We start from the raw sequence: 144,179 nt of genomic DNA, 5'->3' as shown, positions 1-144,179 counted from the left end.
TCCTGAGCATGACAATAATGCATTTTTAAGAGTTATTGCCTTAAATTTAAAATTTTAGATTTACATACATTTTATTCGTCTGGATGAGTTTATTGTTTTTACAACAAGTGAAAGGAGTTTTTTGGCAATGAGAAAAATTAAAATATGGTTATGAACATCTATGCAACAAAATAGATTTAATAAACTTCCAATATTATATATATATATATATATATATATATATATGTATATTTATTATAATATTACTATAACATTATTTTATATGTATATAATACTACAGTACTGAAAATATTTTAAATATAATTTCCAAAAAATATAATAGATTAATACAATTACGATAAACAAGATTAAAAATATTAATTTTAATCCATTTTTTTGGAAAACTCCTTTTTTTATGTTAGTATACATACTATAATTACAAAAACTCTTTTGATTAATTAAACTCAGACTTTCTCAGCCTACATCTACAGCTACAAACGTTATATAATTATTTTCTAAGCATGGTGTCAAAATATATATTTATATAGACATAACAATACAAATAACAAACCAATTTATAATATAACATTTGATTTTATAAAAGAATATTATGAGTTAGGTGTGTTTGCTATTTTTTATTTTATACCAAATACTGAAATGAAGTCCCCTGATATTTCACAGGATCTCCGCCTATGAGCTTGTGATTTTTGAACATAAACTTTTCTTTTATATTTTATAATTAAAATTGTATAGTTAGGAAAATATTATAAATTTCTATCTATATTGGTTCTCGCGTGGTTTTTACAAATGCCATAATTACCTGACATTATAAGTAGGTTGCACACTGTAATCGTCAATTAAACACTGGTTTTTCGGTACACATGTGCACTGTTGTTGATCAACACCATTGTCTAGTGAAATATCGTTCGACTGAAGTCCCGATGCTGTAAGAGTTTCACCAATCGTATCATTTGACTTATTACGGCAACATATCCATTCCTTTAAACAGCCAGCAGAAGTGCTATACAAAAATAATAATGTGACTCGATTAGTATAATTTTATAAATAATCACTTGATCATCATAATTTTTATTAATAAATACGATTTAAAAGCATATTGATTTTATATAACCCACAACACTGCAACCTGCAATAGTAACTATATTAAATGCATGTGCCTAAATTATTAATAATTATTACACCTTTGTAGATAATGTTACTACTTATAAGTAGTATTTTTATACATTTATAATGATTTTTATACATTTACATATTTATTCTAATTGGTCGTATGTTAAGTTATCACAAAATTCGTTTCATAGCATAATGATTAACAAAATTAAGCTTTTTTAGATAGATGCATATTTTTGCATATTTCGACATAAATCCATTTTTTTTAAGGGCTTTATTTCTTTTAGTGTATACTTCGATGTCTTTTTTGTTTTTTCTTTAAAAATGTTTGAAATGTATACAAGATATTGATTACAATATCTTGTATATATTTCATTATAAGGGATAAATCTATTTTGAAAAATTTAGAATAGTATTATCAAAAAAACGAAGGCTACAACTCACTTACTAATAATATTAGTAAATATTTATTTTATTTATATTATATTAAAATTTTAAATGGTAAAAGTGAATCAATTTCATTCAGCAACGATTTATCTCCAAATAATATGATATTTTTTAAATATGCACCTATTACTTCTGAGGACATGAAAGATCATTTTCAAGATATAAAAATTTGTTGACTGACAAATGTCGATTGAAAATATAGCTAAAATTATTGTAATAAAGTGCAATTCATATTTAGGTGAGAAAATTTGTATTTTTTTCACTATCGCTCGATAAATGTTCTATTGCTCTAAAAACTGTACCTTATCTTATCTAATCCAAATAAAATTATACTCATAGTCATGGTTAATGGTTCTTGGTCTTGGTCATGGTTAATGACTATTAACCCGTAGTAGAAGGTATCTCTATCTGGTTTTGATTTCTTAACGTAACGAAAATTGTATGCATTTTTTCTTTTTGAAAAATCGGAACTTTAATTTTAAAAAATTTTTAGAATTTCGCTCATTAGGCCTGCCGGCTCCACTCACCAACTCGAGTGCCACTACGTGGCACTTTCGGGGGAATGGGGCTTCGCTCCTAGGGGAATTATAGTCTAAGTCTAATCTAGTTTTTGTACAAACCTTGATACTGTTGCAAATGGGATTATGCTTTGTATATGAACCTAAAATCTCACTGAGAGAGTAAATTACATATTTAGACCACAAATACAAGGTGTTACACTATAACTAAACGACAATTCACAAAGTTATAATTTTATAACACGCAATAACGTAAATACGATTTTAAAAATAACAAAAAAAAAAAAAAAATAGTGGTAATGAATTAACGGAAAAGGTCCGAAAATTTTTTTTAGGATACATTTTTCATATTAATTGATTCCTTATTTTCTTGAAGATCAAAATTCCATACAAAATTATTTTGGCAAATCAATTCCTTAAAAAGAAGAAAAAAAGTAATTTTATTCCGGGTTCTATAATTTTAAATGTATTTTTTAATGTATTATTTTAATTAAATGTTAAAAAAAAGGAAACATTTTTTTATTTGGTAAATGTTGAGTGCATATTTGGTTGATTTTTATTGAAAATAAATCCGCGTTCTATTATACAGTACGATATTTCATAAAATGATATACCGTAAACATTTTGATTGTGTTATTTTACTACTTACTTATTACTTATTACTATACTTATTACTCTTGAATAATCAGATTTTTATTTATCAGTCAGCAGTGCTGTCTTGAGATAATTAAGGGAGCCTCAAAATTACAAAAATTACATTATATTTATAAAATATCATAATTTTACATTTTTTTCTTCTTTTTTTTTTAATTAAGTTTATTAATAATTAATAATAATACTTGATGTATGTTCGAGCACCCTCCAAAATGTTGTAAATGGGGCTCAACAATTTAAGTCTAAGAGAAAGGAGCCTGTATTTTAACTGATGCTGCTTAAATTAAATGTGTTTTATTCTAAAATATTTGGTAAAAAATAAATGATGGTTCGTAATAGAAAAAACAAAATTAAATTTTCTAAATGTTCGTGCAAAAACTTATTATGAAAATATAACAGTTACAATTGACTTTTCTCATACTTAATCGCAATTGTATTAACTTTATATTTAACAGATGAAAAATTTTTAATTCGAAACCGGTCATACTTTACAGTTATAATAATACTCCAGGTTAAGCATTTATTAATTTTTATATATATACTATTTTTTTATTTACTTAGTTTATTATTATTATTTTTTTATTTACTTTGAAAATTTCTATAGTGTGTTCAACATTAAATATTTGAGTTTGAACACTATAGATATTTTCAATATCATAGATATTTAAATAATAAATGTATACTTATGTAATTCAATGTGGCTCCAAGAAAAAATTGTTGTTGGTTAAAACACTAGATTAATATATTAATTCTCGAGTCCTTGGGTTATCCGTGAGATCGAATTATTTAAAGGTGATCAGCGTCTCATTCATAAATACTATTTATTATAACGTTTATAATTATTTTATGATATAAAAAAGATTTACACACTATGTACCCATTAAATAATTTTAAACGAGAAAATTAAACTAAAGCAATTTAAAATTACTCATAAATGTATGATATCTTCTTATGAATGCAAATAATTCTAACAACAGTTGCTTTTATACTAAATTTAAATAAATGCTCTTTATAATTATGTATCCTTAAATTAAATCATTATTTACTATTAATTAATAAAGAATACTTATAATAAATATTAAAGGAAATATTGAATTATTCAATATAATACTAATATATTATATATAATATTCAATATATAATTAAATTTTATCAATACACACCAAATTATTTTTAATGTAATTTGTGTAAATTTGTTTACACAGTATAAAGTTCAATAATGTTCATTAAAGATGGCAATAAAAATATACGTTTTTTATACTATTTACATTACATTTATATATATACAGTACTCTTTACCTGTACATCTGATTAGTACCTACATATCTACAAACAGGCATCACTACTAGAATATTATGCTAAAATAAATTAACACACATTTCAATATTCTAATTGATTTAGGTACTCTAGTGTTAAATACTCAACAATTAATATAATCATATATAATTGTTATTTTATCATCTATACAATCGTTTGGTATTCAGAAAATATTCATTTATAATCCTTTCCTAACCTAATAATACGTTATTTGTAAACATAAAATTCAGATATAAACTTGGTTTCATTGTACAATTGTAAATTCTAATTTAAATTTTAGTTCGTAAATACAATAAATATCAATATTTTATTAATAACTATTTTAGTTGGTCCAGTTAACTTTATCAATCTGCTATTTTTGGAGCCTTAACTAATATATTCAGACTTTAATACTTAATGCACTAGGTGTTGAGTATCAATTTTGAAAATAAAAATAACTGCAATCAACTAGTAATATATAATGGTTAGTTACTGAGACAAAAAATATTCATTCTTGGAAGGATTTTAGTTTGGGCACGCTTGAAATAAATTAAAACAGAAAGACATATAAAAACATATTTATATATAATGTTGTACCTTCAAAATTATAAAAAAAAAATTATTCTATGTTTTTGTTTATTGGATATTAAAAAACACGTTTGAATAATATGATAATGGAAATATCGATAACACAGCGCCTTATTTTTACAATAATAAGTGGTTAGTAAATTATAGATTTGAGATAAATTTCTATGATGTGCTCTTTTCAATTATTCAGTTACCTGCCTTATAAATTTGAAAATTGCGCCCAGTACAATACCTCCTAATATACTTCAAAGCCATTAGTACAGATACATTCTCAATTTTTGGGAAAACTATAAAATTACAACGTACAATTTTTATCTGTGAAACCAAATGATTAAAAAAAATTAATAAATAAATGTACAAACTAAACTAATAAAAAAAATAAAAATCCTATACATATTCAAATACTTATATGTAAAGACCAGATTTATATGCATTTTAAGTTATATAGTACGCATGCTAAATGCACTAAAAAAAGTCAAAATATTCAAGACATGCAAAATAAAATTTCAATTTTTATTAAATTTTATATTTGATTTTAATTTTGCAATGATAATTAATTATTAATTTTATTAAAATTTTCAATTACAATAAGCAAGATACAAATTATGCAATACGGAAATGTAATTTGTTAAATTATAGAAATTATAGAAATAACAAATTGAACAAAATATCCAAATAAATGTTTGTAAGAACATATAAGATGCAAATATTTGATCACCCATTTATAAATAATAATAGTTTATACTTACTGTAGTCGAATACCAGAAAAATAAAAAAAATCGCTTATTTTAAAATTTTGGTTGAAATAATATATCGTCAATAGACACTATTTACAAATTAACTGCTAAATATTATATCAAAATGAAGTGGAAATAACATACAAACTCGTGTAATAATATTATAAGCAAAATATCAATACAAATTTCTTCAAACGTTTGTAAAAAAAAACAATATATGTGGGGACGCTCAGCGCTGATGGGTTAACTTGGCAACAACGTAATTTTTACCAACAATTGTATGAATGTAACAGTGGTTGTAAAAATGTACCTGTTTATGTTGTTTTGAGTATTTTATCAACAAGGTTAGATAAAATAGGTAAAGCCATGTCTCCTCTATAAAACCAACCAACCCAACCAACCTATGGAAGTTTAGTAACCTACACGTACCTACATATAATCTGTCTTTTTGTTAAAATATGTAAAAATATGCAGAACATGCACTAAAGTCGGAATATGCTAAAATATGCAGTACAAAATTTTGATATTTAATCAATCAAGTAAAGATTTATGGACACTCATTGACTGCATGTATATAATGTTGAAAATAGCAACATGCAATTTATGCAAAATTCGGTCTTTACATATATGTATGTACATGAATTATGCATCGGGTATAATAAATCTAGATGATTTAGATCTTAGGCACGATAATTTATACCTCAACAATTTGCATTTATTATAATGATGGGCTTGCGCAATCTTTGTGTTCAGAGTGTACAAATATATACCCCGGAAAGTTCCTACTTCACCATTCACATAATATAATGGTGTTTTATACTTATTTAACTAACCAACGTTTTAGTAGTGTTTTTCAAAAAATATAGTTAGGAAATCATTATTACCACTAACCTCAATATTTCAAAATGATAAAATACAAACTGAAATATAAAATTGTGTTGACAGCAAAAATTATTATTTCATGTTCACAACACATTTAACGACAATACGTATTTGATGCAGAAACATGAACTTCCACTGTTTTTTGCGAACGAAAACTGTACCACACCTAGGTATCCTAGTATAACAGTGTTAGCGTATATACCTAATCCTAGTGTATGGAACAGATACGATCATCAAAAATCCTACTGACGTATTCGAATAAATTACCAATAAGTTATAAACGTAAAATTCTTAATAGTTGCGTTTAATGCGCTACGGTGACGAAAAAATCGATTCGTCACCTAGTAATATATGCAATAAAACATGATATCGTCTTTGGAAAGCCTAAGACTGCAGTTAGTACTTATCGATAGTAAACGTAGTTTTACAGTTGTTTTACATGGTTGGACACGACTTGGACACCACATTTTCGCTCGTATGCATGGTGTCAGTTTCTCTCCCCCCTCTCCCGTACGAGCACAAATTACAATAAATGTATTTAAATTGATTACAATCAGTGGTGCGACGGTAGAATAGTTTATTGTGTGGTTATCGTCATCGTGGTCGTCACCTACCTGAGCGGGATTTTGACCTCGTCACCTTGATCGCATTGGTAGAACGGTACGCATGTGCACGATTCGTCGACCACCGAGTTTGTATTATTGTTGAGATCGACGGCGACGGTTGTGGAGCTCAAAACGATCGCGACGGCTGCTAAGGCGATCATCGGTCGAAACGCAAAACGATCGTTTGCGATGGTACGCGGCATAGTATACATACTTTAATATTGTGTTTGCGTGTTGTAATAATGCGAAAGTTTGATAAAAATTAAATTAAATTAAAAATTGCAAATAGTTATGGAACGATCCGAGTGTAAAACCGTTTGCGCGTATTTTATGCACTATGCAATACACCGATATACCATGTACGAGCGTGCGAAACAATCGACAAAAATCATTATTAAAAACAAATATTTACATTCAACAGGTAGAGAGAGGAGCCGTGACACGACGACCGGTAAAACCACACTGATGATCGTTAACGTACTAACGGACTAACGGACTCTGAATCCATCGACGGCGGTCAAATATATTATAAACCGAGTAGTTTGTTTTTACGATTAACATTGTCTGATGTGGTACTTCACTACTACTACTACTACTACTACTACTACTAATACTATTACGGTCCTACTCGTATATTGGCTAAATCAACTCGATGACCTATAGTCACTAATACGCCGCGGCTAAATCTACATAATATATACGTCCTACGATGGCGTATCTATTCGTTGTGTTCCATTGTATACCGACCGACCAATTATTTTTCCAACAATCGTTCTCTCGGTCAATTCATTAGTATTTGAATAAATAAATATGTTTTTTATTATTATTATTTATTATCTATAATTTCGAGTCATTATATCGCAAATATTTTGCATAACCCTTTTACTAACCTTTTATATCGTGACATGTTATTTTATTCTTGTTGCATAGTGAACATTAATGCATAGTGTACAAGAATATCATTCGATGATCGGTGGTGACAGGTCCGTGGAGAGTAATCAAGGGCCCCAGGCACAAATTAATCAAGGCCCTTCTCCCACGAGGTATTAAACTTGTCACTGACATCCAATGTCTTCTTTTAAAATGAGTATATCAAAGAAATAATATAATCGCAGTCATGGTTATTCCACAGACTAAATGAAAATAATTATTTATAGCCTATGGGCATTGATTTTATAATATACATATAAGTATATTATTTATATTATAAGATGCTATGTAAAAACATTTTTGAAAATCATTAATAGACGAACTCGACCTTCCCAATGCGATGATGATCGCGGGATAGTGCCGGTGTATTAATGGAAAGCAATGGATCAATTAAAATGCAGATTTTACTAACAAGAAATAAATTGGTGGACCGTATAGAAATGTTAATAATATACGAAAACAAAGATTACAATAATGTATGCTGATGTACTAGAGGCCAAGGAGGTGAATATGTACATATAATAAATCATCCTCAGGGTCGCACAGTAAAACATACAAATAATAAAAGAATAAAACAAATGAAAACCGTGTTCGACCTGGACAGTGAAGTGTGACCAATATGTCTGTGATGGCGTGTGCGGATAGTGAACAGAGCTGCGGCAAGGGCGCAAAAGGATGTTCGCTTAGGCAGAACAAAAGGTGACGACGACGATGCACTAACAATGGTATCCGAAAACGTTATCGTACCCGTAAAAGACGGCAGAACGCAATGGCAAACGTGAAGTGAAAGAAATGGTAACGGTTTCACAATATTTCCAGACGAGCGCATGTAACGAACGTAGAAAAAAACGGCAAACGTGTCAATAAAAAATAAAAAATAACAAAACGGTCCGTACCGAAAAAAAAGACGCGTGTAAAAGTAGCGTAATAGCGACGGTACACGTATATGGTAACATCTACGTGCACACCCAGAGTAAAGTCAATCGGTATAGGGGGTGGTGTAGTGACGGAAACAAAACAACAAGAAAATAGCAATGTTAACAAGACACCGGATGTGACTACAAGCAGCCGGTCGTACTGATGTATTTCTAATGGTTGCAACCTTTACCAAACAGGGCCAAGTGGTCATTGATTTCTTCTTGATTTCAGAACCAATCGTAATATTATGGTTTTTTCTTTTCTTTTGCCATGTACTTGTAGTACATAGGATTTTTCAATTCACCAGATCTAAGGTTATTATATATCTCCAACCGTTGCAAGGTTTCTGTGAAGTATTCAATAATAGCTGCCAACTGAAGGTCTTCTCGAGGCATTTGGAGCGGTTTTTTTATCAAATTTCTGGCACACAAGTTTTTATACTGATCTGATATTGAATGGAGAGTCTGAAGTATGAATAGTAACGTAGGTATACATAGTTATCAAAGCTATACAATAAGATTTAAATCAAGATTTGAAAAAGCATTTTGGTTTATGCTCACAAGAAAGGTTTCTTCGTGCATTTTCTTAAAACGTTGTTTTGCCCTATCGATGTCCACTTCTTCACTTATTTGTTGCACTTTCTGTAGTTCGGTCATCAGATAAAATTTATTGACTTGATTCGGAATTATCTGCGAGATATAAACATTTATATTTTATGCTGTGTATTGAATTCCCGACAATATGGGTACACGTTATAATATATATAATTGTATAATATTATAATCATTTTTTGTTGTTCTTTTACTCCTGTCAGTAATAATTTTGAATGCGGTTTTATTCATATTTTTGTTAATGAATATGAATATATATGAGTATATATAGATGGATAGAAATAGTATCTTCAATCACGTGAAGTAACTTTTCATCCAAAAAACATATATTTAGTATTAAAAAGAAGTATACAGTATATAGTAATATTGCTTTTATAATTCGATTATAAATGATGATAATAATAATACGTTGATATTTTAATAGCAATCGGCAAGTGTAACTATATATTTTTAAATCAACGTTTAAACAATTTATTCTTACATTAGGATTTGAATAGGTTTTTTTATTTTCGTTGTACTCATCAGGTTTTTTTTGTATTTCAGAACTGATCTGATGTGGAAGTTGTGATTGCAAACTTTGGTTTTTTCTTGTTTCGGACATTTCTTCGATATGGTTAATAATATCGTATACATTCTTATACCGAGGATTGTTTTCAATGACTTTTGAAATTAATTCCTGAACGTAAAATTCATGTTTTTAAGATATTAATATGTCCAATAATAATTAATTATAATAATAATAATAATTATTATTATTATTATTATTATTATTATTATTATAATTGTTGTATTACACAATATTTGTTAAATACTCAATGGTTTTTACAAATACTCTTAAATCATCGTGATTATCATTTTTATAAGAAAGTGTCAACTCGTATATGTACTTCAAAAGGACGAAGTTTTTCAATACGGGTAGTAGCCAGGTGTTGGATTTTTTTCAATCTGTCAGTAGAATTTCTCAATTGCATAATTTTCTTATGATGATCTTCTTGCTTTCGTATGCTTTCATCGACAGCATTCTTACACTCAGGTATCGTTTCAAAGAGGTGCTGAAAATAGCAAAGCACATATATATAATGATAAAATTTTTCTCCGCATACTACGGTGAATTCCCTTCCGTTTAGGGGACGCAAATAGTAGTGGTGCTTTGTCTCCCACTTCTCCAATCCCAAAACGATTAACGAAACCATAATTAATTACAGTATTACGATTGGTTAATAAAAAAACCATAAAATGCTTTTGCTTTCATTGTTTTTGTAAATCTGAACACTCGAATGTTGAATTAATTATAACGAATTTTATTATGTCATAGCAGTGGTCTCAAATTCAAATTACCGACGGGCTATATATATTTTCGTCATAGGTTCATGGGCAAAACACTTTTTTTTTTTACTCATTTTAATATTCAATCTAAAATAAACAAAATAAATTCAGATAAAATGTATTTCTTTGATTAATTATAAACATGACAAAAATGGACAATGTACTGTGTATTGATTTTTTTTTTATAATTATAATAATTTATTTTTATTATCTAGCAGAAATATACTTGACAACTCTTCTTTTGTACCAAGCTGTCAAAAAATAAAATATTTTATATAACAAAAAAAAAAAAAAAAATAATCAAAATTGTTGAAGAAATAAATATTCATTGCGTGCCACATCGAAATGACTCGTAGGTAGCATATGGTCCGCGGACTGCGTGTTTAAGACCACTGTGTTATAGTTTATGTTTATTTTACAGCTCAGACACACCGTAGGAATAAGGAAAAGTATCATCTTACACATGAAAACTTCTACTTCCTTTTTCATTTTATTTTATTTTATTTATTTTTCATAAATTATGTCATATATTTGACTGTGATTACTTATATTAAAAAACAATACAATTTTATTTATAAAACCATAAAACACTCAAAAGATTGATAATTCATTTTGTATACTCAATTATGATTCCAAACACAATTTTAATTTTGATAATATTTTTGAAATTTGAAAATTCAACTCAACTCATTTGTGAAAAAAATATTTTGAGAACAATTTGAGTTTGTTTATGAATCAGCAGTACAAGTCACCTCCTATTTACCATAGAGCTCACTTTACTGTGTGTCCACCTAATAATTTACAATGATTATTTTAAAGGTGGCAATAGGAAGGAAATATATTCACCAGGAACGGATGCAGAAAAAAATTTCGGGTGGGGGGGGTCGAAAAAATAAGAATAATTACCGTCAGGCCCATATTTAAAAATTCGGCGCAACTGGGCATATTATTTATGCCCCCCCCCCCCCCCCCCGAAAAAAAAAAATAATAATAATATAACACTTATTATTTCGTCTATAATCGAGATTCTTTAATATTCAAATATAACTTATAAATGAAAATCGTTTAATACTTTTTTTAACTAACAAATTAAATAAATTATAACATAATAAAACATACTATTTTATTTTTTTTACTGTTTAATTTTTTTTTCATTAGGTAAATCATTTTTTAAATTAATTTTGCTAAAATATTTTGCCACTCCTGAGACTTGACGTCCCCGAACATGTGCCTACCAGTGCCCCCTCTAAATACAGGCCTGATTACCGTTAATTTGAAATAATTGACTAGGTATTGACTATAGATTAACTATTTTCGATCGTTATCAAATGACCATACAACTCAAAATTTAGGGAAACTGTCAATCATAATGTACCATTGTAAATAATATTATATCGATTACGTATATTTATTTATTTTTATTTACTGATAATAAGCGACTTACAAACACGCATTATTTTTACGAAGTATTGCCATTATGGAATAATAATAATAATAATAATGTTTTAAGTGTCAATAACTTTTAGAACGTTTGGAAAATTACAAATTATTACTAATTCACTTTTCTTAAAAAAACATTTTTTTTTCTAGCATATTTTAATCTTATTTTGAACAATTCATTTTTTTTAAGGTACATAAGATAGAATAACTACGTTTAATTAATCATTCATTCATTTCGGAGGGGGTTTGAACCCCCAAAACCTCCCTGCGTCCGCCACTGATATTCAAGTATATATTGTGCACAAATTCACAACAGAATGTAGTCCCAGACTAGAAAACTACGTTATAGGAATTTTTCAATATTTTCGAATCATATAAATACATATTTTATACCATGTACTTTTATTTTTATTGATTCCTTCTTTTTGTATTCATCAAATGCTTTCATATTAGCGGTAAGTGCTATCATATCTGAATACAAAGTTTTTCTTTTTCTTTTTATGTAATTTAGTCTAGCAATTGCTTCGTCATTTTCTCGTTTTATTTCTTGTGCCCTGCAAGAAATTATTTATTCAAACATAAAGGAAAATATTCGGTTATGCGTATATTATTTGGAATCACTTACAATCTTGGATCAGTTATTAACGAGATAGTAGGATTATTTATCAACATTTTTTCATTTCTATACATTTTTGTTTAGAATAATTATAAATAGGTATATCAGGATAGCCTTATGATTTTTTTTTTAAATAAAATTGTTTGTTAAATAAATATGAATCATTAAAATTATTTATTATGAGATAAATAATATAATTAATAACCATAGGGATATAATATGAAATAATAGAATTTATAGACAATTTTAACTATTAATTTTCGTCATAAATTGACAAAAATGATATATAATTTGGTAATTTGTAAAACGTAATAATCTTAACAAACGAATGATTATAAATCAATATTTCATAAAAACATTTGAAAACCGTGAATTTTTAAAAATGATGAAACCAATAAAAATATTAACGATATTTTACACTAAAAGTATAATACACTTATAGTATTTGAAAACTGTAATTTTATTCAGTTTTGTATATGCTGAAACGTTAATATAAAACTTCCAATTTTATTATTATTAATAATAATAATTATAATAATGAAATTGTTTCTTTCCTACAAACTTCCTCAATATTATATAGTTCGTGGTAGTTTGTTTTTATTCAATAATATTTCATAAAAGTATGCAATCAAAGGAACGTGAAATAGCATAACATTTTTGTCTTATATCTTATGACTTTAATATACTCTAAAGGAACTTTTAATATACATATGTGTTAAGAAAACTTTTCATTTAATTATGATACACTCAATATTCAAAATTTCATTTTAACAGATTGGTATTAAAAATACTTGACAAAATATTTTAATTTCTTTAATGGAATTATTTTATGCCAATTTATATTAATATGATATTTTTAGATGGAAAAATTTGTTTATTGGAACGATATTAATATTGACTAAATTTTTGACCTCCATTATTATCGCTTAATTATATCAATTTATATTTACTGCAAAATGAATGATTGAAGTATAATGGACATGACGCAGTTTTATGTTATCTGTTATCACTAGAGATAACTCATTATACATAGTTTGTACCTATTGAAGAAAGTAAAAATATTGTAATTTTTAAGACACATAGGCGAATATGTATATATATATAAAGGTGGACTTAACCTCCCCAAAAAATATTTAAGCCTTTCGTCAGTAGGTTCAAGTTCCTGTTAAAAATACATATTAGTTTTTCATTAATTTTCCAATATTGCCAAACCATAATTTATTCGTATTAATTGTTTATCAAATATTTACGTTTTTTCTCTATCGATTCTCTGTTACGGACATTTATGTATATATAAATGTTCTTTACGATTACTTTACGATTACTATTACACGGGGGGGGGGGGGGGTCCACATAAATAATGTTAAAAGTATTACAATAACTCCTATTATAATTATGAAATATTGACACCGGTAGTACGATTGCAGAGATTAAGAAAACTATGGGTTCGTACTGAATAATAATGCACAAATAACTAATTACACCAGGCCTATATTTAAAAATTTGGCGTTCCCGGACATATAATTTATGCCCACCCCCTCAAAAAAAAAAAAAAAAATAATAATAATATAACACTTATTATTTCGTCATAATCGAGATTCTTTAATATAAAAATATAACTTATAAATGAAAATCGCTTAATAATTTTTTAATTAACAAATTAAACATATTATAACATAATAAAACATACAATTTCCTTTTTTTTTAACTAACAAATTATAATATAATAAAAATACATTTTTTTTTTTTAATTTACAAATTATAATATAATAAAACAAACTATTTTCTTTGTCTTATTGTTTTATTTTTTTTTTTTCATTAGGTACATCATTTATAAAATTAATTTTGCTAAAATATTTTGCCACCCCTGAGATTTGACACCCCCGGGCATGTGACTACCCGTGCCTCCCTCCTATAAATACGGGCTTGAGTTACACTGTAATAGAACGCATAAGCGGTTTACATTTTTCAGTTAATGGTTCAAGCATAGTTAATACCATTCACATGTTAGATTTTAATAAAAATACAATAACATCTGCTCAAAAAATTCTAAAACATATAAATTTCAAGTTTTTATTTCTCCTTCATTTCTGGGATTCTATTCTAGAATAAATTGATAAAGTAAATTTATCATTACAGAATCAAAATCAAACTATCGATGTGGCAACCAAAAGTTTAGAAGGTTTAAATGAATGCATTAAAAATATAAGAGAAAATGGTCTTAAAAATGCATTGAATGAAGCTAAAAAAAAACTGCACTTTTAATTAATATACCCACTGATTCTCCAATTGAAAATTGAATATTAAGTAAGTAAGATTAAGGTAAAATGTCAATTTCCCCTTTATCGGGGCTGAATTGAACAAATCAGCACACCGAGTTTTCTGTAAATTAACGGCCCCACTTATAAACTGACAGCTCTTAGCCAAATTTTTTTTAATATTTTCTTATCATTATTCAGTATTCAGTACAAATTCAACGAATAGCAACATGTTATAATATATATTATATAAGTTAATAACATTTTTTATAGGTCGTTAAAATTGAATAATTTCAGACAGTTTAGGTTAATAATGTTGCTACACATATGTGTTTGATTTCAATAAATGTATTCTCATAATATAAACCTGCAGAATATAATATATAAATACACATACATAAATTATCCGACATAGCAAAAAAAAATACCCAATCGGAATTGATAAGTACATAATATGTATATTGTAAAGTGAGATAATTAAATTGGAATGTTAAAAAATTGACTTATCCACATGTAGGTAATATAATATATAGTACTCGTATAAGCGTATACTAGGTACTCTATTAGGCTATTACCTACAAGTAGTTAATAGAATATTATATTTTTATAAATAAAGAATAAAAATGGTTTTTTGTAAATAGTGAAGTTAATAGTTTTAAAATTATACCAATTGAACGCACATATATATTACATTACATACACATTAAACATTACACAATACATACAATACATTACACTATACAACTTGCTTATCGAGACTTAATTATTTATAAATTCCTTATTATAATATTTTTACAATAATACGTATTTACGTTATAATTCTATATATGCATTATTTAATTTTGAGAAGTGATTGTGTTCGACCGCACACCTGTCCGATTTCATGTAGGTACCTATGTATGCGGTCCACCGATTTTTACTCGGTAACTGCCGTGCCAATCCAGCATTGCTACCTATAGTTATGACGGGCTAGACTCGTATTTTAAAATTTGGCACCCCCGGGCATATAATACTGTTTCAAACTTTTCCAATTTCATCAGTCAATTATTATTTCGGATATTTGTTGGCCTTTTGTCAGGCAACCAATTTCGAACCAGTTTAATACCGGCTTTATAATTCATATATTTAAGAAATAGTACATTATATACATGGATAAGATTTACCCGGGTTATATAATAAAATATGTTCACCATTTGTTTTGGACTTTATCCGTAACATAATAAATACCTATAACATAAAGCCAATCTGTAAAAATAAATGAGAAAAACATGATAAAAATATACACTCAGTGGTGAGCAGTGGCGCATTTAATATATACGCGCCCCAGGGCAAAATAATATTTCCGCCCTTCCCCTTTATCAAAAAAAAAAAATATATATATAAATTCAAAGCTAAGCAATAAAAAAAATAATTTTATGAAACATATTATAAATCAGTTGTTTTACGATATTGTGTTAGATAATTTTATAGTAATACATATCCTAACGTTAACCTAGTTTTTTTTTTCAAAGTGAATATTCCTTTTTTAAAAAAATATATATACATACATATATATTAAATATAGAAAACGAAATTAACACTTATTATATGCACAATGATTAACAATACATGGTTTTTTATTAGATTACATATATTATATTTATTATTAATTATATATAATAAAATAATCGATAGCTTATAATTTTTTTCTTGACTCTTGAGAAGAAAAATGTTCAATAATATCATTAAAATTAATAGTTTTCGTTAAATCAGCTTAAATGTTGAGGGTTGTTAATTAATTAAGAGGATTTTCTCCCGTTGTTGATCTTAAATAAGTTTTGACCCTTTTTAATGTAGAAAATTATTTTTCCGTTCAACAATTACTTTAAGGTGTATCCTTAAGCATTTAAGTAGCATCCTTAGAGCAATATCAATATAAGGATATACTTCAACTAAACTATTCTCTTTTATAAATGCTAACATACATTGAACACAGTGGCGTAGCCAGGGGGGGGACTAAGGGGGCTATAGCCCCCCATGAGCGATGTTTATATGTATAATGTATATTGACTATTTAATAGAATCAATGGATGCTCGTTTTAATCAAAGGCTTATTGATGGTATATCACTTAAAGGACTTATTCCGGCCAATTTAAATATGTACGACGATAAAAATATTATAAAAGCTGCTAAAATATATGTCCAAGATCTCCATGATGATACCTCATCAACAATCAGGGCTGACCTGTTCATATGGAGGCAACAATGGAGTCAAAATACTATTCCAAAACCGAATTCTGCTCTTGATTCACCCTCTCATCGCACCAATCTTCGACCTAACATTAAAATACTTTTACAATTATTCGCCACGTTACCAGTTACCTCTTTCACTCCGGAAAGAACGTTTTCAGCACTTAATCGCATAAAAATTTTTTTAAGAAGCACCATGTCGGAAAACAGACTGAATGGGTTAGCTATGGCTAATATAAATAAAAAAGAGCAACTCGATGAAAGTGAAACAATAACTGAATTTGCCAGAAATTCGCCTAAGAGAATGCAGCTGTCAGAGTGGAGCAAGTGACTGAACACTGAAACCAAAATTATTATTATTATTATAAATTATATATTAATAAATATTTTTAATGAAAATGCTTGAATTACGTTTAGAAACTTGGTGGTAGATGGTGGGGGGAGGTTAAGGGTGAATTCTCATATTCTCTCTTACCTTACTTATCCAAAAAAATGGTTAGCCCCCCCCCCCCATTTAAAAATCCTGGCTACGCCACTGATTGAACACTCTTAGGTACAATTTTACTCCTTTTGTAAACTTTTTAAATGTGCCCTAAAATAAATACCGCGTTCTGTGCACCCGAGTCTTTATTATAATCATCGAACGAAAATATAATATCTTATCGAACAATAATAAATGTAATGCATTTATGGACGAACTTGAAATGAAAAATAAATTTAACAACATTATTTCTGATATGGTTAAAAAAAACGTAGTGATAATAACTCCTTTCTAACCGTTGATGAGTAGGTACAATATTCGTATTGAACAATTAAAACATTCAACATTTGTGTTGAAAATATCAGGAGAAAAAAAAGTCGATGAAAGATTATCGAATGGTACGTAAATATGATATTTTAACAATAATAAAGAGCGTCTTATTAAACCTGTAAATTATGATACTATACTCTATTACGTTACAATTGACGAGTTGTTCAATATTTTGCATTCGACTCATTCTACTATTGGCCATGGTATGGTAGAATGGATTCTGAATTAAAATCAAAATATTGCAATATCATGGACGAAACTATTATGGCATATTTAAATCTATGTACACATTGCCAAAAAAAGTCATCAAATTCCAAAAATGGCTTAATTTTAAAACCTATTTTACATTCCACTTTCAATTCAAGAGCTCAAATTGATTTAATTGATATGCAATCAAAAATATTAATGGATTCCGCTTCATTTTAAATTATCAAGACCATCTTACGAAATTCGTATTACCTAGAGCTTTATCGAATAAACTTGCGGAAGAGATCGTGCACAATTTGTTGGATATTTATATAACTTTCGGGGCACTGGCCATTCTACATTCAAAAAATGGCCGAGAATTTGTTAATTCAATAATCATTGAGTTTCATTCCATGTGGCCAGATATAAAAATAGTGCATGGCAAACCTAGATACAGCCAGAGCCAAGGGTCTGTGGAGAGAGTTAACCATGACGTCGAAGACATGCTAGCAACATGGATGGCACAAAATAAAAGCAAAGATTGACCTTCGGGTTTACAGTTTATACAATTTCAAAAAAACCGAGCATTATATTTAGGTATAAATACCATTTTGTATTATATATTAAATATATAATATTGTTAAAAAATGTTTCTTCTATCAAATTCAATATTAAAGGCATTGGAAGGTCTCCTTACGAAGCAATGTTTGGGTGCAAAGCAAGAGTTGGATTAGCATCAGTTGGCATTCCAGTAAACGAAATTTGTAATTATAGTGTGGAAGAAGATATTGAAAAAATAATGCTACAGCCCGAAAACAATGAGGATAATGAGATCAGAGACGAGAAATGTATTGGTTTGTTAAAATTTTTTTTTAAAATTATAAATTTTATTTTATTTTGAAATTTATTTTTTGGGTATTACTTAACATAAAAAAAAATTAAAATGGGACGGATCGATTTTGATTTTAAAAAAAATTAAAAAAAATGCAGAATAAAACTTTTCATTGCTCCTTTGAAAAAAAAATACGAGTAATAAATAATAATTATAAATTGTACATCACACGACCCTTGCATTTTGGATATTTTATTATTATTTTAAATATTACGTTTTATTTTAGTCAATAAACGTCAAGAAAATATTATAAATGAAAGAAATAATTCAATTCAATGTTTAAAAAAGCAAGCCGAAAAGCTGACGACATAATCAAACAAAAAATATCAAGATTTGGAAGTATGAACAACTGTTCATATTTTCATATCTGATATTGACAGAGTCCGTGGATCCCCACGCAATTTATATGCAGTTATTGCTAATGTTGACAACGTCTTTTATAAATTATGTAAGTAAAATAAAATACAAAATTGAAATGTATAGGTATTTATGTATTTATATTTAAATTGGTTACCAAAAATGATTTTCTTAAACACAAGTATATGAGATCTCAATTTGTGCCATGCAAAGAAATTTTGCTTGATCTCAAAACCCTGGTTGAATCATCTATAGAAAAAGAAATAACATTTCGAGAAGTAGCAGGATGTAGTAGTCTTATGGGCATACAAGGCTATCAAAAATGTCACTGTAAAATGAAGTACAAAACAAATAAATGCACCTATCGATTAGTTAGAAAATTATGCAACCAAAATTTCACAGTTCATTGTCATGTGAAAATAAATAATAATATAATAATTTAAGAACAAATAACATGATTAACTAATATTATTTGGAATTAACGTAAATCCTTAGTTATTAGCGTTATAAACCTTGTAAAATATTCATTATTATCTATTAACGTTAATTGCTACTTAATAACGTAAAAATAAATTTAACATCTTTTACTATAACATATATATATATATATATTTCAACCTTACTAAAAAAAAATATACTAAGAGTACTTAATATTTTCAGTAATATGCTGATCTGCAAACTACCTCTCATATCTCGGTATAATTTTTGTGTAAGTATAAATAATAAACTATAAACCCGTATCGACCATATAACCCGCTGGATATCGACCGGATGTTGATAAACATATTATTCAATATAGAATAATAGATTATTTGTTTAGTGTTCAGTTCAGTCGATCATTATTATCATACATAAAACGTCATACAAGTATATTTTATAACATTGTGTAATGCCGAAAGTACAACAGTCTACGAGTAGACGCCTGCAAAGTTAAGTTTTGGAGTTTAAAGATACATTTACATTCGATGGACACGTTTTATTTTGTGTACTATGTGGTTATTTATTTTTTTTTTAATGCATATAAATGCATATTATAATGTATATTTTAATGTTTTTAGAAGCAATTTGCATACATATATGTGTATTTTTTAGAGCTATAAGTCCCTAAGCCTATTTATAAATATTTAATGATAAGTAGATTATTGGTAATATTAATATTTCGTGGGGAGGTTCTTTTCGCAACGAATACTACTAACTCGACAGCGAGTAGTCCGGCGGCGAAAATGTCCACGGCGAAATGTCCTAGACCCGATAAGTGTGCTATATAGTAAACCGCATACGACAAGAACACCTATATATTTACTTGTAACCAACAACGAATTAGGTTATTACGTAATTTTGGCTGAATAGTAAAATAGGGCAAAGGAACAATACATATCTGTTGTTTCTTCTATCTACGAACTCGTAAATACGTATAATATACGTATATACACATCGGGTATAATCTCTTACACATACACTTATCTATAAGAAATAACAAGCTTGTCCTTGTAGTTAAAATCTACTTTTTTATTTTTGTTCCTATTAGTTATACCATTGATTATAAATATTAGTATTTTTAATACTATACATATTATATTGAATATAATCTTGTATTTTTATCTATTCGTATATTCGTTAAGGATAGACCAAATAGATAAGTATATATACCAAAATACATTACAAATGTTGTACAGAAAAAAGTCATTTGAAATATTATGTTTTATGTAAATATATATTACCTAATCAGTAATATCAGTTAAATTAGTTACATTTACAGACTAGCATAAGCTACATACTAAACAATACAATAATACAACACATTCCGCAATAGCAACAAGTATTCTAGTTATGAATAATGTGTAATTTAATTTTTTATTTGATTAATAAAAATTTATCTGACAGATTAAATAGTTGGGGGAGGGGGCTGAAACCCTGAAGTATTTTCTTTAGTTACCATATTGTGTTTTACCTTACTCCTGAATACTAAAATTGAAAATCGAAGTATCAAGTTTAATTAGTTATATCAACTTTTGTTGGACATTGAGTAGCAAACTATCTAAGTCAACCTTTTATGCTTTAAAACAGATTCAACAAAAAAGTGGGTATTAAATGTATTAATTTATGTATATATATATAAAGATTAGAAAATGAGGCAATAATCCGACAAATAAAATAATTTGATATATGTATTCGCACATTCAAAACTCGTGATGAAATATTAGTGAACGAATGAATAGATAAAATATGACAATCGATTATATACATATATTTATTTATATTTATTACTTATGACATGAATTTAGAGATATGACAAATCATTTATAAATTATAGCAGTTTTAAATAATCTTGTGTTCTTGTTAAAATTGTAGCGTGTCACCGGTTACTCAACGGTACCACAATAATGTTAAGTTGTTAAGTGCTAAGACTGAGACAAGTTCAATGAATAGACTTTTAAAGAATACTTTTTACGGTATTGGTGGTAATTTACACTTAGAAAAATCAACAGTTACAATTATGTGACCTCTTTTTGTTGCGCTCTTATTCAATTAAGTGTCTTTAATTGATCACAATTGTTAACAGTTATTATTTGTTACAATTCAAATTAATTTAATTTCATTACATTTCTAATTTTCCTGAAAATTATTCTAAAAAGCAATTATACAATTTTTTTTAAAAGATTACATTCGCGTGTTTAAAACATATGTTTTTAGTAATTGATTTAATTAATTAAAAAAGTACAAAGAACAAGATTGTTTTCATATAATCTAATATAATAAATTCTAAGGTTAGATAGTAGTCTAGTAATATATGTATGCCATATTATAAAATCATTAAAATCATTGAAATCAAAATATTATTACATTTGTTTTACGGAATTATTGTTTTAAGATTTGAAATTGTTAAGTTGTTATGTATAATAATGTACACGAGTATGTTTAAAGTGTAAATTGTGAAGAATGAATTACGTTATAACATCGTTCGTTATAAAAATAATCCGAAATTATGGTGACTTTTGATACGAATTTGGATTTTAATTAATTATATAATTTTATAATACTTTCTATAAATGTAATATAGGCGAAATACGTTGAACAATAATTAACATTAAAGTTATTTTTAGAATGTTATTTTCCTACTTGCCAGTCGTCGGCAGAAATTTTCTTTTTGTAAATGATAATATAACGTCAATAAAGATGAACTATTATGGTGTGTTTTTGTGTGTCTATTCGTGTATAATTATACTGAAAACTGTGGCATGCAAAAATTGATGTAAATGGCTATTGATAAATGGTGAATTAAGAGTTTATATCGGTAAAATACATTCAGACGTTCCGGGGTCATTTAGTACATGTATACCTATATTTATAAATTAATCGTTAGTGTCTGGGATTACAGAATGATATCCGAGAATAGATATATCATAAAAATGTTCAATATTTATGCCGAGCAAAAGTAATATACGTGGTCAGTATGAATCGTTAAAAGAATTATGTAGGTATATACACATAATTAAAGACCGGATTTAATAGATATTGCAATTATTTATTGACTAACCAGGTAAATCAAATCTGATCAAATATGTACACGAATCGGATCAATTACAGTCTTCCTATTTAATTTAATAATACAATTTTTTGGAATTTTCAACGATTTTGAAATTTTTGCAATTATTGCAAATTTTGTATACTCCACGCGGTAAAATATACAAATTATTATTTCTAAAGTAATTTTACAAAAAAAATATAATTACGGCGTAAATTTTTACATGTTGTTAACTACAGTTTAGCATTTTTAAGATTATATTTAACAGAGTTATCCACAAAACTAACAAGTTTAGAAGAATCAAATAGTCAATTACTTAATAGTGTAAACATATTAAGTGAAATTGAAAATATTTCAGGTCCCAATGAGAAAATAGTAGAAGGTATATTAAAATTTGTCTTAAAAAAAATGAAGGAAATAAAACTATTTAAACTTACTCTGAGATCATGACAGGAAATCAAAATGTTTAGATATAACGCCAATATTTTTAAATATTCATCGATAACAAGTGTAGAAATTGAACGTTTATTGTATAAACATATTTTAAGTAACAGACGATACAATTTTCAAAAACACAATTTAGAGATATATAAAATTATAAATTTTAATTCAGAAAAATAATATATTTTGTAAATATTATATTAATATCTATAATATTATTTAAGTAATTAATAAATGTATTAGATATGATTTTACTATGTAATTTTAATATATTTCTCATTGACATTTTAACATATTTATACTGCAATTTTGATAAATTTTCATTGCAATTTTGGCATCTTTTTAGTGCAATCTTAAGATATTTTTAATGCAATTATATCCGGTCTTAAATTATAATATACATATTATACATTATACACTATTGTGCGCCAACAGTATTATTTACTGACAAAAGCAAAAATAAAAATAAATACACACGAGAGAAACATATTAGTGATAAAAATTGTTTTCTTAACGTTCAAATACAGAACTATACGAAATAAAATGTCCGGAGTATAACAAATTTCTGTTTGTGTAATCCATTCTCATTTCTCAGCATATTGTATTTATTTGTGAACGGATATTCAATAACAATCTGTAGATAAAAAGGACGCACATACTTTCAGATTTTTTCAACACATGGTAGTAATACAATTGTCGACGGGCGAGAACTATATGTATGTATATATATATATATATATTGCTCCAACGTATTTTACAGATTAATTATGAACTAGAATGCATGGACAGCAATGCCAATAATATTTCATTTGGTTCATAATACATGGGAAACGGTTAAAACGTTGATAAGCAGACTGACGTTTTCGTCGAATAAGGGAAATTCTCGAATCACTCTCAAGCAATATTTACGTTTAAAATGTTGAATACACAGTATATCATTATACCGTATAAGATAACGCTGCCGTGGCAAATTTATCTACGCTTCGTAAGATCTTACACACGGTGTCCACATTCTGAGTAGGGTTGCCATGCATTGCCATTTACATGCCATTTACAAGGCGAAACCGGGACAAAACCAACACATTATTGAATAATATACTTTTTAATTACTTTTAATGTATTGAGAGGAACATTAATGTCCGGCAATATAATATTTAAAAATATTTATGTAAAATAAAATATATCAGTGTGTTCTAGCGGAATTAAAATGGGGTGACGGGGATTCATATCCGTAAGTACGATTTTAGAGGGTGTAATTTTTGTATTATATAATATATTATTGCCTATTTGTTTGATATTTTAAATTTGTAACTGATAATGTATTTAAAACTCAATAAGTACGATTGTATGCTAATTATTAGTATAAAACTGTACGGAAGGAGGTATTTGATTCTTGATATATGATGGGGCGTAATGTTAAACATTTTCCTCGGGTGTAAAAATCCCTAGTTCCACATGTGCGTATGGCTGTTCGTCATAAATCAATTGTAACAATGGTATATCATGCGGTGTGCGTTCTACAATAGGGTCTTATTATATCGCTAAACTACAAACCATTGTCGAGCGCGATACAGTTACGTTCTGTAGTATTAATTTTAAAAACTGACTTATGAAATAAACTACGAAAAAGTCGTCGGATACGTGCGCCGCACACACGGTTTTCCCTGTCCGAACGCATGCGGTGTGGGCGAACACAAAAGAAACCGTATGCGGACCGGTCCGAACTTGCGTAATTTTGACAACTTACCGATGCACAAAATACCAAAATACAACGCACACGAAAACATTGACTGCGAATCGACTGCAACCGAGTAGTACAACTTAGCTTGTAAGTGCGCAACAACGATCCACGAATCAATATTTGAAATACACAAATTATCCATCAGCTACCAGACATTATTTCATAAAATGTTTAATATGTAGAATAACGATGTGCGATTCGAATCGTAGCGATAAAATCAACTATAATACACATTATAATTGATTGTTTTGTGTTGTAAAATTAAAAGTGTAGGCCGAAATGTTCTAAATAACTGCCTGAGTAATGATTATGCGAATAATCTCGATTTATTATTATCGTTTTCTATCGAACCATACGAATTATATCCGTACACGTACATAAAAAAGGTTCGTCGGTGGACTTGCCGGTTCTGGGGAAAAACAAAAATAAACCTCAGATAACACGAAACCGGTGGTCGTCGTTCGCGATCACATCTCGATTCCGACGCAACGCCGTTCGGCGCCGCCAGGTCGCATTCTTGGAACGGCGGGTTTTTTGGGGATATGTCAGTGTTTATTTTCACGCGAACCGGACACGCAAAGAAGTTTCCCTTTCGGATTTTCTTCTTTCCATGATCTATTGTTGAACAACATACCCCGCGAACCGTGAACACACCGCGCTGATCATTGATGCACCACCCGTTCGTTTTCTTTCCAAGTCTATTAGCCGTTGCCGCTGAGCTTCCCTTCCCGGCCATCATCGTTATTTCGTGTTTGCTCTTTCGTCCGCTCGCATGTTGCAACTATCCGTCCGACATATTTATCGCACTTGACCGTAAATTGCCTATTCCACGTTTATTTTTTTTTCTTCGCCCGTTTCAACGCCGGCCGATCCGTTTTTAATTTTTTCTCGCTTTAGAACGTCTTTCAACCCGACTCGTAAGTATTATTGTTTTTTTATTTTATTTATAATTCTTATTAAATTTTTCCACTTCGGTCAACACTACCATGTGGTTAACGTCAAATGTCAACCATTAGCGGTTGTGTTTTTAGAAAGTTTTTCACCGCGTTCTTTTAATTAAAATTAAGGTTGAGAACTTATAGTACTTAAACATTTCAAATTATGTATGCATTAGAAAAATAAAGTGAGTATTCGAATTTATTGAAATTTAAGTATTTTTTTTATTCTAATAGGTAGTTCAATGTTGTATTTCTATTTCGTTGTGAAACAAAATTATACATCGCTATCATTGCTTTGCGATCTTTCTAGGTTAATATGTATAAACCATAAGTCCTCGGCCTTATTTATAACAAATGCTAGGGCTCGTTCATGCTTTTATTAATGACTAAATAAGCATACAGTTATAGTCTAAAAACAAGGAAAATATCCTTATAAAGTTAAGAAATAAGCCATTATATACATAAAATATTCGCATTAAGATAAAAATTAACAGTCTGAAATAATTAGAAATACCTAATCATAATTTTAAATTTATATTTAATTTATTAATGTTATTGTTTTAATAAATAAACTTAAATGTAATTTTTTATTCTTTGTACTGTGTACTTTGTATCACGGGCGGGTTTAAGGGGGTGGCTAAGGGGCATTAGTCCCCCCCCCCTGGGACTAAGCTATCTATTTTACAAAGCAAAGTATTATTATATATTAATAATTATAATAAAATCGTCAATGGTCATTGATAATTCTGGTACTTATTTTATACATTTTTTTTAGAAATAATTACCACACTTTCGTTGTTAATTATATATATTTACCTATATTTTAAAATGGTTTCAGATTAAAATTGATACCTATAATATAACTATTTAAACTTCGTCATTATTGTGAAAAAATGATTTATGAGGGACTCAAAAACATATTCTGTAATTTAAAATTTTATATAGATTTAAAAAACGAACTAACTAAATTCTTAAACCTCCATTAGCCCTCCCTTGGTTAGTGTTAAAACCCGTCCCTGCTTTATATGTAGCATGCTTTTCCAACTTTATTGATATCGCGAACTTCTTTTTCATTTATTAATATATATTATATACCTACATTTATTGTATTTAAACTGTGAAAAAAATTATACTACCTAGTGTGGACTGCTTAGTTTTACTTGGTTTATATTACAATTTTAAATTATACTATTAAATTATTTACAATAATATAATTATACTATCAACATTAATTCGATAATTATTTTTCTATTCAAATTAATTTAATTAATGAAATTAATAGTTTTTATTATTAATTTTAATAATATATCGTGCAATTTTGGTTTAATGTCAAAATATTTTTTGTGAAAATATCTCATGATAATAATGTCTTTGATAAAAATATCTTTTAAACTGATTAACTGATTCACAATTTTTTAAATTATGCATATTTTATGAATCAATTATATCATAATTTCCCAAAGTGTACGCCGCGGCGCCTTAGTGCGCCGTGATGTAGGTATAAGGGCGCTGCGCTGTCATGAAATACTACCGGGTCTAACATTTTCCTTATGATTAGTCATAATATGACTTAGAGAAGGGCGCCCTGAAAAAACCTTGAAATAAAAAGGGCGCCCTGAAAAAACCTTGAAATAAAAAGGGCGCCTTGAGTCGAAAAAGTTTAGGAAGCTCTGAATTATATCAATTATAAAAATCATAAATCTTATAATCATAAGTAATTATGTGCCTACCTTTTGATTTTAATTCAATAATAATATTTAATTAATTATAAAAATGTAGAGAGAAAAAAAAGAAAGAAAAATATGTAACTAAATAAATAAAAATAAAACATTTTATGAATCATTTATCGTAGAAATGTTAATTGTTTTGCATTATTTCTGATGTCATTTAAATTTTTTCAATCAAAAATTGATGAAGTTGAGACAATATTTGCACTGTCCTAAATCTAATGTCCAGGTTAGTTGATCAGTTTCTTGCCGCTGCTGTAACATTATAGAGAAATTTCATTCCTATTTATATGTTGTGTACTGGATATTTTATTTTGAGTAACATGTCCACAATTGCATTGTGGTATGTCATTTTTATTAGGGTCATTTAGTCTTCATTCATCAGTTAATTTAGTGTTAAGGTTATAGTTTTAATTTATAAATTTTTAAGCTAGCTTTCTAAGAGGCTTACAAGATTTTAATCTTTTGCTGGGATCAGAGCCGGACTAGGTCATAAATTTGTACCGGGGAAAGAAAAAAACACCCCATTTTATATGATATACACTTGATATATCAAAGGTAAAAAAACAACCCTTAAAAATACGTATATTTTCATATAAAATTATTGTATATTATTTTGAGATATTTGAAAGTTAAAAGACTATTTAATTTTAGACAGTTTCTAATGCAATTGTATTAGAAAATGCGTCTATATCTGTCAACACAATGGGCCTAAATAGATAAACCTAAAAAAATAAAAAATCTATCCAACGAGTAAAAGTGGCCCATTGGAAACTCCTGGTATCTCACCTGCCCAGCCTGGGATTATTATTATTATTTGTGTATATGAGTAAACTTCTATTTAAGATATGATTTTTGTATTGTATTTGGATATTTTACTTATATTTTATGTAATCAATTTCATCTTGTATTAGTATTATTATAATTGGATCCAAAGAATAATAATTTTTAATTTAGTTAATAATTAATATAATATTACTACTATTTATAAATGTGTAATAAAAAAAATGTTTTTTCCTTATTAAAATTCTAACAAATGTTTTATTTTTAGTTATTTGATTATATACTAATATTTGTTTGTTATTAATGAGTACTATTGTGAGTTCTTAACCATAACTGTACTTTTCACACTAAATTTACTGTAATATACCTTGTTGTTAATTTGATTGTATCACAATATTTAAGTGTTAAAATAATATTAAATATAGAGTAACAAATACTGGCAAGGGTTTTATAGAGGTTTCATTAATACTTAACAATAAATTATCATCAATAATCTTACCTTAAATAAATCAACATTAAAAATCAAATAGTAATACGATGGTACGAAATGGTAGATCTTATACTGATGACTAAGTACATAAAATTTGGTATTGATTTGGATCTCTTGCATATGCTGCCAAATTTACTTTATTGTTGGTTTTTCTTCAACTAGTTATTTTTACAACTTACTGTGTAACAGTGCTTAGATAGTTTAGTTTAATGGCTTACATGTTATAACATAGTGCTTACATTATATATATTTTTTTTTTTATAATGTTTTAATACATAACAAAGCATTTTTTTTTAATTATATGCTAATTTCAAGTACAAGGAATATTACAATACTTTACATTGGATCATTACTTGGTAAATGTGTATTGTTTTTAAAAGAACTTTTATAAGATGAGTATCTTACAAAGAAGTTAAATTCTTTGTTGATCTCTTAGGAAAAAAAATTCAAAATTTCATTTTCTGCAGAATTATTTGATACTCATTTTATTAGATAAATTAGAAAAAAAAATTATTTTGTACATCATTAGATTGATTTTAATTTGAATTCACTTCTGGCTTTCGCATTATTAGAAAATGTGGTAAATTAATTACCTAACTACTTTTTTAAACTGAGTATTTGTTGTTTATCTTCTATCATGTTTTATCCGATTAGTTTTAAAGAGAGGGTGAGATATGGCAGTATAATAAACATGATTATATAAATTACTATTACCATTTATCGAGTTCTTTGTGTTTGTATTATATTTTATGTTATTAATGACCACTAATCAGGATTATAATTTATTGATAAACAAATAAACTTCTTTTCTTTCTTTTCTAATAAAGTATTTAAATATAATAAAAAATAATATAAGAACATATTGAATACATCTTCGAACATAATTTTGAAATGTATTTAGAATGTGTTAAGTACAAAAAAAAATATGAAAATACTTCTATTCGAATACTTTAAAAGACTGCTAGCTATTTATAATAAAAAGAATGTAATGATAATAAAGAATTAATAATATTGTGAAGTATGTTATGTATTACTTTTATTTTCGCCATGTTCCCTTATTTATATGTCGCCGTTGATCGGGAAGAACTGTTTGTGGAAAGTCCGATGCCTCGCGCTCATGTGAGCGTTGTGTCAAACATTTCAGCGCTTTGGGGCAAAATTTTTTCTACGGGGCCACTGAGCACAGGTGGCATTTTAAATGCAGATAAGGGCGCCCCCTTTTAAAAAACTACGGCGCTCGGTGGCAATGCCCCATTTGATCCCCCCCCCTTAACACGGCACTGCATGGGAGTTTTCGATACATTTTCGTAGCTAATTACCGTGCGCTATGGAACGTTGACCTACACACGTGCATAGTAGAGCTCTGCACGGGATGGGTTAGTCCGGCCCGGGCCGAGCTTGGTGTTAACGAAACCGGGTTAGGGCTGGGCCAGGTCATTTTTGTTTAAATGGGCCAAAGCAGTGCTTCATTTGCGATATTATTAATTGATAAATGGTTTTATTTAAATTTAATTTATCATTTGATTTATAGTGTCGTAACGAATTATCGATAACCGGAAATTCAGGAAGACGTATTTTACAATAATCTATTTATAACTAACTTTGGGAATACTATTCTTCTCAATAGTATAGTTCGTCTTCTGTACCTTAAATTATTAGTAGGGATCGGATTTCAATGCATTAGCATCTTTTTTTTGGGATTTTTTACGCGATGCTTTCCAAGCTACAAATTTGTTTCAGGTACTCGTGTTCTACTCACAAACATTTTTTGCATTTTTAGCGGATTCTATACTTTTTAGAGCATTTTTTTGACGTTTTTAATACATTTTTTTATATTTTAGGACATTTTTGACTTATTTCTCGTATTATGACTGACTTCAGTTGATGTTGAGAGGTCATTTTTAGTATATAAAAACTTATTGGCAGACAACCGTCGATCGTACAAATTTCATAACTTAAAAGAAATACTAATCGTATAGTGAAATTCAAATATGTAATTTAATTTTTAATTCAATTTTTGATTTTATTTTTTTTATTTTTTGTAGTGTAATGTGAATAAAATTTCATTTTTTTAATAATAATTTGAATTTATTTAATAAATGATACATTTTTTGATATTTTTAAGTCATTTTTTAGAGTTTTTAGGTCATAAATGCATTTTTTGAAAGGGCATTTTTTTGATCTTTTTAAGACATTTGAATCCGAGCCCTAGTTATTAGAAAGTATTACTTACTTCAAAAGTAACTAATTCTCTACATTTAAATGTACATACTTTGCTTAAATCATTAAAACATTTTGCTAACAATCTATTTTTATGTTATAATAAAGTTCTACCTCATTAAAAAAAAATATATATTTATTTATTGTTTTGACTGTAAAGTGCTTATTATAATGTTTTATTTTGTTATTTATAAAGTTTTTAAGTATTCTCTTGTATGCTTGAAATATTCCTAAGTATAATTTAAAAAGTTATTGCTTCCCCTTGCTTTATTTAATTAAAATGTTCTTTTATAAAAATAGTAGTAAGTAGAACTTTTAATGTTTATTTTCTAACAAATAGAAAACAACTCCAGTAGCACCAATTCTTTAACAGAAAGTTTATGACCAATATAAACTACTTATGTATTTAATTGGCAATTTGATATTTTTAACTTTGTTTAATATTGTTGAGTATGATTATTTTTTAATTATTAGAAAAAAATTCTCGAGAAGAGTATTTGATTATTGATCGATGTTTGGGCGTAATTTTAACATTTTCCTCGGGCGTAAAATTCCTAGTTCCACCTAGGGTTGCGCAAAAACGATAATGGTTCGATATATCGATACAGTTTTATATATTGATATTAATGTCATATATATAAATAACAAAAAAAATATATATATATAAAACAAAAATAATAAAATATTTATTATTTTAATATATAATTATGTGTATATTGAATATTATAAAATTTACAACTTGTATGGTAAAACATTTAGAAAATTAGAAATTCAGAACCAATACTTATCACCAATGTTCGGAACTTGATGCGGTAAAAAGTACTAAAATTTGCGTTGAAAACATCAAAATATGCGGTATAATGTGCAGTAAAAAGAGTGAAAATAATTGCTTAAAATATAATAGATTGACTAGTGTACACTGTACATTGAAGTCGTTTGCTTGCATGCAGTGTATGTAATATTATAACGAACAGAAATAATATTGTGTATAAGTTGATAACTTAATGGTGCCATATTAGCATCAAACAAAAACCCAAACATAGCCACTTATGATATACAATTCCATTTAAATCAAATTTCCAACTGGACTAAAAAATGGAAAATTAAAATTAATGAAAAAAAATCGGTTCAAATAAATTTTTTTCTTAGTAAAAAAGAATGTCCTCAACTATCACTAAATAATGTACAAATTCCTATCAAAAATATAACCAAATACCTAGGAGTTCATTTAGATAAAAGACTTACCTGGGCCCATCACACTAAATAAAAAAGGAAACGGTCTAATACACGCCTACATCTCTCCTTCGTCTATTATTATCTCCTTCTATGAGTTTATAAACAAAATATTAATATATAAGACGATTATTACCCCCCCCCCCCCCTTTGGTCATATGGTATCCAAATCTGGGGCCAAGCCAAACTATCTAATATAAGACCCATATAAGCTTTCCAGTCCATATGTCTTAGATAAATAACTGGTGCCCCTTGGTATATGACCAACGACGCACTACATTAGTATCTACAAATCCAAACAGTCAACGATTTAGCAACTCGTCACCATAAAAAGTTCCACTCCAAACTGCACTTAAACCAAAGCTCTCTTATTTCTCGCATGTCCTCTATAACCTTACTCAACAACCCTCTAAGGAAAATTAAAAAGAAAATGACCAAGAGACCCCTTCGCCTAACACACACGCACACACACACACACAAAAAAAAAAAAAACAGTCCCTATAATATGAATCCATCAAACTAATTAGGAGGTACTGTTGATGGACGGTATCCCCCCCTCAATGTATACATGCCATGTTTTATATTATATATCATCAAATTTACTTATTGTACTACTATATATATAAATCTAATTAAATAAATACTTGTAATTTAGTGAATAGGAACGATTTTAACAGTTTTTATTTTTATGGTATCGATATCACGAAAACTGTTTTATAAAGATCACATATATAGAATTATATACTAATAGTATATAATTCTATATATAACTTATAAACTTTATTTTTGGTATAGTATAATACTATACCAAAAATAAAGTTTATAAGGTTCGCGTAATAACGATTGTCATAAAGTGTTTTCCAACTTTTAATAAACCGCGAATGTGTATTTAAAAGAGAATATTATCTGATTTCTGAGTACAAAGTAGTAAATAAAAATGTATTATTTACCGATTTAATCATTTGATCATCGGACAAAGAATTGCCGTCTATTTAAAATTTCTTAGAGTGGGGCATTTGCAATAGTCTGCTCTCCCCCCAATGACGCCCTCTGTCGACAATGCACCCATATTATAATATTTTAATATAAATAAAACAATTTAAGTCCTCATATATTTTTAGATTTTATTGCATTTGGACTTGATATCTAACTTAAATTCTGCTTAAATTTTTACTTAATTATTATACTTAAAATTATACTTAATCAACTACAATTAAACTAATTGTTTTAAATTTTTTTGTAATCTTTAATTAAATATTCAGCACAGTTAAAAAATATGTTTTCTACTTTATCAAGTTCATGTAAAAAGAAAAAAGTTGACGCGAGCGAGTGATTGTCCTAATAGCGAGCGATCTATAGGCGTGCGCTATATGTCCAGGAAATAGTGCTGGTCATTTGCGTCTGAAACAAAAATATTTGTTTTGACACGAACGATATTGTTATCACCCGTCCGTCCGCCTGTTCATCATCTAAATTGGACATTCCAAATACAAAATCTATTTTGAATTTTATCGCATCACCCGCCCGCTCGTCCGCTCACAAAATCGCGTTCAATGTAGACACACCGTTAATCAATATATTTATAAATGCTTGAAATATATTTCATTTTTAAATATTCTTTAACATGACCATAATCTATTGTTTTCCATTTATAAATGGTTTTAAAATTATTTTTATATATATATTTTTTTTTTAGGATTAAAATGTCTGACGGTGAATGGGGTGATGAATCTTCAAGTTCAAATAATAGAGGACGTGGTCGCGGTGGCCGTGGTGGTGGACGTGGAAGAGGAAATTTCAATAGAAACAATGATTTTGACTCATCCCAAGGAGGTGATAGTTGGGGAAATGATGGCAATAATGGTGGAGGAGGAGGATGGATTGATAGAAATGATCAAGGAGATGGATTATCACGTGGTCGAGGTAGAGGAGGTGGTAGGGGTAGAGGAGGTAGGTCTTTTGATAATAACGCTGATGATGGAAATGGTTTCGGCGGTGAGGGTGATCAACCTCCTGTGTCTGATAAGCCTAGACCAACATATATACCTCCAGAACTAGATGACAATGACTTTAATAGTGTTGAAGTCGGCATGAATTTTGATAAATATCAAAATATTGAAGTGAAAGTGAGCGGTGACTCTGTTCCAACACACATAGAATCTTTCAAAAATTCAGGCTTACGTGAAGTTTTAATAGAAAAATTGGAGAAATGTAAATATACTACACCTACCCCAATTCAGAAGTATGCCATTCCAGTTATAATCAATGGCCGAGACATAATGGCTAGTGCACAAACTGGTTCTGGTAAAACTGTAAGATATTAATGTGCTGTAAATATTTTAATATAATATAATATATTAAAATGTAGTATTTGATTTTTGTTGAACAAATATGTAATTAATGATTATTTATTGTTTTATAGGCTGCATTTGTTTTGCCAATTGTACATACTTTACTAAGTAAACCAATAGATTTAGTATTTGAACGAGATTATTGTGAGCCTCAATGCATTATAATGTCTCCTACCAGGGAATTAGCTATACAAATTCGTGATGTTGTACATAAATTAACCATAGGCACAGTTATAAAGCATTCAATTCTTTATGGTGGTACTGCTACAGGTCATCAGAGAAATCAACTAGCTGTAAGAAAATTCATCTAAAATCTTTCTTTTTTTTTTAATATTGTTATTTTACTTTTATTCTAGAATGGTATTCATATAATTGTAGCAACACCTGGACGTTTAAATGACTTTGTTGGGAGAGGAATTGTATCCTTTAAGTCTATTAGATTTTTCGTTTTGGATGAAGCTGATCGGATGTTAGATATGGGTTTTAAACCAGATATAGAAAAAATCTTGAACCATCAAACTATGGTTGATCGCGTAAGTATTTACATTATATATTTTCATGAATCAATATAAATAATTCATTTTTGTAGCATTCTAGACAAACTCTTTTATTTTCTGCTACTTTGGCTGATGATATTCAAATGATGGCTAAATGTTATTTGAAGCCAGACTATGTGTTTATTGCTGTGGGTGAAATTGGAGGTGCTTGCAAAGATGTAAAACAAGAAATTCGAGAGGTTACGAAGTTTGAAAAAAAAAAAGAACTAATCAAAGTTTTAGAATCATTAGGTTATTATTTTGAAATATACTTAATGATTGAAATAGTTGTGAACACTTATTTAATATTCTTTGTATTCTTGTTCAGGTGATTGTACGGGTACCATGGTTTTTGTTGAACAAAAAAGAAATGCTGACTTCATCGCTGCGTTTTTAAGTGAAAAAGATTATCCTACTACTAGTATTCATGGTGATCGTGAACAACCAGAAAGAGAACAAGCTTTACGAGATTTTAAGAACAATAAAATGAAAATTTTAGTTGCTACTGCAGTTGCAGCAAGAGGTTTAGGTTTGTATTATTCCATTTATTTATAATTTAACATATATCAACTTTAGTAAGATATTTTATATGTTTTATTATTCTACATAAAAATTGGTGAAATTTGTTACTTAATTATTCTCATATTTTTAAAAATTTTAGATATAAAAGGTGTGAACTGCGTGATTAATTTTGATTTACCTAGCTCTATTGATGAATATGTACATCGCATTGGTCGAACAGGAAGATTAGGTAACTCTGGGCGAGCAGTTTCATTTTATGATAGTAGTTCTGATAATAGTTTATCATCAGAATTAGTTAGAATTCTTAAACAAGTGAGTTCCTCTTAAATTATTTTTCCTTTCAATATTTTTTATTTAATGTTGGTTTGTAGGCTGATCAAGAAATACCCTCATTTTTGGGTGGTGGTGGCCATAATGGCGGATATGGCGGAGGTCAATCATTTGATGATGTTAGACAACATAATAACACGGTAATTGATTTTGAATTTAAAAAGATTATAGTTACAGATATACTAACATTGTATATAGAATACAATTAATTTTCAAGTTTGAAGTTAATTCTTTTTACTATAAAATATTCTTAATACTGGATTTTTAAAGATATTATTTTAAATTTGCCTTCTTAAATTAAATTAGCTTATAATTGTTATCTTTATATATTTTACATGAATGGAATTTAAATTACAGGATAATAACATTTCTGCCGCCGATGAAGATGCATGGTAAAATAATTGATAACCTGTATTACAATTCTCATTGATTTAGTTAACATAAATATTGACTGATTCTTTTTTTATTTTTAATTACCTTTAAGTTACTTAAATATTTAAATCCTCTGCTTAAGTTATGATTATCAGTTTGTCATTTCTTAATTTGTATATATAATATATATAACGACAATATGGTATATTTTTTTTATTATTATTATGTTGTTATAACTTAAAATATTTGCTCTTGTTTTTTAATATAAAAACAAAATTTATTAATTGCATTTTCATTTTTATACTAATATGAATAAATAACATCTTATTGCGAGTTTATAAAGAAAGCGGAAAAGAGTCAGGAGTGGAAAATAGCTACCAACTAGCAAATAAAGATATTCGTCTACAGCCGTGATTCTAATCCTTTTCTCGTTCATGTCACCTTCAGCCACTAGAATAAAACACTGCATCACCCTAACATCACAATAATGAATAATCTTACCTTTGTATTTTAGAATAATTCTTGAAATAACAAAAAAAATAAAAAAAATACAGTACATAGAAAAATAATAAGCACACCTACAATTTATTTGAGTTGCAGGGCTCTATAAACATTGACAGTTAAAAGTTTTAATTTGAAAATTTAAATTTAAAAAATAATAATGATTTGTATGAGAACTGATTAGAAATCAGGTCCTAGTGGTTTTTATAAAAATTGAGGAAGTCGAGGGCTGATGGTGGAAATGGTGGATGATTGTCTTCTAGAGTTGTGGAGCTATAACAGTACATATCTAGCGACTGCAAAATGACTGACAAACGATTATGGTTAAATCGATAAGATAATCCATAATGCAATAATTACGCCAATCAAAATGCTGAACGTTTTTTATCGGATATAAATAAAACAAAGACACAAACTTAAAGGTATGCTATTTACATGGAAGTTGTGGCAATATGATTTCATTAAAATTAATTTTTTTCCTTTTCCCTTGGAGATTTCGTGTCGCCTCTACATTGTGTCCATGTCAGCCCGGTTGAGAACCACTGGTCTACAGTGATAACCAGTAACCTCGCAAAATATTAAAATAATAATTGAAAATCCTTGAGTGAACCATTGAAATGAAACCGGTTAACTGTATAGATTTTTAAGTATTTTCTTAGTATTTTTATATCAATGATGGTGTTACATATTGCATTTACCGTTTTATCGATTTTGAGACCAATAAACTATAAATTATAGTTTCTACTGACAAAAAAAATTAATATAACTAGGGCAAAAAACTTAAAGCTCTAAAAAACCACTAAGTATGCAAGTGTGTGTGCCCTAAAAACCATATAATTATGCACTAAAAATATGTTTGTTTTAAAGCAAATTAAAAAATATATTAACATTTAAATATTGTATAGAATTAAACTGCTTTTCACATCATATTTTAATTTCACAATACATACAGTATAAGACTACTGTCAGTGATGTAAACACTAGGTGTGTAGAATGTGCATTGCACACAGGCCCTAGGCCTCAAAAAGACCAATGACTGGCATGATAAATTCACTATAATTTATTTGTATTAAATCAATGTTATTTGCTAACTTCACAATACTCCTGTTCATTTTAGGTTATTGCCTTATGTTTTCGTGTTTAGATAATTTTATAGTTATTGTAAAAATTATATGAAAACAATGTGTACTAATTGTTTTAAAAATATATTAGTATACCCATTGCAAAAATTCGCAATAGATAATTTATTTATTTAATAAAAAGTATGGTGCAATCGAATCAATACATAAACACATTTTAACAAATCAATAAGTGAGTATAATATTGAAAATTGAAAGATATATCGGAATGACAGAGAGTCAGTGCCGCAACAATTGGATGTGCAATGCACACGGGCATCCGGTTGAAAGGGTTCTCCCAAAGCAAAAGCTATAAATTGAAGATTGTTTCAAAATTTATCTATCTATTATAGGTAGTCGTTGCTTTCTCGTGACTCGTGCTTCGAAAGTATTTTGATTTTTTTGAAGTTGATTTTCAATAAATTTATTATTAGCATAAGTAGATGATAATTATTGTTATGCAAGTACCTAGTATTTTAAAATGGATCATTAAATAATTCGGTTTTACCGTAAACGTTTATCAATAATATCAGAAATTTTTTTTCATGAGAACCCGGTGGGATAGTAAAGTCATGGCTGTTATATTATTTAATAGTTTAGTACTTATTTATAGTTTTGCTGTCTATAATGTTGCTATTATCGATTATAGTCACTTATTGAGTGTCTCGACTTATTGACGTACAAATTATACGTATTACGTAAATAATATAAAGTATAACAACATGATTTATGAAATAATAGTCATTGTAGCAAGGACCTTATCTTTTATTACTAGTGGCGGCATTGCTGCAGATTTTACGCGTCACATTGTATATTTAAAAACTCATTTTATCTCAAAACTGGGGTTGTCCTGTTGAAGTAATAGAGTAGTAGAGTTAGTAGTAATAGAATCGTTGATTATGTTTGAAGTAATACAAGCGGTGTCGAGATTGATTGATTTCGTTATCCTCTTCTTTCGCCAGGACAGCGAATTTATTTGGCGAAACGAATGATCTAGATTTTTTATGTTCTGTTTGAATTGGTGAATTTGGAGATGATGGCAGCAACCGTTTGGGCTTGGACATTTTCGGAGAGGTGTTAACCATAAAAATAATGAAAGCTCGAACAGATAGGAGACCGTAATAGATTACATATTAATTAAATTATAACGCGATAACTGAGCGAACAATCGCATAACTTGCGACCGCATTGCGTGTCAACACCGAACTGTAAGAAAATATAACAAGTAAAAATTATTTAATTGCTAGAATTGTTGAAATGATGGTTAAGTTTATTCAAAAATCTAATACTCTTGTAAAATTTTCACGTGTCTATAGTTTATACTAATTGGTAATTACCAAATATTGTAGCAATAAATAATTATCTTGTATTTAGTATTTTCAAAATTATAAAAATACGCTTGATTTTTGACAAATAACGGTTTATGGCTAAATTACAATACCGGCCCTTTGAGATGCTCTTTAATTAGAAAGTGGTAAATGCCCATCTTGCCCCCCCCCAAATGACGCCACTGCTTTGATGTCGATGTGTTTCCAACTGACGGTAGTCGGTGCCAGTGCTATGATTTGCGAGGTTTGTCTATGCAAATCATAAACGTGAAGTCCTGGATCTGAATATACTAAAAAATAGAAGCGTGAGACCCAAGAGCTGATCCAAAAGTTCGAGGCCCTGTACGATTGCATTTTCTGCATACCCCACGCGCTAGCACTGGTTACATGTGTATTTAATCTATACTACATAGCACGCCCTTTTTATGTACGCTTTAGTTTTGGATTTAACTATACTGTACCGCTGCATAGATTAAATACACATATAGTATATTAAACCTATAACCGCTGTAAGCACTGTACTGTTAACGAATTTTTGTATAGATTTCTATACTTAGATATTACTATTATTATTGAAAAAATAACCCTATAGGCAACAAAATTATCTCTGTTTTTATTAAATATTTATTTTAAATTATTTAATGGTTTTTACAATATTATGTTATACATAATAAACTATGTGTTATTAAAAAAAAAAAAAATTGAAAACAAAGGTAAATATTTAAATAATTTATAAAAATATATTTAAAATGGCATATTTTCGTGATTTTTCGGTAGCGATATCTTCAAAGTATATGCTATTCAACAGTTTTGATTCGATAGTCAACAGCTTATTGAATTTAGACGATCTTCTAATTTTGATAAATTTTAATTGATTTTAAAGTTGAAGACGTTTTAGGTGATCAGCACATTTCGATACTTCCTTGTATAAAGCATATTGCATACCTATGGCTATAATAGTTCTTAGAAAAATAGTTTGTAAATTTTTATCACAAATAAATTACAATAAATTCTCAATAACTATGAGACTATTTTCAATAATTCTCTAAATATGTGACTGAAAATAGTTCTATACTCGCTTGCATCTGTATTATGTTCGAAGAACGAATAACAATATTCAGCCTCATTGATCCATTTTACTATCTTACTATCATTTTACTATCATTTTACTATAGTATAATTATATTACGTAAATAGATTAGATTTTATTATCAATGCACATCACATACAACAAAACAGTTCAAAAATCACCTCAGCTAGCTTAAGCGCTAACAATTTGTAACTGATTTGAAATTACAAAAAATGTGTTACTGGATTTATATTAGATTATAATATTATATATACAGGCTAGTATATTATGCACTTGTAGTTTAATGAAAACAAGACAAACAATTAGTTTTAAAACTGGAAACACATTAATTTAGTAAATACATTTTTTTTTTTTAAGACAAATTTATTCCACACGAATCAAATGTAAGTTTTTTTTTTGTAACAAAAATATTTCGCGTGGAATAAATGAATTGACAATATATTTTACAGATGACATTCAATCAAGCAATAAATGATTTGCAAAACAAGCTAACCTGTGAAAAAAAAAAAATATGTGAACTAGAAACAAAATTAGTCACATATGATGCAGACATCGAAAAGAAGAATGAGTTGAAAGTGAGAAAAGGCAATTTGCAACAACGGGCAGAAGACCTCGAAATTAAGTTGAAAAAAATGAATGAAGAGCAACTATGCATGGTTAGCGCACAACAAAAAAAACTAAAATCAAGCGAAGAAGAAGAAAGTTGTTTACGATCAAAAATTAACAAAGAACATGAGTCCAATGTATGCATGACTAAAAAGATAAATAGACTCAAAGAGAGTGAACAAAGACTTTTAACTGAAATAGAAAATTTGGAAAAAGTAAAAAATGGCCTTGAAATTGAATTATGTAATGCTGAAGTAAGTATAATTATAGTTATAACAAATAATAATCATTTATTTTTATTTTTTTTTAATACACATAATTATGTGTATGTATATTTTGTATTGCTGAAGTTAATAATAACTTCTACATTCTAAATAAATAGGTACTCAAGATACTCAAACAATAATTGTTGTTTAATATGAATTCCTAATTATTAGGAATTTATATTAAATAATAATATAATTATAATGATAATTATTAATTTAAGTCTTTTAAATGTAGACGAATTAAATTATTTATATAATACAATAGAGTAAGTAATTAAATTATCTCAAACTGTGTTCATCCAAATAATAATCTAGGTTTTTATGATTATATAAAAAAATTATATAAAATTATATAAAATTATATGTTCATTTAACTTTAGTACCTATCTATATTACTTCAAATTAAATAAAATAGAAAGTACCATTTATCATGAACGAACTTAAATTAAATGCCTAATCAAAATACTTAGGTGGAAAAAAAATAATAATTTTCGGTCGCAATAACACGTATCGGAAGGGGTATAAATACAAGTGTAAAGAAATTTGAGTTATTTAATGTATATTATATACCTATTGACATTTATTATTTATTTTTTTAATAAATTATATTATTAAAAAGTCTGAACATTGAAACTAGTTTGAAAATTTGCTTCAAGTCAGTGGGGTATCTAGGTATCTTTTATGGGGAGGATATAAAATATTACACTTGAAAACTATAGTTTATAGTTAATAAAAATTAATGGAAGATAGTCACTCGACGACTTCATATGATAAAAACTGCTAGCGAGATTCAGAAAATATTTTACGTTTATCCATAAACGTATGGTACTATAATTAAAAACTACTCAGAAAATTACCCTCCGTCAATACGCTACTACCTAAAGTATAATTCGAGTTGTAAAAGCTACGAGAGATCGAGGTTCAAATTATCGCAATTTGACTATTCTTCTAACAGTGGAAAATAGCGAACATTTTTTTTTTATATAAACCTAAATTTGATAAATATATTATGGGAAGTGTCTAAATAAAAAATATTTGAAAAATCTTATTTTGAAATCCTGACGTGGTCTACACATGACCGTAAACAATGTCAGTTGTGAGTTGTCATTTGGATGCCATTTTTTTTTTATTTCCAAATGATTTGAAAAATGTTTAATTTTAATAGTTCCATTAAAACTACATTTTAATGATGTTCAGGAGAAATTTAAAAACATATTTATTTTCTAGATTTATAATAATTGGTAGAAACATATGTGTTAAAAATGTATAATACATTAAATATCTTTAACAGCGGTTTTCAATATTTTTGAGGCCGTGACCTCCTATAATGTCAACAAGATTTTGAGCGATATTTTTATTATGATATCAACATTGAAAAGTAGTGATAAATTAAAATGACTAATAAAATGTTTTTATTGGCAATCCTAAAATTTTATCACTTGTAATTCTCAACAATGATGATGAAATGTCATGACGATGTTTACAAAAACACCTTCCTGGTTATTTCCATAGACCTATAAACTTAATTTATAGGTCTATAATTATTTCACATATTGATGCCCCTCCTCTCCAGTTTGAGAATCGATGGACAATAACACGTATAGAACGCCAAAGTTAAATACAGTGGAGCGTCGATTATCCAAACTACAAAATTTATTTTTAGCTTAATTTATTTTAGTTTTATCATTCGTTTTATTCTTTATATTGTGTAAATAATATGAAATGCGTTATATTTCTATTTTATTATATTTTATATTATGTATGCATATTATAATTAGTATTTATATCTAGTAAATCAATTTTTTAACTTTGTTTTTAAATATTTTAATTGTTATCTGATTATCCGCACTCCCCTCGGTCCCAATTAGTGCTGCGGATAATCGACGCTCCACTGAACTCTCATTTGTAAATTTCTGATAAAAAATGGACGACGAAGAGATGGTGGGTAAATCAGTAATCTCCAATCTCCACCCCTCAACACCAACCGAATTGTATTTCATTGTACATAATTTACTGGTACGGTCGATGAGACTGTACGGAAAGGTAATTACCGGTTTGGTTCTTAACGGTATACGTCCGTTCGGTGTTTCAGGCCAGAGCGAACGAACTGAGCAGCATGGTGGAGTGCCTGCGGAAGAAAGTGAAGTCCAAGGAAGAAGAACTGAGTTGCGTGCGGAGCCGGGTGTGCGAGCGGCAAGCCGAGCTGGAGCGGCTGAACGATGCGTTCTGCCGGCTGCAGAAGGAGCTGGAATGCAACCGGTCGAAGCTGGCGGATGCCAAGTCGCGGGCCGCGCGGGCCGAGGAATGCCTGACACTGGAGAAGCGTAAACTGTGCAACGAGCTGGAGGCGAAGCGGGAGGCGCTGCGAGGCGTCAAGGCGGAGCTGGCCGACGCCAAGCAGACGGCGGAGTGCGAGCGTGTGACCACGGCCCGGCTGACCGTGCTGGCCGCCGAGCAGCGAGACGCGAACGAACGGGACCAGCGGGACGCGGCGGCCCGAGCGCAGCGGATAAACAAGGAGAACCGGGACAAGGAGGAGAGCGTGTGCCGCATGAAGCACCAGACGACCGAGCTGCGGCGGGATGGCGAACGGGCCGTGGCCGAAGCGGAGGTGGTCAGGGCGAAGGTGCGCGCCAGCGAGTGTCTGCTGAACAAGATCAAGAGCTCGGAGGATGTGCAGACCGGGCGGGACGACTGCAGACGCGAGCAGCTGGAACGGGACCGGGACACGCTGGCGTGCGACGTGCGTCAGAAGTCGAAGAAGATCGCCAACCTAGAGCAGCAGGTGTGCTGTCTGCGGGACGAGGTCGGGGCGCTTCAGTCGTGCAAGAATTGCTCCGCGTCGACCGCGAGCCGTTGTGTCGTTTGCGCGGCACCGTCGTGTTGTCCTCCGCCCGCCACGAAAAAGTGCCCACCGGTCCCGTCCACCACCAAAAAGTGCCCTCCGGCCTCCGTCAGCGCACCGGCCATGCGATTGGATATCTCCACGACCAAGTGTTGCTCGTCTAGCAGCTTGTCAAATATCTGCACCTGCAGCCTCATGCAGTAACAACTGCGCTGCCGTAGGTATCGCTACGCCAAACACAAACGGTGTGCAACGGGGCAACAAGTCGAAATGCGTGTTGAAACGCTTGCCCGAAATCGTCTCTACACGAGTCTCTGCTGAAATTCAATAGCTAAATGTTTTTAAATAAAAACTAACCTATTCTCGATATTTGCGATGAAAATGCACGCGCGTTTATGGTAAATAATTTCATGTAAATCAAACTGATAACTGTCTACGAACCTAGGTTGGGCCGCAAAAATAATCGCACTGACAAAGTCAATTCAACGTTTGTATTGCGTTTATCGAATACTATCCCGAGTAGCAATAAAATGTACAATAATATTATCTAATAGATCAGCGGGTATATTGGTCAAGTAACACTTGTTTGGACTAATAATAAAAATTGGTTATTTTCTTTATATCTTATATTTATACTTAACATCAAAACTATTACATTTTAAGTAGGTAAGATGTTAACTATACTGATATTGCTATTGTTATTGTTAAGTTTTAATTGCTTGTATCGTTTATTTAACTTTACCAGTAAAAGTAGCTTCGGCAGAAAGATAATTTTTAAAATTAAAAATTGATAAAAAACTTTCTGCGAAATAACATGGGATAAAATCGCCTATCTAATATTGCAGTATTACATATAGAAAGAGATGTTGCTGCAAAAATAAAGTTGGATGACGTGGTAAATATATTTGAAAATTATAATGCTATGAAAGTCAACTTTTTAAAATAAAATTATCAAAGAAACTAATAATTTAAGTACCAGATATGATTAAGATTTTACCTTATAATATTGTCAATTAGGTTAATCAAGCTATAAAGACGAAATTACATTTATTAATTAAATTATATATTTCTCCTATATAGGTATATATATAATATATATATATATTGTTTTATATACATTTTTAAAAAGATGATATTATTTTGATGCATTAAATATTCTGTTTATAAGTAGGTACCTACCTTTATCTTAATATTTTTTTTTAATTTGCATTTTTAAGAATCATGAAACAATTAAGTTGTATACATTACACTAAAATAATTCCTAAATTATATACCAAATTAATTAATTAATTTTTATTTGATTTAACTGTCGTCGAATGTCGGCGTTTTTGTCTATTTTAGTATTTTATTATGATCATAATAATTGTATTATTATTCAATCGTGACATTACACGCTATTTATTTATACTTTGCTATTAATTAACTTGTTTTCATTATAACTACGACAGGGAAAATTAGACCATCTATTTTTAATACATATAATATATTTATATATATTTTTAATACAGATAACTAATGTTGTGTAATGCTTAATTTTGTTAAAAATTTAATTTTTGGGCGCCGCAAAGTCGTCCGGGTACGCTGCCGACAAGCGCGCCCACATGCTATTGCTGATCAGCGACGACTTAGACGAGCTGCGCTCCAAGCGCACCACCACCGCGTTGTCCAACTTCTAGAGTCCCGGCACCATGTAGATGACGATGCTCCGATAGTGCACGCATGTCACGCACATCGGGTTCTTGTTCAACGTTAGCGTCCGCAGATTGAACACTTCCACGATGTCCTCGATTTTGTTCGCATGCAGGTACAGCATCGATATATTCGGGAACAACAGGAACTCCTGCAACAGCATTTTCATTTCGAACATCAGTTGACATCCTCAATTTATGCAGACGCATAACGCATAATATATGTAACGTGCACCTTCAAGAGACTTCAATCCCCTGTAAAAAAAATCCAATGGTTTAGCACATTAAAAATATTGATAGGCTGTGTCGCACTCCTGCTGCTCTTGTAACATTCGAAAAATTTCCGGTAGGTACCTATAAGCCGGTGGGTTAAAAAGCGTTTCTTTGGAATAGTGTTATTCAGTCATTATACGACATTATTAAATTTATCATGTACAGGCAATCGACGTTGTATGAGTTTATTTTGTTGAATTTTATTTTAATAAACGTAACCAATCAAACACTCTATAACCGCTATGGTTACGTTTGTTTTTCTAGATTAACGAGGACTATTTTTATTCTTCTTCTTCTTGTTGTAGGTTACGGCCTTCAAAACCATCCCTGCAAACAAATTTGCCGCTATCTTTCCCTATCCTCTGCAGCTTAACTCCACTGTGTATTTGGTTCTACTGCTTTAACATCCTTTTTGATACGATCCACCCATCGTAAACGCGGTCTTCCTAACGGTCTTTTCCCAGTCGGATTTTCTTTAATAATAGCCTTAATGAAAGAGCCCTCTTTCCTCCAGACATGTCCAGCCCATATTAATCTTCTCCTATTTATTTCAGATATAATAAAAATTTTATGCTATGGATAAATTAAAAGTAATATTTTGCTATGTAAAAAATCTGTTAAAATGTCTCAAATTAGTGTCCGTCACAACTAACTATTAGTAAATCCCAGTACTACTACTTAATTACATTCCCAAATTATCTACATATTTATAATAATTAAACTTTTTACCTTAATATTTGTACTTCAATATATTTTTTAGCTCCTACTAGATAACTTTATTATTGATTCTATTAATTCCCAATAGTTCAACTGCTTTAATCACATTTGTTCGGTTGTCTGTAGTTGCACCAGAAATGTTTGATATTTGAATACCCCAATCAACTAGAGTTGATTCAATAATATCACGTAAATTAAAAGATGTATGGTCTACATCTAAGCTGGTGCATGTTAAATAATTTGTTTGCAAAATCCAGTCATTATCAATATAGTGCACTGTTAGGGACGCCCGGATGGAGGGCCATAGCCTCTCCCCTGAGATTTTCGTGTCACTTGCAAAATTGGAAGTTTTTTTACATAAAGGGTATTCTTGGGTATTCAGAGACTATTCGAAAATCCTTGTACCTAACAAGTATCTAAAATTTTTGTAATCAACAAATTTATGATTCAATTAATTTATTTGCTTCAAACAAAAGGAGATTGTCATTACTTTTTGAATAAAATAATAAAATATGATGTGAATTCAATCAAATAAAGTTGTTTTTTGTTTAAACTTTATTATATTTTTTCTTATAAATATTAAAACTAATAGTGTAATTTTATATAAACTTAAATGAGTTTTGATTTTTAAAAATTATTGATGATAGTATTACAAAATATGAGTAGATGAAATATGTAGCAGTAAATCTTCCTATAAGTATTTAGGTACTTACAATTTTTTTGCCCCCTTTGAGCTACATTTCTGCGGGGGTCCCTGTGCACTGTTATTCCTATAGGTACATTGATGTTGTGCATTCGAAGTCTAACAATCAAAATTTGATTACATAACATTTAATGTTAGAGCCAAAAATTGAACTGAACTGTTTTGGCATTTCTGAATTATAATAAGGTAAATATTAACTCCGCTTTTAGTGTAAATAATTTAAATTTATTATAATTTTAACTTGTTTGAGATTATTAGTAACACAAAAATATAAGATATTCATGCCGAGTATTAGGTTTTCAATTTGCATACGTTTATGATGACTTGATGTTTAGAATGTTATATGCCTGATGGCTGATGAAGTTGAACTGTTTTTAATTGTCAAATAACAAAACCACAACGACCGTCGACAATAGGTATTCACAATTTGGTCAAGAATAACTCATAAGTTACAATGGTTTAAACATGATGACAAAATTATCAATAAATCGGGTTTCTTGTTAGTTGTTGTACTAAGTTCTATACCCCGGCAGTCTGGGCTGTATAGTGTATAACCCATAAGGGCCAGAATTCTCAATACTAAACATTTTATAAATAGAAAAGTTTCCTCGTTGATAAATTTTACACGGTATACCGTTTAGACGGTTTTTTACGGTACACCGTTTACCAAAACAATTTGAAAAGACCGGTATACCGTCAGCCCTAGTTGTAATGAATATTATTATACCTATATTTTATTTTTTTTTTCTAACATTCAATTAGTACCTATCTGATTTTACTTCGTCGATTACAGTTGTCGCGTCATTGTCATGTTATAGTGAATAATACCTATTATATTTAAATTTTATTATTTTTTTCGTAATATTTTCGAAATTACGAAAATTAAAACGTTGGCTAGTGATCGTCTGTACCTCCTAATCACTTCGGTAGAAGTGAAGCAGTGGTGTATTTGAGGGGGGGAGGGGGGCAATCGTCCCTCCCACGAGAATTTTTAGACCAAGACAATTTTTATATAAGCAATGGGTATTTTATTAAGAAACAAAAATTATGATTTATTTTAGTGTTACTACATTTAAAAACGTTTCAAATTTTACACTAATTTAAATAACGCAAAACGCTAAATTTTTCATTATGGTTTAATTGTCAATAACGGTAAACGGAAAATTTTTTAAACTATTAAACGCTTAAATTATTTATAGCGTGAAACATTTAATTGCTTATAACGTTTATATGTCCCATAACGATAAATAATATATATTATTTTGATTGAAGATCCAGTACATACTTAATGAAAAATTAGATAAAACACAAGTGAAAATTTCAAAATACAGATAGGTGTTAAAAAAGAACTACACAAAAGACCATTCTAAGTGGATCCGACATAAGATTAAAAAAAAAAAAACACAAATATTAAAGGTTCACCTGATATAAATATTACCAAAAATTGTACTTGTAAATTTTGAGCCTGAATTAAAGAAAAAATTTGAGTTCCTCCCCCTAGATGTAAGTCTAAATACGCCCCTGAGGCGGAAAGAAGTTTTTCCAAATACAAATATTTATAAACAGATAATCTTCGTTTATTTACTGTTGATAACATCAAATACGCCCTAATGATTTTGATTTTTGAGTAATTTGTAAGTTTTGATAAATTTATAAAACAAATGTTTGTCATTTTTTATTTCATATTTTAAGGACATTTGTTGTTATTTTTATGTCATTTTTTGAATAATTTGTAAGTTTTTATAAATTTATGTAGAATATTATAGTAAAATAAAGTAAAATATTTTTATTAATGTAAAGCAAATATTTGTAATTTTATTGGTAATTTTTTAATGGTTTTAAGGTCATCAACTTCCTAGTCCTAAAAATATGTAACTTAGTAGACTGTCATTGTATGTTGTACAATTGTACATTTTTTAATCAAATTTATCATTAAAGAAGTAATCATTGTATTTATAGGATTTAAATTTTGAGTTGAATATTATTTGTAAACTATAACTTATTATTTATACCTGACAGTTAAATATTTAGTAGAAATAAGTTGCGCCAATATGTTTAATTGTAAAAATGTAAATTATATTTTTTGGAGTTTTCATCGGTTGAGAGCCTTGGGCTCATGCCCCATATGAACTTGGGGTAAATGCAGTCTTTACATGTTACTATACTTGTACTGACATGTATTAAAAACTGATTTGAATATTTTCATATTTATATATATATAATAATGGGATGGTAACACTGGGGTTGGTCAGGCCAATTCAAGGCGGTGTGATGACCTGTCTGGAGAAGGCAGTGATGTTGTAACGCCTGATGAGTCATTGTGAAGAGTGTTATAGTTGTTACATACTTTGTTTGTTTTTAAGTGTTTTGTAATTTGTTGTTGCATTGTAATATTTTGAGCCTAAGATTAACATTCGTCTAACGTTATTCCTACTGATTCCATACATATATATATTATTTATCGAATAATTATATAAACAATATTCAAACCGTAAACATTGGTAAAGTATTGGTAATAATTACAACATAAGTACAAACATAAATAAAATTGTTATATACATTTTTCAATATTTTATAACAATAATCAAAGTGAAAAACTCTAATAGAATTGCAATACATTTTTTATTACGAAAGTATTAAAAATTAATTTAAATAAAATGTGCATAAAATGTAGTATTAAATAGGGTTAAAGTTGGAAATTTATATTTTTATCATTCAAAATTGAAGTAAAAATATATTTAATATTTATTAACTATAAATTATGAACCAATAAGCTTTTATAATTAATTATATAAATTATTATTTTATTGTAAAGTAATATTTTTAATGTAAATTATTTCTAAATAAGTTCATTCATCTCATCTAAAAATTAATAATTCAATATGTAATAATAAATAAAGCATTTATAAAAAACTAAAAATAAAAATTTTACACATAAAAATTAATGTTGGTTAAGTAAAATTTACAATAAATGAGATATTCTATAGAAAAAATCGTTCATTAATTAATATTTATAGTACAATAGTAAATTTTATCACAACATTTCTTTATGACCAAAATAAAATTAGATGGTTTACAATAATAAATTGACTAAAACAATATTTCATAATTATAACTTTATATTATTACAGTACATAATATTTAACAATCTAGAAATCATAAACAATCAGGAGAAACATACTTTTAGATGTTATGATATGGATACACAATAAATACAAAAAGTTAATTACAATTGAGAACAAGTGATCCACAGAAAAAGACAGCAACAAAATATATAATAGCCTGAAAAAAAAAATGATTTTTAATTTTAGATTGAATTTTAATAAGAAAAACTATAATATACAAATATACAAATAATACAATTTATTTAAAAAAAATTTAATGGTTTTTATTATTTATTTATTTTCGAAATTTATATGTTACGGGTAAAGTTCAAAAATGAATATTTTATACATTACCCAGGTAAAGTACATTTAATATTATTTTATAAATAAATATAAGTATATAGATAAATAGTAATTTAATGTAATGTTAAAATATAACTTCTATCTAGAAGTTAATGGTTATTAAATAATATAAGTATTAAAATTTAAATAATTTAAAGGTATATAACTATTGTTCATTCTAATATATTAAAATTCCATTAACTATTTTTTTTTTGTATAGAATAGGTTTTGTATGCATATTTTATACACAAAAATAACTTTTAAGTTTTAAGAGCATAATATTATCTAATTTTACTGATCATCTTAAATTATTCCAGGATTGTATCATAACATAGAAATAAAAATATATGATAAATTTAATGTTGAACCTGAAATTAAAAAATTTTACAGATTTTTTTTACGATTAAATATAAATCAACTCTAATTCGAAAAGCATTAACTAAATTATTGTAACTTATAAAATATTAATTTTTTAAATTATATCCGTGAATCTCCAAAAATTTTGATTAATATTATTTTAATTTAAATAAATAATTTTCAAATTGAAATAATATCAAGTTTTTAATTAAATGTGACTTCAAATTATAATATTATAATTTACTCATTAAATTATTCATGAGCTGTCGAAATTTAAATAAAAAAATGTATTATATTATAAGTTATCTGGAGTGTCAGTGTTTTTTTTCAATAGTAATTTTATAATAAGCTTATAAGGTTTTTGAAACACCAACCCTAATTCCTTCCAATATGTCTATAAATTTTATTTTTTAAAGCGCTATAAAATGTTAAGTAATAGAAAAACAAAACACTTTAAATTAAATTAATGTTCAAAAGTAATTTTGATAAAAAATTGTATTATTTCAATGTCACTTAAATAATATTTAATAAATATATGTATTTTACTTACAATTCCTATAAGTACAAATAAAACATAAATTTTTACATTTTTCCAGAATAACGAACGTTGAAGTGTACGACTCTGTACTCTGAAATTCATGGATTGTGAACACAAATTTTCAGTTTTATTAACCAACAATTCAAGTTTTTCTCCTCGAAGAGCTACGTTGTCTGTAAATAATTACCATTAAATATTATTTTTATTTATTAATTTGTTAGGTAATTAATTTCTTTCTTTACCAATATTTCGAACCATTATGTCTTTTAGTTCATCGAGTTGTCCATGTACTTTCGATAATGTATCAAATTCGTTAAGATTAGAAAATCGTTTCTGAAAAAATTGATACTATTATTATTACAAAATGTTGACATTTTAAATTGGATTAAAATGACAATACCATTTCAGAAGCAAGTATTGGAGCAAACTCAGAGTTCATAGAATATGCAATAGCATTCTGTGCTCGAACACTATATGTAGCTTGGAATCTACGTTTTATTTCATTAAGAAAGAAAAATGCTTTGGATCTTTGGAATTCCTATAAATAAAAATAAAAAAATAGTTAAATTCAATTTACTATAATAATGTTAAAAACGAAATCAATACTTACATCGTCTGTGATACACATATAAATTATTTGATCTTCACAAATGTAATGATACAAATAACGATCGTGTAATAAACTTTGTTTTTTATTTTCTGGTCCAATTTGAGTTAAAACACACTCCAAAATTTCACCAAAATTACCTTGGTAGTTTGCATGCTTAGCAAGCACTACCATACCCCTGGTAACTACGCTGTAGAAGAGAGGCATTGTTTATTGTATGTCTTATAAATTACCTAAAAGTAAATAAAAATGATTTAATTACCAATCACTATAATTGATAAAAAATAATTAGTGAGTCTTTATTAGTAGTAAATAGATATAACTGTAGACTGAATCTGCTGATTTAGCAAAGAGACATTAAGAGGAACTTGTTTTTAAAACAATGAGGTCAAGAATAATGATATATTGATATATTTGGATGGAAAATAAGTATATTGTTTTTACCAGATGGAACTTTTCAATTTTCACACCACAAGATTAAATCTAATAATAAATGCAATTTGATTCACAATTATATAAGAAAATAATTTATTTTTTAATTATTAAAAAGTAAAATAGATAGTTAAATTAAGTTTAACATTTTGGTGAGACGTTTAAATTTAAACTTATTAAACTATATCAGCTTTCAAGCAATATATTTGATTTAAAATTTTTGAAAAATCATAATATTTTAGAATCCTGTAATTTAAATTTTACTGTTTGTGGTTAAATTAAACTACTGGTGATATCTATAAGAACAATTAAAATTAAAACACTGACAAAAAGAAAAAAAATTAACTTCTCTGAGCATTTTCCATTATAGAATAAAATTAACTTGATAAATTATAATTTTGATAGAAGTACATTAATAAGTTATTAAAAACAAAATTTATAGTTATTTATAATAACTTAACTATAATTTTTCAATAATTTCATATCTATTGATTCACCATTTTTTATTACTCCAAAACACAAATATTTAATTAAATTTTTTATCTTAAGACCAAATACAGTTATGAAAAAATGTATGACTATTAACTATTACATAATTTATACTGATAACACTATTATATAATGAATATATAGGTATAATTATAAAAGATTTAATGAATGTTTCAAATAATATAATCCAGAAGACTGGTGGTTTTATCAGTATATTGATATCGGGTAAATATAAGTATTAAAAATTTTAGATTTTTAAAAAAACAATTATTTAATATATAAATATTGTTAATTTCTGAAATTTGGTTTTACAACTTATTGCATTTTGGAATTTTTTTTGATTTTATTAAAATTTAGTTACTGAACATAACAAGAAAAAATAAATAGTACTTCAGTTTAATAACTAATTGAAACCCACCTTCTTAATGGTAGGTTAAATTAAATTTGTGTGATAATTAATTAATTTGAGATTTTTATTAAAAATTAATTTATATAATTATAATCATATTTGCTTATTTAATTTATATTTACTTTTTTTTTTTTTTTTTACACATAATTCAATATCTAAATAATAATTAATAGTTATCATATTTTTGGTAAGTAATAAACAATAATTGAACTGTAGTATGTCCAAAGGTTTACATTTTAATTTACAATCACTTTTTTTAATGTTCAATATGTCAAAAGCTCGTTTAAATTATTGGTTATGTTTTAAATAATAATACAGTGGAAAGTAAACCATAAAATAAATGGAGGATGTATACTTTTTATTATATTAAGTTTAAATATAAAGTTTTAATATAAAATTGTGTTTACAAAAGTTGTTTGAAAATGTAATACAATTAAAAGGATATTAATTACGATTTGGAAATAATTTAAGTAGTCAATTTTATCAAAAAATTGATAAATTACATTTAAAAATACTTGAACATTAATTTTATTTAAAAGAAAGATTGAATTAACAAATACCCATAGATACAATTTGAATTAATAGTTTATGTTTTGAATCATGCTTTAATTTATCAGATTATCTTGGATTACATTGTCATAAAATTAATTTTATTTAGATATCACATAGAATGAATATAAAAAATATTTGATAAAGAAATTTATTAATTACTTTCTAACAAAGATTAATAAACACATATGCACACCTGAGTCAAATGAAACACTAACAAAAAATATTTGAAATGTTTAATATTTAACGAGTTATTAATTATTATTGAAGAGGATTTGATTGATTTAGAAATCAATCTCTACACAAAGATAAAAAAAAAAACAACTTGAGAAATACTCAAATGTTCTCTTATTCCTATTCAAAGGAAAAAACTTAAGTGGACAGTAAACATTGGTTTTTTTTACGTATTTTTTACAATCGTTTTTTTTTATATTAGCCTTGATCGATAAATTGTGAAATCAATGGGCAATTCTGTTATTCCCACTCACCTTTAGCGATAAGCCGAAACAAAAGGAATACAAAAATATATTATTACACCATATTTATAATACAGAGTGCAATACTCACTCGTATACGAAATTTTCGTTAAATGTTAATTTTCCAATGTTTAATTCTCCAATCAACGTACATTTTACATACGCGTCCGTGATGTTAAAAAGCAGTCGATTATGTTTTGAGGCTTCTTCGAACCAATCGCGATCCGTGAGGACGGGAAGCCTGATGAAGGTGAACGAGGCGAAAAATGATATTACGGGCGTCGTGCGATGCAACCGTCCGTGGAGACGACTACCTCTATACGAAATATAATCACATACTATGTACGACGTCGTGTATAGTATTCGATACAATACATGTTATTATTATTATTGTTGTTATTCCGATGTCAGTACAGGTCTCGTACGCTATCGTTGTTTTATCAACGCTACGGTTAGGTACGGCGACGGGGTGGGCACGGGGAAAGAAAAGCTTGCGCGACGTAGCTCGTCAATCGGCCGCACGTCGACGGCGGACGAATCGAACAGTAATAATGAATTATCAATTATTTTGCCGAATGGGCGTGCTGCGGTTGTCGTCGTCGCCAACAACATAGTAAACGCAGCGATATTTTGCGATTGCGGTGATAGTAGCTGGTGCCCGTATCTCCGTCTGTCCAACGCAGTGTCTGCGGGACGACGACGACGATGGACGGTACGAGTAGTCGGTCGTGTTTTGGCACTGCTGCCGTAGGCTTTTTGCGAAAAACGTGCAACCGAACACGATTACAATATCGTTATTATTATTGTCGTAGAGACATTTGTCGACCAGTTGTACCATTGCGCCGATAGCGTTATGATTTTTTGTCGCTCGCTGAATGTTCCATCGTTTTCCCTTCGTTTCGCCCGTATCGACGACGAGAGAGCGCATTTCTCTGTTCTTCACGACATTTCGTGCGGGGGGGAAATAATTGCTCCCGTGTGACGGGACGGGCGACCCGATGTTTTCGACGCGAAATCCGCGCTCGACCGTCGCCCCGGACAAACGTCGCATAACGATTATTGCCGATAACACGCGGCATTGCAGGTGATAACGGGACGCGGACCGTGTGCGGTTGTTTTGTTTGGGAGTTCTCGCTACCCGAATGGCAAATGAATAGAATATATTAATGCAAAATAACAAAGAAAATGTTAACAATCGATTCGTAAACGCGTCGATCCTCGCGTCCGTATCTGCACTTTGTTTGTTTGATTTTGATTGTTTTTACTTCTTTCCGTAAACGCGTCTTACTCGTATCCGTGCAGCTCGTCTCGGTCATGTTCCTGCGTTCGTGCGCTTTCGTCGATCATTAATAAATTAATGATGCGCCGATACTCCATCGACGTCTCGCACTTGGGCTGTGGTTAACGTGATACTCCTCCCTCGTCGTGGCACTGTAAATACGCAATCATGTTCTCTTGGGTGCGCAACCGGAGACAATTGACCAGACTCGGTTAGTATTTCAACAATAGTTTTCTCGTCGGTTAAATTAAACATGTTTTACGTACTCAACTCAATGGTACTTATCATACACAGCTATTATACTATGTTGGCACAATGTTATCCATATTTCAGTAACATTGTAACAAATCCCCACATTTCTTGATAGTGTTGGTACTTCACGCTCAAGTTGTTTGATTTTAATAATTAGGGCGTTTTCACTTTCACGTGATTTAGAAAGCTATTATAAGTGTTCTATTTTATATCTGAATTTGTGTGCTCAATATATATTTGTGTTGTTAAAAACACTATATACATTTTTCATACTGTTAAATTATAACAATTTTAGAAATTATAATAACTTGACTATACTTATTATGCTAAGGTGTGTCATCTAGATTACTTTATTTTTTGTTTTTTTTATTGATTTCTAGTTATAAATGACCACAATTTTATTGGTTTTAAGCACTGTTGATTTCAGTCTTACAGCCCTTAGAGCTATAAATTAACTAGTTTATCATGTAGAAAGAAATAATTAAAACCTTTCTGTATTGGTTTATTATTCTGCATGTACTTACACTTTATTCGATAATAGTATTATTTTTGTTCCCAATTTTAAGAATAATAACTATTGATCTACCATTAAGTCAAGTTATATTGGTATGTAAGTACATTTTAAATCCGTGTTCTATCTAAACATACTAAAGTATTGTACTAGAATACTTATACTATTATATATTCTTAATAATAGACATAAAAGTAAGTGTTTATATATTATGCTGTAATAATAGTTCATGTAAATGTATTTTTAAAGTATGATCTTTTTATAATTATTGTTTAGACCTTAAATTATTAATTTTTAATGAGAAAATATGTAAGATTTCCATTTAATTTTTATTATCTTACACTTATAACTTTTTTTAGCTTTGTTTCTCATATCCTACAACAATTTTTTATCAATTAATGTTTAATAATAATAAAATAATAATGAATGAGTTATTAATACTCGTAAACGATTATATATAAATAAATAGTTTACACTTGTATATAGAAATAAATAATGAGTTATGATTTTATTGACTTTATATATACTGACTTCATATATACCCGATGATGAATTTTTAATTTGAAACAAGTCGTAAATTACAAATAATACTCTAGGCTTGACATTTATTTATTATTTATATATATATATATATATATATATATATTAATTTATGAGTATTTACAATTTTATAATGCTTTCTCTATTAAATTAATTTCAATATTAATAATGTAATATAGTTATTTAATTTTTAGTATTATAAATTTATTTTTATATGTATTGAGTTTAATTTATATGCACATAATATAGATATAATTTACATTTTAGAATTTGAAAAATGCAATGGGTGCACTGATTTTATAAGAATATTATTTTTATTATTATTATTATTATTATTATTATTATTATTATTTTTTTTTTTAAGTACTTTTTTTTAAACAATTTGGTTAATTTACTTGATTTCCTCATCCTACATTTTAAAAATGTTTATAGAACAAATTACAATTTTAACGTTTGATTTATATGTATCTAGATTGTTATGAAAAATGTTGCTTTACTTTACACATTTAAAAACATAGTTGTGTTTTCATAATTCTGTGTGTCATATTAAGAAGACTAATACAAAATTATACCATAATATTTTTTCAATTTTCTTACTTTATGTGTTAAATTAGGTATCAAGCATAATTAATTATTATTGATTTATTATTTAAAATTAAACTTAATAAAATTTATAATTTATGTTATTAAAACCTGAATTATTAATACAAACAAATATGCCTGTATCTCCATAACTTAAAGTTAAATTAATAACTTCAATTAATATAATATAAACCTAATTTTGGTCTGAGATTGTTCTGAAGCGTTGAATTTGTTTCAAATGTTTTCTAATAAAATAAGCCATACCTACTTGATGTAATTTATTTTTACTGAATTCATCATAAAAATGTGTTTTTACATCAATACATTTTTTCTTGTATATTAATATAATTTTATATTTTGTCAACTTATCAACAAAATCTTATCATAATTTTGTGACAATACCGTGTTTCCTAAATTATGAATACAAAATAATATTAGTCATTAAATCTAATTTTTGGTTGTAATGGGTTATGTATCATGTTTTATAATTTTTTTTTCATTTGTCATATATCGTGTTAGAGATACTGACAGCAAACAGTATATTTGCAGGACTACTAGCTAAACAAGTGTTCTGTATGTTTATTATTTGTTTGTTATGTTAGCAGTAACTAAGTATTGTGTGTATATATACAATTTTGAATTGACCATGTCATTGTTTAAACCATTCCGAGAGTATAAGCATTCAGAAGTAGAAAAGTGAACAAATATGTACAATAATTTCTTGACGATAATTTTCAAAGTGATGGTGAGATTTTCTACTATTCTCGATGTGAAAAATCTGTTTCAATTGAACAACGTATTTAGTAAAACAAAATATAAGGGCCACCAAATTCCAAAATAGTAAAATAAGAAAACAAAAATTTAAACAACAGTTTTTTGTTTAGGCCACTTCTTTAGGTCTATAAAGTTGTCATTTAATCTTTGCCATGCTTTTATACATGAAGATATTCCAGTTTTTAAGTTGAACAATAAATCTTTAAATTATTTTTCATCAAGGTATTACTAAATATAGACCAAACTGTAGAGCAACTTACTTTCAAAATTTGAGTATGTATGTATTTACCTATGTATATGGTATATAATGGTATCTAATAACAAATCAAGATCTAGAGTAAGGTTTAATTGTATAAATTGTATTTTGTATTTGAATTTTTTTACACATATATATATATATTTATTAAATTATTATACTATATTTATTATATATGATATTATATATTTTGTTTTTCTTTATATATTTAAATGCGAGCCCTAGTGATAAATAATTATATCTGTGTAAATTAAGTAAATTTTGGATTTACTAAGTAATTTATTGGTATAAATAAAATAAAATTAGAAATTGCATAAAATGTTATTTTTAACTTATAATATAGGTAGTTTAAAAGTACTATAAATGGTTTATAATTATTTTTATGTATAATATTATAGATGAACTTGGTAAAAGTTATATTGAAATCATTTGATAAGGCATATAATATTAAGTTTCAATTGTTTTACATAATATTAAATACATACTTTTAAAATATATGAAATACCTTATACTCATTATATTAAATTAAATTATTATCAATATCTAATTACTATCAAGTTACAATTTTTTTTTATTTTCATTTGCATCTTAGTTTCATTGAATTAAACTAATAATTTAATTATTATTGAACAATTATTGTTTTAATATTTGCTTTATATTAGTCTTTCATTACTTATCCTTTTTTTTAAAGATATCCTAATTTTTTACATTCTTATAGTATGTGTCTTGAATTTAAAGTTGTTTTATATGATTAATATGTGGTTATGTGATTTGTGTTGTAAAAAATGTTTACTAAAAATTATAAAATATTAGGAAATAATAATATTTATTAATTGGTATTTAAACATTGCTAAATATAATTAACAATTATTAAAAATTATAAATTATTAGTTGATTATAAAGTTATGATTATATTTATGTTAAAAAAATCATTTGAATATTAGCTATTATGTCTCAAAATTACTGTATACAATGAGTTTAAATTTTTCGTTTTTTACTCCGACCTTCTGACTTTACAAATTAATATCAAGATTGTTGGAATTATCATGTAATATTTTACTTGGTGAGTAATTAAAATTGTATACTTGTTATAAATTATAATGCTAATTTTAAAGTAAGCCATGAATAAAAATAATTGTTAATTTTTTTTCAACTTTGAATTATATTTTAAAAAATTTCAAATTATATGTAATTGTCAATATTTAATAACTAAGATTTCTTGAAGTATAAATTCTTAGTAAGTAAGTAAAAAAGTAAGAAAGAATATTATGAGTGCGAATATTCTCCTTTACTATGATATTTTTAAGTACCTTTATTTTGCTAAAATATTATAACACAATAATTACAATGGTTTAATTTATTACTGTTAAATGCGCACTAATAAACATTATTATATGCATTTTTTTTGATTTAAGTAAAATAGGTAATTAGTATTGAAAGAATTAGATGGATTATATTGGATGTTAGGATATAATTTGTCATATTATATAAACATGAGATCATTATAAATAATTAAATAGGGTATTTATGAAAAAAATGTATAAGTTTTAAATTAAGTTTACCAAGTACCTAATTGAAAATAATACATTTTTATGAAGCAAGTATTTATTTATTAACATATCAAACAATATTCTGTTCATTTAGAATAACTTAATGTTAATACATGTAAGTACATACTTAATCAATTAAAAATGTATGATAATTTTTTTATGTTAATTCATGATTTTATTTGAAATTTTTTTATACATTTATTTATGTTCTTATTTTTCTCTAAATATTATAGTTTGTCAATTAATTTTAAAAACTATACAAGTAACATAAATTAAAAAATTTAAACATATAATACAGAATGGTTAGAATATCTAATAAATTTAATCTAAAATTTAGAAGTTTATGTTTAATATTTAAAATTAATATATTTGTATTTGCAATTATAATATTCTTTGTATTATTTATATTTGGAAATAGCCTTCAGTTTTTGAGTTTATAGTTCAAATAAATAAATTAATTAATTGAATAGTAAATGAGAACACATAGTTTCTAAATTATACTTTGTTTTAATAATTTTTGGAAATATGAGGCTCTTTTCGGTTATTGAATTATTTAGTATTGTAAATTGTGTTTTCAGATTACTTTATATTATGAGATAATTAATCCATATAAATTATATTAAATCATTTTTAATCATATATTTTTTGTTTTAAATGAATTTCATATAAAGTAAATTTTTATAAATTCTTTAATAGTTGGTTTTCCAATATTTAATATTTTTATTTTTTATGATTTTATAATACACAGTTATTTATATTTTCTTTATTATTAAAAAATCTAGTTTTCTTGAGTCCATTTTGGCTGTATTTTCATCTATGAATATAGATATTATTATTAATAATATTAATAATTGCAGAGCAACTGTTCACTTTCATTGATTTTATTATAGTTTTTAATAATTATAATTTGATAATAATCTAAGAAGTTCAATTATCATAATTAATTTATCCATGCAATTTTAAATGTGTAATTTTCAATAAATAAATACTGGGTATAATGATTTTTAGTTATTTATATATTTTCTAAGATTTTGAATTATGAATTTTATTTGAAATTGATATTTTATTTATCTTGTGATTATGTTATACATTTAAAAATTAATTTTATTTAAAATATTGCATAATATCCTAAAAAGATTTATGTCTTTTAAGTAATTAAACACTTAATATGATTGATAAAATTTAAAATATTTTTAGTTAGCTTTATAGGAAATATAAATACAAATAAAAAATACTTTATTTATAATCAATCATTACAAATCAATATTTTTAAACTTAATTTTTGAAAAATATTTACTTAAAAAGTAAAAGACATCTGTTGTCTATAAGAAATGGGAATAGTGTCTTGTGGAGAATGTTATCTAGAAAAAAAATTAATAATATGTGATTGATTCAAATAATAAAAAAGTATCATTTTGTTTCTTAATTTAAATTATATATAAATTTTAATTTAATTTTTCTGAAAAGAAAGTGATTCAATAAATGGCAATAAGTCATTCAATTTAACATAAATTGTTATACTTATTTTTTGTTCATTAATTTATTGAATTTTATTGTTTACTGTTTAAAATTACTGAGCCATTATGGTTTATTTTGTAAAAAAAAAATGTATTACTTTAAAATTAGGTTTAAATACTATTTTAATTTAACAATGACTGCCCGAATAATTTTAGAAAGCAAATTTGTATTTTGACCTTGTAACTTGAATCTTATTATCTATTCCATTTTATTTTTATTAACGTTGTGCATTTTTAAGCATTTTGATTTGGATAAATCTGTTGCAATAAAATACACATTACATATTATACAATACAAAATAATACAATGAAATATATTTTTTTAAATAAATGTACCATTTAAAAAAAACATGCTTTCCATCTTTATTATTAGCTGATTTTTGTAAGTTAATTATTGTAATTGTTATTTATTGCTTCCTTCACTTTAAACTAGTATACGGACTTGATAGTATCTAAATCTATGTTAACCAGCCACACCCATGTTAACAGATAGATATTTGAAATATTGTAACACCCCACCCAAAGTAATCAATAATTTAGACATCCTGTGGAAAAATCCAACATTCTTTGTTTGTATAACACGCTAACCTTTATTCATTACAAATAGTTTTCACTTTAGAACTTCCTGTAGTACTTTTATAAAAAGACGACCTCTTCCTTTTGATGCAAAAGAAAAAAAAAATTAAAAATACCTAATAAAAATAAGAAGTAATTAATATTCAATTTTAATTTGATTTATTTCGTCTTTCATTCATCAATTTATATATATATATATATATATATATATACATATATATATAGATATAGATATATATATAGATATTCAAATGATTTTATTAATATATCAAACGCGTCATTTCAATCTGGATTGTATTTCTCTTCACGCCGAGTAAAAGGTGTATATTGAAGGGGTGCCAACAAATGAAATTGATTAAAAGTAATAAATATATATTTGATAAAAGGTAGCCCACTGCTGTGGTATGATAAATTAACTTAAACTTTTCGATTTCGTGATTATTTGAAGTTTAATACTACTATGACAATAACGTAACCAATATTGACGTAATAGGTCCAGTTTTATACTTGATTTAACGTCGTTGGAAAAATAGTGAAATAATAAATTATGAAAAAGCAACTCAAACACAATATTTGTTGGAAAATAAGGTGCCATATTTGTAAAAAAAATTTATTTCTGAAAATATTTTTGGAATGTCATTAGTAATTTCGTATAATTTAAAATATATAGTGTAAGTGGTACTACTATATTTAACTTTCTTTAATAAATTTATAGAAAATATATGTTTTATTTATTGATTGTTGTTCGTATTTCCATATTTAAATTTTTCGAGTTTCATGAAATGTTAACACCGATTAAGTAAGAATTAATCTGATTTAAAAATTATACAAGAAAAACACAAACATTTGATCTGTAATCGTATATAATAAATTATCTCATAAGAACTATGTTATTATGTAGCTGTCTTTATAGTTATTTTTAATGATTGCAGATGGCAATTGTTAATTTATTTAATATAGAATATTTAAGTGAACAAATCATTTTATATCTTAAAATTCGGTTTAAAAGTAGTGTTAAACCTTGCGCGAAACTATAGAAAAGTCAGAATATAAATTATAAGTATAATAAAAACAGACTACTATTTTAGTTATTAATTATTACTGGGGAAGTTTATGCATTAAAAACTATCAAAATATGTGTTTAAAATGATTGAAGTATGTATTAAATATGAATTTTCTCATCAAATTGTTATAAGTTCTTAGAAAATAATAAGTTATTAGCTATTAATTTATTACAATATTAGGGAACTACCTGAGGCTTACCGTTAGAACACCTCTTCTCTTACGATAATATAATGACGTCAAACTCTTTTGCTCTTAAAATAAAACAATCTAAAAGTACATTAATGACCTGTTCAATAATATAATTGAATACAGAGTGTATCAGGTGATCCGAACCTAGAACAATATATGAATTTCCTGTGTTAAAAATGAAATGAAACTTTTTGACTGGTTAATCAGAATCAATGTAATATTTTGTTAATCAAGGATTTCTTTTATATGAGTACTTTATACGTAAGTCTTTATATACGTAAAATATCCAATTTACTTTAATATTTTTTCGTTATTTTTCTATTTAGACTTAATGTGTTCAATAATGAGTTTATATTTATATTATTCATTAATGTTAATTGTTAATAAAAATTCAAGTATTATAGTTTACGGATATTAGGTATTTAGGATATATATTGTTATGAAAGATAATAGGATTTTCTAAATCATACTTAGATATTGGGTGTTAATTAATCTCTAAATTATAATAAAATTAAAAACTGTTGTTATAATTACCATATTTTGAATAAATGTCTGTTATTTCATATTAAATCATTGACTCCTACTTTGTTTCGACTAGAGCAGGATATCATTATAATAAGGTATAGATATTTTGATAAAATGCAGTGGGTTTCTTTTGTATTAATAGTAATCTGGGTAAAATATTTTATCACACGTGCTTTTAGTAGTTTATAAAGTGTATATTTATTTATAAATATGATAGGATCAGATATTTACACTGTTATTTAAAAAGTAACATATAATATTGATTAAAGGGGATATTATTAATTAACATTATTTTGGTACCTACGTATCAAAATTTTGTTTTAAATTTACTTAAAAGTATTATATAAAAAATATATGATTACGTAAAACATGTTTTCTATTGATTTAATAATAATACATACAATTTGTTTATTCAAAAAAACATTTTTTTTTTTAAATATTTTTCTATGAAAAAATATCCCAGTAGAATAAACAATAATGTTTTTGATTCTCATTCTAAATATTTATTATGAACTGGTATGGAATTTTCAAATAGGATGTATTTGATATTTTCAATTATAATTTGGTATAATGATATAGTGTCTAATGATACCCTTAATTATTCTATCAACATTTTATTTATATTTTTGATATGGTTCACTATTTAAAAAAAAATTAAAATATAACTCATCTCAAACACTAATATATAATTTGAAATGTATTAATATAATGACGTATACAATATAAGTTTTAACAATTTATTAACTGTTTTATTTATTTAACTGTTAAAAATATTTATAATTAAGTGTTCTATTTAATCATCGTTGTTATATTATGATTTGACTTTCGAATCACACAATGTACAATAATTAAATTCTTTTGTAAAAAATTAAGATTAAAATGTATATGCTGACTGGACTAATTTGATCTTAATAAATTGTCATTAATGGTCTTTGATCTCAATAGTAAAAACATATACCTATATTATTTTACTCTAGGTGATTAGTGACTCATCACATCCTTATTTGGTGATTTGTAGATAAACTAAATACGAATATGATTCATTCCTACATATTTTCAAATACGCGTTCTTCAGTGTTTCGTAAACTTATATCGTTATTTTAATATTCAAATTAAATCAATTAAACATATTTTATTGATTATTTATGCTGTCTAAGTAATAGATTTAAATTTTAAATTAACAATTAAAACGCAAGTGTTTTGTTTTATTTTTTAAATTTGTCTTTTGTCTCTAATTAAAATTTAATTTGTAATCGCTTCAAATTTGAGTTCATCGAGTAAATACAAATCTCTTGTATTACAATTGTGGTTCTTTGTAATACATTAAAATATAAAAACTCTTGCTTTAATAATCTTCCTAACTGTATTATAATTAAACCTTTAAAAGTGGTTTTTCAACTACTAATCATAAAGCATTTTATTCATATATTATTATTACTATGTCAATGATGTTGGTAAATATTTTCATTAGTTTCCGTTAAAGTTATATTATGAAAAAATAATTACTATATTTTTAGATTTAATTATATACACCTATTGTATTTATACATAATTTGAAAATCACTTCCTCCATATAGTGATTTTAAGCGCAGTCCAATGTATTCATGTTGTATTAATTTTTAAAGTATGATAAGTTATTTCTTTACGAGGAGTTTAAACAGTGGGGAAGGATACTAACACCTACTACACCCTCAAATGAAAAACATTTCATTGTGTTCACTCGGAGACATGGCACAAGCACAACCTTCAGTGTTTCACTTAGACTTGCTACTAGCGGACGTTTGAAAGCTGATTAGTGTTACGGTTAGACCGTGCTTAGTTTTATTTTCACGTTATTTATCAATTATTTTAGAAAACATCCAGTCGTGATTTAAATGTTTGAAATTTTCATTGTTAAACTTATGTGCTATTATTCTCAGTCTATTTATTTATCAATTAAAATGTAATGTTTACCGACCTCAAAAAGCAAAAGAAAAGAAATACATTTTTTGGATCAATTTTATTATAAACTGTAGGATATTGGTAAATTTAAAATATTTTTAAATTATTTCAGTTGGTTTTAAAACTTTTTACGGACGTGTTTACAATTTTAAATTAAAATACAAGTAAATGCGCGATGGTGGTTGTTGTATGAATATTAAAAACACGTCTGTTTCATAATTATTGTCTGTCAATTATTTGTCATGTACACATAGGTACGTTGAAATATAGTATTTTTTTCATTAAATACACTCATGTGTGGAACGAAAAATAATATGTATTATTTTATTGGTGTTATTAAAGTGTTACATTTTTACAAATGACACTTTTAAACGGTTTTAATAATAATGAATAATGAGGAACTGATAAATATTAAATTTTAATTTAGAGTTGTGCATTTTTTTTTTTTTTTTTATAAACATGTTAATTATTACAATATAAAATGTATAATTATAACTTATAATTTAATTGAGAAGGGTCAATCATCTTAATTTCCTAAATTAAATACTTCTTTGTTTTGGTCTGTCTAATCGTTATCAAAATACATATACCTATACATAAAGTTACTTACGCCCGTATGTTATGTCATATACAATAATAATAATAATAATAGTAATCAAAATATAAATATTTAATTATTTATTTAAAATGTGGTTAGATAAGATTATTTATATTTCTACGTCAATTAAAATGGTTATCCGTTCTTATCAGTTATTATTTCATTAGTCTTTGTGGTAGATATTTTGTAAAAGGTGTATATGTTTTTACATTTTTATTACTGAATATTTCAATGAGAACTATTTAATAATAAATTATGATATATATATATATATATATATATATATATATATATATATATAATCATATGGTTTAACATTAAAAACCTTTAGCTGTTGTACACGGGAAAAGTGAGTAATGCAATATTTTAAATAAATTGTTATACACATAACTTTTCATAACTTTGTCATTTTTAAAATTGGATTTGAAAGTAATATTTAATCTCAATATAAATTGGTCTCACTAACTATAAATATTAAAAGTATTTAATATGTATTTTTTAATTTTTATTGGAAGTTTAAAAATGGTTAGCTGCTATAATTTTAAGTATTCGAAATAATATAATGAGTACCTATATATTATTTTGCTATGGCATGATGGGAGGTCTGTGATTTTAAGATAATTAAATTATTTTTATTTGTGGATTACGACAAATTATTGTTATTATTTAAAATCAATCATTATTTTATTTTCCTATCTATTCAATGCGTGTAACTCTGATTAAATTTGCAGTTGTTTTCTTCATTGGTAACATACCTCATACATTCGTATAGTTTGACGACTTGATTATTTATTTTATTGTGACACAGATAGTCTTAAAATGATCAACAGTTTAAATCTACAATTGTTTTCCTATTTTTGTATTCTGTTCGCCTTGTTGAAGATTATCTTATATTCATAATACGATGAAATAGTAGATTTTAAATGATATACGCTGCATTTGATGTTTTTACTGTTACCTTAGACGAATTAAAAATGTAGCTACTTTTATGTTTCAGCCTTCTGTCGTTAAACTGGATGAAAATTTTTGAATATTTCTAAGTTTGTCTTTTTGATTGACTTTGTATTCATATTATTAGATAAATTGTAAAAATAAATGATTTTGTAACTTTATATGTCATAAAACTAAATTACGGGATTTTATATATCTAATAATACATGTTAACACGTATTATTATTAAATATCAAATATGATAATTTAATTCACCATTTATTATTTTTGATAATTAATTTTAATTGAATGGTTTTAATGTAGTGATGTTAGTAATTAAAATAATGTATATGGTTTAGTATTTTAATTTCTTATCTATAAAAATCTACAATTCCTGATCTAGCTATGTATTAAACAACATTTTAAAATAATTTGGGCAAAAAAAAAAGATTATTTTAGTTAAGAATTTACATATCAACGTTATAATATTTTCCAAATGTGGTGCTAATTCTTGAATAACTAAAATAAATGTAATAGACATAGACTATAAAACGCTGAAATATTTGTATAAATCGACCATTAATTGTATGCAATATAATTCTTGTATCTACATAGTTTTATATCTATTATAAATGAACTTCTGATATTTGCATTAAATTTACCTGAGTGATGGATATGTTTAGTATTTTCACCTGTTGTCAAATATATATCTTTGTACCAATAGTAAAAATATTAGTTTACTTTCAAAATGTATTTTAAAACAATTATTTTTGTCGTAATTTTATGAATTAAAAATAAAAATGTATCACTTATTATCTCAATCAAAACTTACTTATTGATATTAAAACAAATTTATTTTAAATAAATGGTTTATTCAGAAGTTACCGTCTCACCATGTGTAAAAATGTGTTAATTGGTTAGAATAACATTAGAATTTGTAGTGTGTATTTTAAAAATAGTGGTATTGAATTAATTATGTGATTTGTGTAATTATTGCGATTTTCTTAGTGATAGGTCAAAGGGTCTAGATTATTATTCAATTTAGACTTTATAGCTTTTAATATTTAACAATTAGAAATTAAATATTTCATGATACATTTTGTGTGTGAGTATACGAGTACATCGACATAGGTTTAAAGCTTTTTTTTAATAATTGATTTATTGTCTTAAAAGTAACATGTCTTAAATTATTCATTACTTATTTTAGTAGGGAATAGCAGTATGACCTTGTTGCCTTTTTGAGTTTCAAATAGCAATTTATTGAGTATGGTTTCAGGATCGTTATGTTGACATAATGTAATTAATTTCTCAAAGTGTATAGCGAACTCTGCTATCCTTATAATATACGTGTATGGCCTTTAAAAAGAATTTTCACGACTTATCATTATATGCATGTGTGTATCTTTACAAAATGATCTATAAAACTTTGATGCGACTTAATTAATTTTCTCAACGATTACTAAATACCAATGTGATATTTATATTATTATTATTATTATTTTTTTTATGTTGAATTTTTTTATTTTACATAACATTGAAAATAATAGTTTTAGTATAATAATATTTGTATGTTTAGTATTGTGTGTGTTGATTTGGTTTATATGAAGAAAAAAATATAATGTTATGCATCTAGGTAAAGGTGCGTATACACATAAGATGTTGATCGCTTCGTCTTCCTAGCTTGTCTTCCTATTGTTCTTACCTCAGTGTGCAAAATATTATAATCCATGTCAAAAAAAAGGAACTCGCAGGCTCCACAATCCAATAGCCAAGGCATAGGTAAGAGAAATATAATAACAAATATTTGTAGGTACTATTTATATTACATATATTATGTAAATATGTACTTATATAACATAAAATATATAATACATACCAACATGTACAGGTACATTATTATCCTTTCTATTTAAAGACTATTGGTTAATTAATTTGCACAATTTTTGCTACAAAAATCACTATAGTCATAAACGAAATAATATTTTATTTCACATTTTCAATATTTTTAAGCAATTTGAATATAAGTACAAAAAATTGCATGTAATTTTTATTAATTTATAACTCGGTAAAATAACACGTAGTTATAAAATATACATTTTTAACGCTATTTTAAAATAATTATAAAAGTTTATTGTAAATACCTGCATAAAATTTATGCAAAAGAAGTTCTGTCGAATCACATATTTTTTTTCTTCGACGTTGTTTTGTAGATATTTTTACACTGTATGATTTTATAAAATATGCTTATTATTATTGTGAGAAAATAAGAAATAAATAATACCTATATATTATTCGATAAAATTATTTGTCGAATATGCATCTACTGAAGTAGTACTACAAACGTACTGTTTGAAATAAACTAGTTAGTTATTAGAAATTATATATTTTATTTGATCAAAGTTCATTTTGAATGCATTCGTATCTATCGAAAGAACTAATTAAATCAGGGCGATATGAGAATTGTATAAATAATAAAATTATCCTTTCTCACTGCATAGTTCAATAGGTAGATTATAGACTATAGTATACTAGTATAAAATAGTATTATTGATTCATAAAAATTTTATTTCTTTTTAATATTGCAGTGTATGGCGATTACAGTTAATGAAAAATTCAAGTAAACTGATAGTGATTTGTTTCCGTATAAATTGTATACTTTATTGTATACTGGAGTACAGAACTACTTTATTATTTATTTACTTATATTTGATTATTTTTTTCAAGTTTTGACCGAATAATTATTTTCTTTTAATAGAATATCATAATAGCTAAGAAACATTCCAACCTATATTGGTTTTATAGTCTATTGTATAGTAACGGTAGTCACTACTGTAGTAATGGTGTTACTCTTTCATGCTTTATATGAATATATATGTACACACGGGCATGTTCGATTACTCGTATCCATTTTTAATAGGTAGTTAAAAAACGAATAAAGTAGGCGATATGGTTCTTACAAAAGTTATGTTGATAAACGCTTATCGTTTTGCAAAAATGTACACTCGTTTTATTCTGTTAGCCGATTAAGTATAAAACTAAGACCAATTTAACTTGTGGATCGTTGACACTTTTTTTCAGTTATTGGTATGTGGGGCAACAGATAAGTTGTAAAATATCTGCGCATTGTGGTACACTTTGTAAATAAGATTTGCATAAATTGCATAAACTTTTATGTACTGTAAATATACCATGAAATGCGCTATTGAATGGCTGACGTTAATCTGCGCTTCTTTGAATATTGTTTCAGATCAGTACGGATTCGAAGATGATGGAAATCCTGATGCTGTTGATTGCCTGGGCGTTAGGGATAACAGATCGATACACATCAATTCTGATCAGCTGTATAAGAGCTGCTCGAACTGTATATCTACCGCCAAGTACAGTTTACTGTCGTTCTTGCCCATTTTCCTGTTTGAACAGTTCCGGCGGTACTCGAACTGTTTTTTCTTGCTCATAGCACTCTTACAGGTTAGTGAGAAACATATTATGTTCAACTATGTACTGTAATACACGTTACACATACTATTTTGTATGTGTATTATCCTAAACTATTTCACAGTAATGCAGGACGTAGGCTTGAGTGGTTCTGTATTTTTTCTCAACAATCGAACTTTTTTTATGATTTTTTTAAGTACGTGCTCCATGAGTGTTCTCTAATATGCTAGTAGAGTAATAAAAAAAAATTGTATTATTCTTAGTGTTTTATATCATACTTTTACTATGTAATACACATCCATAGGTTTTTAGGAAAACGAACTAGTTTTTTTTTTTGTTTTTACTTTTGTCTAAAGATATGGTTAATTTGATACAAAACGCATTAATAATATCACTTTTTTTTCGTAATATATATAGATAAAAATAATCCGTACAACATAAATTAACAATAAATTATTGTATAATATAAGGTGTTTCAAAAAGGACGCAGGATTTAAATTTGCTATAAATTAAATGTATTTTTTTAAAAACGTATCGAATATATCATTCTCTTCAGAAAAAGTTAAGGTTTTACAATAAAAAACAATATCGGGCATGTCACCCTCTTAGTAGCCTTACAGGTGATTACTCTTTCCATAAAATTTACCGTCACTGGATAACACATTGCCCCATTAAGTTCGTTGAAGAAATGACGAAGTTCCAAAACATTTCGAACTTTGTTCTGGTAAACTCGTGACTTAGCGTAACCTCATAAGAAAAAAATTACACGGCGTCAAGTCGCAAGATCGAGGTGGATAGCTTTGACTATGCAACGAGATTAGTCTGCCCGGGAACTTCTCACCTAGCCGAGGAATTGTTACTCTTGAAGTGTAACAAATTGCGCCGTCTTGTTTTAACCATACAAGAATACCTACTGAGATCAGTAATTTACTTTGGCCGCATTTGGACTAAATGAACACCCAAAATGTTTGGTTTTAACTTGACACGCTTTAAGAGAAACAATTACTCTGCTGCGTGAGAAGTTCCTGGATAGACTAATCTCGTTGCGTGGAACCAAAGCTACTCACATCGATCTTGCGATTTGACGCCATGTGATTTTTTCTTATGGGGACACATAAAATCACGAGTTTACCAGAACGAAGTTCGAAATATCTTGGAACACAAAAGTTGTTACATTTTTTTAAAAACAAACAATACTCAAAATTACATTTTATATTAAATTTCAACCATTTCTGTGTGCAATATGAACCGTTTTTACTCATATCTTAACCTTTATACAACGTAGTTATAAATATTGCATATTTTTTAAGTTCTATCATTGCTAGAAGACAAAATTAAAGATTATTCTTTGCTGGTCATAATATTTTGACTTTATACAAGTTATTGCAAGAAAATGTAAATTTATATATGATTTTGCGTGAATACATATTATGTGAGCACGTTTGCCTGTGATCGCACATCTGTTTTTTTATTAACGGTGGGCGTCGCTGCTCCGACTTATGTCTCCATAGCTGATGCGTTCAAATAATATAAAAAAAGAAAAAAATAACCTTTCCTAGTGTATTTGACGTGCAATTTGCTAAAAGTATATTATACGCACTCTTTGATATTTACTGACCTTACTGTCTAGAGCACTCGATTGTAAATGTTAATGGCATCGTGACCTTTGTATTAGGGTTCTGATTTATTATCACTGTTGACTGCTGATGAGTAAAGACCATAGATTCGTTAGTAGTGGAATGTAGTAGTTGTTTTATCGTTTTTATTAATAATTATATTTATGGTTATTTTCCCAGATAGTGCTGAAACACAATTATAGTTAACATTTCAATATTTATGATAAGAGTTAGGGACTTTTCGTATTTGCTTATTCTTTAATAATGACTGTAGAATAATCTAAGATATAAATTTGACATAACAAACTGAAAATATGAAAATTTGAATTGCATATTTTCGTATATTTTGCCGTTTTTTTGGTATGATGCATTTAAGTCAAGTTTTTTTAAATTTAATAGTTATTTAGAGCATATATACTAATTTTAAGTTTTATGTAAAGTAAATTAATTCTAGAAGTTATCATTGTTTTTTTTTACATTTTTTATAATTCTAAACTTTTTTTTCATTGTAGGAGAAAGGACGAAAAAAATTAATTTAATCATACAGAGTAATATTATAGGTTATTATATTATAATATTATAATATTTGTGTGCAATAAATCCCGGACCATACTTATTATTACTACACTCATATAAATTAATGCAGTATATTATTATAATACGCATCTTTTACGAATTATTTTACTTAACAAAGATTACAAATAAATGCATATGTTTATTTTATTGGATAATATTTGTATATCATTTATTTTTATTTTATTAATTTTCAAAACTTTTAAGTTTTTGATTATCTATTAAATTGACTTAAAACATGGAGAGGCTGATTTTAAGAAAGGAGTAAAGTCTTTTAAAATGTACGATTATTACGATAAATATGGATTAGGTAAAAATTGAGTATATGATGTCGCTGTTTAAAATATTTACAATTTTTCTCAAAATAATTTTTAGTGTACATATGCATAGTAAATTATATAAAAATTAAATAAAGACCTACATTCTTATAAAACAGTAGTATAAATAAATTTTATGTATGTGCTCTAAAAAACTCAAATATATTCTCATATAGAATGTAAATGTATTTCTTTTCTAAAAAACAGACGAAAATAATAATAATTTTTTTCCACATTATACTACAACATGCCAAAATTATTAAAACTAGAGGTCACACTTTAAATACTTAATCATGGATGGGACATTATATGGGCGGTGATATGGGCACCAATACATGATAATATAATTTTTTAATTATTTTTGAAACAAGTTTTGAAATATGTTTGTTGTTAAGGCAGTTGGAAGCAGCGTATTTATTTCACGTTGTAGACCTAAAAGCCTGACAAGATTACGCATACTTAAAATCATCATAATTAAATTCTGTAAAAAGATCTGAGTGGATCAACTTTTTTTCTAGGTTAATGTGGAAATCGGTTTTTGATACTTGTTTAAAAATTGTCTTTAAATCTTATTTGAGTTTCTCAATTTTTTCTTAATTTTTAGATTTACTTTAGTATTTTTATTAAGAATGTTAAACAGTGATTTTAAAATTGACTTCTACAATAACCTAGAAAAAAAGTTGATCAACTCAAATCTTTTACAGAATTGAAATCCGATCATTTGGAGTTGATGATTTTTTGTCAGGCTTGATTAATTTTCAGAGTTTCTTTGTCGGAACAAAATATTTTATTTCATCAAATGCATTAACTTGTGCATGCGCTTGCGAACCATTAATTGTTTCCCCGAAACGTTAAATGCCGGCGCGCAACGCCAGCCGCTTGCCAACCGATAATATTATATAGATCCCTATAGGGACTATATGTATGTAGTCTTATTGTGAATTAAAATAAATTGTATTACCTATATTTATAATTTGGTATATTTACTATATTGAGTTTTTACACGTACTGTACGATTATGCCGTAGTTACCTATGGATTGAGTAAGGCCGTCCTGTTGATTTGCGGGGCTCGGGGCAGAGTAAAATTGCGGGGCCCAGTGACAGTGCTAGAGTTTGCGAGGCCCTGGGCAAAATAAATGTTAAGTCTTATAATTTATATTAATACAATATTTTAAGTTCAGTTAAATCAGAACCGCGCGGGGCCTTAATTATAATTTAAGGCGCGGGACCCTGGGCAACTGCCCCTATTGTCCATCTCCTCGCGCCGTTCCTGGGATTGAGTCGACACTAGTAGTACTTACTACTTGTAGGAGCCACATCTAACGTTTAGTTTCAGACGTTTCAGTGTATTGTTACTCGATTTTATATGGATTCATTACTTCCAGAAATAATTGATTCTAGGTTTGATTGAGGATTACCAATAAGGCCATTCCCGAAAAAAAGTTTAATACTACAATAGTTGTAGTATGACAATTATTATTATAGTTATTGCGATAAATTATATAAATATAATTACCGTAGAATTTACGAATTTATTTGTTATGATTATAGCACCTTTATCTTTTTATTTTATTTCTAATATATCTTGAATTAATTATTAATTAGATATTATGAATATTCGTTCTAAAACTTTTTTTTTATAAAATTTGGCAACCGATGATTCTCGCACTCGAATTGCAAATGCGTTATACTTATTCATTATTATGAATTGATAAATAATAATAATAATAATAACAATGATATTGAATAATATTACATGTCTTGCGGCTTATAAACGACGACGGTAATGAATAATGACAGTCCGTTTGCTGATAAGGTCGGAGCGTATTATTTAGGGGAAGTCACACACACACTAATAACCGTTTACTAACGCACACACAAGGCATAACATCACGCGTATAAGGTATTGTCTATACTCAACCCCTTATAAAAGGGGTCCACTTCCAACCCCCTTAACTAAAAACTTGTGTTTTATTAAAAATTGTAAATTTATGCATGTAGGTGGTATTTGATTAAATGTCATATATTACAATTTATCAGAAAAATTACATGAATTATACGAATGTTTGATATTTAATTATCATACATCAATAATTGTTAATTCATATGTATATGAAATATAATGTATTCCCTTTAGTTCAGAGAATACTACAATTTATAGTCTAAAAACAAATAAAATAAAAAAATAACTAATAAAATGCATATTTTCATTATCGTTGTGACTTAATATGCTATAAACTAATACTAAAAAGTGATAAGAGTTAAACAATTTTTCCTAAATGCATGACTATTTAATTGTGAGCATTTTTTCGAAGAACTTTATATTTGATCGTATTTATTTAGCTTTATATTTATAAATATTTATTATTAATTTGTCAATATAGTCTGAATAAATCTAAATTATTACAATTAAAATAAACTTATATCAAGAAAATTAAGTTTGTATGTCCTTCTTATGAATTTGTATTAGTAATTTAAGTTCACATTCCTAGGGCGTTTTGGGATTTTTATTTTATTTTAAAACTGTATTATTTAGATTGGGAATTGAATGCTCATACAAGCATGATAAAAAAATGTAAATTTAAAATAAATATTTTTAATAATGCTTCTTTTTTTTCTTGAAATAATATTAATATTTAATTAAAAGTACAGCTCTGCTATAACACTCAACATGCACGTACGTATTTTGTCTTATGAGCTCCGTTATCGCATTTTCACGTTCAATATGATTTAATTATCCCTGTAATATGGTAGACACAACACATGACACCGATGACGGTCCGCCTCGTACGCCTTGTTCTAACACACGTAATTTATCTAAGTCGTCAACTTCACCAAAAGTTGATGTAACTAAAAAATCAAAAATATTTGTTACACCTAATTAATTTGCCGTCTTGGATTTCGATGATCCCAGTGACAGTGTATTCAATACATCCACTAGTTCGTCAGCTCCTAATGAAAAACCAGCTTCTACAAATCAAGACAACGAGCTGCCAATCCTCAATAAACAAAACATCACGCCTTTGGCCCCACCGATTTACATCTCAAACATCAGTAATTTCTCCACCTTCACAAAGGAACTAATAAGATTAACCCGCCCAAACGCCTTTACCTGTAAGTCAACCGCCTCATTTCTTATTGTACAAAATTACAACACTATTATGATATCCAGTATCAGGGATACTGGAGCTTGTTTTCATACGTATCAACCTAGCATTTATCGCTCATTCAGAGTCGTAATAAGAAATCTCCACCATTACACATTGTGTACGGAAATTTCCGACGCATCAGGTGGTATAAGCCTGAAAAAAAATTGAAAGAAAAAAACTTAAATTGGGTTATTTTATATAGTTGTATATTTATATTCATTAAGAATAAATAAATACTTCCTATAGTTTAGTTAACCAATTTATGAATCGAATTTATTAGGAAATAATAGAATTAAGCATTTTCTTACAAAGTCCTAAGTTACTCAAGATTAATCTGTGTTTTAAATTTCAAAAGTTTATCTTAAGATGAAACAGATATATAAGGATTAGAATAACCGCGTGAATTGATTCGTGTAAAGATATACTGGCATTGCTGGAACTTGGCCGGCGCACTACCGTGCGCTCAGATATTTAAAATTATTGATGTGCAAAAATGGAAAATTAGTTTTTTAAAAATAATTGATTTTTGTATTTAATATTTCATTTACAGATATATTTGTGAATATTAAACTATATTTTCAACTTTACTCAGTTACGCTGGAGTTTTGTGCATTTTGTTTTAGTCTAGTATTATTATTTAATTTATATGTAACAATATATACCTTATTTTATCTCCTATAAATAAAAATGGTCAAGAATAAATATATTATGTAGTTAAATATATATTAAATATTCGGTTAGATATTTTGTTACGTAATCGAATGCGTTCAGACAATTATTTTTGGCATTTTCTAGGAATTATTATTAAATATAAAATATTATAATTTATAACTTAACTACGTTATAGCTATGTCAAAAAGAAAGTATGAAATAAATAATATCATTATCATAATGAAATTTCCATCATGTCTAAACACCACCATATTATTATTTACATTTTTATCGTAACTTGCTATCCTTATTTTATTGTTTACTGTTCATGAATATTAAATTATAACTTGTAAAATGCAGTCCTGTTTTGTGCTGTTATGTATAATGTATTGAAAATGTGTATTTTTTATATTATTTGTATCTATTTTTCGGTACATTATATTTATGTCAAATATTATTATTTATTATTATTAATAATATTTCATGATAAATTTACGATCCCATAAGTAGGTTCAATTTATTCGTACTTCTCAGTGAAAAAATTGAAAATTATTCACAGTTGTTTTGTTTTAATATTTTGCAATATTTAAATGTGTTTTATATAATATTTGTTATATTTTTATTGTAGCAAATACCAGAAGTGTCTCCAACAGGTCGATTCACAACGTTAGTTCCATTATGTTTTATACTTCTAGTATCTGCAGTCAAAGAAATTATTGAAGATTTTGTAAGTATTTTAGATGTTTAATTTTTTTGTTATAAACTGATTTTTTTGTGTATTTTTAGAAAAGACATAGAGCGGATCGTGAGGTTAATCACCGAAAAGTGGAAGTCCTAAGTGACGGAATTTGGACCCCTCAAAGATGGGATCTTATTAATGTAGGTGACATTGTTAGAGTAAAAAATAATACGTTCTTCCCCGCCGATCTTTTAATACTTTCTTCCAGGTAAATATTTCAATATCTTGCACACTTTGTGTATTATAAAAATACAAGTGTTATCATTATCCTCTTATTGTAATGTAGTGAGCCGCAGAGTATGTGTTACATCGAAACAATGAACCTAGATGGCGAAACAAATCTTAAAATACGACAAGGTCTTCCAGAAACATCACATTTTGTCGAGGCAAATGATCTCATGCGTTTAAAAGGAACAATCGAATGCGAGCTTCCTAATCGGTTAATCTACGATTTCGTAGGCAGTTTGAAATTGGTCGACAGAGTGTGAGTATTATCTGGTCATAATTAGTTCTGTATTGTATTCAACATTGTTATGTTTACCGATTTTAGTCCGTTATCTCTGGGTCCTAATCATCTGTTATTACGGGGTGCGATGTTACGAAATACATCATGGGTGTGCAGTTTAGTGATTTATACTGGTCATGAAACCAAACTTATGATGAACCAAACTTCAGCTCCTCTCAAAAGATCAACAGTGGATAAAATTGTTAATACGCAGATTATAATGCTCTTCTTGTTGCTGTGTTCATTGTGTTTGATAAGCTCGTTTTGCAATATTGTCTGGACTAAACAAAAAGGACAAAAAGACTGGTATTTACAAATAGATGGTAAGTTAAACTACCCACGTTATCACTTGCCAATATTTGTTAAATTTAACGTATTTTTTTTTTTATTTTTTTTTTTTTGATTTCCAGATATTGCTACTTATAAATTTGCATTTAATTTGCTCACTTTCTTCATATTATTTAACAATTTGATTCCTATTTCGTTGCAAGTAACAGTAGAAGTTGTACGTTTTATGCAAGTAAGTTTCACTATACTTATTTATTACACCATATGTTTTAGTTATACGTATTTATATTTTATTATTTAGGCAATGTTTATTAATAATGATATTGAAATGTATCACGAAGAAAGTAATACACCAGCAATGGCAAGAACTTCCAATTTAAATGAAGAATTAGGCATGGTAATATTAAATCTGAATTCTGTTAATAAATTAGTATAATTTTATCACTTTTTTATTTTAGGTTAAATATATTTTTTCTGATAAAACTGGTACGTTAACAAGAAACGTCATGGAATTTAAACATTGTTCAATCGCTGGAATACTTTACCTTGAAGGTTCAAAAGAAACATTAATAAAAGTGAGTGAATTTTGTATTTATCTTCATCCATGCCTCTGAAACCTAAAATGGCTTTAAATTGAAATATTAATTTATATTTTTACAGAATTTAGAAAATCATCCTACCAAAATTTATATTTTAGAATTTTTAAGAATGATGTCAGTTTGTCATACAGTTATCCCAGAAAATATTAACAACTCTAATGAAATTGTATATCATGCATCATCTCCAGGTTTGTCAATTATTTATGCATATAAGTATAACATTGTATTTACTCTATGGTTATAATTTTTAGATGAGCAAGCACTGTTGAAAGGATCTCAACAATTTGGTTATGTGTTCCATGCTCGTACTCCAAAATCAGTCCTTATTTCAGCTTTGGGCAAAAACGAAGAGTACCAAGTTTTAACTGTCATAGAATTTACTAGTGCTAGGAAGAGAATGTCAGTTATTGTACGTACACCAGATAAAAAAATCCATCTTTATTGTAAAGTGAGTTCATCATAGTGTATAATATTAAATTAAAATGCATGATTAAAATATTTTTATATTTTCAGGGTGCTGACACCGTTATTTTTGAACGACTGTCTAGAAAAGGAGAACAGTATAAAGACATAACACTAAAGCATCTTGAAGAGTTTGCAAATACTGGCTACAGAACTTTGTGTTTTGCATATTCTGAAATTTCTGAAAATTTTTACTCCAGTTGGAATGAAAAATTCGTCAAAGCATCTAATGTGTTAACTAATCGTGAGGTCGCTATTGATGAGGTGGCCAAACTAATTGAAGTAAATCTCATACTCCTTGGAGCGACTGCTGTCGAAGACAAACTACAAGACCAAGTCAGTGATGAAATTTTATTTCTTAATTGCCAGAAATTAATGATTTTATTTGGTAAAGGTACCAGAAACTATTGCAGCTTTGATAAAAGCCGATATCAGTGTTTGGGTGTTAACTGGAGATAAACAAGAAACAGCAATTAACATTGGGTTCTCGACAAATCTGATTTCGCAAGGAACACCTTTAATTATTCTCAATGAACCCACATTGGATGTTAGTATATAGTTAATATGTGTGATTCATTGTATCTTATGATTGATTTTAATTTAAAGGAACTCAGAGAATCTTTACGACATCACATAAACGAGTTAGGACCGTCTGTGGGAAAATCTGCCAATCCTTGTACATTGATAATTGATGGTCAATCATTAAAGCACGCTCTATCTCATGATTTAAAAATGGACTTCTTAGAACTCTGTATGAGTTGCAAATCTGTTATATGCTGTCGTGTGTCTCCTATGCAAAAAGCTGAAGTATGTATTACCAACCAATAGTAATGAATTGGACAGCAGATGTTTGGTAATATATTTAAATTTTATTTTGTTGTTGTTTTTGTAACAGGTTGTAGAATTGGTAACGTCTAATACACATGAAGTGACATTAGCAATTGGTGATGGTGCTAATGATGTGGCCATGATACAAAAAGCCCATGTTGGAGTTGGTATATCGGGTGTTGAGGGATTACAGGCTGCTTGTGCATCTGATTATTCTATAGCTCAAGTAATTTATAATAAATAATATTTATATTTTGATTTTATTATTCATAAATATATTAAAATTAATAATTTTGCAGTTTAAATTTTTATTGAAATTGCTGTTTGTCCATGGTGCTTGGAATTACAATAGAATGTCAAAGTTGATTTTGTACAGTTTCTATAAAAATATTTGCTTATACATCATTGAATTATGGTTTGCAATTTATTCCGGATGGTCAGGTCAAATTATATTTGAAAGATGGACCATTGGATTGTATAATGTTGTAAGTATCTTGAGTATGGAAATTAATTTTATATATGTCTAATTGAATTCTCATTATAGTTGTTTACTGCTGCTCCACCCTTGGTTATGGGTATATTTGATATTGTATGTACAGCCAACACAAGATTAAAGTTTCCTCAGCTTTATTCACAGACTTTGGATACCTTCAATGTACGAATATTTTGGATATGGGTGGTTAACGCTCTTTTGCACTCATTTTTATTGTTCTGGATTGGTTTGTTTGCTATGAAACATGAAGTTTTGTGGTCTAATGGAAAAGAGGGTGGTTATTTACTTATGGGCAATTGTATATATACGGTAAGTAATTTTGTTTTTCATTGTGTAGAAAATATTTTTTAAACCTTTTCTGTTTGTATTTCAGTATGTTGTCATTGTTGTGTGTCTCAAAGCTGGCCTACATATACAGTCCTGGTCATATATTGTGCACATAGCCATATGGGGTTCAATAGTTACGTGGTTTGCGTTTTTAGTTTTATACAGGTATATTAAATATCACTTTTATATTAATTAATAAATAGGATAATATTATAATATTTTTATTAATTATATTATTAATATTTAATTTATTTGTTTCAGTCATATATGGCAAATATTACCAGTTGGTGCTGTGTTCACTGGCATGGATATCATGGTGTTTACATCACCAATATTCTGGGTTCTATTGGTATTCTCAGTATTTGTTGTTATGGGATTGGATTTAACAATTTTATCGTTAGTATACTACTTATAATTTTTTTTAAAAATATAATTATATTTATGAACATTTTAGATTGAAGATATAATTTTTAATTTACAGATTAAAAACAACTACTCGTAAAAGCTTGGTCCAAACATTGAGAGAAAACGAAATAAGAAAAATCGACTCTAACAATGTTGTTCGTCCAAGACATAGGTTTGTGTAAATTGATATGGTACAAAAATATTATCATGTTTATCGAAATTACCTTTACATGTAAATTTATAATTAAAACAATAAATTTTTATACTATGTAAAAAGTGTCGTTATTAACTAGTTATTAGTAAACTTTATTCTTGAATATTTCATGTTATGGATATTGTATTGTTAAACTGTATAAAAGTCAATTAATTATAATACTACACAGGTAGAAGAGCTTATATTTTAAACTAGTGTATGGTGTATTGCAATACTGTTGGTCTTCTGCGGTACACAATGTACTTTATGTTAATATGAGTGCACACTGTTTATTTATTGTTTCTAGAACTAACGAAAAGGCACGTCTCCTTGAGAACGTAAAAAACGTTTTCAGTTTCAAATCCCGATTACCATCGACCTTGGAAGTTGAAATGAACCGTAAGTGGACAGTTTTGATGTGTGTTGTGATTTATTATTCGTTTGGTTTTTGCACGTGGTTTTGTTTGATTTAGTGATTCGATTATGATCGGTGTCTATAGTGGTTTACGTTGATCGGTTAATCGTTGTTATTTTTTAGATGGTTTCGCTTTTTCACAAGAAGAAGGAGGCGCTGTCAGTCAGTCGGACATGATTCGCGTGTACAATACGTATTCGACTACTCCAGAAGGCGTATAACGCGTGCAAATAATCAATAACACTGATAGTAATAACAATGAATATGAGAAATCAGAATTGTCATTTGTAGATGTAAACAAGATTCAGCCGTTATGTTTATGGAGTCTTAGTTTCTTATCATTTTAAAACTGATAAGATTTATTCTGTGGTAATGGTATTGAAAACATTGATTGCACTTAATTGTTTTGATGTATATTGTTTATTAAATCACATAATATATGAAATATATATACTGTTGGGACTCCATAAAAATGTCCGAATGATTTTTGAACATCCCAATGTTACCTATATTAAATCTTATTAGTGACCATTCTGATTTCATATATTCTGTGGTAATAATGACCATATAATATCGCGTGTTTCGAGCACTTTTAGTTTTATTATCTGTTAGATCATCACTCAAATTATTACTTCTATTGTTGTTAATTTATTATCATTACCATACTTTTTTTGTTATCATTACTATTACTATTATTATTATTATTATTTATTTTATAATTATCGTTTTGCATTGTGCGTACTATACTCATAATGTAATATCCTATAATTAGATATTTGCTGAACATGGTATGCGCAAATCCATTCATTCATTGTCCCATTATTTTTATAATTATCTATTCAGTGTGCTCATTTCCTCAAATTTAAAGAAATATAATATTGAATTCTTGTGGTAGACGTTGCTAAATATTTTTTCCGTGCATTGTGCGATTATATATGTATATTATTACTTATCCATTAGTCGTATGTTTTCTTATAATCCTCAGTCGTCCATAAAGAGATGATTTCTACGTGTTAATTCCTCATTGTCTTTCATCGTGAGTTCTTGCACTGTTTGATTTTTAATGTCGTTGGTCCGGTGTCACACATTATACACTTTATAATCTTCTATGTTTTTATATTCATATATGTATAATTTTAGAATTAATTGTCTATCATCTAGCATTCAATATATTGCATAATCAGGTCCTTCATATTTATAAGTGTTCGAACAATTGCATATTAGATGGATGTGTCAAATATTTCAAGGGCGTTTAAAAAAAAAAAAAAATTATATTCCGTTTAAGAAATAAAGAATAAAATTAACCTCAACTAAACTTCATATTTAAATTGTTTTAAAGTTGGATTTATTATAATTATTATTATTGTTATTATAAATTCAAATATTTTAAAAATAAATCAACTATAAGTTATAATTTCAGCGTCTAAAAAAATACTATAATATTTAAATTTGTAATAAATTACAAAATTTAGTATTACTGTACTTATATAGTTGTGTTGGTAAAATATAAATTTCTGGCAAATTTAAAAAAGAAGGATGGGATGCTTTTATTTAATATATTTTATATTCTGTCTTTATTCTTACTTGAATATAACAGATTACTTCTGAGGTAAATACTTGTGCACAAGTTTAAGTTTACGTTCAATTTTTAGATCCATCATTGTAAATATATAAATCCGAGCCCTAAAAAAAATTTTGTCTAGAAGATTACATCTAATTAATATAACATGCCCAACAGAATTTAATAATTTTTACCACTGAATGAGTTGTAGAATTTTTCACTTATTTTTGCAATGTAAAGTACAAAGACTATCAATTAATTCGAAGTTTTAATAATTAATAATAAAATTGTTAAAAATGGTTAGTATTTTTATATGCTTCTAACAGTTTATACAAAGTAAAAATGATTAATAGTTATAACTTTGTATTAATAAATAACCTATGTATATAAAAATAATTGCGTGTCACTAGTGGAAATATTATAATATGATTTTATAAAGCCTATATTTTTTAACAGTGGTCTCGAACAGCAACAGAAGTTGGTCTATGTGTATAGATTTGTTCTTATGTTTTCGCCTTATTGTTATTGACAAAACTTGAAGAAAATGCAGTTTATTTCTATGTTTTTATACGAAAGCAAAGTTTTTAGGTGATAAAAAAATATGACCCAAATATTTTTGAAATAATTTATATAAATATATATATATATATATATGCTCTTTGTATTTTCGGTATTTTTGTAATCTCTGTATTTTATCTGATCTATATGATTTTTATCGGACCCATTTATTTGGAGAAGGATGATAATCAGTTATGTTTTTGGAATTATCGAGTTAGTTTTGAGAGAGCGTAGCATCTTTCGAAATAAGGGCAGATAAATAGTATGATGGGGTCTCCTCCGTTTACTGAGTGAATACTTATTTTCATTCAAATAAAAACCATATCATTCAAGGGCTACTGGTTATATCTTCATATAATTAATTTTCGTTTAATAATAATTATTTTAAACTGTTATTACTCTTCATGTGTGTTCAAATTGAATTTTTTTATTTTTAATATTTTATGTTTTAATCGTTGTTATAAACGTATTATCTAGGCATCAGTATCACACGTAATTCATTAATAACGCTGTAGTCGCGTCTATCGACATTGAACTGGACAAAGAGGATAACAATAATTGATTTTTGTACTCTTTAAGTTGATTGCCTCCTAATAGTACTTATGGTTTTAATAATTTTCTCGTGCGATTTCGTATCGTTTTATGTCAATCGAAGTATTAAAATCTGTCCTGTTTTCCCCGTCCATTAATTCGATAATAATAAATTTCATAAGTTATCGTTATATAATATATAATTCATTATATGGCGCTGTCACTATACATCTTCTATTTTTTATCGCGTTTTGTTTCTACTGTTATGTTCATATCATGCTTTTACAAAACTTGAGACATGCCACATGCATATATATATATGTATTAAAATACATTACAATACTAAATTACGTTTAACGCGATTTTGATAGTTAATAAATATTTATTTGAATTTTTTCTTTTAAAAATTATAATTTTTTTTGTAAACTTTGACACCTCAAACATGTTTTCATCCTTACTCTTTACTTTCAATTTACTTTTGGTCGAATTAAAAGTAAATATCCATCGATTACATTTTGTTGATAAGAAATATAAATAAAGATACATTTTATGAAATAAGTTAAAAAATTTATTCACACCCATATTTACAATATTTAACACACATATTAAATTAAGTGTATATATTACATAGGGCGATGGTAATTTGTGCCATCTACAGATAAATATCTACAAATAAATGTTACATATGTATTTTGCGCCACGTTATATCTTCTCAGGATCTAATTTGCGCCACATAATTATGTCTAATTTCACCTACTCGACCAAATTATACTATAAGGAATTTATTTATGTTAACACATATTTTATTATATAGATATATTGATTTTTATAGATACAAAAATTATTTTGTTTCAGCTAATATTTTCAATTATTTGTATTACTTTATCACAAATTTGCAAATGCTAATTTTAATTATATTATTAACTATTATACACTTCTCGGATTATAATAGAAATTAAAATGAACATACTTGGTATTATGACCAAATAATGAACCAGTTTTGACAAATTTATGTGGCAAATTACATAAATATCTTTTTGGACGTGGCGCAAATTACATTTTTTTCCGTCATTTTTTACGCAAATTACATCGCCAATTTTATTTCTTGCGATGACTGATGTGCATTCGTTATTTGTTTATTTATAATTTATTTATTTTTAATGCCAAATAAATGAAAAAAAATATAATTATATTTATTATATTATACATTTTAATTTTTTTTTTTTAATTTTATGTTTCTTATACACTAATGTGATAAGTTCTTATTTATCTGTGTAACTACATAACCCATTGAATAAAAAAATAATTTCATTTTCATCTCGGTATTTCATCGACATGCGTAATATATCTATGTATATAGATGTATGCACCATGTATATACCTAATATAATTAAATAAGAATCGAATTATAAAATGTTCTTGTATCAAGTTTTTATTCATGTACATAAATTTAAATAGTTTTTACAGATAAATTGTAAAGTATTTTAACTTTATAATTTATTTACATATTTATACAAAATGCTGTTTTTAGAAATATATAATGGTCTTTTCTACAAAATGTGTGTTCAATTTATCGTCGCATATAATAATTGTTATTATTTACGTCCTTACACCTTTTGTAATTGATAACATTATTACACCGGTATACGGTTGTTAACTATGGTCTACCATGTAAATACAATGAAATTCTTATGAATTAATACTCCCAAATAAATTATGATGACCTAATAGTTTAAAATGAGTGATACGGCTTAAGCATCTAGCAAACAGCAAACGATATATTCGGGTACTAATAAACGTATCAAACGTGTGTTTTAATAATTTTTTTTCTCAAAAATTTTGTTTGCAAAATATTCCAACCCTTGTAACCATATTAAATCGAGTCGCAAATTTTATTGATTTTTGTATATACCTGATGATGGATTTTTAATTAGAAATCGGTCGTACATTAAAAATATAATAATACTTGAGACTTAGGCGCGGATCTTGAACTCAAATTGGGGGAGGGGTCATTTTTTCAAAAGTACAAAAAGATAATACACTATTACAAAATAATAAAAGTAAATTATTAATTCAAATTAGAACGTTATGATTATATGAAATTGTTAAATTTTAAAATTAAATAACAAGGTTTAATCTTCTTTGTTTTATTTTTCCAAATTTAGAAATAATATTATCAACATTTATGAATATAATCTTGTGAATATTGAGCAAAGCGTTCCTTTCCCATGTTTGAACGAAGCCATACTTCGAGTGCATGTTAGTGAACGAAGCCATGACTTAAGACACCTGAGAGTCGAGAATGATCGCATTTATAGTATTTTTTAACAAGTTATTAGAACCTAAATTAGCGATTAGCGGTGCCATAGCAAGTATAAGGTACCTATAATATTATATAAACATACGGGTAACGGATTGGGAGTAACCGAATTGGTTTCCGTTTGTGTACAGGTTAGGCGGGCCAGTGCATAGAGAGCAAAAAACAAAATTTTAAAAGTTATATTTATGATATATAGACATATTTATTATATCGATAAGATAGAGTATAGAAATATAATAGATGTAATATAGATTACTAGTAAACAGGAAATAAATAAATACTTGAAAAATTGTATGACTCGTGGTACATAGGTACACGGACTTTGAATAAGACATATTAACGTTACCTAGTAAATAATATTTATAAAATTTTGATATACAATGAGTAAAAAAAGATAAACGTGATTTTTTTGCTTCACTGACTAAGAAAATATTTTAATAGTTCGTGGTTTACTTGCACCTCGGCTATAGATAGTATCTACTATATCTTTAATCGTGACTTGTACACAGACCGGTTGTACATGGATATATTTTTAAACCATTTGGTGACGTTCACAATATTGTACATATATTTTTTTACAATGATTTAGGCGTGTATCCATAAAATGTTCGTTTGTAAGAGCTGTGTAGGTACGTTTATAATATTTAAACATATTTTCGTGCATTTAAAATACGTTTCCGATGGCACGGCTGTTGAATAATCAATGATTTTGCATAATAGGTATGTAACGTTTCACACATTCGTGGCCATCAGATTATTGTGGGACATTATGTGTCTGAGGTCAAACCCGCAGCTGAGGCACTAGTCGGAGCACGCGGGGTTTTGTCTTACCATTAACGTCTAGTTGGGGAACGGGAAACACATAATGAAAATGAAAGATGTATAGAAAATATCTTATTTATAGTAAATATGATCAGTTTTGAAAAATTTAAATTTTGGTATTTAAATTCTTCGTTAAAATACTTGAGCAGAATAAAATTAATATAAAAACGAGGAAATTTAACGATGATCAACGTCTGAATGACCTTCATGGCGCACAAGATTTAAATAATAAAAAAAAATCAACCTCATCTGAGGGGATGCTCGATACGTCGGTGGACAGTCACAATGTTTAATATATTCAAAATGTATTTCACGCATGAGAATACCGGCCAGATTAAAAGTAAAACAAACTAAATTATACGTTACCCGACGTATCCATGTGTCTTCATGGGCCGTCCATTAGATGCGTCGAGTTCGTGCATCTCTTCTCGTACTTGTTGACTATACGACGGACGAAAACTAAGTGTCGATGAAGCTACGAGCTCTATAGGGTACCACACGAAGTCTCGTTACCGAACTATAGATAGTAAAACGATCTAAATCTGAAGAATTTAAAATATTAAAAATAATTTACTAGGTTAACTGTTATGATGTAGTTTAGTTTATTATAATGGTATGATACGAGAACGCCTGTGTACGTTTTAGTTCGTTTCAATTCATATGTTTCGTTTCATGACATTGCAATGAATTGTCGCGTGATGACACACCTGGACTATCATTATGACTTTGGTTCATTAATGGTCGTGCATTGTCACTCTTATTATTAAATTAACAGTTATTGCTGTTCAGAAATACCAATCACACTTGCATAGGGTGAACGCCGGTAGATGAAAACCGTCTACAGTCATGATTGTTGGACGGTCGAATTAAATATTGTGGAGTGAGTATATTGAGGACCAATGAGTCGTCTATACTCCCCGTACGAAGGTAATAGAATACGAGAATACTGGAATTAATTGTGATGCACGGTGCAAGGAATCGAGTGGTCACTGTGTAGGACATCTGTTTCTCTTTCTCTCACTCTATCTCTGTCACCACGTCCAAAAGTTCAACAGTTCTTTCTCTTATTCCAACTGCACTTGAGTCGGGGGGGGGGGGGAATCTGCGGCTGGGATTGTACTGGGCTTAATGTTGGTTCTTGGTGCCAGTGAGACTTACTTGAGTGTTGCAAACAAAAAACGTAGGAAGAAGCGTTCTTTGTGAGGTGAAAAATATTAAAAAACTCGACATTTCAGAATTATAGACAATTTGCCACCAGACGAAGATGTTTTGTTTAGACATTTTATCACGCAAATCTTCCGGAGCAAATCTTAACTAAACGTTAAAAATGATCGAATCAGAAACAGTAAAACAAAACACTCGTTTTCGTATAAGTAAAGAGAGAGAGAGCTAAAATCAAGTTGTTATTAACGTCGAGGTGTTACAGCTACAGTAGATTCGTTTCGCTCTTTAATGTCACCTGTTTAAAGTTTCCAAGCTTTTCGTATCGACTATGTTGTCCGCGGTTTTGGTCAGTGTTATTTAATCGTTCGAAGTCAATACGAAAAAAAAAAAAACGACGGTGCGTTGAACGGAATCCCATCGAGCGCGGAAGATCGTGCCATCGTGGTGCGCGTCACTGAAATGTAGCCGCCCGGCTAGAAACGTGGTACGTCTGCGTCTGACGCAAGAAAAAGCGCACGGGTGTAAGTATACCTTAACAGCAGCGCAAGCACGGTGCAGTACCCTGCGTCGATTGCAGCAGAGCTTATTTTAACGTGCGTTTGAACATATTTTGTGTAACTCTCAATGAAAAATGCACAGCTGTAAATACTATCTATTAATAAAATTTCTAACAATAATTGTAGTTAACAATAAATTGTAGTTATCGACTTAATGGCCGAGTGCAGGTAGAGGGTCCGTCAATCATCAGATTAGGTTTATTAAGATTGTTATTATTATTTTATTATCACAATAATATTGCCCGACCGCAGCGAGGTTTATTATAATCATACACAGGGAGTAATATTTTTGAGAGTATGGGGAAGGGGTTGTGTTTTGCGCACTTCTTAAATAAACCTTAAAGTAAGCCCTGGATTGCAGGCAGGCCCGACTCAAGGGGCAAGCGACATAGGCCTACGCCTAGGGTGGCATTTAACATTCTTGTACTAGGTATGGATAATTTTTTTATTAATAAAATAAAAAATATTACAATTTCTAGTACCTACTCATATCGAATTAAATGTAGTAAAAAATAAGACTCCAACAAAGTTTTCGGTTTTATTTAAACTAGTATCGGTTTACTTGGCTACAAATGTATTGATCAAATACAAATACAAATTGTTAACTTTACATAAATAAATTTAATGAACTCAGGATTAAGCGCACTTCAGCATTGCTTATGTAAAAATAAACGAAAAATATTGATGTAGTATTTACATGCGAGGGGCGGCCAAACTTAAGTTTGCCCGGGTGCGGGTTAATATTCGAAGCCTGATTATAGACCATAACGTCAAAAAAAAAAAAAAAAACAAATAAAAGCAAAGTATACATTATTACGAAATCCAAAATTGGTGCCGGATTGCGCAGCCGTCCGCAGAGAAATGATCGCGTTCGGTGGGTGCTCGCCGGTAATGTAGACGATGTGCAGTAATGATTGAAATTTTTTAATATAAAACGAAACCGATCTTACAATTGTCTATTTCTATTTTTCTATTTCAAATATAATTTAAATGGACAAGAACTAAAACGACCGTGGTTATGAAAATATTGACGTATATTTTGGTGTCCCATATAAAGAGCGAAAACTAAAAGAGCCAAATAATAGTGAATAATCTTATGAAAAACAACAAATAATTCGAGCGGAAGCGTTTTATCATTAATAAATTCAAATACATTTAAGGACAAACAGTTGTTTCTAAACTATTATTGATCAGAAATTGTTTTTTATTGTTTATAAAAAAAAAAAATCTATTTATTTTCATATAGGATCCATTACACTTGCAACGACAACATTGCACGCAATACTATTTAGATAATTTAGAATTCGTCAAAATCATTCATATTATATTATTAATTTTCTATAAATTTTTTATGTATACATACATTTTTTTTTTTTTTTGCTATGGATAATGTGTACCAATTACGATTTTTTGTAATTTCATATCATCTATGTATGTTGTCTTTGAAGGGTTTTAATACATTGTTGAATCGCGTGACCCTAATATATGATTGAATCCTTTATTCTAACCTTGAAAAAAAAAATAAAAATAATTGTGTACCTATTGTAAATTAATAATTTGCTTTGGATTACCTCCAATCAAATTGATTGTTTTTGATAATCCGTGTTTTATTATTTATATAGAATTTTATAAAAACCCTTTAAAATAAAAATTGAAATACGATTTATCTATGAAATGTAACAAGTACGAAAATTAAATATGAATTCGAACACGATTTCCCCAAGACTTTATTTTTACATTTTGCGGAAGCTATGATTCCATTATTGTGACAACTCGCCTATCTTGCGTTCCAACCAAATACGGTACCTCATTTTGTGATTAGTAATTATGTACTATACATACATAGAAAATATTTAGTAATAGTAATATGATGAAACCGTTTCTAACGCGAATACCACGTTCTGTGTCATAATCATCGATAACAAAGAAAAATCAATTATTTACAGATATAATCAACAGTCAATATTCTGTGTTAACGGTTTATTTTTATTATTCTGTTGTTTGATAGTCGTCTCGATTAAAATATTTTATGTTTTTAGCATAGCAAACGTTTTGATGCTAATACGTCAAAATGAATATATAGATTTTGCCATCTACCCTCTGAAAAATTGTCTCGAATACGTTACCGCCGCTTTGTTGACCGCAGTCCGCAGGTGGATCAGTGATCACGTGTCGCTCGTCGATTAACCGATTTCGCCTGGAAATGAAGTCGACCCAATCACGCAGCCGTTGCGGCACGAACAGCGAATAGACTACTAATGTGCTTGCAGGGACGTATATTAGTGGGGGCGAAGGGAGCGACCCTCCTGAATCCGTATTTAAGGAATCGATCATATGTGAGATACACATTTCAATTTTTTTTTAATGTGAATCATTTTATAATGTTACTTAGTATCCATGTTTAGTGAAAAATCAAATAAAACACAAGCGTAACTTTCAAAACACAGGTGTTAAAAAGAACTACACAAAAGTCGATTTTAAGTGGATCCGGTATTAGATTAAAAAAAAAAAAAAAAACCACAAATATTAAGGATTTACCTGATTTAAATGTTACCAAAGATTTTACATGTAAATTTTGAGCTTGAATTAAAGAAAATATTTGAGTCCCCTTCCCCTAGAAGTAAGTCTAAATACGTCCCTGTGTGATTGAGCGTTTATCGTTTGCGGTGCAGCGGTTGCAAAGAATTGGTCAACCGTCAATCGTTGTTATTTGCCGCGGTACTTTTCAAACACGTTGGTAATTGGTGTTCGCTGTGTCCTTTGCGTGTTGCAATCAATGGGCGAGGTAACTCCCCGGCTCGGATCCTAAAACTGGGTACCCAACAATCGGTTCCAACATTGCTTACGGTACATCTGTAAGTAACAACCACCGAACCATATTCATCATCATATGAGACAAAATTGTCGATTAATATTATGCGGTGCACAGAAAAACAGTTCGAGGAGAGTTTCTCGTAGAGGTCGGGTTGGTGTTGCATGATCGCACTAGGGCCTAAGACCTTCTACACACGGAGCTATTTAAAAAAAACTAAACTGTTTTGTGATTGAAATTACTAATCGGTTACTAACGCATTAGTGACTCAGACCCATACACGAGGCTACTCATAACATACCTACTCGTGATCGAAATCTGTAGTTTGTTCTGAGTGACTATGGATGAAGGACGTTTTTCGTCATCTTTTTGCTACACCATGGATGTTGACAGTGATTCTAGTGATGAAGAAGTAATAACAGCATACTACTATTACAGAAGAAATCAAAAAAATAGAAGGTTTTGGGTTCATCCATACCTCGAAAAAAATTTTCATCACCGATCTTTTGTTCGTTCATTTTTACACAAATAACAAATTTTTACAATAGGTAAAACAAAAAAAGCTTCGTTGAGCAACAAAATATTAAAGTGAGAAAACTCAAAAGTGACTCGACAGTTGAATCACTCAGAACTTATCACTAACGCGTTAGTAACTGGTTAGAAACTAGTAGCGCCGTCTGTTGTGTTCCATTGAATAACATTGGTAGTGACTCTACAGGGACTAGTTAGTGATTCGTGTCAGTATTTAGATTCAAATGAGTAGCTCCGTGTGTAGAAGGCCTAAGATTTCGTTACCGCTCAATCAATGTAGCGGACATGCGCGAAAATTTTATTTTTTTTTCCTACTCGTAAAATCCACGTACGTACACATGTGTTCCGGTGACCACGTTATATTTCGCAGTACAGCGACCGGATACCAATTTGGTTGTAACCGACCGGAGTCCCTTCGAAGATCCCTTACGACGTGGACGCGCATACACGTGTTTTATCACGCGACATTTTACCGCGCGTTGTAGACTTAGAAAAACACATGAACGTTTATTTTGTCATACTGTCGTAATGTTAATGATTTGAACCGAAATTCTACGGCGTATGATATACGTCGTGGAATATTATTCGGCTCCTCGAATGCTGGTTTCATTTTACAAAATATCCATCTCCCCAGAATTTGCTACTTTCGTTTCGCTCCGCGAGTAAGAATCTATTGTCTTGTCCCCGTAATCAATATAGATCAAAAAAAAAAAAACAATCTAAAACATCTTCGTCGAGCATTTGACAGTTTTCGCTTGAAAAACCTATGGTTAGAAACGATTGACGTGTTAACAAGTTACACCAACAATTTCGATTACGTTTTGAGTGAAAAATAATAACATTCCGTTGCGCCAGCTCATCACCGATTTTGATGCGTACGAACGGCAAGTCCTCGTCGCGCGGTAAAGACATCACGGCGCGACGGTTTCCGAAACGACGCGCGTTTTTCTTACCGCGCTGCGCTTCGACTGTCGTTGTACCGTACCCGAACGGAACGCGCGGCGAAAACGTAGCGCTGTAAAATGTCACCGGTCCGAGACAGTAACGGCGACGCGTAACGATGGGAACTATATCGCCCGTTGCGATCGCGACCGGGTCCCCCGGGACAACACGACGGTTTTATTGTTGCAATATCGACGACGAAGGTTTTGCCGGACGAGCGTTGTCGAGCCGTTTGTAAAAAAAACCGAGAGAATTAATATTAGCATTAGAATTAGTGAATACCCATAGAATTAGTTAAGAGCAGTAGCGGCGATAGCAGTAGAAGTGTTAAATAAAGCGGTAGAAGTAGGTATAGTGAACGCGGTCGGTCGGCGACGAGCAGTAGCGGTAGCGGGTGACCGGAGGACACCGAACGGAACGCGAACGGAACGCGAACAGAACGCACGGGAGCCGAACCCGAATAGCCGTGGCCATGGATTACATCTGCCCGGACATCAACCATTTGGTGGCGTGCTTCACGTGCGGCTCGCAGGCGCTGCCGCCGTACCGGTTGTGCGAGAGCGGCCACGTGGGGTGCCGGCCGTGCTCGGCGTATCTGCGCACGTGCCTGTGCACGCAGCGGTACGTGTCCAACGCGCATTACGTGTTCGACGCGCTGGTGTCCGCGCTGCTGCTCAAGTGCAAGTACGCCGCGGCGTTCGGCGGCCGGGGTGGCGACGGCGAGACGTGCGACGGCCGCTGGTTCGACGTGCAGCAGTTGCGCGACCACTACCGCGACGGGTGCACCAGGAACGCGTATACGTGCCCGTTGACCGGCTGCGGCCGCGCCGACCGCATAGACACTGTGGTCGAGCATTACGAGGCCGAGCACGACGTGCGCACGCCGCCGCCGGCCGAACACAGCGAGCACGACGAGATGGTCATCCGGCTGCCGATCACGTGAGTGCACGCCCCCCGGGGCTACGTCGCGCGCGGCCAACATCGAACCGTAACTCGGGACGGGTGGGTGAGACTCGACGCCTCTTGAAAACGGTTTATGTCCACCACTCTCTATCCCCGAGTTCCGGCGTTTCCGAGTTCGGAAACGAGACCAGATCTAATCGCCTGCGATCTAGACGCGGCGTGAAATTATGATTTTCGGGGCTGGACTTTTGTTGTTCGGTGTGTTACGAATTTCGCTTTTCTTGGGTGCGCGGGAAATCAAAATTCGGTTTACGCGAAAATTCTCGTCTTCATTCTAGTCTTCTTGGCAAAATCTCTACCAAACCAACGGCAGTGATCGGTGATGAATGTTGTCTGTAAGGAAATTAATAAACATGGGCGCAGTTTACGGCGTTCCGTCTCTGTACTTATAGCTTCCCTCCCCCCCAAAAAAATGTAAGCTCTAGTTGTGCCTATGACCGCGAAACACTGCTTCGCGTGCAGGCTCCGTTTTACCGACTACAAACCACGTAACACGGCCATTCCGCGTTCGTTGAAATCGATTTCATGCGGTTACAGCTTTTAATATTACAGTCGGTCGACTCGTTCGCTAGTGTTTGTATTTTTTTAATCATTTTACGCGCTCGTAAGAATCGTAAGAAAATTATCGCCAAAAACACTCCGTTAGGTTTGATAACGCTAACAATGTGATCTCGTTCTAATATTGATATGCGACAAAACGAAATAGGTTCTATTGAATCGCCATGTTGTAAGTCAACACGTGCGGACTCTCTCGAGTCACTTTACGAACGTTTACCTGTATGAACAAGACGGTATATGTTTTGAGCTTGGTGTTTCGAAACAGAATATTTTTCCGAAATTTCTAAAAAGAATTTAATGTTTGTTGGCGTAAAATAAATTAAACCGAGATAATAATATTTTGAGATGAAAAGAGCGCAGTAGTGCACCATTATCTTGCGAGATGTCCATAACTTTTCGCCTAAAATTTAAATCCAAATAACTAACTACTGGTTTGATTTTTAAATTTTATTTATCAATGCAATTTCAGACAAATATTCTGCTTTAAGGTGTATACTCATAGCTGAAACAAACCGTATAATATTAATAGATGTATAAATAAATATAATATACACTTGAAAAATAAAATTGCATAGGTAATTTGCCACTGCTTTTATGAACACTAGCAGCATTTATTAACATCTTACAATTTAACGAAACGAGCTTCTTTCTTTTTTAAATTCGCACAGGTCGGAAGATAAAGAAGAAGTGTACAAGATCTTTAACGGATACTTTATGTTCAGCACGTCTGCGGAGAATGGTACGGAACCGGACCGTTCAATGAAACTGACTATTCGAAATATCAATCCAACAGATCCCTTGCAGTACACGTGTTGCGCAGATGCGTACGAAAACGAGCTTTTGGTCCGATTGACTGTGACCCATACTACGTCCGATGAATTCGAGCTGGTTCGATGGCTCAGTGCGACTTCTGGTCCTGCTGTTTTTGTTTTTATATTCAACACTTCATAAACCCGTAAGCGCATTATATACGGGTTTTGTGTGCTATTTTTAACTATTACGAATACGTGCGATTCTTTGTTTAAAACGTTTTTAAATAAATAATACTAATTGTGTCTAACCCGTTGCGTATAAGTGTTCCATTCAGCATAACATTTTACGAGGAGATGTTTTACTTATAAAAACATTATCTTTTTGAAAATTATGATTAATTAAGAAAATCGGTTAAGAAAGAAATTGATACACGAGTTATGATCATTATAACAATATCGGTAGTGGCGTTGGTAAGAGGGTTGGATTTCAACACTTTCTATTGTCAAAATTCCAGCTAATAAATTAATAGGTAATAATGAAAATAATTTTTACCTAAGTATATCTAACCGTCCCCATAAATAATCTTTACCAACACCCTTGAATATTACGATATAATAATAATAAATACATTGATGTGAAAAAGAAAATTCGATAAAAAATATGAAACAAAATTTTCTCACCAACAAAATACTTAATTTCTATTGGTTTTGCTGTGAGAATTAATGTATTATGTTTAAAATTTTAAAGGTTTTAACTTTTTCTAATTTTTCATTTATTCAACATAAAAACGTAACATATATTACTTTATTAGATGTTATTGGTTTGTTCTATAAAATCATATGATTATATGATTTCTTTTTTAGAAAATATGGACTATCGTAAACATGAGAATGGTAGAATGGTGTAATTATATTTAAAAATATAATGTTTATTCTGAAAAATAATTTTTTTTTTACGTCGTCATCGTAGAATTGCTTAAAATCGTTTGCATAAACAACGATAATCCTACTTCTGAAATTTATTTTTTATGTTTACAACAGAAGAGAAATTAAATCTGAAGATACATTTGTTTTATTAGAGATAATTTGTAAGAAAGATGTTGACTAATTCAAAAGTCGACGTCTTTTTTTTATCAAAATGTTTTGTGAATATGTTCATCCCAATCAACAAGCAAGACTCTACGATCACTAATGTTAATATTGTGAGTCAACTAGAAGTACTATTATCTGAAATTAATTAAGAACCATTTAAGAACTTTTGTAGAAGAATCTAGATTAAATCATTTGATATTTCATTTTCCCGGAAGTGATTCGGTCCACCTAATTTATGAATCATCCTTAGATGAGCTGTTATAAAAAATTGTTTTTTACCTAATAAAAATTGGTTTGAATAAAATTACTGATATATCATTATATGTATTACATGTATATATTGTATATATATGAAATTATTTATTTTTAGTAAAATTATTTTATTACAGAATAATGTAAGATTAACAGGATAAACAAGAATTATTGGTATGGTCAGTGATTTGTCGAATTTAATGATATATTTGTTATTTGATAAACAGTATATTTAGACGGAGAAAATAAATTAAAAGAAAAATAAAATAAATTATTTAACGACCCATTTAATAAATATCCTAAGCGAGTATTTATTAATTATTAGTATTTTATCGAGGATATTTATTAGACAAGTTATTTACATATACATTCTATATACATTTAGTAGATATAAATCGTACATCGTATTTGTGAGCAAAAAAAAACAACATATTTCACATAAATTAAATTTAATCTTTTTAACGGATATACATGTTTTTTTAAATACTTGCAAGTATCGAGTTTGAAAAAATTAGTAACCACAAATAATATCTACTTACGTAGATATTTATTCAAAATAAACCATTACCTATAATATTTTAAAATATCGAATTATTAGCACAATTTACTTTTGAAAAACACATAATCAAAGAAACGAACAATAGAAGCAAAATCGTATAGTAAAGAAGAAAAAAAAATTACTAAGAGCTAATGAGAAGGATTGCTAAGGCTAGCTAAGGTTAGCTGACTTGTATACAGTCTAAAAGTAAGTAAATAAAGTCCTGGATGTAGCGGTTGAAGTATCGATCACCCACCATCACGAACTTGGAAATCAAATGGTGTCTGTCTATAACCATTTGGAATATTTGATATTCAAATACAAGTACAAAGTAAATATTTTATTTTGATAAATCATTTTTATTGTAAATTATGTTATTATTATTTAACGTGGTGGAACTGACATTCATAGATAAAAAAATTGAATAACTGTACTCTTATTGTAAATAATATAGTGTTGACTTATGGATCCCATTCAAATGAAACACTGCAATGATAATAAATCATTTCACTTAGTGAATTTATGTAATATTTTCTATAGGTTTATGATAACTAAAATGGCTCAAGAAATTTTTTTTTTTAACCACACCGAAATGAGTTATACTTGTCTAGAGCCCTCCACTTTTCCTTACTTCAGTGAAAATCAAGAAAATCACCATTTTAGTATTTTAAATGTTAAATAATTTTATAAATTATTAATGGATATACCGTTACAATTATAATTAATTTTCTTCTTTTCACAAATAATAGCAAGGGGTGTGAGATCGTCATGTTGTCCAAGCCACGAGCCTCCACTGGTTATTTACCATCCAAATTACGCCACTGGCTCAACTGTACAGTACAGCGAAATATCTCTATCTAACCCCGTGCTAGACGGAATAAAATTTAACGTTTTCAACGATAGTTATAAATAAACTTAAAAAACGCGCATATTGTGTGTATGTTTTTTCGTTAAAAGGTTTTACAGTCTAGTTTCATTATCAAAGACGGGAAAAGGTAAGCAAAGGTTAAAAAAGGGGCTTTTCGGCTTCCGATTCCAAACGATATGAATGCAGGTACCAGGGCTTATTCTAAGTATTTTTATCTACTACCCAAACACAATGAAAAGTTTATTGTATTAAATTTATTTGGATTATAATACTTACTCTCTCCCAAATAAATTGTATATTGATATTTTAGAATTTTGACCATCGCGTGGTAAAATATTAAAAAAAAATACGGATCTTTTTCATTATACATATATCACTATTTAAATTTAAATTTCATAGATAAATCAATTATCGAAGTAGCAAAGATTGTAAACTTATATTATTATTACTTATTAGGTACTAGGTTAGATTAATAAATTACACAAATTTCAAATGCTCAGTAAGAAATTCAATCATTCTATAAAGAAAATTATATTTTTGTAAGATGCCCATATTCATAAACTGCTCTTTTGATTTTTCCTACAATCCAATTCGGGTCGTACTGCCTGCTAAAATAAGACATGGCAGATACACCGATTCAAATTTAAAGACTGTTTTTATGCCAAATTAATGAAATTTCATGCGATTCGATAGCTACTAAACGTTTATGTTTAAATTTAAATTACTTATACATATTATATTCAATTGCAATTTCGTTAGCGCGTTTTTTTTTTCTGAACGATTTTTCATTATTTTTGTTCAATTTAACTGATGTACTCGAACGTTTTCAACCGATAGAACTACAAGTCCGTTTAATCATTTTCTTCATACGTTATGCATCGTAAATAATTTTTTACTAATTCTCATTTGGAAAATAAACGTTACTGTTATGGGGAGCGTCAGTGATAACATACATATTTCAGAGAATATTACATTTGATCAACAAAAACGTTAGATAAATTAGAATCGTAATATTCTACCGATTTATTAGCAGAGTAAAATGTTTTTTCGTCAGTGAAATTAATCAAAGAATTCGGTGGAATAACTACAAATATTTTGAATACCTATGTCGATTAAATTGATTAAACGTTATTTTAATTGCATTATCCAATATTAAATAAAATATATTGATTTTAAATTAATTTTCTGCTGAAGTAAAACAATAATATTGGAGGATTTCATCATCAAATCGTTTTACTCTTAGGTTTCTTTTTTAATGACATTTTTAATGTAAGATCTCATTTCATTTTTGTAATTTCTATTGTTATTTAAAAAAAAATACTATATTTTGACTTGTATTTTTGAATATTTATCAATACAGAAAAAAACTGCTGTGCTCAGTTTTTGTTTACTAAATGTAATCGTTCTAACGATTACTTTAAATTATTCTAATGATTATTCAAACGATCGCTCTACGAAATCATTTGATGGTCAGTGACGAGTTTTTGTTTTGACCTTGTTCACTTTATCACTGGGAACATTAATAATAGGTTCCCGAGAACTCACACGTAAATGTTAACATACATTTTATTTTACATTTGTTATACTTATGTAAACAAATGAGAATTTATTCAGTTTACAATTTTTAATACTTAAGCTGCAGTTGTTCATCGTTACTGCTCTACGCATTAAGCGGCAACCCAATTTTCCGTATGGGAATCGCGCGATTTCAAGTAACTTTTTTCTTATAAAGTTCGTTTTATTTTTGTCGTGCTCTATGGATTTATTTCACGAGTAATTGGTCAAAATGCTGTGGATCCACGTATACTCTGGGCGAAGGTAAATGACGAACAAAACTACAGTGTTGAAAACGGGCGAGCATTGCCATTGACCCCGTGCGGATTACCCTTTAATAAAGTCTGCCAACCGGCAAATATATTTATTTTTAATTTTCACTTCCTATAACCACAAGACATTGTGTAATGAATAATAATGTTCGATGAAATTAACCTAATTTTTACATTGTGGTAATTTTATTCTAAAGTTCTACAATAGTATTGAAAATTGTAAATGTGTATGAATATTTAATAATGTAAAACTATAAATATCTGATCAAAACAAATAATTTATCTTGGTATTGAAGAACATAAGTGCCGTGTAACTATGTGTTAATTATGTGTTGGTAATAATTTAATAATAACAGCATTATTAATTATAGTCTATAATAATACTAGTTTAGTAATTTGGTTTTTATAGGTATGTTCACCTTTGGTCCCCGAGACCCAATATTAGTTGCCTATTTCTGTATGTCTGTAAATAACCATAAATGTTTATGGTGTGAAGTATGCCACGCGATCGTTCACTTTGAACCACTTCGTAGACGAATGGAAATGAATCGAGTTCGAGAACAACTACACACATTTATTTTTGTAAGCCCGTTGGGTTTAAGATGATAATTTGTTAATTTTTTATTACTAAAACCAACTTGTTCTTTCTTTTGTCTTAATAGTTCTTTTAAATGTAATTTTTTTTCAGTTCTAAATTTAAAATAAAAAACGAATGTTGTTGTTTGGAATAATTTTGACGCACGGAATAGTTATGATGCAATTTAAAATGAGAATTTATAACTTTATTAAATTTTAAACGAATATATATATTTTAAATTTTATACGAAGAACCAAATAAATCAATACAAATAATATTACCTTTCGAGACAAGTTTCAAATTCATAGAAAACATTAACAAATTTCAAAATGCTGACGACCAAATAAATTAGTTGTTTATAGTTATTTACGTAATTTTCTTAATCTATTGTTAAAATTATAATAACAAATAAAATAGCAAAATCGAGGCCTACTGAACATCTACTTTTATGGTTAATGCCTTAATAATGATGGATAATAGTACTTAAAAATATCAACTTTAAAACGTAATTTGTACTGTGTCATACTAGTATTCATCTTTTATTTTTTTAAACCAATATCTAATGAATGATTATAGTCTTCTTATAATTGGCTTAAATGATCCACAACTTATGAGTATCTGATAAGGTAATCTGTCGTTTTTAACAAATATTAATCTGTCCATCAACAATAATGAAGCCATATTTAGGTATCTCTTTTATTATCTCGACGTGCTATAAGGTGTTCGCTTATTTTTCAATATTAGTAAACATGAGGGTAATGAGTACAGCATTATAATAATTTTATAGTAATAAATTAATATGATAATATTATAAATTGCGCTATCAAATTAACCTTCAACCAACTATAACACATTTTTACGAATCGCCCGCATGAACTATTTAAGTTCGTTCAAAAGTTTGAACTTGACAATTTTTCTAATGGTAATAATTAGTATTGCCAAGGCGTGGAAACCGGTATGTAGATAATATATTTCATTTCAAACACAATAAAAATAATTAATAATGCGCAAGTTTACATTTTTAAAAACACAATAACACGGTGACGAAATCACTATACGGTTCATGTATCAGTGGCGTTGTGACAGGTTTATTCGCAATGGGCAAATACGGATGTTTGGTACCCATCCACCTTTTGAAAATTGATAATGTCTCTCTATTTATATTTAATATAACATCTTAACTTCTACAAGTAAGTATTAACTGAACAACTAGTATCTGATCTAGCTTAATATACTTAATAATAATTTATAGCATAAAAAAATGTTATTAATAGTCTTATATCAACTCTCTATTTACCACTCAAATGTTTTCTTAGGGGTGACTCCCCCTAAGTAACCGCTTTGACACGCCTCTGCTTTTATTAATATTGGACATTTGTTAGAAATACATATTAAATTGTTGACTGATCGTTAGAAAAAATGAAAACGTATGGTAAATTCGTTCGAAGTACCCATCACCCCTTTAATACTTTAAAATTGACCGCTTTTAATCCATATTCGTCACGCAACTTTCGTGTATATTATACGGTTTCGCATCCGAATACGATTGGAAAAAATTATTAGCTCCGAACTTTTTATGGAAGCGTTTTATCGGGTAGATGTTATTAATATACGTATATAATACGCCAATAAATAAAATAAACCGTGAGGTACATCGTTTGACGTGCAGCAAAACGTAATACATTTAAATAATTGTATGTTATTATAAACGTAAACGTTTTGAAACCTGTATGATTCTGAAACCACTAGCGTAATATCATAAATAATTAATATGTAGTGATTAATATCGCGAACTCACACGCACACTCGCGCATACACACACACACACACACACACACACACACACACACATACACTTACACACATGATTCACGGACGTCTTCAAAAGCGGTTTTCGATGGAGGCAACATTGATACACGATCGCAACGATGTCTAACGAGCGTAAACATCGTTTTCGTGGTGGTATACGTAGTGCGGACGCGAGCACACTTCTCCACGAGTCCGCAACATTACAGTGTGTTTCTCGGGGCGGCGACCGTCTGACCGCACGCATTTGGTAAACCGACGATCGCAGTCGCTTTTAGACTTTTATAACTCACCTGATTTTCGCTTTTCTCTCCCTTTTTTCCTTCCCTCCTTCTCCCTCTCTCTCTTTCTCTTTCTGTACATCTATCTATTTTGTTTCGGGTAGAAATTATAATATTACTCTTATAACTATAAGCTGGAATTTTCTCAGAATCCGTTACGGCAACGTTCCTGCAATCCCATCCTATATTCCTTTCACTATGGCGTACGGTCTTCGCACTCAAAATCTAAGAACGATCCTTTCGATCGTCGTGGTCGTCGCAGGGTTCGCAATCGGACCGTTCGCTGCCGCACAGATTGCCAACGGTGACTCCCCGGTGATATCCATCAACGGCCAGTCGTGCCAGTGCGTGATATTCTATTCTTGCGAAGTGACTGACACAGTGATAATCCCTTCAGGGTAGGTTATACAGCTATTATATGGTGTGTGTGTGTGTGTGTGTACATTTACTATATCAGCGGTTTCCAAACTTTTTCCATTCAAAATATTCGCTAGGAAAAAAAAATTGTCTCATATTTTCAATAAGACTTATGTTTTTTAAAAACACACTTATATTTAATAAAAAAAAAAGCTCTGAAAATATAGCACTAAGGTAGTATAGAATTTTTATCCGCGCAGGTCCTCTTCAGGTTGCGAAGATAATTTTGTATGTTGTCGAATACAAAATGAATCACCAGTTTCAAACGCTCCGATTGAGATATCATCTGAAATAACGGATACTTCAATTGATTCAACTACTCAGAAGCAGGACACTAATCAACAACAATGTACATGTGTGTCGAAAAATCAATGCTCGGATTCTGGCAGTAACGAATATTTGAAGTATGATGATTTCCAAAAAAACCTATTGATATACCATAATATATATTTAAGTCGCATTCATTGTTTGCTTAAAATATCCAGAATCAAAATGTTTTACTAATACACATAGATCATAATGAAACATTTTTTTGTGTCCTTAGCTCTTGTAGTCAAAACCAAGTGTGTTGCAATTGGAATCAAGTAATATCGGGAATTACTGATGTTGGTAATATGCACCATTATAATCAATGTGGTATTGGTATATCATCTCCAGAATCAAATTTTAACGGAAAATCACGTGATGGTATATTTAATAATTAATTATATTTTTGTAATTTTTTCACTTAACCTAGATTATAATACTGTATGTTTCTAATATTTTTTCAAGAAACGTACTTCGGTCAATTTCCATGGATGGTTATTATTTCAAAAACAAACTCCGACAAGACGTCTGTTTTGTCAATCGGAGATAATGAGTTTATCTGTGGTGGTTCATTAATTCATCCAAGAATCGTTTTGACAGCCGCTCACTGTGTCAGGTAGAAACGGCAAAATATCTTGTCTTTTTTTCAATTGTGTTTTTCTATTCAATTTACGCGAACAACCAGTGTATTATATTATACGAATACAGATTTTTGATAAAATTAAATTGATAACTATTGGTCTTAATCGTATTGCATATGTGTAATGCCGTATTGTTGAATTATTATACATAATTTAAAAATAACCACCTACCTAATAAATTTAATTTGTAACTTAAATGAAAACATATTCCATTATTAACAATTTGTACTTTGAAATGTAAGGTAATATTCATTATTTCATTAAAATAATCTAGAGGAATTGTTTTTTTAACTTCCTATTACGATAATTGTTTATGATGAACTCGGAGAATATAGATATACTATTTTTCGAAATAAAAATAAATTGTCAATCAAAACTCAGTAATTGGTTACCGTTTTATAATTTAAAAAAAAAAAAATAACTTTTCACTACGGCTATGAAAACAAATCAATAATTTAAAACGAAACCAAGAATCATATAATCGCTAAAGTGCCTAACATATATCAAATATACAATTATATTTAATCTATGCGCATAGACACTAACAAATTTTAATATTTAAAAAAAAATTCGAATTCTTCAATTTTACCATTTATGTCAAATACTTGATATTTGATGCGATACGTTCGTTTAATTGTTTTTTTTTCCCACTAACATAGAGGCATAAATCCAAACTTATTACAAGTGAAAGTTGGCGTATGGGACACAGCAGTTAGAGACAAAGAAGAAAACATTGGCGTTTCGGAAATAGTTGTTCATCAAAACCATAATAACGGATCCATGTCCGATGACGTTGCGTTACTCAAGCTCTATTCTGAGTATGATAAACGCGAACATGTCAATACTATATGCATTCCTGCAGACTCCAGAACAAAATATGATCCTAATTCGTGTATAGTAACAGGGTGGGGAAAAAATAAATTTGGCGGTTAGTATGAACAGTTAAAAATTAAAACATTTCAATTCACTTTATAAACTTTAATGTCTTGTGAAATCTTCATAATTTTTTTTCAACAATTTCGTTTAATAGTCACATTTTAATCACTGAAAATTTGATAATTATATCGTATAATTAATCCGGGAGTACGTACCAATCATTTTTTGCACATAAAATATATTGGCGAATTCGGAAGACATTTAAATTGGAAAAAATGTCTGTGTTGCACTTTTAAAAAAAAAACATTATAATACGATCAGCGATATTTTTGATCGGCTAAATTTGATTCATTATTTGTATTGCAATAGATAAATACGGTCAAAGTGTGCTCAAGAAAGTAGAACTATCCCTTGTGCCGAATGACGTTTGTCAGCAAAGATTACGAAAAACACGTCTTGGTGAACATTTCCGTTTACACGAAAGTTTCATATGCGCCGGTGGTGAAAAAGGTCGAGACGTGTGTCATGTAAGAGAAACAGTTTTATTCAGTTAATGATAATTCCATGCACGTTGTATAAGTATTGCTATGGTTTATAGCTAATGCTCGCAGCTTATATATTTAGTGACTATATATGTACTCGTTTCTTTGTGCAGGGTGACGGAGGTGGACCATTGGTATGCGCTGCCAAAGAAGATTCATACAATGGTAAAAAATACATTCAAGTTGGTATTGTTTCTTGGGGTATTGGATGTGGTGACGAAAACGTACCAGGAGTGTATTCTTCGGTATTAGCCAATTCTCAATGGATTAACAAGAAGGTTGAATTATTGTCACGATCAAATATATAAAATATCACGTTTTTACGACCACGAAAACAGTTATTAATTTTATATTTTATTATTAATTAGAAATATTATTTGTAATAAATAATATTTATTGGAACGCTTTAAAATAACATTAGAATTTTTTTATTATACAAGTTATAGATATATTTACAATATTTTAGATTTTTAATATTTAAAAATGTATTGTTATTATTAATATTAATGAATAGCATGTATACGTATTTTATGCTAGATATAAAAATGAATTAATTTTTATTGGAGTGTTTAAAGTTTAAACAATAGAAATACAAAAAATAATTATTGTTTGGACAAAAAAAATAAATTTTTTTATGCATCTTAATTCGAGAGGTCACCAGGACTATATTTACTATTAGGCAGGATAGCTAACTGCCTATGTCCACTGTTATTAAAGGGCCTTGGATTTTTATGGACCTTTTTTATTTTTAAAATACAACTTTTATGTTATTAAATGAATATTATTAAAATAAAATATTTTTAAAAAAGAAAATCAGCGTAAAATGCCACATTTTTATTTTTCTAAGAGCCTCAAAATACCTAAATAAGATCCTGAAAATGTTATTAACTGCAATACTTGAATATTATACAAAAAAAAAATCTCTAATACCAAAATTATTATTTAAAATAACAAGCGATTTCGTCTGGTGGAGGAAATATACTTGAGAAATTTGATTAAAGGATTTTGTTTACAACTTTAAGTAAGCTTTTGAGCTTAAAATTATTCTTAGATATTTTTGAAATGAGTAATATATGGATTAGAAATGAGATATAATAATATAAAACAAATTAATTTAAAATCTTGGAGTCTTTATATTTGGAACAGTTTTGCATCACTTCAATGTATGATTACATATAAAAAGGACAATAGTTTACGCATTGATTTACGGTGCACATAAAATCAGTTAAATCGTTGAATATAAACTCTAAGTATTCGATTTGATGATGTACTAGAAAAGACATTAGAAATTCAATGAGGACATATATTGCATAAAATATATGGTAACATTTTGGTCAGAATTTATTTTTGAATTGCTTGTTTGGAAAATGTCTACTAATTTTAAGTGAAATTGTATAGTTTGAGTTACTAATAATGAATTATTTTATGAACTATTTTTGTTTATATTATGTTATGTATTTAAGAGGCTATTGTATACAATGCGGAAAGATATCCTTATTGGTCACTTACTGTAAGTATATATATATAAAAAAAAAAACATCAATAATTTAATATTTAAGGATTTACTACGGATTAGTTTGCGAACATTATTTGGTCTGTTGACTATAACAAAAGATTTCGTCCCCCCACTATCTATCACTGGCCATCAAATTATGTACAAAAATGATTTGCCAGTATGCAATTTTAATAATTATATATAAATCATGCTATCGGGCTGATAGCATTTAACGTATTTAGATTTAACATAGCAGAAATCTAATAACCTTGAAATAAGTATCTATTACTTAAAAACTCGTTTTGTATTATTGGACTACAAGTCCATAATTATTATCAAGGAAAGGGGGAAAATTATTTTCGGAATGTTAACGTCATAAATTTGATGTGTCCTTGGTCTTCACGTTTAAAAATTTATTTCATTATTATATGGCATCTCAAAGGTATAATTTAATTTATAAAGGTACACTTTACGAGATGCATAATTACCACAAAGAGTAGTTTCGTTCAAGTACAATATACTATGGGTTTTCTAAACACTTGTAGAATATTTAAAACTGTAAATAGTTTACAATATGTGATCTATAAATATTCACTATTTCATCGCCGAGTGACATAAAAGAAAAAAGTCTCGTTACATTTTCAAACAACAAATTAAGTTACTTAATAATATAACTGATATAGGTGTACGTAAAATTTATCTAGCTGCTTGTCATCGGTAAATCGATTAATGTGATTGTTAACTGCAACCGAATAGAAATGCATTGAAATTTCTGAATGTTCAAAAAATATTAATTTTCAACAAAATCATAGTATTTGTAAAAATACCAATATGTCATCGAACCATCGATAGTAATCAGTGAAATATACGATATCGGTCCATCGCTAATAGCGAATTAAATCGGTTTAGTAATCAGGGAAGTCATGATAACTAAATAGTTGATATATCGACATGTATAGTGTATGAAAATAATTTCTAATTTTATCAAATTTATCGTTTTATAAGTTAGTTTTTTTTTAACGTAAGGTGACGATGACTGTACAACAGAAAATAATAATTTAAACCACAATATCCTGAAATTCAAGTGAAACGTAATATGAAAAAACATTAAATGTTTTTTGAAATTTTCATAACCGGTATTGTAAAATGTGAGATAACCAAAGATATATTATGCACTAAAATAATATTTGCCTTAATTGATATATTTCACACAATATTTTATTTTTTTCTTGATTTTGTTCTAATTTTATACTTATTTACATACTTTATTAAGTCGTAAATTTTCTTCATAGCGAATTAAGTACCTATTAAGTATGAATAATTTTGTTACAAATTTTTTGCCTTTTAGCCCTTAAGTAACATATTACAGTTTACTTGTAACTTTTAAACATTTGATAAATAACCTGGCCCAGTTAGATAGTTAGATATCGTTTTGTGTAATTTGTTTGATCGAAACATGTTTAGGGATGATTTGAAAATGCTTTAACTAGAAATAATTAAATACACTATTAATGAAATTATTTTTAAATAATACATTTTTATTAATAGAGAATCATTTTATTTGTTGTTTACTCGTTAGTGAAATAATATGGACTAGAATGAATCACACTTTGAATATATCTTGTAAGTATAATTAAAGCATTAGTAGTTGTTTACATATTATTGATGTTGTTGTGCTACCACGTATATAATTTATGATTTAAAAATACCTATATATTTCATCTTAATTTTTATTATATTTTTAGTAGGTATTAAAAATGTTAAAAAACTAATATTCAATAATGAAATATGTATAATTTCGTTTCTAGTTACTTTTTGGTTATTTGCCTCTATAGTGTTTTTTTTTTTTTTTTTTATTGAACATAAAACCTTCACATTTGAATATAAATTTATAAAAAAAAATTATTTTTTATGAACTGTCAAATAGTTTTCGATTTCAATTAACATAAGAGAAATTATATTTTATTATATTCTAAAAAACAAAAATAAGTATAAAACTAGTTATGAAATATTACCACATGTAAAATATAGTTCTGTAATCAATTTGCTTTTAAAACTTTAGTAATGTTTATACATTTCTGTAATAAATAATAAGTTTTCTTTATATATAAAATAAAATAACACTTATCATTTTTAAATCAGGGTAAATCGTGGAAATTTATATTTTCTTAGAAATTTTCAATAATCACGTTTTTGGAAGTAAAATAGCATAAAAAGTATTATGCACTATTATCCCCACATATATTTATGTATATAATATTCAAATTTGAATCACAATATAACACAATTATAATAATTATAAAATATAAATAATAATATTTATTATAAAATAAATACAATTATCAACACAATTTATACTTACTTACTAATAATATGTAAGTAGGTAAAATAATACTTAAACGATTTGAGTTTATTAACCTCATTTAAGTGGAATAACCTGTAAGTTCGACATTAAGATCAATAGGATTCTTGACTACAATTTATCTTTACATCTTGAAGATACTTTAATTTATTACATTACTTGAATTTGTGAATTCCACATTAATGTAGATAACATCTTAACGTTGTAATCCATTAAAAAAATGAAATATTTATTTGAAATTATATATATTATATATATATTTTGATATTAAAGAAATTATGCAAAGTATCTATTAAAAAGGTAAGTATGTAGCTTACTAAGCCAGAAGGTCATGCATTTGGATTGAAGCTCACCTTGTATAATTTTAAGTACGTTATAAAAATGAAAAAACTAATATTTTAAGCTGTCTAATTTTTAAGAATTTATTTAATTTAATAAAAATATATTTTGCTGTAAAATTCCAAAAATATTTATTTATTTTTATTATTAGAATTGTAAAAAACTAATTATACAGAAGATAAGCTTATTTTTACTATAATAACTATTAAATGATAACTTAAAGAAAAAATAATAATAAATTACTTTTATCTGGTGTTTAAAATATAAACTTTTATTTTTTAAATCTAAATCATGTGTAAAATTTTGTTTTACTTTATAATAAATATTTTAAATGCCTTCGTAAATGAATAAAATAAACCGATAAAGTAGATGAATTAGACTCTAATTTTGATTAATTAGAGAACTGAATAATTTAATAAAACTGGATTTTGCAAGGATTATTTTAAAATTAACTCTTAAAATAATACACTGAATAATGTGATTTGATGAATACATTTTTAACACCTTGTTGAGTCCTTAAATAAATGTAGGTACCTATTTATGGCATAAGATACAAATAATTGTATCAAAAACTTATATGAGCACCCTAAAAATTGCTTAAATTATTTATTTATCTATTACACTGTTAAGTGTTATAACAAAACTTATTTTAAATGAGGGTTTTTTTCATTTCCAATGTATAATTTCTAAATTTACTTGAATTTCTAAAAATTAGAAACTAAAGAGTGCATATAAAAATAGGCAAATTAAATTCGAATGTTTATGATACATTCTTATAGCTCGAAAAATATCGTCCAAGTGTCTAAGATATTTCAAAAAGAAAAAATATAAAAGTCATCAACTTCCGGATTCTCGAAATTCGAAGCTATATACCATATTCACGATCGTTCGTGAATTACTGGTTCCGTGAATATGCTTGCAAATTCTAATAAATAAATTGATAATTGGTACCCGTATTAAGTTGAACTTTGTGATAACTTAATGTGCTATACATGTATACAGGTACTTTGATATTCAATTGGAATTATATACATATAATACGGGCCCAAATATGCCATACCATAGATATTATGATACATTTTAAATGCATGATTAATGCGTGATTAATAATAGAAACGAGAAATGTGTGAATTCAAATTTTATACTTGTAAAGACATTTTTTTCAACTCAATAATTACTTATACTATGGTCCAATGTCTGGGTTTTGAAAGAGATTAATCTTTTTTTCCGAACGCGATTGTTTTAAATTAGATGTATTTATACACAATGTTTACTGGTGCGTAATAGACCCGTGCACAGGAATCGTCCAAGTGGGAGGGGGTTCAAAATTATTTACGGTATGTTAGGTAAGAAGTCATTAAAAGAAATATTCGTTGAGATACCCATGATCAAAAATATCAGGATCGAAAATCAACTAATCAACAAATGTCTGAATTTCTTGTCTTAGTTGACTTGTCAGTGAAAACGCGTTCTATAGATGACTGCTTTTAGGACCATAATTGACATTACACGGGGAATGCGCGAAAATTCAATAGAAAAAGGCGTCAAGTCGATAAAAATTGGCACTGCTCAAACAAAAATAGACAACTTCATATGAATTTTCTAGTCAGTTTATCTTTTATAGAATGAGGACTGAAAATATTTCTTTTAAAAATATATTTAAAAAAGATTTTAAATGGGAAGGGGTTTAGAACCCCCCCCCCCTCTTTACGCACGGGTCTGGTGCGTTATAAAATTGCACTCGAGTTATCGAGTCGGATATAAAAAGTTACTTTCGCAACATTGCTGGGATACTTTTAATGACAATAATATTTGTATTGGGTATTGAGCATACAAAATGTTACCATTGTTACTTATATTATGGTTGCGAGTTTCGAAAACCGATTAGAACAATCGGAATTTTGGAATTGGTTCGTCGAAGTTAAGATTTCGGGTTGTTTTGTTACACTCGCATAACAACATATACCTATTACAAATTCGTATCGTAACCATTGTGACGTGTATCTGTACACATAAGTATGTAGGTTTTTTTTTTGCACGTTTTCCTTGTTTACACGTCATCACGTCTAGCGTGTTAATAACGAATTTAAAAAGGTTTTTTCAGGATCGACGTAATAACCTCCCTCCGCTTATCAGTTCTACGTATATTGAATGTATGTGTATGTGCGTGTGTTATACTTCTCATAACTTGAAACAACGTTTCGGAGACAATCCGTCCAAGGCGTATTGTCGATGTTTTATGACTTGCGGCCTGGTTTATGAATTGGTCTGGAAGGAACCGGTTTAAATCGATGTACAACCGCGAAAAAGAATACGAATAAGAGAGGGGGATGATATATTTTACACGGCGAATATCGTAACTTATATCGTTTGTCGCGTACACCGCACGGTTGTTGGCAATTGATTAAATATTCATAAATCAACGAACGTTTCGATCGATGAGATATCCGATGCGTTCGAGCGCACGGAACCCGTACCTACCCGTATTGATGGGCCACACGTCGGACTCGGCCACCTGGTCGTGTGCCGCCGAGGTTATCCGGGCACGCGAACGCGTAATTTATATTCGTTTTCATCGATGACCTTTGAAAATCCTGTTATCGCATCGTCATTATTATTATAATCATCATCACCGTCATCGCGAATATAATCAAATTCAATCGTAACTCGTTCGTTTCGCATCGCGTCCCGTGCGCGCGCGACACCTCCCGACTACGACGTCTCCCACCCCGTTCTCACGGGTGCACGTGCCGCGGGCCAGTAACGAATACGCGTCGGGCACCCCTACCACGTCGGAGCACGGGTCTTCAACGCGATGGTGCGGACGGAGAACGTTTCGCCGGAGCTGTCGTCGACGCGTCCACCAGTGCAATCGTGTACACCGCTGACGTACTGACCGTCGTCGTCGTTTTTTTTTCCGCCGATTCCCGTGCCTCGTTTTCAGTCACCGAACTTTACCCGTTAAGTAATTTACACACGCACACACACACACACACACACAGACAGATCTCATTACGTTGTCGGACACATAAATTACGTGTACCGTATCTACGTATTAGCATTAACGTTACAACAATAACAACAACACTATTGCCCTAATATACCTATTAATATGTTGTTACAGTTTGCGGTCGCGCGCGCCGATCGAAGTCTTCACCGTCGAAATGTTGTTGTACCCACCGATGCGAAAACTTCCGACACTGTCGGTGAGTGTTAACAATTTTATTGCACGTCGTGCACATAGGTGTGGGAATTTCCGTGATTGTTCATTGTTCGTCGTCATACTTTGACGACCGTGCGCTACGCGTACACACGAATGGAACACTTGACGTGCGTCGTTTCGGGGATTTGTTTCTTCGCGATCAAATTTGTCCGACTCGATTTACGGAAATGTTTGTTTCGTTGTTGGACCAACAACGGTCGGACAAATCATACGTCAAATCGATCGCACGTGCGACGGACGAATAAAATGTACCGTGCTAGATAGTCGTAGGAGTGGATTTGGAAACTGTAGTAAGAAACATTCGCGTCTTTTTGTAAATGCTCGTCTGTGTCCCTGGAGTTACAATATTTTTTATCATTTCGCATACCGATTACGGTTAAAAGGTTTTTATCGCTACACAATAACATTAGCACGTCACAAAATCACCCCACTAAGCAATAAATTATCCCTTGACGCGCGGAAGAAATACATCGAGTAATAAATAATAATATTTTTTACGTATAATGTGAAACTGTCAAAGACCCTGAAACATAATAATTTATTGACCAATTATGTATGTGCATAAAAATGTCGGAGTTCGAAAAAAAAATTCTGAACATCGTTACTGTGACAAGGATCGAACGTATTTACACATGTGACGTCACCTGTAGCTCGGAGTTATCGCATGCATAGTGCCACCATAGCGAAGGCAGTAAGCATTATAACATATGTTGCATATTACCTTCGCACTGTGCTTTGTAATTATTACCTTGCCATCATTTATTTTTGAGTTTCCATCAATTCTAACAGTGAAAATGGTTCATCAGAAGTTATTCAAGCCCAATTGTATTGTCATAATATAATAAATAATTGATGAAATTTTATCGTATACACTTTCGTCAAAAATAAGTATATCGATTATAACGAAAATACTTTATGATCAAATGAGAATTGTTTTTAATGTTAGCGTTTTTAAAGTTCCGTTCAAGTCATTATTTCGTAAAAAATAAATACAGTATCACAATCCATGTGACGTCGCGTACGTTTCATTAGACGCAGAAAATATGGTTGAAAATACATTTTAAGACTACAGATCAATTTGTTTTCATTTACAGTAGTAGCTTAAAAAAAAACTAAATAGACTAAACATATTTTTTAACATTTTATGATGTCTAATTAAAAACTAAAAAATATGTAAATTCTTCGGAAATTGAAAAGCTCCATGAAATAAATTAAACGTATATTTTTAACACAGATTCAAATTAGAACATTAGGCAACTGTGACGCGTGTAAGAAAATTGTACTGATATTAAATACATGTTTTTAAATAGGTATTAATCTAATCTATATATTTATTATTAGAACTAAAAACCTCATTATTTTTACCTGCGTATTAAATATCAACAATTATATTTTATTACCATGTATTATATAAAAGTAACATGTTCAAGGATCAATGTGCATATTTATTGACAACTTTAAAAACTTTTGTTTTTATTTAAATTTAATCAACGTCTCCGTATAATTTATTAGCTCACCGTTCAATAATATATATTAAGTCAAAAATAATGTTAATAATTCTACGATTAATTGTATTAATTTGTAATAAAATGTAGACTAAAATGTTATAGGACTTTCTTAAATTGTAATCGGGACTTTAGAACAACATAGTTGGGTTCTGGTCATCGTTATATTAAAACTTTAATAAATAAAATAATTACAAATAATTAATAATCTAAAATCGTAAGCACAGTTTATTTAAAAAAGCTGTTTACCTGGTTTTATATAATAAACTCATATTTGCTTAAAACCATTATATAGTATATAAACTAACTTTTTTTATATTTTATGTGATTACTTACTCGCGTATATGGAGTTAAGTTGATCGTTTCTTGTAGTGAATTCAAAGGATGAAAGTCCACAGAGCAGATTAATACACAATAGAATACACAATAAAAAAGTTATTTTAGTGAAATAATAAAATCAATAACTTAAATAAGTAATCAAAGAAAATAACTCTCGCGAATGCAATAATTGCATATAATTATTATAAACACTGGTTATACAGAGATTTATTACTTTTATTAGTATTATTTTGTATAGGTCAGTAGAGATTGACTTCTACAACTGAAATTGAAATTGTTCGTACTTGTATCATTGACCTATCCTACTCTTTTGAGTGATATCTGTTGTTTTTGTTTTATTAAAAAGGTACATAGGTACAAAATATGTTGTTGTTATTTACATATTTTGCTATGATAGTTATTAAGTATTTATACAAGTATATCTGTCAAAATTATAATGTTTATAAATATAGTTCCATTGTAGATGTATTGTTATAATATGGTATGTTTATTTAATTGGGTTTATGAGTGACATATTTTTAATGATCTTAGATTATGAAGTTTTATGACGTTATAGTATACATCATTATAAAAAATAAATAATATTAATGGACCATGAAAATTAATACTTATCCGATGTTAAAATGTTGACTTCTTCTTTTGTTATGTTTATACATATGTATATCTTATTTTAAGCATTTTTTTATAATACATATTTTATAATTAACGAGTAGTAAAGCTTCTGTAAAGAAAATTTAAATCCGAAAATTTTAAAATATACCAAAAATTACAAGTTTTGTTTCTTATGATATTCATTTGTATAATAGTATGTTTGAATATTTGAACCAGAATTGTGTTAATGACTTACGATATTAATTACTCAGATAGTTGGAATAATCTAGTAATATATAAGACCCATTAAAAATAAAACGGTTTCAAACTTTTTTGTGATTGTTACTAGTAGGTTAAACAAATAAAAAAATTATTATTATTAAAAATAACTTTAACAGCAATGTATTAAATACTCGTCTGTACAGGAAAACAAAATATAATGGTATAAGTAATTAATTGTGTTTTCTATTTCTAAAAATATTTCATATTAAATGTATATAATTATGTACAGAACTTAATTATAAAATACAGTGCCATCATACATACTTAAACTAATATGAAATATTTATGTTGGTCCAATGCTGTTTTTTCCAATTTTTTTGTTATGGTAACCAACAAATTTCCTGTATGTTGGGTAGGCAGTTCTTCAAAATATTTATATAGCATTATATTTAATTAGGAAATAAACTAAAATTTAAAATACTTCAATTCTATACTGCAGAAGAGTGTTAAATATAGGTTTGAAAACATTTACACAAAACAAAGTAACAAAGGACTAAAACATTTAATTAAAAGTTATAATGTAATATTGAACAATGTAGTATCGTTACATTTAATTTAAATATGTTATGTACATAATGTAAAATGTATAACGTATACAATGTATGTATAGTATGATGGTATGTAATGTATGAGGGTTCAGCCCGTATATACAAATAAAATAAATAAGTAACGTGCATACTTATTCGTACATTAGACAGTTTAAATATGTAGGTACTTCGATTTTACGATCAAGCAATTATTAGAAAATTATATTTTGACCTGAATAAATAAATTAATATCTAATAATAAAGTATTCAATTTTTTTTAAAAAAAATAAACAACACTTCAGTTATAGTCTAAAAAAAAAAATGGCTACTATTGATTTTATTATCGTTACGCAAACAAAACGTTTACACTTATTGATTACAATAATTAAAGAAGCGTATCAATGATTATCGTCAATATTAGATGATCACAGTATAATAGTTCTCTTGATTGTAACGTTAAATCAGTGGCGTTATTTCAATTTTAAGTAGAGTAATCGGCATGCTCTTATTAAATTGACGATTCGGTAGCTCATTTGACCAAAGTGCCGATTACCGTGAGAGGAGTGGGACTTCAAAAAATTTCAAAAATACACTGATTTGTACTTTATATATAAGTATCCCAGTAGACAGGAAATTTTTATGGGGAGGGGGGTTCATGGTTGGAAAAAATAACTCATTGAATGTATTTAACGTAAAACAAAATTTGTATTTTTCTTGTCTTGCTTCCTAATTTATATCGATAATCGATATGTGAATGTGATAAGAATAAAAACAACTAATACTATTATAAAATCTAAGTATTAAACTAAATAATGTGTAATGGGGGGTTGAACCCCCTTCTCCTGTGTCTATACCACTGAAGTATCCATAGAGTATTCCTCTAATTTTTATGATTTACAACATGTCAATGGCTTTATGAAACACGTATTTATATTTTGATAATGTGCCTACTTTGGAACAGCAAAATTCTTGACTGTAGCGAATGCATGAGTTGCCTTTCCCTCAAATAACAATGTTAAATCATAATTTTTTTTTCTCATTAGAATTTTAAAGTTATTTAATGATTTACCATTGTTAATAATTAAGCTTTGAAAATACTGTACAAAAGTATCTCATACTGTTAGCGTAGTCTAGTAACACAATTTCTGAAAGAGTCGTCGTTGCACTTAAATTAGAATCGAGTTGATATCGGAAATAATTTTTTCTTTCGTTATTCTATTCGCAGTTGTCAGTGTTGTTATGGGTCACAGTATTTCAAGTAACAGTGCCCGTCGTAAATGGACAAAACGGAGATGACTCTGACATCGATAAACATATTCAGGAAGTGTTTCCAACACCGCCAGGGACGCAATCTACTACCACCGACAATTGTTCATGTGTACCGTTTTACAGATGCAACAACAGTACAATCAACACAGATGGTACAGGTTTAATTGACATAAGGTAAGTGTTATTAAATATATAAAAATAGTTTAAGTCTCTATGTATTATAAAAAATTTTTAAAAAAAAAACATCCGATACTACTTTTTTAAACGCGAAACAGATAAAACGAAAATAACAAATATACATCGTATGTTACACATTTTGTACCGTAATTATTTTGACAGGAGGTAAAAATTTTACTGTATACTTTCGAACTGAACCTGTTTTATGATGAAATGAATACTATGAATCAGTTACACTTAAAAAATCATGACGATTAATCGTTTTGTTCAGAAGATGTAAATCTCATTAAGAATTCGAATACACATTTTAAATACTATCTACTGAAAAAGTATTCCAAATATTGTTTTAGAAGCTTAAATTTTTTTTGTTGCTGTAGGTTTAACAGCGGACCGTGTGATAACTACTTGGAAAAGTGCTGCGTTGATCCTCTTACGAATAATCCGATTCAAGAGTCGAAAAATCCCAAAGCTTTCAATTGTGGCCAGTGGAACTCTGGTGGAGTTGGGTTCAGAATAACCGGAAATTACCAAAGTGAAGCACAATTCGGCGAGTTCCCGTGGATGGTAGCAATTCTGAGACAGGATAATATCGCAAATAAAATTACCTACTTGTGCGGTGCATCATTGATTCACCCAAAGGTCGTGATGACCGCAGTCCATTGCATACACGAGTAAAGTTTTTGTCTAACATTAAATTTATGAGTGTTCCAACATAAAATATCATGTGATATAAGTGTATTTAATTTGAACACAATTGAACACAATTTGAACCTATAAATTCTTACAGCGATCAAATATTTGAAACTTTCTGGGAATATATTATGAAAATGTTCATATTATATATTTGATAAAATCAAATCTACATGCAGTTTTGTGGGTCCGAGTAGATTTTTACTAATTCACTTTTATCTCAAATTTTTTTTTTAATGTAAACGTTCTATTTAAAAAAACTGTAAAAAAAACTCTTCTAAAGACGATATTGTAAGTAATGAGTATTATCGAAGGATGAGTGAACAAGATTGATTGGCTAATCACTGTGACTTTGATACAATATATTTATCCACTACACCGGAAATTTCATTATTATGTTTAATGCAATTAAATAATATTTATTCATTATGTTTATTAGACGAGAGAATAATATTTTTCTATTAAATTTGAAAAGAATTTATTGTCTGACTGGTTTCGATTTTCAACTTTCCGGCCGAAATTTCCAACTCAGCGCCTAAGCATATATAGACTTTTAAACAGTATTTTTTTTTATTTTTTTTGTGATCCAATAAAGTAATATATTATAAACTATATTTACTTATGATGTACTGTCTTAATCACTGAGCCTCTTAAACGTATATTTATATTGTAAAAAATAGCTAGCGGAATAAATAAAAATATTACATTGTACCACGGTTGTAAATCTAGAATTCTTTGAATGCTGAACTACCCTACCGCCAGTGCTCGACTTGGAAAAATTAAAGAAAGGGGACTCTGTTTGCTTAAAAAACATTGTGTCTCCAAAATTTGTTAAGCGTTATAATTATAACATAATAATAGTAGGGGGGCTCAAATTTCTAAAAATTAGAAGGGGTACGCCGTCCCCCTGCGTCCCCCCACAAGTCAAGCACTGCCTACCACGAATCACGAGTTTCGTGTAGCTGCGCAATAATAAAATATTATTTTTGGATTTGTTTTAATTAAAGCAAAACACCCGGCGAACTTATTATACGCGCCGGAGAATGGGATACGCAAACGGAAAACGAACTGTTCCCGTTCCAGGACGGTCGTGTTGCGAAAATTGTAAAACACGAAAAGTATTACGGCGGTGCGGTTCACAACGACGTGGCGTTGATTTTCCTGACTGAGCCGTTCCATCTCACCGATAACGTGGGCACCGTTTGCTTGCCACCCCGAAATTTTCAATTCAACAGGGAGAAATGTTACGTGAGCGGCTGGGGAAAAGACATATTCGGTAAGCACATACGACGACGTTGTATAAAAACGAACACTGTAGTTGGGGGCAGGGCCGGATTTAGGAGGGTGGGTAGTGGGACCGGGCCTCGGACCTCCATTAATTGTTGTTTTTTTTGCATCCAAGTATAAACACAATATAACATTTGCAAAATAAATTTAAATCACAACTTGAATAAAAATGTTCAGTAATTGATATTGTCATAAATTTATAAATAAATGTTATTATTAATGTTTAATAACTAATAATGTATTTACCTATATATTATAATTGCATAAAAATTAATAGCGAGCTTACAAGTATAAATTTAAATTATTTTCTACCTTTATTGTTTCATTCAATTCAACACGTTGAACCGTGTTTGACGAGAGACGCCGATGAGTTCGTTTTCTGCTTCCCTTGTATGCGAGCGTATATAACATTGGACATTATCGACTATAATTTCTCATATCGTTTGTAATTTCATTTTTAATGTCTTACAATTTATTTATTTTTTATTTTTAATTACATAGAAATCTCGCTTCATTAATAACATAGCACAAAATAGGTGTATTTATGGGAAACGTGTTTTTTTTTTGGCGGTATGTGGTTATATTTCAGACCAACACGAATTAAACGTAACCGTGGTCAATGTTCGTATAGCATTATCAAGACCATAGTTACTACATTATGCTCGTTGTCGGTAAGGTTAAGCTTTTGTTTTATGTTCTTGGATTTCGTTAACTGAAAACTTGTGAACCTTACTCCTCGACCTTTATATTCTGTTCCATTTACATTTTCATTTTTTTTTTTTTTTTTAATACGTCAAGTGTTCCGTACATATAGTGAAGGATTTACACTCATGGCTGACGAGCAAATACAAGAAATTTTCTACGTGAGGTGTGATCAACTGGTAACCTATCGCATATAAGTCCCTACGAAGCGATTGAATAAAAACGTAAAGCATGATAAAATGTGGATTTTCAGATGTTAACATTTCGAGTTTACTGTAATACGTCCATACTCGATTTATTTATTTTTTAAACTGACAGGCTGCGAATAATTATATTTTTATTTATCAAACACGTTTCGCATTAGTTATAAAATACCGGTATTTATTAAATTCACTGACATAACAAAAACGTGTTGCTTACATTTGTATGACAAAGAATAATCCCAAAGTGTAGTAAATCACGTCTTAAAATAGGTCATATATATGTAAGAACTAAAATGAAAACACGTTTTACATTAGCTATACATTTTTCTCGATCAGGGAATTTATTTATCAGTCTTAATTTTAACATCATGTTGAAACTAAAATATCGAATTTATTTTATACTATGTAAATATTTACCAAACTATTAAGGTTAATTTTATATACCTATTTATATAATTTATTTACAGCATATTTTAAAATTAATATGTTCAAAATACATTGAATAATTTAGCACATATTTGACTAATAATTACAAAATATAAAATATTTATTCATTGAATTACTGTACAGTAGAATAATATTAGTGCAAATATTAATGTTATGTTTATCATAAATTTCGTATTATTTTATACCAGTACCTAATTGTTCCATTTTATAGGTAAAGACGGTGTTCATCAAGTTATTTTGAAAAGGATTGATTTGAAGATGGTACCAGACGATATTTGCCAAGATCAATTGAGACAAACCCGGTTGGGCCCAAAGTTTCAACTGCACGAGAGTTTTATTTGTGCCGGCGGAGAAGTGGGAAAAGACGCCTGTAAAGTAAGTATGCGTATAAACGCACCGAGTACTCGTATATCACAATGAAATATGATCCAAAAACGATTTTCATTTTTTTCACGATCAAATTTTATCGATTTAACTTAATGATTTTCAAAAAAAAAAAAAATAAAATAAAATAAAAAAAACTGATAGCGCCTTTGGATCGTCTCATTGCATATGGAATTTCTTGGATATGCACCTCTGCGTCCGTTGATATACCTAAGGGCATTGCAAACGGTCGATTATTTAAACTAAAACATACCTATCTTTTGTCAATCATACCGATGGATTGAATAATGCGATAAGACTTTCGAAAACTGTTTTAAATTCTTTATAATGTGTATTTTAGATTGATCAGACCAATTTTTCAAATTTTAATCCCTAAAGTTTAATACATTGGTTTGAATATTTAAAAATTTACGAAATTTTAAATGTTGATTGTTCCAAGTTAAAATTAAAAATCTTGAAATGTGGATTGATTGATCTCATGTAGACAAAATAACGAATTCAAATCATTTTTTAAAAATCTTATCGCTACTTATTACTAAGTTGAACGGTAGGATTGACAAAAAGTACATACTTTTAGCACAATAAGACATACGTTCTGGATTGTTCACGCGAGCGACGCGGTGTCGGTGACTTGTACGTGCGCGTGCGGAAGATCAAGGAAGAGTGGAAGCCCCACACTAACACTAATGATCATTTATTACGCATACACATGTACGCTTCACACGCAAGCAATAATATAATTACCTATACCGAACTCCTAAAAAATGATCCGTTTGTAATGAACGTTGCCTAAGATTGCTCGTGTCGTTAACGTACAGAAAACCAGTTTGTGTCGAAACAGATATGTTTATAATTTTTCGAAATTACGTGTACTCAGGGCGACGGCGGAAGTCCTCTGGTGTGCCCCACCCCGGAACATCCAGAACAGTTCCATCAATCCGGCATCGTTGCGTGGGGAATCGGCTGCGGCGAGAAAACTCCGGGTGTGTACGTGGACGTGTCGCATTTCCGGCTGTGGATCGATCAGCAAATGATCAACCACGGATATGACACCACCTACTACGACGCGTACTACACGCCGCCGATGGGAAATTAACATATTGCACTCCACCGTATCTCTTAACTTCTCTCTTTCATACCACCTCGCTTCATCTCATCATCCACATTCACTACCCTCTTCCTCTCCTCTCACGTTATCTTTTTTTATTTTCCATAATCCGACTTTGCAGTGTCGTTACCACCGCTGACCACTCCGATCGGTCGACCGTCCGACGGAAATCTAAGATAAGTTGGCCGTGAAACAACCGATTACCGTGTTCTACGTGCGTGGATCGTATCACGGAGGATGTCGTCAACGTTGTCGATACGTTTTTATTATTTGCATCTGTAATTGAAATTATTAGAGTTTAACGTTTTTTTCATTCATAAAAGTCCGGGGTCTGCCACCTCGATACAAAAATGTTCATTCCATAGATTCTATTTATTATATTCACATTTATAGAACATATTATTTATTATAACTAAAATATGATCTTATTTTTAATTTTTATTTTATTTTATCATTTGCATCATTATTTTGTGAATTACCTACTGTTTATAGAGTAGTGATAACGAACTTAAGATTAAGTTTCAAATGATAATTTAACTACGAATACATTTTTTAAAAAGATAAATTCTTAAATGTGATCGTTCTATTTATTTTATACTTCCTTTTTTTAAATAAAGGGTTATCTTTAACTATATAAAATGTTTGTTTTTTAGAAGAGGAACATAATATATATGTTTAACACGTTTTTTTTTAAAAAAAAGCTATAAATCTTTTTTACGAAATTAAACTAAAAAAAATAGTAGATATTGTTGCGTGCGGTCAGTTCAACCGTAAAGGTGATGATGTCTTTAGGGATATTCCAAATAAAATACTCAAACTAAGTTAAACTTTTTATTGAAATATTTCTAAGTACAAATTATTTAATTAAATTAACAAATAAACTGGCGTGGAGGAGCTCGCTAAAACACGTCTTAAACACATCTGAATATTGATCTATTCGGGACCTTATATACCCCGCCTCTCATAGTTGACCCGGACCTAGTGAATACTAAATCACTCGTCCTATGCGATTCACCTTGGCATTTAGATTGATGTCACTTGTGTTTCGTGCGCTCAACCCAAGATTACCTATATGTAACAGTTGTTCTCGTGAATCCCGCATTTTGCATATATCATACTGGTGCCTTTCTATAATGTTTTAATTATTATGTACTAATTGTCTTCTCTACCATATAATTAGTAAGGACCTACATCTCCGTAATATATCGTACTGATGTCTTTCTGTAATAGTTATTTTTAATGTCACATTTTGGATTATAGCCATACGATATAATATGTGCTTGTGTTACCTTCTGATTAAATTAATAGTTCCTTTCTATTGTTGTGATTATTATATTTTTTATAGTCATTTCCCGATATCTACTATTACGATTTATGTGGTCCTATCTATGTAGTAAAAGTCGTAAGGACCTATATCTATGTATGTCCGTAACAATATTAAGTACATGAACATCTCAATTTTAAAAACGAGTTTGCTTAGATTTGAATTACGTTATCTGAAATGTATTCTCGTAAGACATTAGTTTCTATTTTTTTATATTATTTAAAACTATAAATGAACATTTCGTAAAATATGGTTTATGTCTGATATTTGTTGCTAATCATAATAAAATTTCTTGATAATCATAAAATTATATAGATATTATATAGACAATGACTGTTTGCAGTTTGAAATTGACAACAATATTTAATTATAACAGTTTATATAGAAATATTATCACAATCCATACCTGTGAAGTCGTATGCAGCGTACATCACATTCTTTTCGTCTGTACTTCTCTTGCACATTTCCCGAAACACTATTTTTCAAACTATCCTCTCTCCCTAAGACACACTCTCTTGATGTAATCCTTTTCTCCAATTCTCATCCCCTCCCCGTCATCTCATTCATCATTAACTTCATCCTCAACTCTGGTTTTTGTACAGAAATAATATCAGATTGTTTTAATTTAAATGTATATATTTTAAACTTATTGTCATGCTATATTATGTTATAGATAAAATCAACAACAACAAAGTATATTATTATAGTCACAATTTATTCATGTTATTTTCGTACATTGTACGTTATATTTATTCGTACTTATTCTATATTTTGATGTCAAAAAATCATGGCTCATTCACTAAATTCATTAATTTGCCAACTCAAATATTTTTCTCGCTAACCTCAATATATAAGTGATTACATTATCAGAATACATAATATGAGAGATTTATTAACTTTATATACATATAAATTCATTCGTTTTTCTTTGTATATTAATATGAAAAATATTAACAATTTGCTGGAATTATAAAATCAAACAATAAATAATTAAATATTGTCGATTTGGCTAATGTGCCGACTCGGCAACGACTTGGTGTCAATGTTCCGACTGAAAAACACATGGAAGGGGTATAATACTCCCCATGACTCCTTTCAGGATGGCCCTGGGCTCCGGTGGAGTAAAAATAATTGAGTCCCATTCTAATACTATTTCAACATGATAATTTAAAACATACAAGTCATATTATTTTTTCAAATGTGAATACTTACAATAAAACGACAAACGAAAATAATTAATAAATAACTAATCAATAATTATACAAAGTGAAAAGGAAATCCAGTTTAATACTATAAAAAATATTTTGTATATTGCGTGAATACTTGAATCGTAATTAGAATTGATTTTGAATAAATAATTGCCACGTAATATTTAATTTAAATATTTAATAATTACTGTTCTAAATATTCCATAGTTAATGTTCTCAATATCAGGGCTTAAATTCTAAAAAAAAATATTGTTTTTCCGTTTTTGGGTATTTAAAAGTTGTACAATTTTAATGTTTAATTATTGTATTTTGAAACGTTATACAGTGTTAATGTTAAACTTAATAATACGTTAAAAAGTTATTTGATTTTTTCGTTTTTTGTTAAACGTTTTATATATATATATATATATATATATATATATATATAATATATAAAAGACAAAAAAAGTTTGTATGTCCATTATGCATTTCTAAACCGTTCATCCGATTGCAATGAAACTTGATACAGAGGCAAATTAGACCTAGAGGAAGGTTAAGCTACATTTTATCGCGAAAAAAGGTAAATTTATTATTAGTTATTACTTGACAAATCATACACAAGATACATGCATAGGACGGTATTTGAAATTGTTCTGTTCATATTTTATGCTCAATAATTATTTCTATAATCTTTTTCGTAGTACGTTACCTAAGAAACGTAGATAATAATAATAATAATAATTTTAGATGAAGTTTTTAAATGATTTTAAATAATATAAGTGTGTAATATAGGTACTTTACTATTATGAAATAATCTATTGGCCAATTCTAAAAAAAAATATTGTTCAAAATAAACTATAAAGTAGGTATTTAAACATTTAATATACACTATACACGAAAAGAAGGTTATTGCAATTCACGACAAAATATCTACATCTGACTAGCAACTTGAAATTACTGACTTTAAATAATACTCCAAGTAACATGCCCGCAATTTTGTATCAATTAAATTGAACATAAATGAACATTTATTTGAATAGGTATCTATTTTCTTATCAAGTAATAAATTCAATATTTATAAATAAACCTTCAATAAAATAATTCGGAAAATATAAATTATTGTCAACACAAGTTAGCCAAATTTGAATTTTTCATAATTAAAAAATTTTAAAAAAAAATTATGTTGGGTTCAAAGTAAAAAAAAAAGTACAAACGTTTTTCCGAATAACGTTATTTGCAATTTTCTTACGTTACAAATACGTTTATTGTTTATTAATTTCGTTTGTTTTTATTTTTTTTTTCTGTTATAACGTTATATATAACGAAGTATCTATGTTATTGACGTGGCGGCAATGTTACGTTAGCGGTGTTCGGGGAAAGATTCGTTCGGTAAGCGTAGGCCGTTGCGGGTGCACAGTAATGAAAAAGCTGTAGCAGACACGTAATGTCGAAAAATGTCTATTATACCACGCTTCGTTAGGGCGTGAGAGATGTCGAAAAGTTTGCTGGTTTTGACAAGAGTTGAGCTGTAGTTTTTTATTCTCATATTTTGCTAATAGTTATACCAACATTATGATAATTTTAACGTTGTTCCCTTGACCTTTACATTACGTTTCGTACAAAATTTGTTTTCCATTTATAGCGATTTCGGTACATGCAGTTCTAGTAAAAGGTTTTCACCTATAGACTTATGGTGAACCAACGATTAAAGAACCATTAAATGGTATAACGCTGAATGGCTGTTACAAAAAAAAAGTTTTAAAAAAACAACTTAAAAGACCATCAGCCCAAATTAATGGCACGCGTACACCATTTTTCCCGACAATAGTAATTATAATCTAATCATACATAATTATTTCGAAATATCACATTAATTTGTGAATATTACAAACGTAGTAATATTTAATCAACTATAAATTAATTTTATGTATTTTCTGTTTAACTAATTTTATTCATAAAACCAACTTTTACAAAATAACATTTCGGTAATTACTTATTAAACGCATTACTTATTAAATTTACAATGCTTTAGTACAATTTTAAATCATAACATATGATGAACATGTGTACATTTTTGTTAGTATTTAATTTATTATTCTTCTGGCTTTGAAGTACCTACAATATGACATTAACCTTTTTAAATCAAATAGATATAACGATTATTGTGAATTTATCTTTGATTATTATTTACTTCAATCATTTGTTTTAAAGGACGTCACTACATTAAAAACAAGTTTGTACAGATTGAGTGTAAGTTTAAGAAATTATGTAAGTTTCACTTTTTAGTTTCAATTTATACTTTAACAAGCTTGCAAACAATTAATAAGTATAATGCTTAATGATTTCGTTTTTTCGACTTTTTTTTATTGGTTTGCAAGCCATAATTATTTAGTTTTCATAAATATTTTGTTTCCAAATTGATCTATAGTAGTAATGGAGTAAAATTGTTTATCCAAAACTATAAATATTGATTTCATAATAATACCATCTAAATCTAAATATGAACTAAACTGTTATTCACTGAATTCAATAAACTTATCTACAAATGCAGTCTATTGGAATATTATAAATTTAAATCAAAATAACTGTTAAATTGTAAACTAGATAGCGTTGTCAGTACCTAAAATCTACTCGATGAACATTGTAACACATTAAATATTTCAAACGTTCCCATATTTAAAAATGTTTATATTGAAAATTAATAATAAATATGCGTGCGCAGACGTTAAGTTCGCTTTAGGTGGTGCTGCGGTGCATATTATTTAAGATCCAAAATTATTTTTCAGTCACGCGCGTGATTAATATCACAAAAATAGTCATCGCCTCTTACCGCTGTTCCACGTAGAACTCGCTATTAATGAAAATAACCAAGAAATCTTCAAGAGTAATAAACTGCTCCAATCAAAGTTGTCAACTATCAAATATAAAAAAAGGCCTAAAATAAAATTTAAAATGTACAATATTATTTAATTAGCCTAAACTTGTATTTTGACGAATTTCATTATTACAACAGTCATCGAATTTATTGCAAAGTTTATTGTTAAAAAAAACCTAAGGTAAAAATATAAACTAATAACTGTAACTATTTAATAAACATAAACAATAAACGAATAATGGAATAAAAACTTTGCCATCACTGTTCATTTTTCTGAAATCTAAACTCAAAAGATACAATAGGCACTCAACAACCTAGGGGCGTCGTTAAATGTGACGATCATGTAACTGAAAATTAAAACAAAGATCGTAGCCTCCCAATCAGATTTCCATAATATTGCAGCGCAAATAGAGCATACAAAGGATGTATAATACACAAAAACTGACAAAACCGATAAATAAACCAAAAAAGGTAAAATTTCAAATTCAAAACATCCCCCCCATATATCCAATCATCCGGTCCATCATACGCCAGCACAACAACGGCCAATACTTTCCATTCGATGTCAAGAATTTCAACGAATTCAAAATCTTATTTAGCCGTTTAGTCTTTCGGCTTACTATTTTTTTAAACAAACTCAAACAAATTCAAAAAATACTTTCTATAATCGTAAGTAATATATAAATAAATAGTTAATGTATACGGCTAATGTCCGAAGGTTGACTAATATTAAGATTAGCCGGCTAATCTTAAGTTTAGACAATGCTTTTGGCATATGTTAAAATTTCGAACTTCAGCCGACAAAAACAAATGGATAATATTAATACTAGCCAATAAAACCAACATTATCCAATCGTTATCGGTTAATGACTAAATAACATTAGCCATAGGTAAATTAAAAATTTAAACTTATTTACAATAATAATACAATATTTTGAAATTGTAATTTTTAATAAATATTGAAATGTTGGGTAGTTGTATAGAGGTGAGCCGTGCACGTGGTAAATAAAATATTTTCAATAATATAAATATTGTACACAGTTGTGTGCATTTTTATCTTATTTTAAAATTGATATTGATTACAAAATTGATATGCATGCTATTGCATCCAATATTGTGTGTTCGATAGAGATAGTCCGCAACAATCTACCGTAATTACCGACTCAAATTTGTAAGTAGTTAAGATACCAGCTTGTAGTACTTTATAGCTATACCTTGTTTTCAAGCCTGGAAGTTAATAAGTTAAAAGTTAAATAAAAGTTAAGTTAAATTAACTTATTAACTTAAATTATTTCACTACTAATAAATTAACTTTACTTATTTCCTTACAAATTAACTTGAAATGAACGTATTATTTTTTCGTTTATCCCAATTAAGTTAATTTTGATTTTCAAGACCAGAAAAATATTTTTGTAAAATATCGCATTTGATAATAACATGTGGCTAAAAAAATATAAAAATAAAAATTTCAAAGAATATTTAGATGAGACCATAATATATAACTCTGTATTAACTATTGATTGGGGTCCCACCGTTCTCGGGAAAAGTATTCAACCGTTTTCAGACTATTGAGTAAAAATAATCATGCCATTCATGAATTACATTACCATTTTTATACAAAGTGGTCGTAATTTTATATAGTAATAATAGGTACATATATTATCATTGACTAAATGTTTCTTAATAATAATTCTACTCTATTGTTATAAAAAAATTATTCCATAATCTATGATATTATTAAATATTATTGAATAAGAGAAAAAATTAAAGAATTTTTGTATAACTTAAACCGTTTAATTATTTGTATGGATAATATTATTTAGACATTAGCCATATGCATCTGGATAATTTTAAATATTGGTGGATAAAGTTCGAAATTTAGATATTAGCCAAACGCAGTGGCTAAACTTGTGATTAATTGGTTAAACTTGAGTTTAGCCATACTCCTAACACTAGCCGTAACATATAAAAATAAATAAATAAATACTTAGTCTGGAGTATTATTATATTTGTAAAGTTCGAACGGTTTTGAGTTAAAAATTCATCGTCAGGAATTAACTAAGTTAATAAAATCGCGACTGAATATAAAAAAATAAAGGAAAGAATATATTCAGAAAAATTAATAGTTTTACATAGAGATAATTAATTTTAAGAAGAGATATTATTTAAATGAGTTCTTATTAGATACGAAATATGCTAAGAAATATAAATACTTTGTTTAATTTTATTTATTATTATCTTAAATGTATTGATATAAAATATTTTTCAAATCGGTTTCTAGGTACATTTAAAATAATATTAAAATTGTTTTTCCTCTTTCATTGTGGATGTGAAATTCTTCACGAACTGAAAATATTACTATGGATATTAAATATTTCTAAGTTTGTATTGATATCAAAATGTATATTATGGTTATTTTCTAAAACATGTTTAGCAAAATTTGAATTAAGGGCAGTATTTTTTAATTTTATTTCAGAAATGTGTTCTAAATATTTTATTCTAAAATTTATATTTTTCTTAAAACATAAAATTAATTGCAATTACATTTAATTTTATATATGTCAAAGTTTTCAAAAAAAGGAGGATTTATAAGAAGTTTTTTTTTCTATTATTTGTATGTTTCATTAAACTATTATTAGTTTTAAAAGTATCATTTTTTAATTTAATATTTTATAGATTAGAACGTATTTTATTAAATTAACCTAATTATCAGCATGAACTGAATATTATCTATAATATAGCCCATTGATATAATAATTATATTGAAATTATTTCAATTTAAGTATTAAATGTTATTTTATTCAGTTATTTTGTCAGTAATTTCAATATCAAATCTCTTATCTATATACTACCTAGTATATATAGTATATATAGTACCTCATTAAAATTATCATTATCTATATTTAATAATAATTATATTGTATATCAAATAAGTGAAAAATATAATTACTTTGTAATTATTAGTGTCATTTCATAAAGTACATAAATGTCATATAATATATATTAAATGTTAAAAAAAACTTATTAAAGCGTTGATTGGTTGAAACATTTAAATTAAATAAATAAAAATAAAAATATTTTGAATCGTTCTAAGTTTTTAATTTACTTTAAATTGTAGTTATTTGTTTATTTTAATTGCAATGCCAAATTAATAAATATATTTTCTTAGAATGTACAACTGAAATGAAAAATCAGTATTTTAAAAATCTTTTAATTTAAATTAAGCTAATAACTTTTATACGTATTTTATAGACATACATAGAGAAATATATTACAATGTTAAACGTTGTTTTTTGATAGCTATACAATTTTAATATTAATCTATACTCAATATATTCCTACCAATTTTATAGTTGTACTGTTTTTACTGAATACAAATACGTAATGATAATTTTGACCATTGGTACTGTAAATTAAGTTTGCAAAAAATAAGGAAATGGTCGAATAGTGCTCATACAAGTATTACCATTTACTTATACTTAGCAATAATTTAAATATTCATTTTTATTTAATTTTTTTTATTTAAAAGATTATTTACAGTATAAGATCATTTGCACAATAAGTATTTTTTTTTTGTTAAAATGAGTAATAAATAAACCCAAAAAATAAATAATAAATTTATACCTAAAATAATCATAATCATCTATATAAGCTGCACATAAAAAATTAAAAACTTTAGAAGCATGTAATAATATTTACACGCATATAGTAATAAAAGAAAAAAAAGAAAATATTTTAATTAAAAAAAACAAGGGAATTTTTTGCTTTAATCCTGCATCAATAGCAAAGGCGTGACTACGGGTCGTGCCTTTCATGCTCAGGCTAAACCTGCAAAATTTGACTTTAATTATATTTTCAATTAATGCAAGTTTAAAATTAAGATTTCAATAAAACGACGTTTAGAAATAGAGTAGGATTTAAGAAAATTTGTAATGTGTTATCAGGTAATAATGATTTTTTTAAAATTTTAATATCGTCTTTTTTCTTTTCATTTTGGTGACGTACATAGTTAAACCCAGTATCGCATTTGTATATTTGTACATGTATATTAGTATATATGTATATTTGCACAAACTGCTAAAAACTCTGAAGACGTCAATAGTATTGCGTATTATGGTAATATTTATACATTTTTTTTTTTTTTAATTTTAAAATGACAATAATATGATTTAACCACAATTGTTTAGTACTATTTACTATTTTTAATTCCTATGTTAGGCAGTTAACTGATTTTTTTTTTTTACTAAACAATCAAAGTTAATTTAAATTAAAAGTGTATTAATACAAGCTCACGGTATTATTAGGTACTTCTGAGTTCAATTTCAACTTCTTCATTTTTTTAACAATTTCTAGTTGTTATTATAAGTAAATTGTTATTACAATAATTATTTTGAAAGTGCATTTTGAATAAAATAATTTTTATTTTTATTTAAGACTTCTCTACTATACATAGGATTTGGAAAATAGATCATTATATACTAAATTCAAACAGTTATTATGGATATTTAATACTCATAATTTGTAATTTTGTAATACTTGTATGAAAAAACTGAACATTTTTAATTATTCTAGTTAATTTAAACGCCCATAAAAAAACTTTACAATTGAGAATAAAAATATTCACAGAAGAGGTAACTTTTTGGAACATTTTTCTACGTGCAACTAAATCTTTGGTGCGCAAACGAGTCCCGGATTTATAAAATGTGTGCTAACAGGCTACGCCTTTCTGCTATAGCAACACATTTCAATACACGGTAAATTTAATTAAATAGAGAGAGTGGTTTAAGTATATATATTGATTGATCCCGTTTCATTAAAAGTACATAAATTTGATTTTAAAATGTAGTATTTAATAAAGCTGACGATTAATATCTAATAATATACTTATTTTAGAATCTATATATATATATATATATATATGTATATTTATTATTTTTTTTCAATCTATTCTAATAGCATACACTCCACTATTATTATTATTATAATTATTATTATTATTATTATTAAAGAGTAACTATCATGTTCAGTTTCGAGTTTTGGAAATAGTTGAATTAAACTTCTTACCTAAATTTAAAAATGGTCGACCTGCACTCGGGTCAAATGCGAGTAACGATCAAACTACACTCGGACAAAACAAAAAATATTCTTATCTTTATAAAAATAATTTTGAATCATGTCTTATTGGAAAATGTTTTTTTTTTTTTTATATTCTTCAATGAAATTTCAGTTATAATAAAAATGTATGTTATGTAGTTACAGTGATAATTGTCTAATTTCGAATAGCATGAGACCAACCAAAAATTACGCTTTAAGCAGTTGTCCACTTAGTTTAATAAAACGGTAAAATTCCGAATCATCAATTCGTATCTTGTTTTCATATTACAAAATTAGTTTACAACGTTTATAATTTTTGAATCTTAGTCAAAGACTAATTAAAAGCTTAATTAATTTACTCTATATAACATATTTTAAATTAATTATAGACTTATTTTATTACAAAATTATTAATAATTTATACTTAAGACATAATTATATACGAAGGTTAGAAATTCAATTTAAAAATTTGGCTTTTCCAAAAATCACGAAAAGTTTTTGTTCTATCATTGTTGCTGCTAATTTTTCTTTTGTATGTTGTTTGATTGAAGAAGATAATCATTTTGTTTGTCAATAGTAAACTGATGTAGATTTATCTCAATCAATGCTACTGTTTGAATGCTTAATGTTTCACAGCAATAAGGGATAAGTTCTTACCGCATGTAAATGCTAATAATAATAATAATAATAATAATAATAATAACTACCTCATGGGTTATAATTATCCAATAAAAATCAATTATTATAAATATGTATGACCATCGTGTAAGTGTTTATTTTAATTCTTACAATCGTTTCAATATTTCGTTGTAGACATATAAGAAATAGACACACTTGAAGTTGTGCATATGTAAATCGAATAGAAATTAGTAATTCTAAATAGATAAATTAAATTTTAAATAATAATAATATTTATTCTGATAACCATTGAATTTTGTATGTTTAAATGTATCTTGACATCAAGGGCGTATTTGAGGGGGGCGAAGAGGGCATTCACCCCTCCCCCATAGCTCGTATTTTTTTTTAATATAATACATTGTTTTATTTATAAAATATAATGTATAAATAATTAGAAATATAAATTACTAGTCTATCATTATGATATGATAATAAATTCAATAATATGTCAATTTGATCGCGGGTATTATTTTTTGTTTATCTTCTTATGCCATAACATTTTTGGTTGTGTAACGAATAGAAATGGTATTATCTTCCACGGATATTGCTACGGTTATAAACATTTACAACCATAACCGAAATATTTATCAGAAAATATAAAGTAATTTAAAGTAATACTTTTTTTACCACTTATTGAATTATATATATATATAACAGGGATGGTATTCAGAATATACCACCGCATATTTACATAGTTAACTTGACGTATACCAGTTTAAGAAAACACGGTAGCTCTAACTTTACTTAACCTATATATATATATATATATATATCATAGGTAGTTTTTGTTAGTGGCTGTGAAGGAAGAAAATGCCGGTAAAACTATTTTTAAAAACAATATTGATATTTAATGTATTTCAATTGTCTTTAAGTACGAACCATGATGTTATGGTGTAATTGTACTTGACGCGTAAGTAATGTGTAATGAGTGTTTATTTTATTTGCCAATTGAAAATTACCCACCGACAACCTTTTTATTTGAAACGAATTGTATCCATCAGTAGGTGATACTTATTCATCCTATCGACTGTTATCATCCTGTCATTAGGAAATAAAAAAAAATGTGATATTTCAAAGTATTTAGTTAAAGCTTTCGTATATTGATAAAATTAAAACTCTTATACTAATACTGATACTCATGTTTTCAGAAAGGTGCTGAAGTTATGGCTCATTGAAAAAAAAAAAAAATGTTACGGTTACTATTTTTTTAAACAGTGCAAAATTACGAAATTATATTTTAAATACTAAATAATTAGAAGTGAAATTATCATTAAACATATATAGGTACACAACAGTTGATTAACTAGTGATATTTTAGTACAAAACTGTTTTGATTACTTCTACAATTGCAATGTTACAACTGGTTTATCGGTCGATGTACGTTATTAATCGGATAATTATTGTAATTGTCGAGGTCGATACAGCCACCGACTGGATTTTTGTTCGAGGATTTACTCGCATTCCTCCCGCTCCCAATGGCTTCTAAAAACTCTCTTTCGTCAACACTTCTGCAATAATGATAGTACACGTGAGCATAAAAATCTCGTACGATTCATGGATGTATTATGGCTACCTACCGTTCGAAAACTGTGGTGATATTGTCAATGGGCACACATTAACCAACAGATCCGCATGTGATCCAATATCAAAACACCGTGGCCGCACTTAATGTTGTACACAGATCGTTAAACGTGAAAACAAAGAACGAGGCGGGCAGCAACAAGATTATCGTGCTCGGAAGATTAAGCGCACGGAAACAAAACGGTACTCGAAAATAATACGTTGTCATTGAAGTTAATGAAAAGCTACGGTGATCCGTGTCCGTTTACGGTATTACGATCCGTTGGTCCGCCGAAAGACCGACGGCCGACCTGTGCGAACATCGCGTCGTCAACGAGGATCGGTCGCCTAAATGCTGCCGAAACGTCGTACGGTCTATTACGATTTGCCGGTGACGAGCCTATCCGATACATGCCATTACGGCGGTCGGCTATTAGGCCGTGATCTCATCAAAAGCAACTGTGAACAACAGCAACGCAATAGTGACTCTAAACTAATATTTCAGTTAAGCTGATTGCCTGTATGTTCTCATAAAAAAAAAAAAAAAAAACTGAAAATAAACTTCATATACCTTTAACTTATATCTATTAATTACATATTAATTATTATTATTTAAATTTTATTTATTTAAGTATAAATATAATACAATATGATGTATTTATATTATAGATATGTCAAATACATCGAATACTCGTATGTATAGGATAAATTAGTTATTCATTATTTCGTAATAAAAAGCACATCACTAACTTACTAGAATTATGTATTTGTTTTAATTGAAATTTCATTCCACGATTTTTCTTTTATGATTTGTCAGGTATAATTATATGATTTTAAATTATAAAGACATGTATGATTTTCTGCAAATTGTACAAAAGTCATATTTTTTTCTTGTTCATTTGCCGTTTTAAATAAATAATTTAAAAATACACTATTGTATCTTATTAAAATAAGCTATGATACAATAACCATGAGCAACTGGTGGAAACATGTTGATTTGATAATACATGTAGCGTTGCATCGAAATTGCGTTACCATCGGCAGTTACTTTTGGTGAGAACACGGCCTTACTGTCGCTCGTTACACCGAATCTTAAGTCTCGATCCGATCCCGACGGTTCCGGATGCATCGCGTGCTAGTCCTGTACGTATTCGTGGTCACGTGTGATTTTTATTTCGACGGACGGACGGGGGGGGGGGGGATAGGTGACCGATTACCGATTGATCGGTACAATCTTAAAGTTCCCATCACACGGTCGATTGGTGTAATGATAAACTTTTTAAAAATGCTCCCCTTTCCCTCCCATCCCCGGAAAAGCACAATTTTTTTCAACGCTTCGCCCTAAAATAGAAATGATTTGGTTACTTAATAAGTGTAAAGTTGAAATCGTTTGAAGAATTTGTGATCGTTAGTGGGATGTTTGTTCCCGGTACAGCTACCAATACAGTATCATGTATTTTACTGTCAAAGTTATAATGTAATTATAAGTTCACCATCACCCCATCGCTCGAAATAATTTTTAATTAAGGCGTTCGGTAGAAAAGTAATTCAAACATCAAAAACGTGTAGAAAAATTTGAGAAAATTTAATTATTTGAATAAAATATTTTTAATCTTACAGTATGATGAAAAAATCCTTCTAGAGAACAGTAAACACGTTTTTGAAAAATTTTAATAAGAGGTGTATGACTTAGTAATATGTTATTAATACAAATATGGTCGTCTACTTTTCGATTATTTTTTTTTTTTTGGGAAAAAATGGTATGTGAGTTAAAGTTGTAAAAAAATTTTAGTTGATTGTCTAATATTATGTAGCATTACATTTAAAAAAAATTATTTGCATTATTTTTGATAACCTGTACTAGAATATTTTGAAAATAAGTACTAGTTTCTTAACAAGACGATTACCGTAAGATGCTTACTCGTATATACAAACGATGTTTAAGTTCACAATAATATGTAAACATTGCAGTTATGTATTTAGTGCTTGAAAGTGAACGTTTGCCTTTTTAATCTAATATCAAAAAGTGTGCACAAAAAAAAAATTTTAATTACATTATAAGCTTTAAAATGTTTATCATTTGAGTCTTAGTATTTTTAATTGAATAATCGACATTCCTCGAATTATTTATTTCACCGTGTTTTATACCGTCGATTTGATAATTTGAATAAAAACAATTTCAGATAATTATGTACAACAATTTAATGTAATAAGTTGTTTGGAATCGAGAAAAAAATCTCACATAAAACAAATCATTTTACGCGCGCATACATTTTGTTCGTAAAAAATGATACGTATCTAATGTAATCTTCTACTTTTCGTTGTTTTTCGAGAAGCTCGTATACATGGTACATCTTATACGTAATCATAAATCCCTATACGAATGTATTATAAGTTTATGTTGTTTCCAAATAAATCGATCGTAAAAACATAAAATGCCAACATTAACGTGTAATCGAGTATCTATTTTTAATTACTCATAAAATAGTAAAATATCCAAACGATCGAGAAATTGGGATGTGAAACGGGCGCATACTTAGCCGTTTATGTTTTATTGCTTTGTTTAAGTGCTCGGTAATTTACGATCAACCAAAAATAAATAAATAACAAATATAAATGGACAAATAACGAAAAGTGATCGGGACACAATGTACTAACGGTTATGTCGTGCGTTTGTGCACGCGCAAGCAACACGCAAACGTAAATTCGAAACAACATGTCGACAACAACATGCGTAGTACCGTAGAAAATACTTAGATTCTCGTCGTTATTGTACTGTGTTTGAATCGTTGGACTCGTTTTAATTTGAGTCGAAATGATTATTTTTAATTTAATAAATATACTACTGAAGCGAAAACATAATATGTACGAATTTAACGATGCAAAACGAAAATGTATTTTATCAACAATACATTTTCGCAGAAAACCGATTAAATTATAGTCTCCGACTTAGTGACGATATCACGTTTGTTTAGAATAAAAGCAATTTAAACCAGGGTACGATTATGTTTGGGAACGTTAGAGCGAAGGGTTTATTTTTTAAGAATACAATAATGATTATTGTGCGCGCGTTTTGAACAGTACGAGTTGTTTCATTCTACGAATGCAACTACCGAAAGTAATAATTATAACAACTAGTTACTACAATGGAACGACGGGATCTCGAACTTTGACCACTCGAAAGGAGACCATGTTTTCTAACATTTTCCTACGAATACAATTTCCTATTTAATTTTAATATTTCTATCTTGTACATTGGTATGCAGGCGAAATGTTGCTAACTCGAATTTTTACATTTGCATTGATTTTGTTTTAAAATTAATAGGACAAATAAAAGAAATAAAAGTAAGACCAACAGTAGTTTGTTAAAGATTCAGTAATAACAACCAAGAGCTACAAAAATTCATACACTGGGTGTATGCTAACCGAAAATAGCAGCTGCAATAGATAACGACTTCTACAGGAACGACTTTTTAGACGACGTCGATACTCCGGAAAATGCAATTAGGTCACGAGATGGACATTGAACGATACCACGGTAATCAACCTCTTGCAAGAAAAGTGAACGTCTTTATTAGTATTAAATAAATTAAATATACCGCGTAGAATTACATGTGATGGCGATATCGTTCGCTTGCAAGTTCACAGTTTTGTCGACGGCAAACAAATATTGAGGCATACGATTGCTGCATGTTTCTATGCTGCACTAATGCAGCTGGGGTGCAATGGTCGAAATTAATATGCGCTAAATCAAAGGTCGCCCGATTAAAGGTCATCTCTTTAACACGGTTAGAATTGTGTGTCGCTCTACTATTGTCAAGATTAGCTAACAGGATAGTTAAAAAGCTACAATGATGTTTAATAAAAAAATATTTTCAGTCAGATTCAAGCATTCTTTTAGCTTGGATTTCATCACCATCTACTAATTGGAAAACTTTTGTGGCGCATGGAGTGGGCAAGATACAAAAAAAAACGTCTATACCTGATTGGTATCATATTGGTACTAAAGAAAATCCCGCTGATATTATCTCTCGTGGTTATTGTCCCTCGTCATTAGTTGACATGTTGTTATGGTGGTACGGTCCACATTTGTTGACCGAGGAGGAGGAAAAAGAGCCAATATTAAGTAAAACTTCGAACATTATAGATTCAAAAAATCATGACTTACCAATATTTAGTAAATATTCGTCATTAAATAAATTATTATGTCTCGTTTCGTATTGTTTGCGATTTTATTATAAAAAAATACGTAGAGAAAAAATAATTATTTCGTTGTGCCATGTGTAGGTAAAATCGAACGTGCTCGAATTAGAATATTGAAATTAGTACAACAGGAAGAATTTACTCACGAAATTCAAGATTTGACAAAATCAAATAGTATAAGGCCTTCTAGCAAGTTGTTCAGCTTGTGTCCGTTTCTAAATAATAACGGTTTTATTCGCGTAGGAGGACGTTTGAAGAATACTACATCTTTAGATATATTTCAACGTCATCAAATAGTATTACCCGTCAACTGTCATTTCAGCCGCTTACTACTGATATACGAACATGAACGGTGTATGCACGGTGGTCCACAAGCAACGTTAAATTCTGTACGCTTGAAATATTGGCCGATCAATGGCCGAAACACAGTACGAAAAATAATACTTCAGTGCAAAAAGTGTTTTCGTTGCAAACCGATCGTAGTACAGCCAATTATGGGTAACTTACCTGAGGACCGTGTTGAACTAGCACGTGCTTTTTTAAAATGCGGTATCGATTTCGCCAGCCCATTTATGGTAAAAACCAGTCTTCGTCGTAATGCTCCTTTAATAAAAGGATACGTATGTGTTTTCGTCTGTTCTGCCACAAAAACCATACACCTAGAACTTGTTGGGGATGTAAGTACCACAGCCTTTATTAACGCGTTGAATCATTTCGACAAGGACGAAGTTTGATTATTCACGCGGACAATGCGACAAACTTTGTCGGGGCGAATCGAAAATTAAAGGAATGCTTTTGATTTATTTCGTTCGGAGCAACATAAAGTACTTACTGATGTTGGTGTACAATGGCGTTTTATTCCCTCACGATCATTCTATTTCGGAGGTCTTTGGGAAGTGGCTGTTCAGTCTATGAAGCATTTATTACAAAATACATTAGGTGAAGTGCATTTTACGTGTGGTCGAAGTACGCACGGCGGGCGGCACTTTCACACACGTGGTGTGACAGTTACCCTTTGAAGATAATATTGTAAATTAATGTTCTATAATATATTATATTGTATGATTTATATTAATAAAATTTATTTATTTATTTGTTCATAATTATTGTCATTATTTGATGTTTTTATTTTCATATTTATTCTAGCATGCATGTCTTTTGGGAATCGTTTCATTATTTTGAATTAACTATTTTGTCACTTGTTTTGTCGAAAAAAAAAATTGTATTTTGTATTTTCAAGGTGGGCGGTTTGTTGCGTATCGTCTCGGCTCGTTTATCATTTGATATTTCATAGCGAAATAGATAATTGTTTCGCCTGTTTTCAGTCGATCGTCTATCGCGTAATCGTAAAAACCTCTCGGGCCGACTGCCGAATTCACGTAAACGTTAATTTTATTATAAAATAATTTTATGTTATATCAATTATTCAAATTTGTATAAAGTCCATTATATTATTATTACGATAAAAAACATGCGTTTATTAAAATATATCCTAACCTGGTATTAAAACTTTAAAAATTCCAGCAAAATCGTATGCAACAAATGCATTACTACCTTTTAAATCATACAACCAAAATTTGAAGCAAACCATTAAAAAGTAAACACATTATATTCAGAACTGAATAGTAAATATACAGCGGAAATTTTTTTTTATAAAATTTAAAACGATAAACGGACAAACTTGCAATACGTTTTCGGACCTTAGAAACAAAATCAGTTGATTTCAGAAAATCATATTAAATGTAATCGTACGAGATTCGTAATCGTTTCACGGTGGAGAAAATTTATCGATGAAATAACAGTATTGTAAGGTCAACCTGTAACTCATAAATGTTTATTTTGTTGCATTCGTTCGCATCGGAAATTTATTCGTGATTCGAAATGCCAGGTTTATGTACAATAATTAATTATCATGTTTACATGGCTCGTTATTGATTTGTCTACACGAGTCGATAATTCGAATAAATTTACCATTATCGTGTACGGTTGCGCACATGATAGATGACGATAATAATTATTGCAATCGATCATCATCCTCCCATACGTGAGAATTTCGTCGAACTTTAATGCAAACGGTTTTTGATTAATAATATCGCCTATCTGACCACACAGCCCAACGAGATCGTATGTTTTCAAATGATCTCGACCGTTTGCGGCCGTCCAACTGCATACCTATACGGATATACGGAATGAAGACAAACGAACGTCTGCAACAACAACGATGATAATAATAATAATAACGGTTATAAAAATAATAATAACGATATTATTGAATATTACACGTCGGAGGAAACATCCGCTATTCCCGAGCCGCAAGTGGATTATTTTCATAACGTGTTCGCCCGTGTATCGTTTCCAGTTGGCATTGTTTATCTACGTGTGACTCATCCATATTGTCGTAGGTTTTCAATAAATTATGACGACCTTAACGTATGATTAGCGATCCGGCGCGACCCGGCGGTCACAATATTCGTCCGTATCGAGCAGATCGTATGAATATTATACACTTGACCTTACCACAACGTAACACAGTAATATTATCATTATAATAGCGGCAATGTAATATGCTAATCGTTAAATATCCAAGACGATACCATTGCAGCATAGTTATATTCTAAAACGAAAAATATTTCAATAATATATATATATACCTATAATGGACGTATGACGTGTCACACGAAGACCAGAGGAAGCTCCAGGGGGGCCTAGGGGCCGCGGCCCCCTCCCAAGCACGTACCGTATTTATAAAAAAATGTATATTGTTAACAAAAAATGCATATTATAAAATGTACTATAATACAACACGCACAAGTATGAAGATAGAGCCATAGAGGTATGACGGTCGAAAAGAGTTTTTCCACACTTCGGAGACTAAAAACCTGGCTTCGTTCAATGATGACTGAAGATAGACTATCAGCATTATGTCTAATTAATGTAATAAAGTAGATATTCTAGATCAAATAAATTATATTGATATTTTTGCCAATTTTAAAAATAGACGACTTGAAATTGTGCTGTAAAAATTGTTTTCTTTTTGTTATAAGATTTTTTAAAATTACAACTTGCCCTCCCCCCTCCTAATCAAGGCTCTGGAG

At 28.7% G+C, this 144,179-nt stretch overlaps 8 protein-coding genes and 1 pseudogene across 15 annotated transcripts in view; 6 read left to right on the top strand and 3 right to left on the bottom strand.

Annotated features, from left to right (window-relative positions):
• Nucleotides 1-7,400, bottom strand: part of LOC112691663 (phenoloxidase-activating factor 2-like) — a 13,845-nt gene extending 6,445 nt beyond the window's left edge. The window contains exons 1-2 of the mRNA XM_025566008.1: nucleotides 6,847-7,400; nucleotides 800-1,000 (exon numbers count right to left, since the gene is read on the bottom strand). Of these exons, the coding sequence (XP_025421793.1) occupies nucleotides 800-1,000; nucleotides 6,847-7,049 (404 nt within the window). The 5' untranslated portion in view covers nucleotides 7,050-7,400. The remainder of the gene's footprint in view (nucleotides 1-799; nucleotides 1,001-6,846) is intronic.
• An 18,267-nt stretch (nucleotides 7,401-25,667) lies between these two features.
• Nucleotides 25,668-36,826, top strand: LOC112691691 (ATP-dependent RNA helicase vasa-like). 2 transcript variants are annotated; one of them, XM_025566049.1, is made up of 9 exons: nucleotides 25,668-26,036; nucleotides 34,207-34,822; nucleotides 34,933-35,154; nucleotides 35,218-35,394; nucleotides 35,451-35,649; nucleotides 35,726-35,926; nucleotides 36,059-36,231; nucleotides 36,291-36,389; nucleotides 36,607-36,826. In XM_025566049.1, the coding sequence occupies exons 2-9, from the start codon at nucleotides 34,214-34,216 to the stop codon at nucleotides 36,643-36,645; spliced, it is 1,719 nt and encodes a 572-aa protein (XP_025421834.1). In that variant the 5' UTR covers nucleotides 25,668-26,036; nucleotides 34,207-34,213; the 3' UTR covers nucleotides 36,646-36,826. The 2 variants fall into 2 exon arrangements, with proteins under 2 accessions (XP_025421834.1, XP_025421835.1); XM_025566050.1 differs by lacking the exon at nucleotides 25,668-26,036 and adding an exon at nucleotides 26,138-26,242.
• Nucleotides 36,827-41,107: 4,281 nt separating this feature from the next.
• LOC112691610 (putative leucine-rich repeat-containing protein DDB_G0290503) lies at nucleotides 41,108-44,579 on the top strand. Its single transcript, XM_025565921.1, has 2 exons — nucleotides 41,108-41,518; nucleotides 43,623-44,579. Exons 1-2 carry the CDS (start codon nucleotides 41,108-41,110, stop codon nucleotides 44,577-44,579), a joined length of 1,368 nt encoding a protein of 455 aa, XP_025421706.1.
• A 1,309-nt stretch (nucleotides 44,580-45,888) lies between these two features.
• LOC112691690 lies at nucleotides 45,889-46,292 on the bottom strand (annotated as a pseudogene).
• A 4,587-nt stretch (nucleotides 46,293-50,879) lies between these two features.
• LOC112691689 (vesicle-associated membrane protein 7) lies at nucleotides 50,880-55,612 on the bottom strand. Of its 3 annotated transcripts, none has more exons than XM_025566046.1 (6): nucleotides 55,212-55,612; nucleotides 52,708-52,937; nucleotides 52,498-52,635; nucleotides 52,340-52,430; nucleotides 52,110-52,270; nucleotides 50,880-51,038 (listed from the first exon to the last, which is right to left on the bottom strand). In XM_025566046.1, the coding sequence occupies exons 2-6, from the start codon at nucleotides 52,909-52,911 to the stop codon at nucleotides 50,979-50,981; spliced, it is 654 nt and encodes a 217-aa protein (XP_025421831.1). In that variant the 5' UTR covers nucleotides 52,912-52,937; nucleotides 55,212-55,612; the 3' UTR covers nucleotides 50,880-50,978. The 3 variants fall into 3 exon arrangements, with proteins under 3 accessions (XP_025421831.1, XP_025421832.1, XP_025421830.1); XM_025566047.1 differs by lacking the exon at nucleotides 55,212-55,612 and adding an exon at nucleotides 54,780-54,897; XM_025566045.1 differs by having other exon boundaries at nucleotides 50,882-51,038; nucleotides 55,151-55,608.
• A 555-nt stretch (nucleotides 55,613-56,167) lies between these two features.
• LOC112691686 (probable phospholipid-transporting ATPase IA) lies at nucleotides 56,168-84,370 on the top strand. 4 transcript variants are annotated; one of them, XM_025566037.1, is made up of 23 exons: nucleotides 56,168-56,549; nucleotides 69,778-69,923; nucleotides 71,392-71,612; nucleotides 78,515-78,613; nucleotides 78,673-78,833; nucleotides 78,912-79,109; nucleotides 79,176-79,453; nucleotides 79,541-79,650; nucleotides 79,720-79,815; nucleotides 79,877-79,993; nucleotides 80,079-80,205; nucleotides 80,269-80,465; nucleotides 80,531-80,815; nucleotides 80,874-81,026; nucleotides 81,086-81,286; nucleotides 81,375-81,533; nucleotides 81,607-81,792; nucleotides 81,852-82,109; nucleotides 82,174-82,292; nucleotides 82,389-82,523; nucleotides 82,609-82,704; nucleotides 83,033-83,124; nucleotides 83,264-84,370. In XM_025566037.1, exons 2-23 carry the CDS (start codon nucleotides 69,872-69,874, stop codon nucleotides 83,359-83,361), a joined length of 3,438 nt encoding a protein of 1,145 aa, XP_025421822.1. In that variant the 5' UTR covers nucleotides 56,168-56,549; nucleotides 69,778-69,871; the 3' UTR covers nucleotides 83,362-84,370. The 4 variants fall into 4 exon arrangements, with proteins under 4 accessions (XP_025421822.1, XP_025421825.1, XP_025421823.1 ...); XM_025566038.1 differs by lacking the exon at nucleotides 56,168-56,549 and adding an exon at nucleotides 66,677-66,697; XM_025566039.1 differs by lacking the exon at nucleotides 56,168-56,549 and adding an exon at nucleotides 67,545-67,563.
• An 11,040-nt stretch (nucleotides 84,371-95,410) lies between these two features.
• LOC112691609 lies at nucleotides 95,411-97,515 on the top strand. Its single transcript, XM_025565920.1, has 2 exons — nucleotides 95,411-95,877; nucleotides 97,128-97,515. Exons 1-2 carry the CDS (start codon nucleotides 95,411-95,413, stop codon nucleotides 97,408-97,410), a joined length of 750 nt encoding a protein of 249 aa, XP_025421705.1. The 3' UTR covers nucleotides 97,411-97,515.
• Nucleotides 97,516-104,323: 6,808 nt separating this feature from the next.
• Nucleotides 104,324-107,603, top strand: LOC112691687 (phenoloxidase-activating factor 2-like). The gene is made up of 7 exons (XM_025566042.1): nucleotides 104,324-104,849; nucleotides 105,069-105,272; nucleotides 105,413-105,555; nucleotides 105,640-105,790; nucleotides 106,475-106,743; nucleotides 107,061-107,218; nucleotides 107,347-107,603. The coding sequence occupies exons 1-7, from the start codon at nucleotides 104,650-104,652 to the stop codon at nucleotides 107,539-107,541; spliced, it is 1,320 nt and encodes a 439-aa protein (XP_025421827.1). The 5' UTR covers nucleotides 104,324-104,649; the 3' UTR covers nucleotides 107,542-107,603.
• A 6,563-nt stretch (nucleotides 107,604-114,166) lies between these two features.
• On the top strand, nucleotides 114,167-124,604 carry LOC112691688 (phenoloxidase-activating factor 2-like). 2 transcript variants are annotated; one of them, XM_025566043.1, is made up of 7 exons: nucleotides 114,167-114,389; nucleotides 114,554-114,635; nucleotides 119,122-119,339; nucleotides 119,720-120,013; nucleotides 121,040-121,308; nucleotides 122,883-123,046; nucleotides 123,933-124,604. In XM_025566043.1, exons 2-7 carry the CDS (start codon nucleotides 114,594-114,596, stop codon nucleotides 124,149-124,151), a joined length of 1,206 nt encoding a protein of 401 aa, XP_025421828.1. In that variant the 5' UTR covers nucleotides 114,167-114,389; nucleotides 114,554-114,593; the 3' UTR covers nucleotides 124,152-124,604. The 2 variants fall into 2 exon arrangements, with proteins under 2 accessions (XP_025421828.1, XP_025421829.1); XM_025566044.1 differs by having other exon boundaries at nucleotides 114,375-114,468.
• The last annotated feature ends 19,575 nt before the right edge of the window (nucleotides 124,605-144,179 follow it).

The sequence above is a fragment of the Sipha flava genome, unplaced genomic scaffold (assembly GCF_003268045.1).
Source record: "Sipha flava isolate LNK unplaced genomic scaffold, YSA_version1 65_pilon_pilon, whole genome shotgun sequence".
NCBI classification, from domain to species: Eukaryota; Metazoa; Arthropoda; class Insecta; order Hemiptera; family Aphididae; genus Sipha; species Sipha flava.
This window is presented reverse-complemented; position numbering and strand designations above follow the sequence as displayed.

What these genes read in the sequence shown, in the direction of transcription:
- LOC112691691 (XM_025566049.1), top strand. Translation starts at nt 34,214, where the DNA reads ATGTCTGACGGTGAATGGGGTGATGAATCTTCAAGTTCAAATAATAGA. An exon ending in ATCAGAGAAATCAACTAGCT is followed by an intron (nt 35,155 to 35,217) that starts GTAAGAAAATTC and finishes CTTTTATTCTAG; the next exon opens with AATGGTATTCATATAATTGT. An exon ending in TTAGACAACATAATAACACG is followed by an intron (nt 36,390 to 36,606) that starts GTAATTGATTTT and finishes TTTAAATTACAG; the next exon opens with GATAATAACATTTCTGCCGC.
- LOC112691687 (XM_025566042.1), top strand. Translation starts at nt 104,650, where the DNA reads ATGGCGTACGGTCTTCGCACTCAAAATCTAAGAACGATCCTTTCGATC. An exon ending in ACAGTGATAATCCCTTCAGG is followed by an intron (nt 104,850 to 105,068) that starts GTAGGTTATACA and finishes TTATCCGCGCAG; the next exon opens with GTCCTCTTCAGGTTGCGAAG. An exon ending in ACAGCCGCTCACTGTGTCAG is followed by an intron (nt 105,791 to 106,474) that starts GTAGAAACGGCA and finishes CCACTAACATAG; the next exon opens with AGGCATAAATCCAAACTTAT.
- LOC112691686 (XM_025566037.1), top strand. Translation starts at nt 69,872, where the DNA reads ATGTCAAAAAAAAGGAACTCGCAGGCTCCACAATCCAATAGCCAAGGC. An exon ending in CTGATTATTCTATAGCTCAA is followed by an intron (nt 81,534 to 81,606) that starts GTAATTTATAAT and finishes ATAATTTTGCAG; the next exon opens with TTTAAATTTTTATTGAAATT. An exon ending in CCATTGGATTGTATAATGTT is followed by an intron (nt 81,793 to 81,851) that starts GTAAGTATCTTG and finishes TTCTCATTATAG; the next exon opens with TTGTTTACTGCTGCTCCACC.
- LOC112691689 (XM_025566046.1), bottom strand. Translation starts at nt 52,911, where the DNA reads ATGCCTCTCTTCTACAGCGTAGTTACCAGGGGTATGGTAGTGCTTGCT. An exon ending in ATATGTGTATCACAGACGAT is followed by an intron (nt 52,636 to 52,707) that starts GTAAGTATTGAT and finishes TTTTATTTATAG; the next exon opens with GAATTCCAAAGATCCAAAGC. An exon ending in CATAATGGTTCGAAATATTG is followed by an intron (nt 52,271 to 52,339) that starts GTAAAGAAAGAA and finishes AATTATTTACAG; the next exon opens with ACAACGTAGCTCTTCGAGGA.
- LOC112691688 (XM_025566043.1), top strand. Translation starts at nt 114,594, where the DNA reads ATGTTGTTGTACCCACCGATGCGAAAACTTCCGACACTGTCG. An exon ending in GCAGTCCATTGCATACACGA is followed by an intron (nt 120,014 to 121,039) that starts GTAAAGTTTTTG and finishes TTTTAATTAAAG; the next exon opens with CAAAACACCCGGCGAACTTA. An exon ending in TGGGAAAAGACGCCTGTAAA is followed by an intron (nt 123,047 to 123,932) that starts GTAAGTATGCGT and finishes ACGTGTACTCAG; the next exon opens with GGCGACGGCGGAAGTCCTCT.
- LOC112691609 (XM_025565920.1), top strand. Translation starts at nt 95,411, where the DNA reads ATGGATTACATCTGCCCGGACATCAACCATTTGGTGGCGTGCTTCACG. An exon ending in GTCATCCGGCTGCCGATCAC is followed by an intron (nt 95,878 to 97,127) that starts GTGAGTGCACGC and finishes AAATTCGCACAG; the next exon opens with GTCGGAAGATAAAGAAGAAG.
- LOC112691610 (XM_025565921.1), top strand. Translation starts at nt 41,108, where the DNA reads ATGACATTCAATCAAGCAATAAATGATTTGCAAAACAAGCTAACCTGT. An exon ending in TTGAATTATGTAATGCTGAA is followed by an intron (nt 41,519 to 43,622) that starts GTAAGTATAATT and finishes TCGGTGTTTCAG; the next exon opens with GCCAGAGCGAACGAACTGAG.